At 38.3% G+C, this 144,179-nt stretch overlaps 3 protein-coding genes across 6 annotated transcripts in view; 2 read left to right on the top strand and 1 right to left on the bottom strand.

Moving 5' to 3' along the window:
* Positions 1-2,732: 2,732 nt before the first annotated feature.
* On the top strand, positions 2,733-38,694 carry SAMD3 (sterile alpha motif domain containing 3). The gene is made up of 10 exons (XM_077781759.1): positions 2,733-2,838; positions 3,578-3,767; positions 7,513-7,626; positions 15,243-15,428; positions 15,731-15,815; positions 22,834-23,001; positions 35,685-35,888; positions 36,261-36,432; positions 38,054-38,136; positions 38,377-38,694. The coding sequence occupies exons 1-10, from the start codon at positions 2,760-2,762 to the stop codon at positions 38,692-38,694; spliced, it is 1,599 nt and encodes a 532-aa protein (XP_077637885.1). The 5' UTR covers positions 2,733-2,759.
* Positions 38,695-40,606: 1,912 nt separating this feature from the next.
* Positions 40,607-118,449, bottom strand: L3MBTL3 (L3MBTL histone methyl-lysine binding protein 3). 4 transcript variants are annotated; one of them, XM_021540729.3, is made up of 22 exons: positions 118,373-118,449; positions 108,439-108,550; positions 95,727-95,838; positions 93,463-93,622; positions 92,327-92,465; positions 90,921-91,005; positions 88,678-88,769; positions 86,094-86,198; positions 84,757-84,892; positions 81,200-81,291; positions 80,507-80,658; positions 72,027-72,103; positions 70,627-70,712; positions 68,374-68,484; positions 66,636-66,750; positions 63,393-63,495; positions 55,747-55,893; positions 54,187-54,351; positions 50,501-50,592; positions 45,790-45,953; positions 44,955-45,017; positions 40,607-42,490 (listed from the first exon to the last, which is right to left on the bottom strand). In XM_021540729.3, the coding sequence occupies exons 1-22, from the start codon at positions 118,447-118,449 to the stop codon at positions 42,347-42,349; spliced, it is 2,529 nt and encodes an 842-aa protein (XP_021396404.2). In that variant the 3' UTR covers positions 40,607-42,346. The 4 variants fall into 4 exon arrangements, with proteins under 4 accessions (XP_021396404.2, XP_021396403.1, XP_021396407.1 ...); XM_021540728.3 differs by lacking the exon at positions 118,373-118,449 and adding an exon at positions 118,142-118,167; XM_021540732.3 differs by lacking the exon at positions 118,373-118,449 and adding an exon at positions 118,034-118,103.
* A 24,891-nt stretch (positions 118,450-143,340) lies between these two features.
* Positions 143,341-144,179, top strand: part of TMEM244 (transmembrane protein 244) — a 6,372-nt gene continuing 5,533 nt past the window's right edge. Inside the window, exon 1 of the mRNA XM_077781795.1 lies at positions 143,341-143,373. Within this exon, the coding sequence (XP_077637921.1) occupies positions 143,341-143,373 (33 nt within the window). The remainder of the gene's footprint in view (positions 143,374-144,179) is intronic.

Consider the following 144,179-nt stretch of genomic DNA (forward strand, 5'->3'; position numbering starts at 1 on the left):
ATATCTTTGGTATGCACCAACTCCTACTCATCACACTTGTAACTCTGAGACCTGGCCCGTTACAGAATGTGCCACACAGCTGTGATGTATAGATGTGCACACATCACATGCCTTACACATTTCTTTAGCACTAAATGTGCTAAAATTAACCATAACTCCGACATTGGTGAAAAACCTCATAGACGCTTGTCAAAAGTTGTGCTAGTTGTCGTCTGTGGTGCCATAGGCTCTCTCATAGGTAAACATAATAACTGACTCGTCATATTTCAAGTGTTTTGATATATTGGCTTATTCATTTAGAAGTGTCACTTCAAGATTATGGCAGCTGTGGACAAGCTATGGAATAATTTGGTGCATGTGCAGTATGCATCTGCCAGCATCCTGCTGGTCAGGATCCCCATCTCTTGCTATTGTGTAACCCACTGTGGGAGCTGAAATCTGTACCACTGATAGGTCTTTAGCCTGATCTGATTTAACCCTGAGATTTTTATGCTTCAGTTTTGAAGACTTTTATAGTAAATAGAAGTGCTCCTCTGTCACATTCTAGGGAAAAGTAATTTTCATTGATTTCATTACTTAATTTCATTAACCAGGGCTAAATAAATCTTAATTATTGTTATTGACCCCAGGTGTATGAAGAAATGAGTCCCAGTGATTTGCTATATTACTAACAAACAGAGAGCATTCACGCTTAGAACTGTTTTTGTTGGGTTTTTGTTGTTCTGATTTATATGACTTGATTGAGGAATATAACTATTCAGAGGTTTCACCGCATTCAACACAGGCAACCCTTTGCTGGATAATCTTTTGATGCTACTGTAACAAATAAAATCATTAATGAAGACAAATACCAGCATCTGTGCTCAGTCCTTGTCTCCATAACACTGATAGAAGACTGGTGTGCTCTTTCTTTTGGTTACTTTGTCTATAGCAGAGGCAAGTAACTGAAATCACTTTTGAAAAGCATTTCAAAGTATTTAAATTTCATGACCCTTAATGTATATACGATTAAAAAAAAACAAAACTGCCTCTCAGCTATCATCACTTCTCTCCATAAAGCGTGCAGCCTGCATTTCCATGGGCAAGCGGCTATTTTGCTGTAGAATTAGCCACCCAGGGCTAAATGTGCATATTGCTGTGCATGGCTAGGGTTTGCTTGACACTTTTTGAAGTGTTGGTATCTGCCTCTCTGCTTTAGAATAATTGTTCCAGGGTGTTAGTCTTCTTATAGGGTGAAGAAGTGACCTTTCCAACATTTTAATGTATCTCTCTCCTTTTACACTGCTTGGTTGATAAGGGAAGTATCTTTCTGCTTTGCACCCGGTTTTATCTTTCAAGTTTTTGGAGAATTTTTTTCTGCACTACTCTTTGCAAGGAAGTAAGAAGTGTGACAGAAAGGTGTGATTTTTAATTTACACCAGAGTTCTCAACAAATAATGACTTTTCACACCCTGTTCTTGTTGCTTAGCCTGGGGGAGGAGTTGTATGGCTACTGTTGTCATATCAAATTAAACCCACTCATGTAATTCAGAAAGGCATTCCTCTTAAACTTAACCCTTCTAAGCTGCTGAAGTCGACAGGCATAAGAGTGTAAACTGAAGTGTGTCTTTTGGAGGATCTCTGCTACTGAAGGATGAAAATGGAAATATTTTATTCAAGGAGTTTTTTTCTTTTTTTGGTTTTCCTTTTCTTTTGAGCACAGATTCTGATGAGGTTTGTGAGGGTGAATCTTCATGTTAGCCTGGAGTTTGCTGCAGGCTTAGGGTATGGAAGGAAATGTTTGACCAACAATGCCAGACACTCATACGTGTGTCTGAAAAACTGATTCCGATAGTGTTGCTGTGCTGTAGATTGCAAGCACGGTCATGGAGCACTTGGTGATCCTTTAGATAGGAGAGCTAAAACACCTTGATAAGAAAATTCCCCTCAGAGAGAGTTTTCTCTTGCTGAGAAGTTCGCAGTGTGGAACAAGCTGTGCCTCTATAAGTTACCTTCCTCTGGGGAGGTCTCTGGTGCTTTGGGGTGTGTTGCACCCCCTTGTCATCCGAGTGTGTCCTTCAGGCAGGAGGCACACAGAGTGTGCAGGATTCACCCAGAGGGTGGATGCACCCATCCCGGCTGCCCCAGAGCCTCTGCCTTCCCAGGGCGCACACTGCATCCTCCCAGGTACCACTGGAGCCTGGAGAAGAGAACCAGCAAACAACAGCAGGGCAGTCTCCTCCCTTCCACCTTTCCTGTCCCTGGCTGTTGGTAATTCAGGGTTAAGTGTTTGCTGGGTACCTGCCCTGCCAGGCGGTGCAGAGAGGGTTAAGGTGCTTGGTTGACTGTAAGCATGGATGTGACAGACTCTTATCTGATGGTGGGGCGGCTTGTTTTTTTTTTTTTTTCCTTCTGTAAAATGTCAGCCATTTCCTGATGAGCCTGATGGTGGTGGCGAATTTCACACCTTTTTTCTTCTCTGTGTGGAAACCTGGGTGTTAATGGTACCGGAGCAGGTCTTGTTTTATAAGGAATGAGGCTGCCTCAGAACAGAGGGAAACCAGGGACGGGAGAGGAGGAGAGGAAAGGGATCCAAGAAAACTGCCACTTACAACAGGCATTAGCTGGATTGTTTTCCACTATTTTTATTCAGAACATGTAGGTATATTATTTCCTAAGTACATTTTTTTAATATGAAATGTTGGAGCTTGGCTTAGAGCTCAGCACAAAAATAATCTATTTTCATTTCAGAGAGAAATTTAACGTTGCAACAATTGAAGATGGAAAGTTGGTCAGTTGAGCAAGTCTGCAACTGGTTGAAACAGAGAAATTTAGGAGAGCTAGTTCCTAAGTTCCGTGGTAAGCATTTTTATTGTTTGGGGGAGTGGTGCTGTTTGTTTAGTATATCTTGCTATGCATTTTATTGGCACTCCCTACCTTGTTTTGGTTTGGGGCATGTATGTATTTGCTAACCTCAGACTTTTATAGAAATTTATTAGGGTGAGAACTGACATATATCTGATAAATCAACATAAGTGTACAAATTTGCTACAAAGTCTGAGAAATCCTGGGGGAAGAAATTAAGCCTGTATATAAATAGACACACCTCAAATCAGAGCTGGCAGTTTAAAAGACCTGACAGGGCCTATTTTATGTTGTAGAAATCTTTTGAAATAATGCAAATGTAGTGTGCAAATGTTTTATGTTTGAGTATATAGACACTTCACAGAAGCGTGCACAAGAAACTGTAATGTGAACAGCCTATTGCTTGTCTACTCTGTTAAAAAGCTTGATTTCCTTCATCAGCAAGTAACAGTCTCCTGTGATTCAAGCAAGGCCTGACTTAAAGCAGTAAAATTGTCACCTCTGCTTCTGTGTGTTTCAGGCTTGGCTGTATGTCAGGGGAAGATATCTGGCCAGTGATTAAGACTCCTGGCACTGCTTGGGAAAGGATGGTGATAGCTGAAGATGACTGTCAGCAGTACAAAGCATCCTTCCCTTTGATCCATCTCCCATCATCATGTGTTTAGGCATATAGCATGTAACTGTAACTATAAAGCTATTTTACAGTAATTCTTTTATCCCCTTCGATCTGCAGAAGAAGAAATAAGTGGAGCAGCTCTTCTGGCTCTTAATGATCGTATGGTGCAGCAGCTGGTGAAGAAGATTGGGCACCAGGCAGTGCTGATGGACCTAATTAAAAAATACCGGCAACAGAAGAGTGGGCTGGAACCCCTTACATACTGTTGTGAAACAGCTTCTCAAAAATTTCCAGAAGTAATCAGTGGGTGAGTTTGTTCATGGCACAGCAAATTTTGGTCTTGGTATAGTTGTGTTCTTTTCATGGCATTTTAAAACTGGAATTTAATAGCTCTTCATCTGTACCTGGTTTTTATATTTTGAGTATCTGTAACAAATGTGAAATGTAACATTAGATTCTTCCCTTGTGGTTTTAAACAGGGCATCAACATTCCTGAAACACACCATTAATTAATTTAAACTTCCTTCATATCCAGTTCTGAGTTCTAGTTTTCATTTGAATGTCAAACTTTCATTATAGCTAAGATTTTCTCTGTTTTCTCTATTAAGCTTTTGAAGAACTTACTTTTAAATGCTTGCAAATCTTGTAGTATAATAATGATTTAGCCAGAGATAGTATTTGTGTCACAGGGGTATTGAAAGTCAGTTTATCAAAGGAAACTCTGGATTTGGTCCAGATGTAAGCATTTAAAATCCCACAGTGGGATTATTGAAATTTATTGTGAAACTACATAGATTTTTAGAAAACAGATTCCAGAGAGATTGTCCTCAGTTATTACATTCTGGGTCTTGTTTAGGCAGGTTTTCTTTGTTTGTTTGGGGTTTCTTAGGGGATGGAGGAGTGGGCAGAGTTTGTTAGGTGTTTTCGTTGCGGGTATTTCTGTGAAGGGTTTGTTCATTCTCCCATTGTTTACCTCCATTCTGATCTATTGTAAATCTTTCAGGGTTATGTTTTTCTGAATATCTTGGCTGAGGAGAGAAATCCTGACCTCTAAGTGGTACCTTTTAAACCCGAGAATCCTGGCTGTCGAGAACAGCTTGCCATGGATCCAAAATGCTTTTTTTTTTTTTTAAAGGAAAGGACTCTAGCACTAAGGCTGCATTAGGCACAGTAGGATTAATCCCAGAGGATTAGAACTGCAGAGCATTTGCCTTCATCCAAAAGGAGTCCAGGTTGTGCACTCCGAGGTGATTAAAAGCCCAAAAAAAGCATGATAGTGATAACTGAGTAACTTCCAAACAATATAGAGCTCATGAGGAAAACTAAACTACACAGGGAGATACATCCTCTTGTCCTTCTGGAAGTATTTGTGAAACTCCTGAGGTAAATGCTCCTGCACTGCTGGAGAGAAGGGGATTGCAGGAAGAAGACTAAGTCACTGCATGTGAGATTTATCACAGGCCTGAAACATGAGACCACAGCCGGTCTCCACTCTCTGCCTATTTGATTTATAGGAAGATCCTTCTTTAGAGGGTAGAGGTGTCTGCTGTGAAGAAGACTACCATGTATAGGTCCTGTACTTCATCCAAAGTGAGGTGGATATGCCATGATTTCAGCAGGGGTTCAGAAGAAAACATGTCCTTATGTTTAGGGCAGTTAGAATGTGGCTTTGGATATTTAGCTTTCTGACTTGGTCAGGGGTATTTGGATAGCCTGTGTCTTAGATGTGACTTTCCCATGTGCTTCTCAGCAGGTGCAGTAGCATGAGTGCAACAGTTTTGCTCTGAAGTTCAGCAGACTCAAAAAAAATTTAAATGCTTAAAATACCAAATCTTAGTGAATATAATTTGCATTAAAATCTTCCCCTATCTAATCTCCTTTTTTGTGTCAGCAAGACAGAATAAAATTCAAACAAGTTTAAGATGCATTCAGTCATGTATTTTAGGATGAGTAAAAAGTCAAATGCACTCTGTGCATTTTGGGGTATAAAAATATGGAAAAGCAGCTATAGTGAAAAGAGTGTTTTGTTACAAAACTGAAAGTTGTATCTTTATATGCAGATAGCTGTGACTCTTTTCTTAACACTGCAGTGCTTTTCTTAGTGATGTAGTTCAAAATTATTTTTGTCTGTTTGATACATCTTGAACAAAATAAGAATAATTTCTTTTGATCTAGTTCAAGGACTCATGACTTAAGTGTATGAGACACTGTTTCGAACAAATGTAAAATTCGTGGTTCTGACAGTTCACGGTGTATGTGAACTCACATTTCCTCCATTGCTCCCTGATGTTAGGCTGAATTTCAGTGAGTAGAGAAACCACGTTAAGCAGTTAATAGCATCCACAGCTGGGTGTGTTATCCCCTTGTGGTGCCAGAGAGCAACACTGAAATCTGAGTTTGCATGCTCCTAGCTCCTATCGTGCAGTGCTTGAGCCCAGGTGAAAACCACCCATCATTTCTGTTTTGCAGAATTATTTCTCAGTCAGGCCAGTTCCCAGAGCTTGCTCACCCTGCCAGGACCAGTGACAGGGCGGACAGGGCATTGCTCAGGGCAGGGAAGAAAGGATCATCATCACAGTCTCTTTCTGAGTCAGCTGAAGTCACTGCGGAGCTTCCAAGAGCCTTCAGCAGTATTTCCCTGTTGTATTTCGCATATAAATGCTATCCCCAGTGCTTTTTGGTGCACTCCTGGCTGCCACCTCTTTATCCTGGTGTCCTTGGCTCATCCTGGGACTGTGTGAATTGTGCTGACCTCTCCTCCCTGACAGAAACAGAAACAAAGTCCTTGGCTGGACATGGAATTTGGAGTACAAAGATGAACACTTTCTGTGTGGAAGTAATAGATTTGGCTTATTAGAATGTGGCTTATATCTCCAGCAGTTTGGATTAGAACATGGAAATAGCATCTTGTGTCTGTCACTGGTTCAGTGGAAGTGTTCTCAGTCACACAGTAGAAACTGCTTATGTGTGTATGAGGAGCTCACACATAGATATTCCCAGGTAAATATTAAGCTCCCTTCCACTTGCACGATCAATTTTTCCTAAGAGCCACACAGGAGATACTAAGGGGTTTTTTTGTTGTTTCATTTAACTACATGGCTGAAATATATTGTTTCATGGAAAGGGAGAGCTCCCCTTATAAATATGGCAAACTTTAATGTCATTTCCAATAATCTTTTGTGTGATGAGTGCAGCTGAGGCTGGAACAGTTTCTAGAGCATCTTTAGAGTTCAGATGTTCTGAAGAGATGAGGTCAGGAAAAAAAAAAGTGGTTTATGATTGCCATGAATTCTTGGCAGCATAACAGTATCACCTATCTTAACTCTGTTTTTCTCCCAGTATGGAGTAAAACTGCTGATGTTGGCTTCCACCAACACATCTACCAAAACAAGAAATAACAGGAATGTGAGGAGGGAGAGAAGTGGGCACAAAGGTTAAACGGAAAGTAGTGAACTGGCTCATAGCAAAGTGGGTATCTAGAGATTTTGTTGCTAGTGCTGAGCTAGAGCTGGAGCAAATGGCCAAGAGCAGTGGACTGTAAGATCAGGAAGCATTCAGAGATCTTCTAGAGTGGCTCGAGTAATGAAAAGATGACTTGAACCTTATGATTTAACCTCCTGAAAATAGCAACTTTTCAAGATTCTAGGTAAATAAAAATGTATTGAAATGCTGTGTAATTAGCTCTTTTAGCTCACCCCTTACATGTTGCAATGGTTAGTTTTCCCAAAAATTAGGAGATGTCAGGTTATGAAGATGATGTTACTCTGAGAAGGCTGATTTTCTTGGGAATTGTAACTGTGTAGTAATTAGAATATAAGCAGGCAGAACTTTCTACACTTTTCCTTTTATTTTGTCAGAGTTTGATAATTAAACTGAGAAATTGATTAAGAGGCATGGGCATATAAAATCATGACATATTTGGTATGTTGATTTTTCTCCTTTTCTGTTTCTGTCACTGGTATTTTAGAACCCTAAACATCCTCTTTTCTGTAAGCTGAGAAAGACCTGAGCACAAAACCTGAGAGTGATTTTTTGTTGTTTTTTTATTTCAGGGCTACTGACAGACAGATGTTAAATTCTTCTGGTTTTCTGCTGGAGCAGAAGAAATATCTGTGCTCAGCTGAAAACGAAAAAGGACTAATTGATCATAGAGTGTTAAAGCAAAAGTGAGTTTATAATATATTCATTAAATTTTCCTTACTTTTTGACAATTACATAAATGCTTCATCTTGCTTCATTTATACTTTAAAAAAAAGTGATCTTAACTACTGGAGGTCAGGTTCAGGTATATCCAGGTGAATTTAGAAAACAAGAACAGAAATTTGACTGAATGAAATAGCCTGATGGTGTGGTTCCATCCTCAGTCCTTGCTCACTGTTTCATGTTATCTCATGCAGAGGGCAAAATACAGGTTTGTCTTTATTTATCTGACTTTTAGGAATAGTATTTTACAGATATATTTTCAACAACAATCTGACAAATTAGTTATTACAGAGTGGAATATGGCTATTCAATATATTGTGTGCTTGAGGTATCATAAATATAGCACTTGTGAAGGTAGGAATGCGGATTCCATTAGCACACTTATTTTCCTTGCTTATCAAAACAAGCCTGCCTAGAAACTGGAGGCAAGACAATGTGATGAGTTTTTTTTCTTTTTTTTTTTTTTTTTTCTCCTTTGATTTTCTTCTTTGAGATGGGCAGTCAGCATTGAAAGAGAGCCCTATTCATCTTTCAATGCAATTATTTTCATGTTTCCAAAGTTTTGTCTGCTTATCATTATTCCCCTTTATTTCTACCTGCTACAGCTTCTCCCTCTGTTGTTCTCCCCTGTAGATATGATTTGATGCTTTTAAAAGGCCTGGTACTTCTGTTTTTAAAATAACATCTCAAAAACTCCAAAGGTCCTGTCAGCATTGTTATCAAAGAAACAAACCCAAATCACTTGAACCCTAAGAATAAACAACTAATATGATCCTCCAATATTTAGCCTTTGCTTCTAAAGGATGCTTATTTTTAATTAGTTTTCCTTGTGCTGTATAAAGAGTTTTAAATGGGTTGTGTGAGTCAGAGTAGCCATTACACAATGTACGGTTTTAAATTATTGTTATTTGGCCAGGATTATACTTATAGCCTCTGTCTCCTCATTCATTTCATCCAATCTGAAAAAGAAAACTTAAAATTTTTGTTTGATTTGTTTGGTTTGGTTTTGGGTTTTTCTGTTTGTTTTTGTGTTTGTTTGTTTTAATTTGTCTGTGGTGTTGGGTTTTTGTGGTTTCTTTTTGGCTTTAGTTTTGTTTTCCCAGAAGATTCATGGAGCCACAGCTCCAATAACTGTATGGTTTTGCTGGAAGTGAATTAGTAGATGCTTTTATGGATTATTAATGCTGGTGAATTAGCTCCAATTTCTCTGTGTTTCTTGTGTAGGTAGTCTTAACAATGGTGTTAAATACACTCTTCTATATTACTAAATATTACCAAAATATCAAAGAAAACTGTTTAAACACAAAAATAAAGACTAAGTGGATGAAGAAATTGTATAATTTGTTTTCTTGTATTGAAAATGGGCATACATAAAACCAGATGAGGTTTCCAACCTACTCCAATGGAACAATGTTATGCTAGCAATGACAGAAGTAAAACCAGCTCATCTTTTTGTGAATCTCCCAAGAAGATTAATCTTGAAACAGTGCCTATCTGTGAAGAGAATAAATTAGGGAGGACAATTCAATAAATGCACTTCCCATATTCTGCTTTTCTATACTGGAGTACTAGCAGTTTTATGGCTTCTAACAGCCTGGGGTTTATCTTGTTGCTAAGACAGAGGCTTTTATTATTTGTAAATACCTGATACTGCTGTGGAAAACCATCCTTTTATTGGTTGGTTTATAAGTTCTGTCTGCCTTTCCTCAACATATTTGCTTAGCAAAATGACATCCCTAATGTATCCCTTTTCCACTGTTTCCACTATGATGGTCCAGCTATTTTCCCTCAAGAGTAATGTCCTGGTACATGTTTATTTGTACATTTATTTTTTATTTCCTATAAAAATGTGTTCTGTAGCTCTTGAGTGCTGTGTAACAGGTTTACTGTCTGAATGAATGCATTGGAGTAATTTGCTCAGAGCACAAGCAGGAGTTATCCTGCCAGCCAGCCACAACAGGTTTGAACTTCCCTGTTTGCTGTGAGTTTGGAAGGTGTGGTCAGTGCTCAGCTAAACCTGGGCCTGCTATGTGTTCATATACCAATAAAGCTGTTGCCAGCATTGACAGAATCTTGGTGCTAGTGCCTGCATAAATTTGAGCTGATAGCAATGACAACAAACTGGAAGATTTACAATTACCTTTACATTTGCCTTTATAAATTTAGCATCCGTCACTAAGATGGCCGTGATGGCCTGCATGGGTCATTTATTTCCTCAGTGGAGGAAATGTCTTTAACTAGGCCAGTCTCACATCTTTTTTGGTCAGGCTACAGCAACTGCCCTGACTGCTGGGTAGCTACGTCTGAAGTGCCTTTAATTATGATATGTCATTCTGCTAATGATCTGTAGACAGCTTCTTGCTTTGCCTCCCCTGTTACCTATACATCACTATTTTTCATCTGTTTGATGTGCAGAAATATAGTTATGGTTGTGCTTAAAAAAAAAAAAAAAAGAAAATTTTAAAAGGAAAAGAGAAAAAGAGCTGCTAGCCTGAAAAATTTGCACCTGGTCAATTACTTCAAATGATTTCGCTCCATTTACACAAGAGGGCAAATATTACTTTTAGATAACATACATATACACACAAATGTAGTTATAACCCTACAGTGAAAACTCAGCAGGACTGTGCTTTTTAATGTATAGCTTAAAAGTTTCTTAGTTTCTAAGCAAAGACCTTATTCTTGATATCATCATGTATACCAGACATAATTCTGATGATCTTTTTTTCAGTTAGCTCATAAGGACATGAAAAGCAGACTTTAAACAACCATGTTAAGTCTTTGACGGTGGTCAATAGTAGGAGAGAAGTACTGCCTGTCTATTTTGTTAAGAAGTACAGATGTTAGATGCTGTCTGATTATACATTTGGTATAACATACCAGAAAAACAATTTCACAATTTCATTTTTATTATTTCTGATAATTTCACTTAAATTGTTATTGCATCTTCATGAAACCTGTCTTATCTGTGAGTTTTGGTTTGGTTTGTTCAGGACGTGCAGGAGGTGCTTTAAATTTAAGTTTTTTATTTATATGGATGCAAGAATTTCTGCCACTTTTTTTGTTTTAAGTCAGCATTTCATGTCTGTTATTGCAGCAGGATACTTAAGGATACTATTCTAAAGGACCTAGAGGACTCGTAACAATACCTATTATCTGTTCTTGTTGTCTTAATGTTTTGAAAGTCAGGACAACAGGATTCATGGTTTTGGAGCACCTCAGGTCATCAGAGCTGAATTTATTGACATGGTGCTGTGAGTCTTCCTCAGAAGTTTGGAGGAAAAAAGAAATAAATTGCTGTCTTGTCCACACCAGAAATGAGCAAGTTTTACAAATGACTTGCAGAAGACACTAATTGCATTGCCTTATTAAGGTCTAGCAGAGTCATAACAGCAACACAACAAAAGTTCCAAAACCCCATAAAATTCTTTGAATACAGTATAACATATCTTATGGTGTGAAATATGAATAAACCCTGTTTCTTTTAATTGGCTGGATTTAACTGGCAGTTTTGTCGTCAGATTCCCTAAGGAGCATTTTTTCTTCCCCTTTCTGTAACCCACAGCTGCTGCCCTCGCATGAGGTGAAAGTGCAAAGCCTTCCCTTATGTGATGTAGCTCCTCAGACTGTCAAAAAGCCTGGGCTCCTTCTAGAAGAAGGTTGTGTCTACATCTCACAAACTTTTTTGGAAGCAGGTTAATGTTGACTGTAACTTCGTGGCCATACTGAACATGGTGGTTTCTATAGAATGGGTACTGCAGGGGAAGGTGAAGAGGGAGCTGCTCTGGGAAATGGGCAGCTTTGGCACATCTCGGAGCTCCCACATCCCAGCCTTGCTGAAGTTAACACTGCTGTGGGTAACTTCTTTTTCAGTCTAAAGGATACCTGCCCTTATGCTTAGTGGGAGCTGAAAAATATAAGACATCACCAAGCACTAGGTAGACTGCAAATCCCAGGCTTGAGAGAATAACTGGGAAACCTTGTATTTGTGCTCAAAATTTGGAAATGACAGTGAAGCACGGAAAGAGAATGGCATGAGGATCTTTCAGGCACAGATATCAGAATTGTGAATAGAAAAATGGTGCCCTTTTTTATCTGACTATTGAGAGGAAGAAAAGTGGTTTTGGCATTTCATCTTCTCTCATAATGTCTTCCTTTTGATGGAAATAGCCTTTGCAACCTTAAATGTTGGCATAACATTGAAAGCATATTATACATGTGTTAGGGAAATGGAATGTTTTTTTACAGCTGAAGACTTTTCCTTTCTTTCACATCTACAAGTTCCTTGTTTTCTCCTCTGTTTTCTCCTTGAATTCGTTGACATGGATTTTCTTCCAGACTACAGCGCTTCAGACCAGAGTCTCTTGCTGATGTGTGCTGTAGATATGTGAAAGGTTACACCTTCATTTATGAATAATGGGAATCTACTGAGACTTCGCCCACATGCTGAGTTTTATGTGGATGTACCAAAAAGGGGAACAACCCATCAAAGTCAGCAAATTTCTTCTTAACTGCCATGTCCTTTGACTAAATGGGATCTGAGCTGGTACAGCAATGGGTGCCTGACTCATGGACTTTAGCAGACAATAAGAAAAGCTTGTGCCACACAGCCAGTTTATGTGTGTGCTCAATTGGCCTTTAAATCGCATTTTCCTCTAAATGAACTAAATAGATGCAAGAAACTGATCCATCTTACCAGTATGTTCAAGAAGCTTAAAAAAACTAAAATCTTATTATGGTTTAGTATTTGATCTTCTTTCTAGATCTCTTTGGCTCTTTACACAGCTATCTTGATTGAGTTGTTGGTATTGATATCAAGATTATTTTTACTGACTTGTTATAGCTAATGCTCTGTGCATCTGTGTGTTGTATGGAGTTGAACTTGGAGACATGATGCTGTGTTTACTCCCCACTCTTCTCTCCAGTGCAATCTGCAACCATCACTGAATGGTCTGGGTGGCACTGCAAATGTGTAACTCTTTGTCTTTTTGGCAGTAAAACGAAGTATTCCCTCGGATTAGGGATGGCAGGGGTTATATAATTCAAATAGATGGGTCTTTGAGGGCTCTTTGAGGTTTTTTGCTGTTTGTTTTTTTGGCTGGTTGGCTGGTTTGTTGTGAGGTATATTTTTCCATCTGAAGGAGACAAATGGCTCCTCCCAAAATAATGCTGTTTTATAGCTTCATGACTCAGTAAACATGCTGTGCGTGAGCAGAGTAAGGTTACAATGGAGACAAAGAAGGAAATAGCTGTGTGAGACAGGACTGTGACTGAGCACATTAAAGTGGCAATCTACAAAAGCTGAGTGGTTAAAGCTCTGTGAATAGTTGTCTCCTTGCTGAGGAAGTACTTCTTGGGATGCAGTTCCTTACTGCAGCTAAGCATAGAGAGACCAGCTTGGTTCATCTGAATTGGTATTTGTTTCACCTCATGAGAAGTCATTTTAGGGACTTAAACTGTGAGAAAACGAAATGAAAAGAATAATTTAGAACTTTGTCACTGCAGATCCTTGTAACTTGCTGTAGGATTCCTAGTACCAGCGAGAAAGGGGTGTAATTAAGTCAGACATGTGACAGCAGAGAAAGAGGGATGCTGAAATTTTGCCTTAGCTAGCTATTGGATTGATTCCACTGTAGAATCAAAAGTCTCAAGAACTGAGAGACAAGGAAAAATGTAACTTGAGATTTTGAGATTTTTTTCCAGTTTCAAGATTTTGATCTCATTTCTGCCTCAGGTTAGCTAGAGGAGGTGTAGCCAGAAACAGGCTACATATATTTGTACCTAAATCTCAAAACTGTGTGTGTGCACTGAGATTTATGTGTAGAGCCAAAACCTTCCTTGATTGTGGAGAACAACATTACAGCTGAACAGAACTGTTCTTTTAGTTAAGCAGCCTTGCATGTGAGCATTTCTGAGGATAAAGTTTATGTGGAGTTGTGTCTCTTTTCAAACAAGCTTATATTTCATTGTAAAATATTACAGCATGTGTTTAATATGACTTCCCAACAGCAATGAGTCCATCTAAAACTAGTAAAATATTTAATCTCATGCAGTGTGGAGACCAGAGGAATTTTTGGATCTTGTTTGGAGAGCAGGGAATTATTTTATGTTAGGTAAGGTAAATGAAGATAAATGAAACTTGGAGCGTTTTTGTTGCCGTGGCAAGTGTGAAGGGACTGGTGAATGGGAGAGTTGCCATGATTCCCTGATTATTAGCCATCCTAACTGCAAGAAAATTTTATTTTCTCAAGTGACTGAATGTAGTCCAGCATGCCCAAATCTAACCTGCTATAAACCCCTCCACTTTTTGGAATTGAAAACACCATGTAGTAATTTGCAGCCTGTGCACTACATCACTTCCATCAGGAAAGTTGGTGAAGGTACAGGATGCAAACTTAAAGGCTGCAGAGCTGCTCACTGATGCTACATCAAACATCTGTGCTTTGTTTGCATAGGAGGGATTTCCAAGTGATTTCAGGATCTAATGGGGTTTATTTTCCTTTGTGTATATTAATTTATCACGAAAAAAGGACATGAACATGTCTATGTGGATAAATTGTCACTTCCTGCACAACTTTGCCTTCTTTTGAGGCTGCAAAGTACAAACAGAACTTCACTGCACCTTGCACCTACTGTTAACTATCTGTGTCCCATGAAATCTGGTGAGCTTGAAAAGACAGCAGCCCTGACCATTTTGTGCCTGTTTTACATGGGGAAATGGTAGTGTGTGAGTACTTCTACTGATGTTGGGAGCAGAATACAGTACTGAAGCTATATATTTTTTTCCCTCAGCACTGCATTGTCATTCATGGTAGGGCTGGCGTTGATGCAGTTATATCAGGGACGTAGAGTTTTTGACAACCTACAAGATATATTAAAAAATGCCAAGGTGATGTGGCAGCATAAGCAGGTCAGAAAGTTTGAGAGTTATAGGACAACCTACTAAAGAAGGTATTGAGACTATAACTGGCTGTTGGGACCCACTTTTCACTGTGTTCTCTTGGAATGAGGATTTGGGCAGCCAGTGGTAATATCCCTACCTCATGCTCACCCCAGCTGAGGTGTGACTTCTGTATGTAGCAGTCATGGTGTTCTTATGACAGGAGCTGCTGGGCTGTGTCTGCTTTGTTTTCAGACATGAGCTGATGATAACTGCCTTCATCCCTTCCTTCATGCCCTCTCCTGTGGGAGGACAGCCTTAAATAATGTCACATGTAGTATTTTATTCAATTAAGCTGTTTGTCTTGCTGGAGAGGAAAAATAAATGAAGAGACATAAAGGTGTTTTGCAGCACCAGCAAGCCCCCACTGACTTCTGCTTTCAGCCTTCAGTTAGGAAGCACCTCCTACTGACTGCTGGCTGTTACATTACACATTTGATATCTGCTTTTTAACTCTGTATGTATTGATCGCTGCTTTTGTAGATATTCTTTATGGAGAAACAAAGACAGCAGGCCTTGAATTTCTATAGCAAGAACTTTCCCTTGTGTTGTGTTTTTCCATGTATTTCTCTTTCCCTCCTGCCTGCATTTCCATAGAAGAAAGATGTGATGGTGATGATACAATCTTTTCTTTTATAGAAAAAACCTGAAATCATTTTTTGCGAGACACAAGATGTTGCAGTGGACGAGTTCTTATGTTTTGCCAGACTTCCCTTATGATGTCAAGTGCATATTAGCAGAAAAAAAATGCCCTGATCACAGTATGAGGATAAGAATTATTGAATTTTTACAAGCAGACATGACAAAATACCTGGAAGGATCACTGTAAGTAAACACTATTCAATTTCTTGGGGGCATTACCTGTTTTCTGCAGACATAAATTTTAAAATTGATGTAAAGCTATTCTCTAATATATTTGCTTAAAAAGAGGCTAAGGCCTGACACCTACTGAAACCAATAGAAAGATTTCTTGCAAGCCTTTAAGCTGTGCCCTTTGTTATTTGGAGGGCAATTGGTTGCCTGAGAAATAGTCAGAAGTAATTTAATCTAGATCAGTATAGACTCCAGTGTTTAATACTGTCTAGAAAACCAAGTATTTCTTTTCTATCTCCATCTTGTTTGCATAGGTATCCGAACAGTCAGCAATATAACATTGTTGTCAATGCTCTGCTCCAGGCATACCCATTCCTTGATGAAGATGGGAATGGCTTTGTAAGTATTGTGGGCTTTCCCCACATAATTAATCACAAGAAAATAATCTAGTTCATAGGAAATCGATATCAATTTCTTATATGCTGGTTCTATTCAGAGCGCACGCACTTGGCTCTGTTTGGCAGATCACATTTTTATTTCATTATGTCAATTAAAGATTAATGCAGGTATAGCTGTACCTGCTGCCATGCAGACCTGTCTGTAGATTAAAACCCTGGTTGCTTGTTAGGTATATTTTCTTTCTGGGCTGATTTCTGCCCAGGGATACAATTAAATCTGTTTTTTTTTTTTTCTATTTTTAAAAACAAAGAAGTCAGCTCTTTTTTGGGAAATTGTCTGTATGATGACTAACATGTGACCGATGCTCTTGCAATGTATTATGATTGTTTGTGTGTTAGATATGAAACATGCAGTAATACTAGTGGTTTAAAGAATCTAGGTCTAATTTAAAAAAAACAAAACCATTTAAAAACAAATTTTGGAATATCATTGGGGGAAATAGCAGAAAGCAGTGGAAGGAGATGATTTAAATCTGAACTACATTTTTTTCACTTGTGATCCAGAATATCCGTCTGTGGTCTTGGACAACAGTGGTCACCTTTTCACTTCACATCATTGCTTTGCCATGTGATACTTTTATACCGTCTTGTAAAAGTTTGTGGGCCTCAGTGGGGACTGTTATCTTTAAACATATATAAATATCTATCTCACATGCCATTACTGTAGAAAACAAAATAATTTCGGGAATAAAAAAAGAGTTGAGGCTTAAGGGTTACTATTCTAGTTCTGCCCTGAGCCCAGGCATTGTTGAAGGGAAGGGACTGAAGAAAACAAACACATCTCAAAGAGAAGAGAGGGAGCAAAAGGACCAGAGAGAAACAGTTTGTACTCACTTTTAGTCAGGATACCTCTCTGAATACCCCAATGGTGGTCCTTGGGTCCTGAGTAATGTGTGGCTTCATCTGGCTCCCTCTATGATGAGGAGCTGAAATGATATTCAGCTTGTTCTGAAGAGAATTTTACAGACTTTTTTTAAAACTGTTTTTAAACAGAGATTCTTAACGTAGGTTTTTAAAGGGCTTTAATTGCAGAAGGACCATAGGCTAAGTGAAACTACTTATAACTCTGTTCTTTGGGAAATAGTCTTTACTTACCACATGGATGACTGAACTGGTGCTGGCAGAAGTTATGTGATGGGGCAGAGATTTCAGAGTGGTTGTTATTTATTTTTTGATCTTTTCCCCCATTCTTACTAGAAAGCATTCTGGCAATAACTGCAATAAATAAACAAGGAAGCTGGAATTAGCAGTTTGCAATATTGCTAGTCTACCACTTTCTGATCCAGCCCCTCTCTATTGCCTGTGTTGCAAGAGGAAAAGTTGCACAAAAGGTGTATGCCTACATTCTTAAGTTTGGAGGAGGGTGTGAGAATGAATTAGTATTTTTTATTTGGCTTACTGTTAGACATTCCGTTCTGCCTTCTTGATCATAAATGCTATAAATACATATTTTTTCTTGATCTGAGAAAGTTGTGCGTTACAACAGTAACGGCTTAAAACAAACCCTACAATATATGCATAGCTACTTATCACAAAACTTGCAGTAAAATTGAATTCATATACCTTTGAGAAGCAAATGAACAGCAAAAAGAAATTGACAACAAATATTCTTTTTCTTATCCTTGAAAAGATCTTCAGCAATTTAAAAAAAGCAAAATTTTTGTAGACTTTTATTTTAAAATTACTCTAGCTGTTAAGGGACTATAATTATTCCTTGCTGTTCCTTATAATAGTATTAAAATATAAGATGTAAAATATTGATTACTGAGAGGTTTTGAATACCTTTAAGTTGTTTATCTATAGTAATCAAACAGTTGCTGTTATTATTACAGTTTTTAAAATAGTATATTGAAAACATTGAAGAAATAGACTATCAATAAAATTCAGAGGAAAAGGAGACTGATAGGTAAATGTAGAAAAGGAAAACTAGCATGAGAGTAGTCTTTCAAGCAAAAATGCTAGTTACGTTCTTTGTTAAACAGCATTTATATGTAAACTTCTGTAGAGGCAGTTCATTTAATGTGGTTTTGGTGTTGACATTGGGAAGGGAGGAATAGCACTCCAAGTTCTTATTTCTCTGTGGACTCCAAAGACAGCCTCAGGTGGCGAGCTGTGCACAAATGTCAGTGTTTGATAGACAGCCACCACCTTTTTGTGTCTTGTAAGGCTGGAGAATGGGAGACACCAAACATGGCAATTCAGCTGGGCTGGTTTCTGAGAATAATGGTTTCCAGTAGTGGTAGCACAATAAAGTTATTTGGGACTATTTAGAATACCAAAAAGTCTGTTTTCAATTATTGGACTTTCTATTTCTTTTCAAAGTTGTTGGAAAAATAACTTGTGGCATGCATTTTAAAAACCAAAAGGCCTAAGTGCAGTTTGGAGTACCAAGGTCTGTGTTCCCTCAGGTGTGCTGGAGCTCACTTCAGCTATTGAGTATTATCTTTCTGCCGTGTAAAATGCTCTATACCACTGTGTTGTTAATGACATTCATTTACTGCTTGTTATTTATTGCTGTGCTGTATCTCAGTTCCTAGATTCATTTTAACTCTAAAGTTATGCTTAAAAGGAAAGCAGTTTCTCAGCCTCTGGGGTGGATGAGCAGCCACAGCATTTGCTGGGCTCTGCAAAAGGCTGCAGTAGTTCTTAAAGAGATGTCCTGAGAAGGTCTGCCAGCGGTGGGTGTGATTTTAACCTCAACTCACATGTCTTGCATTTTAAAGCCCTTCACCAGAAATCCATGTGTTCTGGCTGCCAGAAGGGTGCAGCAGGAACTGTTCTGGGTTCCTCCCTGGCCAGTGTGCATGCCTGTGTGTCTGGGCAGGGGCAGGCAGTTGGGCTTCCTGGATGAGGAAAGGGAAAACTCACCCCATGAGAGATCTTAGGATTCTGGAATTCACATTTTCATCTGGCCAAGCGCAGAAAACCAGAATGTAAAGAACTTGATGTTATTGATGTACATGGATGGAGAAACTTTGAACTGTAAGTCAGCACTTTAATTGCAACATTTTTGCAGAAATTTAGTGACATGAACTGGAAAAGGGAAAGATTTCTGGCAAACATAGAGGAACAACAACGAAAACCAAACATAAGAGCACCTAAATTACCACAGGATTTTTGTGACAGGAAAAAAATTACTTGCAAAACTTTAGGCATTCCAGGTTTTGTGTGGTTTGTTTCTAAAATACTGGACTTTTGTTTCCTAACATACTTATTTACACCTCCAAATTATTTTAAACAAATAATTTAAACAATGTGTATGTTATGTAGAACTATAGTCTAATATTTTCAATCTCATACTGTTGCAATTAGAGGTTATTAAAAGTTTGTGGTTTCAAGATTTATTAGTAGATTATTCACAATTCTGTTTTCTCAGTTAAAAATTTTTCCATTTAGTTTTACAGTGTGAAAAATAAAATACTCTTCTGTGCCGTCAGTCCTTTTCAAAGAATATCCAATTCGGTATCGTCAGGACAATGGTTATGACCCTAAATAAATTAATTTACAAATAAAGTAATGAATAAGCCACTTATATACTATGAATTTGAAAATAATGTTATTTATGAGGTCAGTCTAGAAGCAGGGATTAAGAATTATCTAAAATTCTAAATAATGATTTAGAAAAAATTTTCTACTAATAGTAAAACTCATTTAAGAAGTGGGGTACCTGGAACAAAATTAATTCCAAGATTAACTTTTGGTAAGAGTATTTTAAAGTGACTACATAAGGAAGTTTTGCCATGGTATTTCCTTCTATTTACAGAACAATGCTATCCTAAACTAACATATGACATTTAAAAAAATAAAAGTCTTAATTTAATCATGGAATAGTTTATTAGATTTGTAATGTGTATTGTAACCAGTACAGCATTTGTGAGTTACAGACAAATAGCTTATATGGAAAAAGTGAAGGTCATAAACACAGCAGTTAAAAGCAAATTGGCATTACACTGTTTCTTGACAGCTTGCAAGATGTTCTATCTATCTGTGCTTGTCCATTTTACAAAGCTTAAACCCAGCAATTTGGAAAGAGTAATTTCCCTTATTCCATTTTATTTCAGCCAACCTTTTGAAAATTTTATGTTTCCAAGAAAACATGACAGGAGGAAGGGAGAGAGAAGGCTCTGTGCTCCACACCACTTGCCCTTTTGAGTAGGCTTTGCATAAGCAGCTCCCTTGAGCTCATGGCTGTGGAGTGGTGCCTGTGAAACTCAGGATGCTGATGTTGAGATGCTTAATTTATGTAACTGCTGTGCACAAAGTGATTATTTGCTAGTAAATTACTGATTTCAATCTGCATGTAATCCTTTCCCTCCTATGTCAGTCACAGGCTAATCCTCCTACTCCTTTACTAGGAAGGTAAACCTTCCTGGGGTGGTATTTGGGCAAAGCTGGGGAGAGCAGGAAAATTATAAGCAAATAAAGTTGTTGGTTCAAAAATGGTAACAAAAGCATCTTTTTTAGTGCACACATTACCCACAAGGGAAACCATATAAATGTATGTGCCTGCAGTCTCATTCTGGAAATAGGTATGTGAGAGGGGACTTGCCTAAGTTTATGACAATCCTATCATAAAAATAGATTTATTTAAAATTCTTAATTTATTGGGGGGACTGGGGAATGAAACAGTTGAAAGTTTTGAAGTTTGTGGGATATTTAAAGCCTTGTATGGGTGTCAGCATATTCTTTCAGGTGAAAGAATAAGCAAAAATATCTTCTAGCCAAATAAAGATTTTCAAAAGAAAGAAACTATGTGAAGCTCAGCTACAGAGATGCTTAAATTGTCAGCTGCTAATATATTCTGGTATGATCATGTTTTAAAATATTGTAACATCTGTTAAACACTTCAAAGCAGCATTAAACTAAGGACTTTGTTTGCTTTTCTTAGCAGCCTTAAAATAGCAAGCTAAGGATAAATTTTGCTAAGCATACAATGATGAGGTATTTGCATCAAAATGTGTAAGGCCAGAATTATAAATGTATTTAGGGACCTTAATGGTTCAGGTGAAAAACAAGTGGGATTTTCAAGGCATGTAGTCATCTTACTGCTTCTGAAAATGGTGCTGAGGTGTAACACTCGTCTTGAGGCAGTGACTGTGCCTTGTGAGGAGACTGGGTGAGCAGTTGTACTCTATTTTCAGTCATTATCTTTAGGTTAGTGGTGATGTGACTTCTGTTCTGGCAGAACCCTAAGCCTGAAGTTTGCATACTAGAAATGCAGATGGGTTTGCTTTCTTTCCAGTTCTTGGGTGTTGAAGTGTGACTGGCTGTGAAAAGGTACTTTGGTAAGGGCACGTAGGAGGTTGGCAGAGTGTCCCCCTAGGCGGGGCACTCCTGCCCTGGTAGGCTCTGGGCTGCTCAAGAAGAGCTGAAGTAGAGATCACAGGGATTGTAGTCTCTTAGCTCTTCCATCCTTATTTTTCACCATTAATGGAGGTCTTGCTTTTAGGATTGAGGGGCCTGTAGGTCAGCTAGAACCTAGGGAGTGGGAGCAATAAACTCAGCAGGAGAAATGCAAGGTCACTTGCATTCACCACCTTCACCACCATCTCTTAAGAGCCCTCCTGTGAGTGAGAAAGGCAGGCATGTCAGCCTCACTGCAAAGAGAGATCTGTACTACTTAGTCTCCTTCTACTGAAATCTGGTTTGCACCAAGTTAACCTTTCAAATCATGTAACCTTGATTAATAAATGACACCATTTTGGTAAGAAATTTAGGGTAGTCATTCTTCTGTTTGTATTGTGTTTTAGCATGTCAGTGGGTACAGGCTTGAATATAGTATTAAGTGAGTATAATATTGGAGTCATTTTTAGAAAATGAAGTAACAGATATTTTAATCTCTCCACATCCTTTCATTTGCAGTCACTTTTCTGACTGATTTTTTCCCTGTGACTCTTGAATACTCCCCAGTAACTGGAATACATAAGGGATTTTGAGGAATGACAAAACTGTTCAAAACTGCAGGTTGTGCCTGCAGATGTGTTGAACAGCCTTTGCTTAGAAATTGTTCAATGGCATGGCTAGCTCCTTGCCATGGGCCATCCATCTTTGGGCCACATGCAAATATGGCCATCGGTCCTTAAGGATGCATGAGCAAGTTGCTGTCCATACAACTTTTAGCAGTGACTTTTCAATAACTGAATAAAGAAATACACAAGGGTTACAGAAGTGCTGGGGCCATGTAAGCTCTGCCTTTGGCTGCCAAGGAGTGATGAATGGCTGCATTAAACAGGACCTGCATCTGCTTGTAATGCAGAAATGCCTTTAAGTTGCACTTTACATACCTTGAGGTGTCTTACAAAGGCTAGGACCTACTTAAATGATTCTCTTAATTCAGCAGTTTTGAGTTCAGTTGAAAAATACCCTTGATCCAGTATAACTGTAGGCTCCCAGCAAAAGGTAGTGCCATCCTTGTCTTTCCTACTCCCTTCTGTTAGACACAATAATCATACAACTGTGCAACCAGTTAAGATACTGCCAGAGGCAAAGGAAAAATAATATACTAAACTGAGAAAAAAACCCAAAACAAGTCACCAACCCCCCATCCCCCTGAAAACCCTACAGCACAGTTTCTGTGGCATCTGTGAGCTGATCTGCTTCACTGCGTAGTTTCACCACCCAATGTCATGAGTGGAGCATAAAGTAAGAGCTGAGGAATGGACAATAGTGCAGTTTATCTGGTAGCCTAGATAGATTCTCTAGCCCTTAGATTCAATTACTGTTATCCTCAGCAAGCCACAGCAGTGCCATTAGCCCAGCTGTTGGGTGCTGTAGAGCTACCACAGGTGCTTTTGTTTCCTTCCATCCTGAAGCCAACAGTGGTGCTGCCCTATGAGCCTTTTTCTGTTTAATGGCAAACACTTTTTTTTCGAGTTAGTTAAAAAAAAAAGACCTGCTTTAGGCTGGGGCAAATTCTTGACAGATATTTGTAATGACAGCTGTTTTTTCCCCCCATGTAGTTGCTGTGGAAACGGGCCCTTAAAGATCGTTTCAAATACGTGCGGAGACCCATTGAAGATGATGAGCAAGTCCTGAGGAACAAATGCAAGTTTGGCCACAGGAGAGGACAGAGCAGAAAATCTTCTTTTGTTGAAAATACTCTTGATGATGTCCAGGGGCAGGTAGAGGTAAGATTTTTGGTGCTTGACTGAGTTCAGTCTTTCAGCTCCTCTGTTGACAATAAGGCCACCAGCCAGTAAAGGGGAGAAATTATCTCATCTCATTTAAACTAATTTTGTATAGAGTTTGTATTGCCAGACTCTTGACTTTTTAGGTATTAATAACAGAGGAAACCTGATCTAGGACACCTTGCACATTTGTTCGCATTTAGAGTTGTAAATTGGACAGAAAATAGTCTGATTTTTTAAATGCAGTATTTCTATTCTGCTTTTGATTATGTATCTCCAATTAGAGTGAAAAACAATAGAGAACTATGTCTACTAGCTGAAGTCTCTGTACAAATAAGAATGCTAAGAGCTATTTGAGCTGGTAGCAAAAATCCTACTGTCACATTTGTTATATAAAATCTGCTTGTGTAGATGTGTGATGTACACAGAGATGTTTACAAATCTGTGCATGCAGTTGCTGTGTAATCCTTTAGTTGGAGAATTCAGAGCATTATCACTGTCCAGTAAGTGTCTGAAGCGTACTAATTAATTTATACACTTTCATTAATTCATTAAGGTTCCAGCTTTGCCAATACTGCACACACCTCTTCATGCTGCAATTAAAACATGGTAAAATTTAAACAATTGTATAAATGTGATAAAGAAGATATGTAAGTAGATATTTAGCTTATCCATGTTCATTCTGATGTTTACCAGACCCTGTATTAAGGAAACAAGAGTGGTTTATTGGATGCATTTCTGCATATATTACCCTTGTGATTGATAGTAGCTTTAGTTTCCTATACAAAATGCAAATATACATTTGGGTTGGTTTTTAGAAATTTCAGTAATTTATGTTTATTGCCTTTGGATTAATATGTTCGGGAATAAACACACCCCTTCTTGCCTACTTTAGCTGAAGGGTTTGCAGCATGTGTGAAGTAAGAAACCTGTGACTTTGGTGCAAAATAATAAACAGTCTCACTTTCAGTAATGAAGAAGTTATAAGCTCCAGGTTTTGTGTGCACATTAAGAGTTTGCCATCCTTTATCTGCTGAAGCTTGGAAAGGACACATGTGGGTCATTTCTGTCTTATGAGCCCATTGAGAAGGGCTTTGGAGTGATCCTGTAGAGACTGCATGCTAAACTTCATTTATCTGTAGAGAGGGTGTAACTGCACTGTGCTGTGTTTCTGCAGACCAGGAATCACCATAATTACCACTCACTTTAATTGCATTGTCTGAGGCCACCACTGGTCATCCTTGTTTGATTTAGAAAGTAAAGACAAATATTGCCTCTCTAAAGGCCTAGACCTTTATTGCTAGCCTGAATGTTGTAAGAAAATTAAGGGTTAAATGTAAAGGTGGTGAGAGGATGCTGAGTATCACTAAACAACTTTCTTTTCTTTCTCTCATTTTCCCTGTATCCTGAACTTATATATATAAATGAAATACAAATATAAATGCAATAATCAACACTTGTGGGCCCTATTAAGGATTAAGAATGTATTCCATAATTTGGAGGGAATCATAACTTCTTTAGTTTTATATGTGTTTCTACATTGAAAGCAGTGATGTCTGACTCTGAAATCCTAAATTATGTCACTACATATCTGCAAAATGGAACAAAATGTTTAATAATATTTTTAACAGAAACAGTGGGGGTTTTCATTCTGTATATTTAGGAACACATATAAAGGCACTTTCCTGCCCATCCTTAGCACTGATTACTCTATGAAAAATATAAACTGTTAAAGTGTCTTAATCTCAAAAAAAAAAATATCTAGAAGCCAATACCACAGGCAAACCCAAATTATATGCACATTGCCATTAGCCAGATCCCCTTATCTTCATCCTTTTTCCAAGACTGGAAGAATGAATCAGCCTTGTGTGAGCTAGAAGCCAGCACATCAAAATTAATTGAGATAAAATGGGGGAAAATGAATTCCAGGTTAAGGAGACCTTTGGAGAATAGTTAGTGAAGGATTCTTAGTCCCTTAGGGCCACCACACTCTCCTTTAGATAGGCAGAATAGGACATTTAGGGCATTACAGGTCAAAGCTGACTGGCAGAGCTATGCAGATGAGAGAGCACATCTGCTCCCAGCAATGACCTACTTACCAGTCACACAGCTGACTTCTGTATCGAACTTTAGTTTCTGAGCAGTCATAAGCTGTCACTCTGTCATATGTGCCTTGTGTCAGCAAAGTCTTGGATTGTTAATGGCATTAAAGTGATAAAAAGGTTATTTACTAATAGGAAACATCTCACTGTAATACCTGGCATTTCTTTTTATATGAGAAGAATAATAAAGTTATTACTATTAATAAAACCCTTAACCAATCTTTTTACTTCTTCATGTGAAAATCCAGCTGCTTGCCAGGACAAGCTTCCTGTGATGTTTTTGAGCTAGATGATGTCTGCCCCTTGGACTGCCCAAGCCCCTTTACCTTCCAACCAGGCATTCTTCCTTCAAAAGCAGCTGGAGCATACTCGGCAGGGTATACTCCCATGCAGGGCATTGCTTCCAGGTGCAGCATCTGTCTTTCTCCTCCAGTTTCTTTAAAACATCTGCTGATGTATTCCTCACTACAGAGCATTATATTCAAACAAGATTGAAGAGTGGTTACTCTTTTTTCTAGTGACTAGCATCATGTGAAAGGTCTTGAGGAAGTGCAGGGCAGTAGAATGATGGTAAGTAAGCACATAAACCCAAGCTAGAGATGTCTTTCACTAAAGGAGATTTTTATTTAAATTATGCTTCCTACAAATGTCCATCAGGTTGCACCAGCAGGGAAAGAAGCTTGGACTGTGCCTGGCAGACATTAATTTGAGCCTCTGTGTCTGAGGGATGTTTAGAGTTTTATCAGGAAACCCTCCATAAACAACAAATTTTTTGGTTATGGTGTGAGAATCTTTCTCAGTCATTTTCCACAGTCAGGCAAATATCTTGGAGCTGCAGTAATCTAGGGAACAGTGTTTTGTAATGATAATGACCTTCATCTGCTGCAAATGGAAGGTACTTTCCATGACAAGGGTGATCACACTGTTAAAATACATAAGAAAAACAAGTCTTCCCTCTGCGGCAAGAGTGCGATTAGTGCTAAACCAGCCATTCGGCAGCTTGTTGTGACTGGTCTCATTATTTTTTTAGCATCAAAACCCCTTCCTCTGCCCTAAGGACTTGTTTGATTTATGGTCCTTCAGGCTGTGAGGGAAACCATCTTCTGCCATTTGTAATAGAAATGGTCCTAGACTTGGGGGAGCCAGAAGAAACAGAAAGACAGGATCTTTCTAGTCCTTGGCCAAAGCCTTCTCAGAAGGCAAAAGGTGATGGAGAAGGAAATGGGGTTAGAGCTGATGATTGGCTTCCATACCTTGAGAGATTATGGCTCAAGCACTATTTTAGTTTTGACAGGGGTAGTGACCAAAGGGCAAATTTCCCTTTCAGAACTTTCAGTTTGGAAATCTTGCCAGTCTCAAACGGTGCCATTCATGGAATGTGTGACTTCACAATCAATTCAGTTAGCTGAATACAGAAATGAAAAAGCCCACAGATATCCTGCATGGCTCAACCTGCCAGTTGAGAAAGGTGTGTGTTTCCCATAGGTCCAGTATCATATCCTGCCACTCCCAGGGGCTTCTGGGGTACCCTTATGATATCTCAAAAGCCACTAAATAGCTGTATCTATGCAGCTGGATTAAGCTCCTTCAATCCATCCCAGACATTAAATAAGAAAATATCTCAGCAAGGGGATTACCAAAGGTATCTTAAGCTTCTTGAACTGTAAGGGAATATACCAGGCTACTAGTTCTTGATCTTAAACAAAATAGAGAGAGAGTACAGTCCGTCTTCTAAAGCCTCTGATTTCTTACATCCTGTGACAGCCTGTTTGTAAGGTCATCTGGGTTTCTCTGAAGCTGTCACACAAATAAATTTGGAGTTAGGTGTGAAAAGGAAAAATAGGATCTGACAAGATGTCAGCTAAGATAGCAGTAGATGTTTGCAGATAAATGGGAGTATTTGCCATACCCAGCAGAGCTGGGAATAACAAAATGAAAACAATTTATAAAAGGGGCACCATCACACCATCTTCTTTCTGTGTCAATGGGATAGAGAAAGAAATGCTTTGATGAGTACTTTGACTGGGAGAAGTGGAAGGATTCTGCAGAAACTTTTAACTCACAAAGTTGGACGTGTACTGATATTCCTGTACAGGGAAGATAAGCATGAATTTTGAAACTGGTGAATGTGTAAATTCTGTGCCAAGAGAACTAAATGAAAAGCAGAGAAGACCCCTGGCCCAGGAAGAGCACAATTTGTGCTTGCTTTGGTGGTATCATGCAGTACAAGAATGGTGAAATTTATCCTGTTGGTTTTATCTGGAAATTGTAGTTTCTGATGAAAGGAGGAATCAGGACTGAGTGAAGTCTACCCTGTAAGATGGAGTCTCTTTTAGCTCAGAATAGGTAAATCAGGCAAGGTAGACATTTCCTAGGGATATATGCCTTTCTTTGAGATGATAACTAACATCATGTTTGTCAATGGTCTTATGCCACTGCAGGAGTCAGAAACTTGAAACAAGATTCCAAGGGCTCTAGAAAGAAGAGGATTTGGAAAATGATGGCTGGAGAAAAAGGGAGGAATGAGAAAAATAAGGCAACAGCAAGGGAAAAAGAAAACAATGTCTGTAAAGTTCTCAGAGGATGAACAGCTTGTGTATGAGATGCAGAAATTCTCTTGGCTCAATCTTGTGGCACTATTGGCAGGTACAGCATTAGATACCATCTATACTGAGAATGCCATGCACAAATGAAACAGGGGTGATAGCACCTCTCCCTCTAAGATTAATGGTCTCCAAATTAAGCATTTGAATGTTTGCACAGCTGGAATGTGAGCATGTATATATAAATAATCATCAATGGCTGTACCAGACTGTTGTAATGTGATTTTTCCACTAAAACTTCAATGTGCATATATCAAACTTTGAGTGTGTAGTGTTGCTTAGTTAATATTTTAAAATGCTTTTAAATCAAAGCAAAAGCTTTAAATGCAAATCCCCGTCATACATTTTGCACTTCACCTTCTTATTTGTGTCAGTCAGTGTCTTCATTGTTCTGTGAGTTGTCAAGCACAGGTTGTCCCTTGGTAGAGGAAAACAGATTTTTGTCATTTTGCTTATGCAGCTTACAAAATCAGAAAGCAGTTTTTGTGGTCAGAAATAGACTGACTTAGGTGACTTGAAAGATTTTTGGCTAGCACTGGCATGTAAATCTAGCTCTGAAGTTGCCTGCCTGGCTCAAAAGAGCAATTATGTGTAATTAAAGCAAAGCCTGCCTTAATTAAACATCTCATTGTACTACAAGTCAGTGTGGAACCTGCTGATGGTTACACGCTCATTGTGCTTGAAAGCAGCCTGTCCATGCTGTTTCACCTTTGTGTGCAGTGTCTGGATATGAGAGGTGAGGCATGGTTTTGATGTCTTCTCAATCCTCTACCACTCATCCAGGATGAGAAGATGGACCTTGAGCAGTGCCCAGTTTAAGCCTGCCTTCTTTGATTCATGCTTGTTCCAGATCAGTCTCCAGTGTTTGGGGTTTTTTTTTGAGCAGACCATCACTTTCTAATTGTCCATGAGTGTTTTGATCCCTCCTCCTGATATAAAACAGCCCAATATTCATCATAGTAAATGTCATTCCAATGATCCTGATTGTCGCCACAAAAAAAAAGGGGCTGTCCCTTACAACAGTAGTAGCAAAAAACTGTTCTATACATTGTGCTTTTATGATGCCTTGTGTATGTATGTGTTTCAAAATCGCAAGACCCAAACATCAAGACACAGAGATTATGCTTACTTAAGTAACTGTGAAAGCTGTTTCTCACCCTGAAGAAGTTATAAGAGCCAATTAATGGAAAAGATTATTCCAAACAAGAATCCTAACTACTGTCAGACTTTCTTGTGTAAGTACCTTGAGTGTTGATGCTAACTAATGTAGGTAGACCCAGCAACCATCAATGCTCTTAGCAATAACGTGACTTGGAATATGCATTGGCATCTAGCAAGGAAAATTTGAAATGTGTTTTTCAAAGGAAATATTATTAACAACTGCTCTATTGACAAAAGCAATAATAATGAAAGATGGAGGCTGTTCCAACAATACTACCCATCAGCTACTACATCCCAGTCCTAATGTATGGTGATAAAGGACTTCCCATTCAGTGTTGACGCCACTGACCTATGTGCACAGCACCACTGTTCAGGAGATGGTTCTCATTACCATCACATGTTTTTTACATTGCTTTCCAGCAAGCAGATTAGTCTCCATCCAAAGGAGTTGCCTCAAAGAAATACTCCCAGAGCATCCCAGGTGAGGAACCAGGATCACTGGTTGGCAGTGAGCAGACTGACAGCATGCAGTAGTGTCCTCATATATACCTCTAATTCCTCTTCTCCTGTTTGAATTCACTCTCTCAAACTGAGGAGCCAATAGGTCCTGTTGGCATTCTTCAAGAAAGAGATCTCTATTTAACCTTAGCAACAATTAGGCTGCATTTACCATTCAGGAATTGGTCTAAACCCATGTAAAGAGCAATGAGTTGTCTGCTGTACACACCAGAGGCACTTTCATCACTCTTTGGTTAGGCAGACATGTTTGGTGTTACCATTCATGTCCTTTACGATTTATGATGCTGGCTTTCAACAATAACTGAAAGCTTAGACCTTGGAGATCACATCATGCATGAGAATTGCTCCCTCCCTCCTCGCAAACTGATGTTGCAGTTTCACTGCCTTGGCTGTGACACTGTTTCATAAAAGTGCCCCCTGCTAGCTGGGGCGTTTTTACAAGAAGGTGCTAATACAATCTTGGGAAGAATCAAGATCCATCAGAAAGACATTTAGGAATTGGGCTTTTATTTGGAAATCTGCCTCCAATCAAATTACTGTCCTCTTGCTTCAGGAGATGGGAGGAATTAGGAATTCGGAGTCTAGTGGTTTTTTGTTTGCATGTTTTCTTGCTTTAATGTGAGCATCTTAACACAATCTGCTTGTATATGGTTCCAAGTAGAACCGTGATAGCCGGTGGGGAGTCACAGTCAAAAGGCATCTGGAGTTTAGGCAAAGAGCCCTACAACCTGTGTGCCTCCCAGACTTGGAGTCTTCAGTCACAGATACCTGAGATGCCAAGAAGTCAAGACTGTTTGCTGGCATGGGAGCTAAGGGATGGGCTCTCTACTGCTGTCACCCTTTGAGTATGAATCCAACAGCATGAGTAGGAGCCTTGGCAGGACCATCCTGCAGGCTAGGGTTAGATTACTCTGACAGGTACTGGGTATCCTCTGCTTGCCTCATTAAATTCCTTTCCACATCCTTTTGCCTTTTTTCTGTTCTGCTGCACTTCCCGTAAGCTTGTGATGATAAGGCAGCTTCTTATTTAAAGACACTGAGATAAATTTTTGTTCCAGAAATATTTTTTTTAATATTTTTTTTTTAAAGAAAGGAAACCCTTTACATTGTAAACTAGGCATGTACATTGCTAAACAAGACAAAGTTCTGTACACAAAAATAATTAAATATCACCAATTAACATTCTTATTGTTGCAACTAAAATGGATGTTACTGGTGACACAACTGAAAATCTGGCCAGAGGGTTTGGGTGACCTCAAGAGGTAAAGATTCCTCTTTTAATGAGGCTATTTTTTTTTTTTTTAGTTCTGTCTGGTATACATGCTGAACTGTTAGCTGTGGCTTCTTCAGATATTGAGACAAGACATCCCAGCTTTGGTCTAGATAGGGCTGGTTTTGCACATTATCAAAATAACTGAGCTTTAAACTTATGGTCAAATTTTACTGGAATATTGCTGTGCTATAACTGGCGTTTTCACTATGATGGTTGAAATGGAGAGGATCTAGAGTCCTCCCTAAATAAGCAAGTGGTGGGCTGATAAATGAGTTCAGTAACCAGCTTCCCAAACCTAGATTCCTGCCCGCTGAGACAACTTATTTCCACCAAAAGAAAGCCACCTCTCACCTTTCTGCTTACCTTAAAAGCCAACTTATTCACAATCAAAGAAGTTGGGAAGATTACAGATAGTGATTGCTTCAAGGCAAGGCAACCAATTCTAACACTGACTTCTGCTTGTATTACTCCCAGGTGACAGATGATTTACACTACAAAGTTTGGCCTTCCATTGCTATTTTCCCCCCCTAATAAATAGCTATTACAGCAATTCTTCCTTATACTACTGCCATATTTCTGTTGGTAGCTTGCCATTGCTACTGATGAAAATATGAAATGGTCTCCTTTAGCTAATTAATAATATCATCAGCTAAACTAACTCTCAAAGACAGAGCTGACCACAGGGAAAGTCCATCAAATCAAGCAGTGATTTGATGCTTGAAATTTAGGTTTTCTCCAGCCTTGACAAGGGGGCTGGAAAGAAGCTGGCATAAAGGTCACAACTTGATGTTTGTTTCTAAGCAGCCCAGTTAGTCAGTCTGTGGTTTCAGCACACTGGGTCGAGTTGTTTTGCTTTCTTGTCTCTGCAAGTGAAACACTGAAGGTGACAGGTCCTCAGGGAATGAGCCAACATATTCCACACCAGCTGGCTGAAGAAGTTCCTGCTTTATGGGCAGGAGGCCTGAAGGCAGACCCACAGGAGAATCCAGAAGGGAAAGAGCTGTTTGGAGTCAGAGACTTCAAGCTAGCTCTTGCACAGCATAAAACCATAAATATGATTTTAAAAACCCTAACACCTGCTCAAGTTTTTGTGTGTGAGAAAGCATGGATATCTTGAGACTGACAAGAATGGGTCATCCGTTGGTTCTGTGCACTTATCACAGTGAAGCAAGGGACAGCCTGTCCAAGGGCAAGTTAGCAGGTTAAGGAATAGCTGAATGGCCCATTTGGGAATATGTGAATACTAGGATGGTACTCATAGTAGTAGCCAATAAAAATTTCATACCAGAAACCATCAAAGGCTGATGCAGGAAGTTTGCAGAGATGACACACCAGCAGCAAAACAAAACTCTGATGACTTTGAGTGATCTGATGGACATTTGCACAGAATTCTTTTTTGTGGCTTTCTGTCTCTTCTGCACTGGTTGCAAAGGCTTTCTCATCCAGGGTGAGCAGGAAGCCTGATGCTGCTAAGAGACAGGAGTGCTCAAGATGCACTCCCTAGGTAGAGGATGGCTGGCAGAATATAAAGCCATACCAGAAAAACTAGAGAGATTTTGCAAGGACTCTCAGTAGGTGAGTCCAGATGATGACATTACTGGGACCATTCTTCATGGCCAGTATCAGGGCATCTGTTTCAAGACTGGCATGTCAGTAAAGGGGACAGAATAATTCACTAAAATGAGCAGTGACACATTTCCAGAATCATGTACTTGCACAAAATTTTCAGTGGTGTCCAAGGATAAAACAGGCAATTTTTAAATTGTGATGTACAATTTTTCTCATACTAGATAATTGGAGGTAACTAATTGGATGCCAGTTTTTAGAGTTTCAGGAGATAGCTAGAGAACATATGGACCAAGAAACCTTCTGTCTTCACTGGCCAAGTTGGCAAGAACTGTAATGCAGACCCAAGAGTTTAACACATTAGGATGGAATCAACAAAGTTTCAGTAAACAGACCTAATTCTTCACAAATTCATTAGTTCATTGAAGTATTCAGCAAGTATTGTCTGAGGACACAGGCAACTAGCTGTTATAGTTTACTTTAAATTCAGAAGAGATTTTAGCACATGCCTTTCAAAGGCTCTTAGAGGATATAATCTGAGGGGATAAACAGGAAGGTCCTTGAATGGATAAACAATTAAAAATTAGAACAAACAAGGCTATGCAGAAATGGTTGGGGTTTACAGTGGAAAAGATTGTGAATGCTTAGTTTAAGCAGTTCAGTATATTTCTAAATTGCATGGAAAAAGTAGACTAGTTGGCAGATTACATTTTATGATGCTGCCAAGGATACTAAAGACCAAAGAATTGCAAGAGGACCCCATTCCAGGGGAAAAAAATCCAGCAGATAAAATTCAGTTCTGATAGATGGAAAATAAGGCACAAGGAAAAAACCCAGTCCTAACAACACATATGGTGATGGGCTCTGAGCTTATTAGTACCATTCACAAATGCTATTTTTATACTAGGCTAAAAAATATCTGGCACAATGCTAAGCAGCAGTCAAAAAAAAAAAGTTGATTTCACAGAATAATTTAAGAAAGGAACAAAAGGCAATGCATTATTCCACTGTATGCCCCTGTGACGTTCCAGTATATCTCAACAAGTACTTTAAGTTATACTGCACCTATTTCATGAAGATTACACTGAAATTAGAAAACTTGCAAAGACAGTAACAAGGATAATTGAAAGTATGGACAAGCTTTCATTTGTGGAATGATTAAATAGCTTAGGACAATCTTGGCACTGGAAAAGAGGTGTCTGAGGACAGAATATGACACATCTGTAAAACTATAGTGGCATGGAGATGGTGAATAGGTTTTGAATGCAGTATGATAATTAGGAAGCAGAGGTAGCAGAAGAAAAACAAATAAATGCATTTCCTCTGACAGCGTATAGTTAACCTGCCACATCTAAGGCAGGATTTTGTGGAAGGTATGATTTTATGAGAGTTGGAAAAGTGACTGGGAGAAGTAATTTAAGGAGAAAAGAAATCTACTGAAGGCTGTATAACTGTAAAGAATGAAGGCTATTAAATATAAAGTTTGGGAGTCCACAAAACCCAGTGTAGTGAAGTAATTTATATTTTTACCTAGCACCTCTCCCAGTCAGGTAGGGGAGGGTGTTCTACTAGGGTGTCTCCACACCTCTGCTCCTGTCCTCTGAGGAAGAGGCCAGGAACGCCTACGCAAGCTGGTCACAACACTCTGAAAACCCAGGGCACTGGAAATATTTCTCTGTCTGCTCTGGGGTGTCCTGACCCCCAGGGGAGCACTGACTTTGACCCTCATTCATGGAGAAAACTTCTAAAGCCTCAAGGTAAACTAGAAACCACAAAAGTGTGAAATAGATTGTAGAGATTGTAGAGAGCAGCATAGTATGTCACATGGGGGAGAAATTTAGGTTTTAGGATTTTTAGTATGTTATAGATGGGTTCAGGATGGAGGATGTAAGGTGTTGAGTTCTCTTCTTTTTCTTTCTTTTTGGGTTTAGGTGGTATCTTGTAATTGGGTAGAAAAATCTGCATTGAGGGTCTTTAGGGGTCAGCTATTGGGTTAGACAGGAAAATAATTTAGGTGTCACTTCTTAATTGGGTAGCTTAGTTTTTGATTAGACTTAAAAGTCCTTGTAACAAGAGATTGTTGGCCATTTTTGTGCTGTTTTTCCTGCACAGAGTCTAATGCAGACTGTGTGCTGAAGTTTTGATAAGATAACAATAAACAGAAGCTCAAGACTGAAGAAGTCCAATGCGTCTCTCATTCCTGACACAGAACTGCTCCAGGAGGGTCTCCCCTGCCAGGGGAGCCCTCAGGGAGTTGCCCAGCTTGGGCAAACTCATACAACACTACAGCTGTAACACAATGAAGACTGAAATCTCCTATTAGAAAGAGCACAGACTGTGGTAACACAGAACCCTAGCAAGGGCCAGGGAGTCATATTAGCTAACCGTCCTGCATGCAGAACTTATTTTCTTCTGTAATGCTATTGGTATCTATGGATATATACTAGGAGAGAGGCAGGTTTTTCACTGTGTACTCTGTGCAACCATTCTCGGACTATGCATGATTTTAAAGAAGGATGTTAATTAAAATGGAAAGTTTAATTGCACATGCAGAGCACTGCAAAGTGGTTTGGGACATTGTGCGTTTCACACCTCTATGTCAGAAGTGTTCTGGGAGTATTTTGAAGTGTCTCAAGTCCCTCTGGCATTGACCCACAGGCCACCCACATGTGTAGTCACAGCTGCATCAGTGACAATACAGATAGGAAGAGCCAGTGGCAACGCAGCCTGAGGATGGTAACTGTACCAACTGAGCATCTCTATGTCCCTCAGCTTGTTTCAGTGAGCAAACTCATTGTGTCCACTGATGGATAAGCTACACACACTCAGGCTACTCCAGTTGGTGTATTGCTTTGGGTAGCCACCCTCCTCTTAGTAATTACTGGCTTTGGAATTACATCAGGGACAATAATGATAATTTTGAGGAAGGTTGTTAACTATCCTCATGTACAAAAATGTACTAATAGTCAAACTGCTCAAATAATTGTTTTCATAAGAGGTTTTTTAGTTCAGCTGGTCTCCTTGGGAGTAAAAATTCCAGCTGCATAAATGGGAAAGTTAGTTGTCCTGCTTTTAGGACCTGTATGGTTAAGAGGAAAATACTAAAATTCTCTTGATAATACAGGTTAATATTGCTAAATACTGAGCTGTTGTTAGAACTGACTACTCATTTCCAATAAACCAGAAACAGGAACTGAAATTTCATGAATAGTCTCAAATAAGCAATTTGGGCTTGGGGGACTTGGCTGACAGGTATAGTTTTATATGAAAATAGACCTTAGTCTAACTTAGAATACCAGGGTGAGTTCAGAGAGCTGGAATTGAAACCACACTACCCTTTCTTCTGAGCTCAGCTATGCTCCTATCACAAAGGTCACATCAAATAACACGAGCTAAAAAAGCTAAATAATCAGAAAAACACGCTGATTTGTTACAATGCTGTCCTTAATTCCTTCATAGGAAGAACCTGTTCATCTTAAAGACAGTACAATGGATTTACATATTAAGTGGCTCAATCGAGAATATATGAAGACTCAGAGGAACTGGGAAGAAGTGGATAACAGAATGAATGCAACAATAGAAATACGGAGAAAGATGATCAGTGATAAGGCACCTTTAAAAGATATTCTTAGACTATTTCCTTTCTTAAGATGCCCTTATCAGGTAACAGAGCTGTTTTTAATAATGACATTGAATCCTGTGTTACAGATGTGATACATCTGTAGGCATGTATTTCACAGGATAGTTGCACTGAAGTATCCATCAGCAATGTTCTCTTTAATCTAACTCATAATGAAGCTAATCCCATTTTAAAAGGTTCATTAGCTCAACTCTGAGTTAAATGTGCCACACGTACCACCAGTGTCACTGTTTACTTGATGTATTCCTTCCCTGCTTTGAAAAAAAAATTATATCACCCTCTCAAGTTTATAATCTTATTTAACTGAGCTAGTTTTATCCTGTCTTCAAAGTGCATGCATTATTTACAGTTTTGGTTTTGAGGTTTGCAATACCAAATACTTGTTTTTCTTTTAGCTTTTTAGGGAGTTCCAGCTTCTCACACACATGGACATTTATAAGAAAACGGTTGAGATTTTGGAGATTTATTCAGAAAACATATTGTCCTTGTATGTGGTGAAGAATAATCCAATTAACATTATGCTGCAAGAAAATCTGAAGCATCACACAGAGGAAGACATTCTGAAATGTCAGTATAAATCTCCTATGCTCTGAATATCAGAATTTTGTTGTAGCTAATTGTTCTTACTTATGGAACTAGACTACTTTCAATTGTACTGCACACACATTTCAAAAATGTTATGGTTTCTTTAAAAATACAGAGTGATGGTGAAGCATTGAGAATAAAAGCGACTAAATTAGTAGGAAAATTAAGTCAGTCAAGTATTGAAACTTTTTTTTTCACTGAATAAAAGACGGCAGGTCTGATAACGTAAGTAATTACCTTAAAATAAGTATTGCTAGATGAGCAGAAGTATGTATTTCTAGATATGAGTGCTTATTATTTTCTAAAAATACCCACAGAAAACTAATTTTCTGCTTTAGCAATAGCCTCATAAAAAAAAGACACACTTTCCGTTACAAGTCAAGTTTCTATGGTTATAATCTTTACTCCAGTAAAATTAAAGTAGTTCTCACTAACCATTTCAGGTACCTCATCTCTGCAGAGACACACTGCAGGAAAAAGGGCACACAGCCTGGTACCTCTGGTGAGGTCCAAGTACCCTGGCTGTGGGGAGCAAACACCTGCTGACAGCTTCTTTCAGTCTGGGAAGTCTGGGGAGTGTGGTCCTGCAGGGACAAAACTTTTCAAGCAGTCGCTCAGAATTGCCATTCTTCCCCAGCTGCTGCTGCCTGTGCCTGTGCTCTCTGAGAAGTCCTCCTTAGACTCACTTTCTGTCCAAAAGGCATAATGCCAGGGTATAAATTGAAGGTCACACCATATGAACACATGCGTGTCCTATAGCAGTTCCTCTCCATTTATTGCCAGGTCATCTTTGAAAGAAGCAAGAAGTGTATTAAAATTCTGGGGATTTCCTTCGCTAAGATTAAAAACAACAGTACTCATGATAGATGAAAATTCTTCAATGAGTAGTCTAATCCAGAAAGCCTTTATGGACTTTCTTTTCATAGCTTTGGCCAAGGAAATCTATGGATATAGTAAGTAATTTCCCCTTTTCTTATGCAGCATGTCCACAGAGATTTTGACTCATACCTTAGTAAAATCCCAAGGCCTTTACTTTTCTGTTTTTCTCTCACAAACAACTTGGCCTGGCACCTAGACAATAAATGCATGGCAAGGTAAGTTCAGTGAAGCACATGACACCTGCATAAAAGAAGTTCTATAAATAACAGCTGAGCCAGAGGGATAGCAGGTACCAGGTGCCAGAAGGTTTTGCAGCACCAGCTGGTACCACAGCCTGCAAAGCAGAGTCCTGGAAACAGGACTCCCCAGACTTCCAAATTACTGGGGAGAGAGGAGTTTGGGGAAGGGCAGTGAGAGCAGGAAGACTACTCAGCTCACAAACTCAACTAAAAGCAACTCAAAGGCCAACTTACTTACTGTGAGGAAAATTGAATTGTAATATTGAGTAGCAGAGTCCCATGAATTATTTGACACAAATGTTCATTACCAGCTGAGTTGCTTAAATATTGACTGTGGTACAAACTACTCTTCAAAGTGGATGGAACAATAGCTCCACTAGTGAGCTGCTAACTATTATTTAGGCTGGAGTCTGTTTTTCAAGGATGATATTACAGTGCCAGAAAGTTTTCCTTTGTAATTTAGTAGAAATCCTTGCCTTTGACAGATATGAAAATGACTGCTGCATGTTTACTCCTGCCAGAGGTCTTTGGAGATGACTCCAGTCTGTTTGCTGCAGTGAATGAGGAGGTAGGAGACAGCCAACAAGCAGCCTTGGTTATCTCTTCCTTTCATAAACTGCACATCACCTGGCCTTTTGGTGGCTCAGCTTAGTTCTGGGAGAGGTGACATTAGCCTACCTTTTGAGTAGAAATACTCACAGAAATACTACCAAACTTCAAAGCAGCGTTATCAGGCTTACTTCATTCTCTGATCTGTTCATTGTAGCAATGTTGTGGCATCATTTGAAATACCCTTTTTTAAATTTAGGTAAAGGCAGTGACACCTGTGTTGGAAGTGAAAAATCCCTTCAACATGAATTCCTGTGAGTTTGCCCTGTACATAGAAAGGGAAGAGTTAGCCCAGCTCAATGACTGCAACATGGCTCTGGCGGCACTGGTGGCTGCATTCCATGTGTTTGATATCCCATGCCCAAAGAGAATCCACAGGACACTGAACTTCCTGGAGTCCCTGGTCTTTGAGGTGAGGAACCCAGCATCCCTGCCCACCCTGTTAAAGACAGGGCTGGAGGAACCCAAGAGTCCAGTATCTAATGGTGCACCCAGCACTCCTCTCAGAAGTATTTGATATTTTATCAAAATATATCCCTTTGTGCCATTCTTTCTAGTGAAAGTGTATGTATATTTAAAAGTTATGTTTAGTAATGCCCTCCATTTTTTCTTGTACTGGCTACTTCTAAAAAAAATTAAAACTCAAGCAGTTTCATTATTTTAAATGTAGATTTTAGAGCAGTCTAGAGATAATAAAATTTTCTAGATTACTTCATGTGTTATGTATTATTTTTCTGTATGGAGCATTTGAAAAATTCAGATATTTTGATTGTAAGAACTAAAAAACATCATGAGTCAATATAAGCATTTCACTGCTTTAGATGGTAATAGTTAATATTTTGAAATGGCACAAATTAAACATTTACTTATTACCATTATTTCATAATATTATGATTGCTGAGAGCCAAATATAATAATTTTTGTGGTTTAAAATGGTGGGCCTGATTTTCGGTTTGCAGGATGATGACTTTTTACTGTTTTCTTCTTGCATGAAACATTCTGTTTTAACATTAATCTTGAATTTACTAAGCAGGGATCCTAACATGAGCTCTCAAAGTAGCAAGAATTACTTATCTGGGATGCTGCCATGTACATTGGTAACCACAGCTTTGGTGCTGAAGAGCGAATGCCTCATTTTCTTTCCGAATTTCTTCCCTGGAAAAAATCAGCTTTCTCCACATGGTGACTCTGTCCACCCACACAGAGTAGAAGCCCTCTCCTCTCTTCTTCCACAGCTTTCTCTCTTTCCCAACACTCTATTCCTAAATCCTGTCTGAAAATCCCAGGGGATACTATCTGGCAGTGCACAGCTTTGGACAAGTGCCTGGTGATAAGAACACCAGCCAGGACCCATTGCATTAATTAGAAATAAAAACTGGCTTTTTATTAAAACACTGTTTTCTATTAGAGACCAATCTCCCACCAGTTCCAAAACTATCAGCATAGGCAAAGTAGCACCTGTGGTCATGATAATTCTTTAAACTCTCAAACACACAGCCTGGAAGATCACAGAAGCTTTGTTAAATTTTGGGTAGTGTGACTGGTTAAATTCTGGCTGGTTAAGTTTGGCAGGGGTGACTCCAAGGTGTTGATTACAGTGGGAGATTCTTCAGGATGAGGAGGGATGGCTGCATTTGATGGCCAAATTATCCTGCTATAGGCTTCACATGGTTCCCATGGAATGCAGGGAACCTTTATCAGTGAGGGCTGGGCTACCACAGATACAAAACAAAAAACCAATGCCATTTCAGAGATTCAGTAGGTCTGATGAGTGGTTTTAGAATCCAAGTGAATTTGTTGACTGTACTTTTTGTAACAGAGGTGGCTACACTCGGCTACCTCATCACATGGGATACAAAAGTAAGGATTATGTATGTCCTCCTTGTACGTGATAGCTGCATGAGTAAAATATTGGGTTCAAGTGCAGTTTATTCTACATCTTGTAAACAGTATTAATTTAAATCCACTTCTTAAACCACAGTAGTTTGTAAGTAGTTGTATATAAAAATTCAGAGAGGTGTTATCATCCCCAGGTAATCTCTGTTGAGCTGCAAATCTCTTTGTTGGTTATCACTGCAGGCTGTAGACCTGGCACACAGGACAGACACGGGGTAAAGGAAAGTAAACTACATGGAAGGAGAGAATGAAAGAAAACAGAAGAATTTGGCTTTTCACTTATCTACCTGTGCAACTTCAGTTGCTGCTGGTGACAAAGTCCAGAGCTATAAATGGCATTCTGACTGTAAATGGCCAGGAGGATGTGAGCTTTGGGAGTAAGTGCTGAGGGAGAGGGCACAAGCCATAGATCAGTTGCTCTTTTAAAACTCCTGGCTGCACTGAGCTACAGTGAGGAATCACTCCACACCACATCCATCAGGACCAGCTGGGTTCATTTGGGAGTCCTGGGCACACACAAAGGTAACAGAGGCTCCAGTTCAGGTTTTATTTGTATTGTAGTACAATAAGAGTGCAATTTGAACGTACACATATTGAACAAAATGTAAAAATATTATTTATGTAATGCTATGGGAGGAAATTAACAGAGCAATGCAACTTACTTAATACTGACCCTGTTTCACCTCGTATTATGGCAGGTACCAGTCACCTACATGATCTGGAAGGGACACAGAGAGTGAAAACTTAAGAACTCCAGCCAAAGAAAAGCCTAGCAAAATCTGTGTGAAGATGTAACATTCTCCAAGCTCTGTGCAATGGGAATGTTCTGCTTGTTCGCAGCTGTACAGCTGAGCAGCTGCCCACTGCAGCACTAAACAGAGGGCTGCCAAAAAACCTGATCCAACTCTTCTCTCTCTTCTTGCAAAGTAACATTCTGGAGCAATCCTCAGTACACAGGTAGCTAGGCTTTCTCCCATATAAAGTGCATCTGGTCTACATCTTGCGTGTATATATACCCCGTGCAGCGACTTCCCCTCTAATAACCCTCCCAGAAAGGAGGTCGCCTCACCTCAGTACCTGCTGGTGGCATCTGCCGCCTGCTAATGACCTTGTGAATTGCATGTATTTTACACCTAGCATGTGCCGGTGCACCACAAGCATGTAAGTATCCTTTCCCCTGTGCTTTGCCTTTCCCCATATGCCTTATTCATTTACAAATCAGAGTTTCCACCTAGAAAGTGGTGAGAAAAATAATTCTCCCACCCCTGGGAAAACAAACCTCTGTTGAATCTGAAACCAGGGTAGCAGTCCTTGCTTGAGCACAGTTTTTCTCCATTGTTGTGGTAACTATGCTGAAGACTGGGAAGTGCAGACATGATTGAATGTAATTTCTTTTCTGCTAATTTCCTTGCCTCAAAATACCCCTATTTTCTTCCACGTTCTGAAAAACTGTAGCAGACTCCATGTAAATGGCTGGGAGTCTATTGTGCAGCATAAACAAAAATCTTCTATGAAGTCAAACTTTATTTTTCAGTTGCAGCCTTCTCTATACTGGTCTTTTGATAAAATACATTAAAGATGCTGGTGGCAAAACTCACGTAACATTTTTGTAATCGTGCAAAAGTAAAAACATTCAGTTATCAAAAAAGCATTATAATTTCAACCCCAACAAGGTTTGTTTTGTTACAAGCAAACAGACAGTTTTATTATCTGTAAAGTAATATGCTGTAGCATAAAGTGTCACATATGTAACATTAAGTGTTTCATTTTCAAACTATGGCACAAATACACATTAGCCATAACAGTCTCATCTGGCTACCTGTAGCCTAATTTTTTGGCTGATCAGTTTTTATTTTGATAAAATGAAGTAAAATCTTCCAAAAAGTAAAATGGGTACATGAAGTACGATTCAAGAATCCTTAGAAAATATTAACGTTCCCTTATATAATACAGCATAAATAATTAATGAAGGTTTTCTTGATGTCCAGAGAGAGTTAGGGATCCTAACCATCCATGGAGAATTAGCGCCATTAGTTTGGTAAATAAGACCAGCTGACTCGGTTGTTACACAGTACCTTCCCAAAAGCTTGAACACTTCCCAGAAGGATTCAGATGTGTACTGGCTCCAGGAGAATATAAATAGTCCACCAGTGCTGAACCTAAGTTTCTTCCTTTCTGAGAGTCCTTACTCAACACTTCCAGTGAGTCTTTGTGCTTTGAATAAAACATGAGCTCCAGTGGAGAAAGCTGGTTCGTGCACATTTTCCATATCTTCAAAGTTCATTGTGCGAGTTTTTCTCTGCAGCTTTGAACATCAGAATGGAATTAAAGATTTTTAGGGCTGGTCCCAGTTTAATGCTCATTATTTTGACTATGTCTGATTGGGTCATTAGCAGGAATGCTTCTCCATCAATTTGCTTTAAAAGAAAAACACACAAAGCTATTAAGAGGTCTGACAGTGCAGAAGTATAAAAGTTTCAGAAAACATGAAAAGTCCCAGTAACTTGGCTGAATACAAGCACTTTCAAATGCTTTCAAGAGAGCTTTGATTTCAACCTTTAGACAAATCAGCTAGTCTAAGAGAACAGGATGATCTTCTTTATGCTCTAAAACAACCATCTGGCTAATTTTTAGCTAAACAGTTCTCATTTTCATACTGACAATATAAAACCTATTAAAAAGTAAAGTGGATAAATTAAGTATAATTCAACTATACTGAAGCACAGCAATACTTTTAAACATCTTAGCTATTCCTTTTATGCAAGCAGCCATAGGAGAAGCTTCTGGATCTCACTCCCAGCTACAGAGCTGGAATCCCCTTCAGGCCACCACTTCTTTGCTCACTAAATAGCAAACTGAAATGAATTTGATCCTGGATGAAAATAAGGGCCAGGCTAATAAAACTGCCTCTTTGACACAATCATAACAGAACATTTCAAAATACTGAATATTTTTTCTTTGTGTTGTTGATATTTTGCTAAACATTACAAATGAACATTCTCCTGTAAGCAAATCACTCTCGAAGCAGGGGTGCTAAATCCCATCAGGAAGAGCCCCCAGGGTCCTCACTTTAGGGGCTTCAATGGGGCCAACATTTCCCATGTAACCTTTGGATCACTTAGGTATCTATAGGTAAACTTTCAGTGTAAGCTGGATAGCTATACATAAAATGCAACTGTGGTTAGACAGGAGCACTGTTTAGCCTTAAAGATACTAACCTGAGATAAAAACAGACTAAATTTCTGTAGGGCTAGGAAACAAGTCTTCTGACTCAGATATGCTGCAAAGTCACACCAGCACTCTAAGTTGAGGAACACTGCAGTCAGAACAGCACCACGTGGTAAGCAACAATTACTTTCTACTCATTTTGTACACAAAGCCAGACTTGGTGGGCTCAGAACTCGAAGTGTGTGAACTTGGAGCCCCCCAAATAAAAAACTGAAGCATCTTAACAGAAGCAGGCTGAGGGTTCATTTCCATAGTAGAAGTCTGAACCAGCATCTTCTACCTACTGATGTCAGCCAGTCCATGCCTCAATGACCTCACTGACCTCAGTGGGGGACACTTAATTTACTAGTCACTGACAAAGCCTAAGAGGCTGAATCCTAAAGAAGGGAAATAGTTTCTCACACCTCTGAGAATGAAAATGTTAGGATTCAGCATCTCCAGGGCACTTGCTGGCTTGATTAGCAATATGCCAACTTTTATTTCTAAATTCATTGATGAGACACCCTAAGTGGCCTAGGGGATGATCGAGGCTTGAATAGTAAAATGCTCAACATCTGAGCTAGTGCCAAATGCCCAGAGATGCAGCCTCTCAGTCCTTGGATAAGCAGCTATGATAGTCATTACAGTCTACAGCACAGCTTGAAAACTTCTGTTGCCGGAGATTAGCAGGGCCATCTGTATGCATTTTCGTCAGGAGCTGCCTTCCCAAGTCTAAGCACCAAAATTATTCTTCACTTGAAAGGCTGGCTGACTCTGCCCATTCAGGTCATCTGGCTGGGATAAGCACCTGAACACTCCGACATCTGTGATCAAACTGCCTTCTTGAAGTTAAGCATTAACAGGAATAACAAACCTCTGAGCAGAAAAAAAAAAACAACCTAGTTTATAAGGCCTAATGTATCTAAAAGCCCTATCCATTCCTAATGACAACTTTGAAAAAAAAAATCTTCTCAGATGACAGAAATGCACACCTGGCATGTTCACAGAGTGAGTACATCTCCTTTGAACCTCAGAACCTTCAGATCTTCTCAATTCCCGCTCAGTTAAATCACATTCATAAACTGGCTACATCAAGAGGAAGAGCATCAATAGCTAAATGTGATCAGACAAGATGCAATGAGTTTTAAGAAATTGTTATCTTGAACCACTGTTCTGCTTTATTTAACTTATTACCATCCTGGAGAACTAAAATAACATACTTGCTTATAAGTCTTGCCCAACCAGATGAAGAGAGAACAGTAGTAAATCACAGTTTGTAAGTAATTTCAATTGTCACGAACAAAGTTGAAAAAACACCTGGCTGACACTTGACTGTTTTTTTCTTTACTTTCTTCCTACTTCATGACCTGAAAACCAACCTAATCTTCCATACATTTGCATCTGACTTTAAACAATGTGGCACTGAAATGGGTTGCCCAGGGAGGTGGTGTAGTCACTATCCCTGGAAGAGTTTAAGAGGCATATGGACCTGGTGATGGTTGATAAGGTTTAGAGATTAGAGGGACAGTGCTGGGCTGGAGGGTTAGACCTAGTATTTTAAATATATCTTCTAACCCTGATGATTCTATGATTCCATACACTTCATCCTACTAATTTATATGTATTTCTACCAAGCTTTGTTGTCTCTGTCTTTTTGAAATAAAATTCACGCACCTCATCTTTAAACACCTTGCCATGTTCTTCACATCCTGGTAAGCTTCGTATAAATTCAGAGACCTGCCACCAAAGCATACAACAAAAGATTCAGTAAGACACATGTTTTCTCAAAATAGTCTGTAAGGCTGACAATCATTAAAGTCTTTTAGCTATTGTTTTTACAGTCTCATATTAGGAGTTCCACCTTCTTCTGTAAGTGCATAGGGTCATACTTCTTTTTTTCTCTGATTAAATGAGATCAGACTGCCTCAGGTGCAGAGAGCAGTCACAGGTACTTGTGAATGTAAAGCAATGATAGGATTCTGTCTGTCCAAGCATTGTTACATACCTGAACAGAGTCTCTAATCTTAAAATCAGATATTATGGCCTGACCATATCCATACAGTTCCTCTCTGCACTATATTCTCACTCTCCAAAGCAGTGTGCCACATCCAAACTATGCACCAGAAATAGCTCCTTGCTTCATGCAGACCCCTACACTTGGGTCCATTCCTCCAGAATGTTTGTGTGGGGACTAGATGTTGGTAGTGGAGACCATAAGCACTCGATATGCTGGGCCGTACATTTAGCACTTCTCTTTACAATACCAATGAATATGCTTTTATATATATACACATATTTACCTGTATCAATACACATATGAATTAATACTTCTGCTTCTGGGGCTGTATGGCAGTGGAATGAGCATTTTGGGGATCATTTACATTAGGACTGGCTGAGTCTAATCCTCTGAGTACTCATGTATTATTCTTAATCTATGGGGATAATCTAAAACTCTGAATCAGCCTTCAAGGACAGTGGTAATAAGATAGAAGACAAAGAGGGAACCTACCTCATCTGTACTCCACTTAGAAACTTTACTGGCTGGGATCCCAGCTACACTTGGAAGGAGCTTGCTCTGCTGCTCCCAGCGCAAGGGTAGGCCAGGGATTTGCAACTTAGAAGACACAATAACTGGTTGAGAGAGAAGCCTCTGCGTGCTGGGTTCTTCAACATCTTCAGCAACAGGAAGCAAGAAACAAGAATTAAATCCCTCAGTTGATGATGAGATCAGTCTTGGTAAAAGCACATTAATTTCTATTCATGGGCCTCCTTACACAAGCTGTACTGTTTTGCTTGACTAGAAAAATGCCATGAATGCCATATCAGAATTGGAAGTGCCATGACTGTTCTTCCAGTAGTATGACTATCATTACATTGGCTCTCTATAAATATAACTACTCCTACATGGAAGGATTCTCTTTCAACACAGCACAATTCCATGCCATCAGAGCTGTTAGCATAACACACCAAAGGTCAAACAATTTAAAATATTTTGGTACAATAAATAACACATTTAATAGTAGTACAGCAATACAAAAATTAACTTAATTTTGGGGTTTAGCTGTTAGAAAATCAAAAGCAGCACTGCACTGCTACAAAATTCCAAGTGAATCAGTTATACAGTTCCAACCCACACAACATTTATGGCTCATCCACAACAAAATGTTTTTCAGTTCTTCTGAGGAAAAAACGCAAATGTCTGCAAATTCTCTGCTTCCACTTTAATTGAATGTTTTGTTTGGAAAATAACACTAAACTCCTCCATGCTGCATTTTATCTCACTCATCCATAATGGAAGGAATGATCTCCCATCCCACTGTCCCCAAAGGTAATGTACTGGTGGGAGGGTGTCTTCAGACACATGCTGCTGTTGTCTGGAGGAAAGCAGCAGCTGCAGATGTGTGCAGCAGGAAAGAGTGAAGAGTCATACCTTGAGTGATGTCAAACTGCACATGACATCCCTGTTCATTTAGATACATTGGCAGTGTGAAAGCAACATGCCTGCTCTCTGAACTCAGGCCCAAGGGCTTCCCAATTGCCAACAAAATTGTGGAAAACCTCTGAAATTCACTTCTTAAGGAACAGTCAACAAAATACTCTTAATGCCTAATGGTTCATGCAGTTACAATGACAAGGTACTCTTAGTGACATGGTTCATGCAGTTACTCACAAATCCCCATGTTATTTTTGTTTGGATTGTTAATTTCTGTTGCAGTTCCATTCTACTTTCATTTTTGAGAAGCTGCTATTAACCACACGTTCTCCCAACCCTTACTGTTCTAGTTTCACACATTTGCACCAATTCCCATTATGGATTTTTGCCAGCACAGTGGGGCTGATCTATAATACACCTAACATAGGATGTTATTACATTTGCTTGTGTTGTTCTGCTCCTCTAGCCTAATTTTTTGTTACTTTCAAGATTTATCCTCATTTCATATTAATGCCTATTATTCTAAAGTTGACTCTTAAGCCATCACTGTCAGCCCATTCATTCATTTTTTTAAAAAGACTCCTTAACCATTATATTCTCATTCTTCAAATAGTTCCCTAAATGTGTTTTTACACTTCACTGTTGTTTTACAAATGCTCCTTAGATCCTCTAATACTAATAAGAATCTCAATGAGGAAGGAATGTGAAAGGTAGCAACTCTGCTGAATGTAAAGCATATTTTACTGAACAGTATCTTTCTAATTGTTTTCTCAAATCCCCTCCCCATCCTTACCCTCTGATATTTTCCTTCTAGGCAAGGTCTCTCAAGAGTTGAAAATGTAGTGTTCAGCTATTTTTTTCCTTTCATTAACAAAACATGCATATTGATAGTGCCACATAAATAGCAGACTATAATGCTGTGTGAAGAAGATACCACATAAATCACACCATGTATTCACACATTTAAATGTATGTATGCACACAACAGCACACAGGTACAGGCACAGTGAGCAGCATTCTCAGTCTCTGTAGTGTCTCCAGAGAGCACAAATGGAGCATGTAAAGTGCCAGTTTACTCAAGTAGATGGGAAAAAAAAAAAAAAAAAAAAAGAAAAAAAAAAAAAAAGAAAAAAAGGAAGTTCCTAGCCCTGAGGCAGATATAGCCACAACAGCAAAAAAAAAAAAAAAAAAAGAGAAATTTCGATTTAGTGTGGGTAACCTTGTAACAGGAAGCCAAGAACACACCACTTTGGCTACAATCTACATCTCTAATACCAGACAGTTGAAAGTTTTCCCTACCCACATGCTCTGGGGTATTTCTCACTCTGCACGCCCTGCTTCCCATAGAGAGGCAATCTGTCTTTCTGGGCCATAGAAAATATGAGATAAATTCCAAGTTATGTCTCAGCTGGAACATTTAGGAGAAGAGTAACTTGAGTGGCACCAGAGGTTAGCCATCACAGAGCCACGAACAGCTTCTTCAACCACTTAAGTGAAGAAACAACATCTGCTTGCCAGCTTCACGAGATAGCAGCCAGATGCGCAAAGTTCAAGCTTTTAAACCTAAACCATGGCTTCTCTGCTGACATTTTGCTTCAGCATCAGCCCACCTGCCTTTACATTGTTCTTACTTTATGCCACCTTGTTATCCTTCTCTCTGATAGTTCATCTCTGTCTTCTTAGCGAGTTACCACAGAACAAAATATAAACTTATATTTCATAGAAGGTAAGTGGCAAACTTTCTAGCATTATTGAGAGACCATTAACACTGCCCAATGCCTCCTGCATGTGTGTAGCTCATAGCATATATAATGTTTTTAAGCACAAGATTTATGCCCATTAAAAAAGTTAGTATAAAGGGGCAGTGATTTTATTGGAGTTCTTTAGCTCCAAATTATCTTTTTTCAAACAGAGGGAAGACAGAAGTACACATATGATAAAGCTATCAGTAGGGTCAAGTGAATGTGGCAAAAGTAGGCTGAGGAATAACAATGCACCTGACATGCCAAAAAATCAGGGCAACAAGCACAGGTATCAACAGTGACAGTTCATAAATTCACAATTATTTTATCTTGAGCTTTCCATGACTATGATAGCAAGAACCTAATGATCCATTTTCAACTTACAGCTTAAATGTGCCATCCTACGTAAACACATAATAACATTGTGTTTAAAAAGGATAACTTTTCCAGACAATAATATAAGAAAATTTTCTATTCTATTTTCCTAAATAGAACAGAAAATAGTTCTATTTTCCTAAATCTAACTATGTAAGAACCTAGCAAGCAGAGGTTGTTGGCGAAAAACAGTCAATTTTGTCAAACTCAAAATGCTTCACAAAATCAGGCCAGTTTTCTTAGAATTAAAAGAACAATACCAGACAATTTAAAATGCTCCCAATTATTTGAATTTTTTTTGTTTGTGTCAAATAATGTAAAGGTTAACATCAAAGCTGCGTGTTTCCTTCCTGCTGAAACAAAATAGCTAAAAATTACTAAAAAGTCTCTTCTATTTGCCTTAGAGATTTGCTTCTTTTAATGCTTAATTTTCTCTAGAATTCTGAACTACATGTTTCAAAACACAGCTTTTCCACAGCTCCTACAATAGACGGAATCTCTCCGATTTTACACGCTCACCAGAGTGCCTCAGATCTATCAGAAAAGTACTGGCAGATAAATAATGTCTTAAAATTAAGAAAATGAATCAGGTGAATATTTAAAAATAAACCACTACCTTAATTTTGTCTTTATGCAAGCTCTACTAGTCTCAAAGAATTCCCTGCATTTTACAGAAATGAGCTCACTTAAAAGGCAAGACATGTAGCTCTTGAAGAAAGAGTTACTCAAGCCAATTACTCAATTTTGATGAAAACTTTACGAACTGTTGTACAAAAATTTGCTGAAGAAAATAATATAAAAATACAAGGAATTAAGATTAAGAAATTAAGACACTTAACTTGCATTGACCTTGTATCAATTAATAAAATTATTGTAGCAAAGCTGCATGGCAACAATGCACTGACTCAGTCTAATAACAAGCCTGATACTAAGGTTCACATGTGAAAAAATTACTAAATATAAAACTGATATTCTGGATTTGTACTGCTTCAATCTGTAAAACTGATCTGTGAACAGCCAAGAGTTTTGCTACAGCAGTACATACAGTCACACAGAATCACGGAACAGAAGGAAAGTCCACACTGAAAGAAGTCTTTGGAGACCATATGAGAACTTTCCTGTCTCACTAATGAGAAATCACAATCTGGCTATCACCCTCAACAAGACTGAGGCTGGGTTAAGTAAGTCACCTTAATTTTGCATTATATGTGTAATGTATAAATGCTTCAAATTTCAATACATTTTTTAGGCAATAAGTTAATTCTGTACCTTTATAATTCAGACTGGTTTAATAAACTATTTGAAAAGTCAGTGGAAAAACATCATTGAAATGAGTTTTTTTTTATATTGCTATTAATTTTGCACTCATCTTTACACCTGTAATAAAGCTCTTGGAAAAGCTTTGATGATTACAAGATAATCTCCCCAACAGAAAGGGGGAAAGGCTGCTGAATTTTGCCCTTTAAGGAGCATCCCTTTGGAAGTTCCCTTCTAACTTTGTCCCAAACCAGGACACAGCACTGAAAGTGTTGCTGTCAAAAAATTCTTGGACACAGACAGTTAACATGGAAAATAATTTGCAATAGAGTTTCATGAAAATTTCAAGGGACATCACACTTGTTTACTTCTGCAGATTTTCATCTGAAACAAATGAAAAACTGCCAATTTACCTTTGATTTCATTTGAAATGAGCGGCTTATTTTCTGTCTCCTCATCTTCACACTCTTTGTGCTTTATGGCATCCTTTGTTTGTAGTACTCCACTGAGGAAAAGAAGATGTTCAATTTTTATTAATACATCATGAGAAATCATTAAGCATGATGACATCTTTTGCTAGCAATACTATTGACACACCAGGATTCCCACACAAAGGATGCTGTATCATTATAAAATAAATAAAGAAAGGATCTTATTTCTGACTTACACAGAATGGCATGACTACTGACATGAATTTTGCAAAGAAGGCTCAAGAATAGTGTAAACTAAGATTAAGTAAACAATAACAACACACTTGATTTAATAACTGAAACTGAAAAATACACAAATGGAGGCAGTGGATGTGTCTGTATCATAAGATGGGAAGAGTGAAACCCACATTTATAGTTGCATGTCCTACAAAGCCTGGCTGGTTATGCAGGCCATTTTCAGGAGCTGTCTGAAATAACACTTACTCCTTTTCCTCTGCCCAACATTCATCTCTACAGGCCATCAACTTCTTGTCAGTACAGTTACTGACACCCTGTTGTGCAGCTGCAAATGATCCCGAAAATATCACTGAAAATATATATATTCCTTTGCATCTGCTTTTGCATTACTTCTTACCCAGCTGCTCCCTAAGTTTGCCAGACCAAAAATTTGCAGAGAGGGAATGTCTTCCTCCTATCAAGAAAAACTGGGCAAGAGATGTGGAAATAAGGGAATTTCTCAAGGTGGGGATGTGTGGGACGTGTACATTCCCGTCTTAAAGTCATCTCTTGGGAAGTTCCTTTTCAAACTCTGCCTTCAGAAGGTATTTCCAGATGTATTTTCTGGTACATCCTGGTTTCTTACAAATGTGAAGTCATATGAATTTGATGACATTATGTGTATACTTTCTTCTGCTTTTTAAGAATTTCAGAACACTTTGGCCAATTCTTACTAAGCCATCACAGATACTCCAAGCACTTGGAGATGCTAATTACATAATGAGCATTTTCTAAAAATTGGCACCAGACAGAATGATTCTTAGAGTCAAGACTACAAGAAATCCCACTACTATATGAGCTGTTGCTTTGCTATCTACCACAGAAGGAGCCAACAAGAAGACCTTAACAAATGTCAAAATCACAGATGAAAAGCAGATGCACAATTAACACTTTGTTAGGCATCAAGATTAGTACAAATCCATAGAAGAAACAGACCTTTTTAATTCCACTGTTTACATTTATATTGTTGAATACCTTTTATAGATTACATACAAGAAAACATTTGTGGCTAAATTAAGTAGGAGCTTCAGGTTCACTGACTTCAAGAGAAAAGTAATTATCACACTACTAATGGTGCAAAATTAACACTGCAGATCAGGAAATCCAGCCTTTTTAGTATGACAGGACAAAAATAGTAGTATAACAACCAATACCAGTGGAATGCATACAGCAGGCACAACCTCTTGTGCCACAAAGGATTTCTTCACAGTATTTTCCTCAGAAAGACTTATTCACTTAAAACTTATTTAACACAGGAAACTTTCTAAAATAACACGCTAAAATAAATAGTGCAATTAATTCCAATGCAAAGGAAATGACAGCTGTAATTTTGTTAAGGAAGAGAAATGACCAAATCCTGTGAGGAAACAAGTACCTCCCTATTTTCTTGAGGGCAATTTTCATAGCAGCATACATACAGAAATTTGACCTCATTAGTTAAATACGACTGTATCATGAATTGAAAGTTTTGAGTAAGAGGCTGGAAGACAAATTGAATTGTTTTAAGAGCCAGTATAATTTGATTCCCAAGTCTGAGTGTTCAGCTTCCCTCCCTGTAAAGATTTCCAGTATAGAATTTTTATTACAGTGAAATTCTTTTGCTCCTCTGAAGATATTTTAAAATTGAATATGCTGTAGGCATGTAATTTTTATCACGACTTTTAATCTCAGGAACATTCTAGAGGGATGCACTGCAGTACTTACATACATAATTGTATTTTTGCAAACCAAAATTTTCTTGTTTGATGCATAGAGAGGCAAAAAAATAACGAGAGAGAGAAAAAAGAAAAGGAGTAAGTGGAACCAGAGATTAGTTGAGTACCACTTAGATTTAACACGACAAAATAAAACTCATGTTTGGGATCATTTGTGGTTGGATCCTCAATGAAAGACTTCTATGAAACAAAAGATTACCTTTGAATACAAAGGTATACACAACTGAACTGAAGTCAAACATAATTAAATCCACACTATGAGCTCAGCAACTAAAGACCACACAAGTGTGTGTATCTATGTCTTCAATTATGCATGTGTACTTTGAATACACATCTAAAAAATCCACTGGGTATTGCAATAAGCAGATGCTCAATATTTTATAACCCCAGCAGTTCATATATACCTAATGCTGTGAACACTATTTTTCATGCCTTTTTCAAAGGGAGATTATTCAACTGAAAGTCCTCCATGACTTTGCTGGATACATAATGAATGAGGAAAGCCAGATGATAAAATGCAGCCAGTCATCAATGTATTCAAACAGTTGAAACACAAGCTGCAAACTCTTTGGGTAGTTCAAAGCTGGCACAAGACTTATTCTCTTAACGAAACCGACTCAACACAGTGAACAGATAGCACAAATATTGGTTATCTTAAGTCTTCTAAAGGTAACAGCCTCTAAAAATATAAAAGACAAAAGATTTTTTTCTTCAATTAATCTTAAGAGATAGTCTGTAAAGCCAAAGTATTTTTCTAAAAAAAAGTGAATTTACTGTAAGTATGATTAAAATGATGAATTACAACTATTTTTTAACACAGGTTATTTCAGAATTACACTTCCAGCCATATTATTTTTTTTAATGTTTAAATTCACTGGAGTATGACTAGTAAATGCTGTTTATTATCCTTAGTTGGAAGGGACCCAGTAAAGATCATCAAAGTCCAACTCTGAACAAAATATTTCCATTTCAATCATCAGCTTTACTGTGGGCTATTTACCATAAAATACCAACTCTCCTGTCTCTGTCTCTCAAGACACTACTATTGCTAACACAGTTCATATATTATGAGCACAAAATGAAGCTTGTGTAAATATGTAACAAATGACACATCATCTTCCAAGGTGTCATCTATTTCTGTTTGAAAATAGTCAATAAAAGAATGTAGTGGTACTGTAAGTAATTAAAAATGTAGGGAATCCTATTGCCTCACATATCCCCATGAAAACACTGAATTATGTATTTTTAGCTTCAAAGATACTTTCCAAACTTGCTCCAACTGGAGAATAACATTTATGGTATAAAAAAGTTCTCATGTCATTTTCTGTCAAGAATGCATGCCAGATGCTGAAAATTAAATAATTATTGTAATTTTTCCATGTTTGTACATAATTGTATATATATAATAATTTAGACACAAACCTAGGAAGGAGAATCTCAATTTCCAATAATTGTATTATATTTTTCCTCTCCTCTGACATGTATTTCTTTTTTCTTATATATATTGTGATACTCCCTTCCCCTCTATTTCTAAGATAAAGAGAGATGAATAGCTTCCACCTCCTTCCCCATGGCTTCTAAGAATTCCACACACAAATCACTGGACTGCTTTGCTTTGTAAGTTGCATTTTGAACTGACTCCAAACGCTCAATACTTTGAAAGGAACTGAGAGTTACCCAGGTGCTTTCTTTTCTTTCACATTGCATAACAGGGGCTTCTTGCAAGGAGAGTTATTTTCTGCATCTTCCAACTTGGTTGTTTCTGGTACAGTTTTCCCTGATGGTCGATTGTGAGGTGAAGATTTCATACCTACATGACCAGGGCTGGGGCATTTTCTGTCACTGTTTAAAACAAATTAACAAAATGTTTAGAAGTGGAAGCAGCAATACTGTTGTTTAATTAATTTTCTCTATGCACAAAATGTAAACTGAAATTATTCAATTTTTTTTTTTTGGTTAAGAAATACAGAGAAGTTTTTTTACTTACCATTAAAAAAATTGTATACCTGACATTTTCAGAAATCAAAATAAAGAACTCTGTTCTCCTTTAAGTCAATGGTAAAATGATTAGGCAATTCAACAGGAACAGAATTTGTCTAATAATACATGTGATAATAAGTTATCCACTTCAAATATTTGTTACACAAGAACACTTTGAGGTATTATTTTCCTCCTATACCTTCTCTCCCATAACATATCACTGTGCAGCCTTTAAAGTGTTCTATGCAGCCTCTTAATTGGGACAATGAAAAATCACTGCACTTGACACAGTCCCTGCCACTGAGGACTTTGCTCAAGGTGCTAGTGGATTCACTGTAATGGTAAGCAGGCTACCTGCCAGGGAGTAATTAAGTCACTTCAGATTTCTAAAACCCTACATTTATACAAAACAATCAAATCAGGCAGAACTCTTAGACAGCAGAACATTTTGGGTTTTAAAGCACAAAGCTGAAACTGTCTCTGAGAATGCAATCTGAAATACCATCTATTGAAAATATGTGGTCATTACAGTGGGAACTGGAAATCTTCACATCTTCACATTTCACATCATTCACCCTTTCACATTTACATTAATGTAACCCTTGAAAAGAAAGGAAAGCCTCTTCCTTTCCTTTTCTTCTTAAATTGTCTATTTTCTCCTATAGCCCAAAATAAGCACAGGAATCAGTATCCACAATTTCTGAGATAAAGTAATCATGTGAAAATAATCATCTTGCTATCGCACTCCTTTATTTTTATCCAGTGTTCCTGTTTAAAAGCTCCCAGACTTCACCATTATTCTTGCAAAACTGAGTCCCAGTAATTTGATTCCTCACTCCCACTGTAATGACAGAATAGTGGCTGTTCTTCAAAGAGCTACATTAATTTACAGTCACATCAATAATGCCACTACAGAAAACAAAAGGAACACAAAGAAATAATTTTCTAAAGTGAAACCAACTGGTCAACATTCAATTTTGAATTACAATTAACCACTTAGTTGCACTGAAGATGAAACTGAACTTTTGTTAAACTATAGACAGTAAAAACAGTCTCAATCTTTGACAGCTCCATGCCCTTTTTGATAAGGGCTGAAAAACTGAAAAAAAAATATTTTTCTTCCCTGTAAATGAAAATGTAGATAAATAGGCAGGCCTTTCTGAAACCATTCAGTCATTGCACAGTTATAAATAGAATTCGAGAACACAGAAATAAAATACTGCTGTTAGTCACGGACATCGCTTCAATCATAATTACTTGATTACAGGAGAGGTGGATCTTTCATTTGTTTCCACTTTTCTGTTTCTGGGGATAGGACTGGCTGCAGGCATCTCCCCACTCAATCGGTCAGGTAAGAGGCTCTCTTTGTTCAAGTTCATCTCTGAATATGGACAGCTGACTGCACTGGAAGTTGAAGAAGAACAATTATTCCTTATTCTCAGACACTTTACTGATTTCAAACAAAATGACATTGGAATTTCCTGGAAGTAGATGCAATAACTTAATATAAAGAATATTTTAAAAAATTTAGTAAGTAGTTATACTTTAAAATGTTAATAAATCCATCAAATAAAAAAACTCAACTTTGCATTTCCTTTTGACAGCAACTTGTGTAACACAAATTGTATTAATTTCTGTTACAACATTCACTGTGGAAAATTGCTTGATAAATGTTTAGCATGCTCCTTCTTAATTTTAATGGTATTTATACATACAACACAGGATGCCTTTGACTATACCTGTGTCTCTTCATATAGTCTTATTACCATGGTTATTTATTTAAGTGATGGAAGATATTTCCATTATGTTACATCTACACAAAAGCTGCATTTCAAGGGCAAAACATGAAGAATAGTGCACATCCCCTTACTGCAGTGAATGCCCCATCTTTGCAAATGCTATTTTGTGATACTCCATTAAGAGACTGATATTTTTACAGTGTTTCTTAACATTGTACACTCCCTATTTCCCTGCACTCCTGCTAGGGAAATAATTTGACAATGAACATTGATACAATGACTTGTAAACACTCCTCTAAGAAATGAGGAAGTTGTACCAAAGTCAGAAAACCTGTGTTTCCACAAGAAGCAGGATAGGGAAAAACAGCAACACAAACCAAAACACATGGGGCTGAACTAGGACTTTTCCTTAGTAGAATGCTCTGCAGTGCTCAACTGATTAGTCAGCCAGACCACATACTCAACACATCAATGATAATATCCTACACTCTAGTATATACATGTTACAATAGTGAATAGCATCACACTCAAGTTTTCAAAACTATGTAAGATACAGGACAGACTGTAATAAATATGATGCTCCTTATGGCTCATGAGCTTTGACATTATATTTTGAAATGACACTTTCCTACTCACCTGCATTGTTACAATGACTTCCATAATTCTAAAAGGTAAAAACCCCATGTTTCTACAATTTTGCTTATTTTCTTTTCAAGAAAGAAGCTACTGTAACTACCTGTCTTTGCATAAATCACTGCAATGTTTCATTTGTTTCACTGAGAGTTACATGCATGATTTCCAAAGAGAACAGTCTAATATGAACAACTCTACCTTGACAGCCATGTGCCCTGTCACCTCCAAATTTCAAAAATTAATAGAAAAACACAGCTTTCACTATAGTTTTCTTTCTAAAAGGCACAGTATTAAAAAAGAAAAAGACCTTTTAATTTAAAATATGCTGTACACTCTCCTCTTCCCTTACCAAGAAAGCTCTGAGTTCAGACTGAGTACGTAACAGCTCCTATAATGGGGTTGGACCAATATTGGTAATCTAATTTTGATGTTGCCAAGATAAACAAAAAGTTGGTGGAAATTTACATTTCTATCAGCACTTGCATAAAAGGAGAAAATTCCTTAAGTCCAAGTCAGTCAGCCCTTGCTGGGCTTGAAGACAGGATATCGACAGTATATTTGATTTCTTCAGTTGGCTCATTTGAAAACAAGACTGTATCAACTTTTTCTTTTTTTAATATTATATTATTATTTTTAAATCCTTGAGTAGCTATGCTGAACTTGAATTATGGAGAAAAAAACAGAATAGCTTTTGCTTTTCTAATCAAGATGAGATCTCTGTTAAGGCTATTCCACGTAGATGTTGTTCCATAAGAGTCTGTACAGTGCTAAAAAGGGACAAGCAGCCATATCCCCAGGTGATACAATGACACAAGTCATCTTTTTGCCTTCTTCTGAGGAGCTTTTTGTTTGCACATCCAAATCAGTTAGATTCCAGCCACCCAACTGGCTATAAAACACTAAACTTGAAGTATGGTATGCTTTTGTTAATGAAATTTTTAAGAGACACAGAACAAAATATACAAATAGTAATTAACTTGGAACATTCACCTTTTATTTCTACTTTCTCTTAAGCAGAATGGGGTATTTTATTTTAAATCTGTTTATATACGTCTACTTACATTTATTCTCAACCTACTGGTTTTGTCTGTCTTAGGACTAGCCTCTGCCAGATGACTTATGCTGCTGCATCTATCACAATGATGTCTTTTTTCCCTTTCAAAAGAAATACAAGATAAAAGATAAAGGCTTCTGCTCAGAAAAAGGTTTTAAGGCACCAGTGCTAGTGTGATTTAAGTTCTTGCTGTGACAAACACCACTGTGATAAAATACCGTTTTCAGAAATTCATTAATATATTGGTTAATCTCAGTTCTGCCATTGCTATAGGACAAAGCATGTAATTTTCTTTTGGCTTCCTAGGCTCACAGAAATGACTTGAGCAATGTTTCTGAGAAGTTAAAGGGCTGTCACAAGGAAACACTGAATACTACCAATGTGGTATTTAACTTCAGTTGTGTATTATTAAGCAAGCCTTACACTCCCAATGAAATCTGAAAATATAATTGTCAGACTCCAGCAGCTTTTCTGTTTATCAACACCACTAAAAGTTTTTAATTAAAAAAAAAAAAACCCGAACCAAAACAAAAAAAGTACCCTAAGAAAAAGCCTAAAAATTCAGTCCTTTATTATAACTTGCCTGCTTATATACTACCTTTCCCTTAAGTATTTTCTGGAAAAACAGAAGTTGAATGACAGTTTCAGTCAACAATAGTTATAATATTAACAATGCTTTGGAACACTAGATTCAGATGACTTTTCCTCTGTAATTAATCATTCAAGTGGCTGTACAGTCTTTAAAAACCTCCTTGATAGTCTTTTGATGTTACTGTTCCTTGACTCAACAGAAAGAACCCATGTGGTTTCCACTGTTAGCTTGGTTCCAACAAAACACATCATGAATGAACCTTTGTATGGCTTTGGATCAATCAGTAATTCCTCCTGAATCTCAATGCCTCCAGCCTTCAGTTCACTTTAACTTGTCTATTACAAAGAATGAAAAAAAATAATCTTGTTATTCCTACATAATAGAAGTATTCAATTTATATAGGACTGTAAGTTTTTAACACAACTCATCTCAAGAGCTCAGAAATCTTGGTGTTTAGGTTATTTAATATTAAATAAGGCTTTTTAACTCTTCTATCACCTTAAACCTGAATTTTTGCTCCAGCTTACATTCTGCTTTAGCACATCATTTTGAAAACAGCACAAGTTCAGAAGTTATTTTCCAAAATGATCAGATGTCCTTGGCTTGAGGGTTCCAGCATCTGCCAGAGGCTCAGGAAGAATGTCAGGAAGCAAAAGCAGCAGGTACTTGATGTGAGACCTCTGCTATTCTTCTGACAGGGCTGTACAGCCCCTGGAACTGCCCCACAGCTTTGGAACCAGTCCAACACGAAGATCTCAATTATCCTTGGAGCTGCCTCAGTAAACCAACATTCATATTAATACCACCTGGCAAACACACGAGTAGTCAGCCATCTCCAAATGCTGAAGGATCAGTACAGCACAAAAATTAGCTGTCTGCAGGGCACCACTGAAATGGCAGCAGCCTGGCTGGCAATATGAGCATCCATGACACAGTTTTCCAAGGAAAGGGAGCAACTGCTTCCAAAGTCCTGCATATGCTGAGTAAAAATTGAGCGTTAAAATAAGTTTCTGTTTTTACTGAATCATGAAAGATGAAGAGAGAAAAAGGCAATGAACCATTCCAATTACAGGCCTGGGATTTTCAAGTCAATAGAGGTTTTACATTTCTAGCCCTTTCTAGAATTGTCTGATGGAAAAGAAGTAGCATATCCCACCTGTGTTTATTTGCAACTGTTCTTCTATCACACTCAAGATCTATCTCTAGGTGCAGTTACATATCTATCTCTTTTCTGTAAAGTTCAAGGGTAGGAGGATAAAACTGGGCTGCTGATAGTGATGGACCTTAGTCTTCTCCAGACGTTTGAAGATGCTCCTATCTCATAGCAGTATGCAAATTTTCTGAAGTACAGAATCCAGACAGAATACTCTCAGCTGCACCTAATACCAGAAGGGAACATAGGCCAGGATTCTCTCTTAAACTAATGAACAGTAAGGCAGCACTCTGTATGGTCTAAGAATACGAAGTACTTTTAAATCTAGATTATTAGTCTTTATGAACACTTGGAATATTTTGTAAACCTGTATCAAGACACAGACAGATCTCCTGGTTCAGCTGTACTGGTTGGAAATGTGACCAGGTTACTGCTGAGCACTGCCAACAGATGAAGCCGTATGAGAGCTGTATGAGGGCTCCAGACTGGACCAATGGATGGATTAGACTGTCTAGAGCAGCCTTTTTTTTTGCTGATGGATTTTGTTAAGTGATCTCTTGACTTCAAACTTTATGAAAACATTTTTAAACTAGTCTCAAAACAATCAATATTACCTATTCTCTTTCAGTGCGTGTTTATCATCAAAGCACATATTTTTCAGGAGAAAGCTGTTTCAACAGTCTAAATGTGAATCAAGAAATAAAGAATGCTTTAGAACGGATTTGGCTGGTACCAATGACCTTGAGACTGGCATCAAAAACCACTGAAAAAAAGATGTGACTTCCTGCTGAGCTGAGGTTTCCATGTTTATACAACATGTGTTCTCTTACAACACAGCCCCTACCACAGCACTTCAACTTACACATAACGCATGGGAAGTTTGAAGATTCTGGCAAAAATCCTTACTCATGAAGAATTGACTCAAAACTCTAATGAACTACTTACAACTGACCTCTTCACACTCTTGCTTGAACTTGAGAATTACTGCATGCATTAAACACCAGGGTATACAATTCACAGTAATAAATATGCAGGTGATCTGCACAACGCTAACAACCTGTACGTCAGGCTGTTTCAGCTGAGCCACACGTAACCCTAGATCAACTGTTGAGAGATACCAAGCCCTTAGTAACATCAACTTTTCTAAAAAGTAAATGCTTTAGCACTGCTATATAATTAACCACCAAGGCTTTCATCTGATTCCTAAGGAACAAGCTCTCAAAATTATTTCAGAACTACTTAGCATTTTAAATTATCATCTTTTCTGCACACAGGCATTTATGCGTTGCACCTCATCACAAAAAACAAGATAAGCATGGATAAATTCATTTAAAGGTTGACAAGAAAAAAAAGCCATGGGAGTCCTACCTGATGTGGAAAATTGTACAAAATTCCAAATCTCTTGGTTAGTTCAGGAAAAAAGTGGTGGTACAATGTTAGAATTTTTGTGGAAACCTGGACCCTCAAGTCTGTAGGCTCCAGAAGAGAACAAATTTCAATATTTTCCACAGAAAAATGTGGAAAATATTCTAGTTTTGTTCTTCTTTACTCGAGAACAAAACTAGAATATAATCACAGAGGGCAAATCAATAGCTAGTGAATAAGATAGTTACTGGTAAAATATATTTGCTATGAAACAGCAAATATCTGTCTTATGTTCAACAATATCTCCTTGGTTATATTTTTATTCCCTAGAACTATCAGTTAATGTACAAATAATTGGATTGCTTAGACTACAGTAAAAAAAGCACAATGAAATGCCATGAGTTTGTTTCTTTTCTCAATATTCAGGATGAGTAAGTATTACGACCTTTAAAAAGCATGGAAAAGGTAGCTATAAAAGCAAAGGCTGCACAAAATAAATAGACATTACTCTTACTCATCCTTTCCATCTAAAACATTAGAACTTTTATTGCCAATGTTTATTTAGAGACATCATAAATGAAAAACTGTTCAGACAAATTTACTTCCTTTCTTTTTTCTTAAGTTTCAACTTTGGACTGAAACCCATGGTATGCCCACCTCGTTCTAAATAATTGAGATAGCACTTGATAAGGAATTGGAATTTATTGCCTCCCAGATTAAATGCAATAATAAATCACACAAGACTCAAGTCTACTAGAATTTGAAATCAAAGGGGTTTCAGATAAGCAGTCAGAAAGCCTTTTAGGCAAATGTAGTTTAGTTCACATTTCCAGTGGACTAATGCTATGAATACAGAAGGTTACAATGCAGTTATGGACTGATTTGACTGTTTAAGGAGTTACCCTATTTGCTGAGTGAAATAAAGGGAAAGTACAAAAGGGAAGGTAGAAAAACTGGGAGAAAAAAACCAACAACAAAAGAAAAATAACAGACAGAAAAAGACAACCAGAATAGGGTGAGAATAGTCTGAAAGACAGTGATGTGGCATACTGTGTCATGGCAACTCCATCCCAGTTCATGCTGCGACAAGTTTTGTCACTGAAGCTATCCTAGCTATATCCCTTCCTGGATAAAACCTGGGGATAAAGCCTGTCCTAGCATCAGGAGCTCTTCTGCTCCTAACAGCACAAACAATGCTTCTGCAGCAGACAGGGAAGAACTTGCAGCAGAAGATGCCTTTTGCATATCAAAATGCAGTAAATCAGTAAGTTTTACCAGCCACATATCTTTGATAGGGATTAGTCAGGACCTAAGCACATGGTGATAGACCAACAAAACCTTGTAGTGTAATTTGAGTCAACGGGACATAACTGTCTCATCAAAAATGTGAAAAGATCTTGGATCAAGGCAGTTTGAAAATATACTTTAAAAAAATGCATTAATAAATAACCAAAAAACAGTGCACTAACCACATCAGAGAGAAGGAAGAACAAAGTGGTAGGACATTTGAGAATTCTATGACTGTGTAATGGAAAAATTACAACTTTTGGAAGCTCTAATTTGCTAAAAGGTAACAGGATGATATTTATTCTAAGTCTCAACTTAACATACTATATTATTTGTACATCCCTTACTGAAACAGTCTGGATTCACCCCACATTGTAACTATTTTTAAAATAATAAAATTTCAACTTGGGAAATGTTTCCCATTTACTCGGTCATTGTGTCTCTGTCCCCTCCATTCCATTCTCCTGTGCTAATATCGACTACTCTCTAGGATGGGATATCCATATATATAATATATATAATATTTCTGTATTATACTTCAGATAGATGTCCAACTAAGCATCTTTAGAAACACTAAATAGAAGCAGCAAGTTGTCATTTGGGAATACGTCAATTGGAATTTCCTTTCTAGCATTGCTCCAAGCCAACAAGCAAATCCTTACCCTTACCAACCAAGCAGAACAAAAACACCCAAGCCATAATAAAATCAGTGGCCTCATATTTCAAAATGTTCAAAAGTTATTGCTTTATTCATATCTGTCTGTAACATTTTGCAAACTGGACAGCAAGCCGAGGAATCCTCAAAGGAACAAAATACAGAGTAACTGAATCTACCAATTGTGACAAAAAGTAATGTACAGCAAGTCTCATCTCAGCACACCCTGGTGAAATGAAGTTACAGATTGCAAATGTTTATTTCAGCATGCTCACCATGGCAACTGAAATAACTGCATATTTAGGTCTACAAGATTTCCTATTTTTTTTCCAGCTTGGATTTATTTCCTTATGAACAACAATTTAGAAGAACCATCTGCACACATCCCTCAACTGAAAGAATAAAATCAGTTTCACAGAACATACCTATGATGGCCGATATGTCTTGCTCTTTTAATGTGTCCAACTCCCTTACATCCTGCTGTGGGACACCCTCCATGCTCTAAAGCTTCAACCAGTTCCAAGGGACCTGCATGCCAGGTGAAATCACAAATAAGATTTAAGAAAATTATCTAATACTTAAAAGCTATATAGTTATGCATGAATACCAGTGCATTGTAGCAAGCATGAAGAAGTAAGTAAACAGAAATACTTTAATAATACATTCTGTAAAAGCATGACGGAGTTTTAAACAACCTAATCCACTGGAGAAATAATTTTATTCCGTGCAAATAAATCTCTACAACAGAACTACATTTATATAAAGAACATAAATCTTGGAGGAGATGCATGACATCAAATTTCTCTTCTACTATCTACATTTAGTTGGAACCTGGTTGTTTTTTAAGAGCACAGAAAAATTAAGTTACCCTATCCCTGTTCCTAAAGACAGGGATATGTCTGTAATGTGTACTGTCCTTATACATTAGCTGATGTTTTCCAGTAAAAGAGATGTGAAAATGAAAGCTGAAAATACTACTGAAAAGAACAAGCCATCAGGAGATTTTTGACTTTTTCACTTCTCTGAATTTATGTGTCTACCTGATTTTCATCAGCCTGTAACAATGATGCCTGCAGAGACATTAAAGGATGCATGCCAAAAGGAGCTTTGAGGCCCAAGCTAACATAATACATAACCCACAGTTTCACAGCAAGTGAGAGACAGCCGTGCTCCAGTACGTGACACTGGGAACACCCTGCTGTGCCTCTGCAGGAATGCACTGTCCCCCTCTAGTACCAGTTCTTCTTGAACAGCATATGAACTTGTATCTTCCCCTACAGATAACAATACAGACATGAAAAAGTCCATTTAAATATTTTTCCAGATGAAAGATTCTTGCTCGCAGATGGATAATGAAAGATAGAATTATTATGTATAATTACAGCAGTATAAAAGCTTTTTTTACCAAGTGTTCCAGCTATGCAAAAATTACAAAACTATCACTACACTGAAGTCCAAAGACTTCTATAGCCTTTAATGACTGTAATTGGTGAGAGAACAGGGAATTTTACCTTTTCTACCTTTATATAGAAATCATGCAAGTGGCTCAGAGGAGGAGTTATCTGAATAGGGACATTTCTGTAAAGAGAAATCTTGCTTCACTGATGTTCTGATTTTGAAAAAATTAACTCCCTATAACTGTTCTCTCTTCACTTAAAAAATTTGAACTCTTTAAAAAATGTAATTTTCTAAATTACAACTAGTTGCCCATGCTTATGTGAGAAGCTGTTGTTTGCATCACTGTGAAACAATGTTAAAATCAACACCAATACTTGGCTCTTAATTCCCTGACTGCTATCAGAATGGTCATAATCCTTCATGATAACTTAATTACATCTGAAAAGAGTATGAATATATGAATAGTGGGAACTGCTATAGACTAATATTGCTAACATTGCACAGCATTCACACAGAGCTGCTACTGTGAAAGGCAGGGATCTGGACTTCATTGTTGAAAGTCCTATCATACAGACTGAGACAGAAACTGTCGTGCAATATATTTTCTTCCCTCCTCGTGAAACCCCTCCAGAAGTCTGGAAATGTCTTTTAACTTACCTGGAAGCAATATTAACATTTAAAAAATGTTCTACATGGTAATAAACAAAGTCATATTGTTGGATTAATATTTTATTCAGTAATTATTATATATTATAAGTATTTGTGTAGATTATTATTTTGTCCCTATTTAACAGATGGTCAACCTCCTCTCCTGTCATATCATCCATCTTAATTTTTGTAGCTTAACAGAAATTTACTTCTACCAGTCACATCCTAAAAGGGATGAGCAGTGCCTCCTAAGCCACCACCTAGAGGAGATGACATGTTACATAGGCACCTGTACCTTGTTTCTTTTAAATGTCTCCAAAAAAAAGAATTTACATTTTTTATACTCCCACCTAGACTAAAATTTTTATTTTACATAATAGAAATGTTGTAACCTTATTCAGCTCTTCTGGCATTCGATACAATTTTTATTTATGTGGCCACAGACTATTTTTCCCACTGGGCTGCTCATTCAGCACACAGGACAGCACATCTCAGATTAAGAAGCAGATATGCAGCATCCTGTCTTCTCATTATTCACTTTGTGCTTTTGCACTTATGGCACTCTATTCAGATTCTGAAGGCAGAATGATTAACTTCCTAACAGGCAGTCATCACTGTACTGCTGGAGTGCTCAGAAAAATAATGAATATACTCTGATCACTCCCCAGATAGGAATAATTTCTTCTTGGCATTTAGAGACATTGAATTGAGGTATTGTGATTTTTAAGGTAACATATTCACACTGTGTGTGACTTATCTCAGTTATTTTACATTAATTTTTTTCCTGAGTACTTGGCATTGCTCAGCATTTCTTATTTTCCAAGCACAGTTGTTTCTGACCTTGTTATAGCTGTGTATACTCAGCACTTGTGCAAACCATACCTCAAAGTCACTACATAAACTAATCTCAGAGAAGAGCACACTCTTAAAAACTCATCTGTTCAAAGTTTGGCTAAAGTGATCTCACTGTCATTATCCAGAAACACAGTGGACTAGGCAGAGATATAGTTACCAAAAAGTTTCTTCCTCCTGCAACCTCTCTTACTTCTTCAATAAGTAAAACAAAATCCCCAGAGAGGACAAGCTGGTAAATCTAGTGTTATTATTGATACCATGCTTCTGGTACACTTATTTTCAAAGTGGGCACCATTAATCCCTTTTTGCTCAGCTGAAGAAGAAAAGGAAGTTCACTGTTTTTGAGGATTTGCCACAGCATTTGAAAACAGTGCCTTCTCAGTGCACTCTGGACTCCTTTGAGCCAAAAAGCAGAGTAACCATCAAGAGAGATGTGAACAAAGGATCTTAAGAGTGATACCCCACACCCCTACTGAGTGCCACAGCAGTTTCAGTGCTGGCTCTGAGAGGGCCAGGATTTTACACAACAGATCTTTTACATCACTTCTGGTTTTGACTGTGGTTCTTGTAATTCCATTGTAGTAAGGGTCAATAAACTACTAAAAAGTGATTAACTACTGGCTGTTGATTTTGCACTCAATGTCACATTTGCAATTATTTTGCATATCCTAGTGGCTTCTTTTCTTTGAATGGCACTGCCAGGGAAAAATGATAGCACAGCACACATGCCTTTTAACATCATTACATTACAGTGTGGTTTCCCTTACTAAGTGGGGGCTGAAGAGGGTGTCCAGTTTTTGTACACCAGCCTGCAGGATGGATATCAGGGCTGTCAACATCAGTCCAATAATCATAAATACTATCCCAGCCATCAAAATGAACCTAAAATACAAAAAGGAGAATAGTGCATTTTAGATCAGGAAAATTCTCCATAAAATTAGTTTACCTGAGTAGTCTCTAGAAATGACATGTCCAGTAGAGAAGTCACTTTCAGAGAACTATTTAAGTTACACAGAAAGTACATGTATTTTACATTCTGGACTCAGGCATACTCTCACTAAAGTAAACAATAAACAACCACATGTCATATGGTTGTTTACTGTGTTGTCAGGCTCAAATCCCAGAAATAATGCAGTTCTCACATTAGTTCTCACATTAATACTTAAATTAAAGCATGAATGTCTGCCTTTTTCATCTCTCAAAAAAACACACAAAAATCCAAATGTTTTGAAATCTCTTGTTTGAACTGGATTTAAGAAGAGCAAAGCAGTAAAGCAAAGGACTACAAAAAATGGAATTCATCTATAAAAGACAAACAATCCCTCCATCATACAAGCAAAAATTTTACTAAAATCAGGCTATACAAGATTGAGTTGAAACTGCAAATTAATCATGTGACTTTGCAGGACAGCCCCAGTATGGGTTATGCATACATTTTTCACATGAAAGCTAAATATCTTCAAATCTTGCATGACCTCTGGACCAGTAAATCCCTCGGATCTCTCACACGCCCAGGTGTGGATGCACGTACACACAGAAACGCACAAACAGAGCTCTTTCAACAGATACTAGAGTCAAATTACTGCCCTAGAAGTACAAATCCTGTCATTTAATGCATTAGACTGGGGAGTGGGATTTTTCTTTATTTTGGGATGGGATTTTTTTTGTTTCCTTTTTTTTATTTTGCGTGTCCAACTTGAAGTAGAAAATGTGTAGGTGTGAAGATACTAGTTCTGATGACTTCCTACCAGCAGTTAATTCAGATAAGTCAAAATGAAACGTCAGCATCTCCTACTTGAAGTAACAGGTATGCCTACTAAATCTGTGCAAACTGCAAACATACACATCTTTCATTTCTAATTGGATATCTGGTATACCTTAGCCCTTCTAATACTTAAGGCCTTCAGAGTGGAGACTGGTTTCATACAATGAAAGAAAATTAATTCAAGTACACAAATTCTGCAAAACACATTAAAAATACCTTAACTTAGCTTAATCCAATCCAAAGCCCATAATTAACAGAAACTTCAGAATTGCAGAAATCACTGAGAAAGGACAAAAGATCAGGGCTCTTTCACATCTCACATATATCTCTCTTTTCCCTTTAGAAACTTATAGAGACAGATTCAATTCACCTAAACCAAATATTTTACAGTCCCTAATACAAATATCAAAGCAGCCCTTTGACACTTGTTATTAAATAATCACATTTCTTGACAGAATAGACAATTGTCTCCCATCAACTATTCCCAAAGCAATTTTCCAATATATTCAACTCTGCTCTCTAACTATCCACCTCAGCACAACTAAGAGGACAATAAAACAACCCATTCCAAAGGAATTATGCATCTATCAATTAGTGAAATGCAAGAGCAAAAGCTCAGCAGGACAGAGCAATACCACTCATTTCTTTCTATGGTTAATTTTACAACTATGGGATTTCAGTTTTACAAAGTCCTCATCATTTATTTAAGTAGGATAGTACAATAAGACAGAGAAACTTACTTTTATTCTATAGTCATCAGTATCTACAATGGTTGCTACTCTGATAAATACTGGATTTCTCTTGTCAACCACTTCAAGTTTCATATTTTTCTGAAAGCCATGAGAAGGTTTCTAGAAAAAAACAACAATACTATGTGAAATAACAAAACCTCAAAAACTGATGCAGCTATAAAATAGATATAATCCATCAAAAACTTTATACCTTTATTTTTTCAAATTTGCCTTCCCTCTATTAGAAATTCAAGCATAAAAACATAATTCAGTGTTATCAATATAGTGCAACAAAGTAACCACTTTGGGATTCCAGGTTTTCCTGGAATGGACTGGATTAAGCCATCCAAGTATGTAAATGGGTATCTTTGGTTTGAATCAGTTTTTTTTCTAAATTCTCTAGAAAAGTTTTCCTGGAGGTTTGCACCAACAGTTTCATTACAGTATTTAATAAGGCATGACATACCACCTGCCTGAAATGTCTATGAAATTGTCTACAGAAGACATATTTGTGTTTTCTGGTATGTATTTTTGTTTCATGAATCAAACCCTTTTTCAGTCTCCTACTGAAAACATAACTAATTCACAGCATAACAGTAACAAACAGGACCAAATGCCTGGGTTTGTAATACTATTTTGATAAAATTAGTGTCTTTGGTAGGAGTATCAGATTTTGTGTTTGTCATCTGTAGTTATGAAAATTAAAGCAAAATTATTTATATTTTAAAGGAACATATTCACAAGACAAGTTATGAGGTTTATTCTAATTTTTGTGAAAATAATGTATCTGTCACTATAGGACTTGCAGAGTTGGTGTTTTTCCTTCAGCTGCAGTTTAAGAACTCAATTTTCTCCCACAATACAACACAAAACAGTGTTACTATCTCAGCTATAACCAAATAAGTTCTTAATCCTTGCTTGAGGTATGTGTGCTGAGAATGTAAGATTGAGAAACATTACTAAAACAGACACACTTTGGGGTGATAAACTGCAGGTCATGAATAATCTCTGGTAATCTACTGACCCCAGAAATTAAATAATAATAAACACCACATTTGTTTATTAATGTTAATTTGTTAATCCAGCTCTTGGCGAAGTTGAGAATGAGCATCTCTAATATGAAAAGCTGAGGCAAACAGGCTTCAGAGTGCTGTGAGACAAGGGCTGGGAGCTACCATCACCCTACTGCTGCCTCCCAACAGCAACCCAAGATGAACAGAGGGATGGAGCACCTCTCCTATAAGGAAAGCCTCAGAGAATTGGGTTTGTCCATCCTAGAAAAGAGATGGTTTAGGGGTGATCTAATTACAGCCTTTCAGTATCTGAAGGGAGCCTACAAGATGGAGAGGGGCCTTTTTACAAGGGCATGTAGTGACAGGACAAGGGGAAATTATTTCAACCTAAAAGAGAGTAGGTTTAGGTAAGATATTAGGAAATGATACTTTACTGTGAGGATGATGGGGCACTTGAACAGGTTGCCTAGAAATGTGGATGTCCAACCCCTGGAAATGTTCCAGGCCAGGCTGGATGAAGCTCTGAGCAACCTGCTCTAGTGGAAGGTGTCCCTGTCCATGACAGGGGGATTGGAACCAGATGATATTTAATGTCCTTTCCAGTTCAAGCCATTGTGTGATTCCTTTCTGCAGTAGTGACCATGACTGAAATCTTAAGAGCTCAAAAAGATGGATCACTGAAAGAAACTAGCAAGTACAAAGATAAAGGAAAAAGATGTTGCTCACAAACACCATAGTTAAGCTGGGGAGCTTCCTATGGATGCTGCCCATGTGCCCTAGCTGCAAGCTTGCAGAAGAAAAAGTCTGCTAAAGGGCATTGAAAACAAGCCCAAGACAATTGACTAGATGGACAAGCAGACTAATCTCTTACATTCATTTTTACACTGTGTCTATTGCACCATATAAAATGTACAGAAATACAGATCTGCAAAATATGTCATCATGACTCAGTACCTATCTCATTATTTGTAATAAGTAGGCAGTAATTTTCCATAGCAAATTACACTAATTAGTAATATATTTGTAGCATTTAATCCCATTATAATAATTAAAATAATACATTAATAGTTATTTATAATAATCTGATTTCTAACAGTGAACTGCAAACTTGCATAAAAATAAACCACCTATATGCAACTAATTAATTGGATACATTTGGAAACATAGGAACACCATATTTGTATTATCTTCTTAAACAAATTAATTACATGAACTTAAAATCATGAAAGAAACTTAAGCATTTTCTCACCACTTTAAAAGCCCTTGCAGGTGCAGGTAATGAACTGGTTTCTTCCAAATACTTCTCCCAAGAAAAATGCTTAGCATGTGGATAATCTGGCACAGACAAAAGAAACATGATCAAAATTAAACACAGCAGTGAAAAAAAATGAAGTTAATGTCTAATTTACAGAGTGCCTAGCACTTTAACAATACTGTTTTGATTAATACATGGGACTTATAAAATAATTGCAAGAAAAGCTGTTCTAAATTGTCTCTGCTAAATTCACCATACAGGTTAAAAGAGTCAACAATCCTCTCATACACACTATTGAGTAGCTACTGTACACAACTGCTTTGGATATGAGGATACTCTGTGATTCCCTCTACAATATAAATAATGTGGACTGGAAAAATCTGTCCACTTAACTGAGGAAATGAATTCAAGTAATGAACAGTCATTCACTGGTAAACAATCTAAATCAGTGATAGCTTTGTACCACAGTTGAGCACACTGGACTACTTGTTAGTCTTTTAGTGAGCAATTTTTTATTAAGTTTCTAACAAAATAGCCTGGGCATTTATGAATAATCTACAGACATCATCAAAGAAGATGTTGCCTTTCTCAGAAAATGCCATGTTTATAAACACTCTAGGGAAGAAACACAAAGACAGCTTGGCTGTTAAAGAAAAGGCAGTGCCTGTCCTTCAACTTCACTCTGCACCACAAGTTTCACTTGAAGTTTAAATGTTAGTATTCATAAGCTAGAAGAGAACAAAACCAATTCTAATTTGCTTTACAAGAGATTCACTGAATAACAGGCTGCAATTAACCTCCTGGCAGACAGACTGCTTATGACTTTTCAAGATTGCTGGCTATTAGAATTTTTGTCCAAGTCAGTTTTAACCAATTAAAACTTTCCATGCTCAAGACACCAGATGCCACTTTGTACAACAGGGTATTTAGGTCATCCAGCCATACACAATCATCCTGAAAAATATCTCAAGTTTCACACTAATGAGTACACTTCCTTCTTTATCATCTCTCTCATTGCATTTTCCTTCATTTCAAAGACTCCTTACAAGTTTGATTCTTTAATCCCAATAATACAATTTTTTCAGAATGTGAGTTTTACAGTACTTGTCAGCCATTCAGCCAAAATTACAAACTTGGTCAGATTTCAAGGGATATCTTTTGAGTAGATGTCTCTTTACTAAATCAGTATATATTTGCATACTGAATGCCAAACATCTATTATACTTCTATTTTCAATATATTAAGTCCTGTAAAAAATTTACAGCTCTGTAAATATCAATTCCTCATTACAGAAAAAAATTCAGAAGAGGTACCAGAAACCTTATGGTAAATTTGAATGATGCTAACTGACTATAGCCACCTTAAATCTTTCAGACATGTAACAATTTACAAACCTGGCGGGGTGATGAGAGTTCTTTTATGTTCTTTACACCATCCAACAGGATGAATATGTGGGCTAGCTGCTTCACACCTGGAGGAAGGGGAGAAAAAAAGGACCTGAAAATGCAGCTCTTCAGACATCCTATTATGCTTACAAACCAAGACCTACAAGAGAGACTTAAATTCCTAACAACCCACAACACCTTCAACTTAAACTGCAAACATAACCTGAAGACACAAACGCATCTATCACAGACTTTTAACCACCTATGCAAGCATAAGGCTTTATTTACAATTTTGCTGGAGATAATGAAAATAAAGTCCTTTAAATTAATGGTACATCTCTTTTGAGAAGCTGTGATGATTCTGAAAAATTCCCAAGCAGAGATTCTTGGTAGAATCATGTTGGCTAGTTGCAAGAATACCATAATCTCATCAAAGCCAGATGGAGTCTTGCAATGCCAAGATCAAAATTTGAAACCACAAACTTAAAGATCTTGATTAATGGTCTAGGTTGAACCTGGAGGCGGAGGAGAAAACCACATATAACTGCAATGCAGTGCCAATAGCAAGCAAAAATTCAAAACTGGATTCTGAGTGACTTAAATGGAGGTATAAACATGTTACTGTAACCCAGCAGCACATAAGAAAAGTAAGTCTGAAAAAACTCTGGGGAAAAAAAAAAAAACAAACTAAAAACCCAAACAAAAACAAAAACAATAAAAGAAGCATTTTAGGCCCCAAGCTACATGAAAGAATTAGTGATCCAACACTGCAAACTGCTCTTAAAAAACAGACCAAACTCTCTTACTCAAAGGGTTAACAACTTCCCATATTTTCTGTAAAGTGCATCCTATTCTGCACTACTGCTGTTGCCTCTGGCATGCCAATAGAGCCACAGAAGACTAACAGAGGCAGGGTGAGCTACATGTGCTGGCATGTGTCAAGCAGCAAGAGATTGCTCACAATTTATCTTTATTGCATATTAGGATATTATTTCATAACATAACATATTTTGCACAATAAAACACAGTGTACATAATACTACAATTATTATATTCATACTCAATATTATTAGTAAAGATAAAAAGTAAGACTGGTCTACAGAAAAAGTAAAAGCTATCAGGCTCCGCTGTGAAACATGCACCATCCCTACACGTGCATTGATACTTACTGAAGGTTTTTGAGTTTGCCAAACAATTGACAGTACTTTATTAATGAAATACATTGTATTTATGTAGCCAAGATGACTAAGAAACATGCTGCTGACACAAAAGGCCAGCATCACTCTGCATGGCACTGCACTACACTGTGCAACCACACCACTTGCCTCTATTTAGCTGAAAATTCATGTATTATAACCATATAATACCCATATACATCTGCCCTTAAGGACCTCACTTCTCTTAGGAGCCTACCCCACCTAAGTTCTTCTTTAGTTAAATAAATTCAGTTTCACAATACACCACCTCTCTCCTCCACTATTTCCTATCCCTAAACGTGTTTCAGAAGCTGACATCAAATATTTCCAGCTATGCCCCGCCTCTCTCTTCTGGAGAACCCCACCAGCATTTCCATCTCTCCAGTGGCCACAAGGTCAGTGTCCCACTCACTGCAAGGATCCAGCAAGGCCAAAAAAGTGAAGCTTGAGTAAGTTGAAGTAGCTAAGGCCTTCATTCCCAGTTCCCCAGGGAGAGATCAAGAAACAAACCTTAAGCACCCAAGCAATTGTCTAGATTCAAACACCCTGTCTGCCTCCTGTGTTTTCTAAACACTTCTCGAATACTTAATGAGAAAAGAATAAACAGAGCATAACCATGCATGAAGACACATGCTTCATATAATAACTGAGCAAAACACCACACCACTCATGATCTAGTTTCTATTTAATCCCTCTCTGAAGTCAATGTCTCCATCATTAGGCTGGAGAATAATAGGCAATCTCTCCATTGTACCTCAATCCGAGCTACTAATGCAAAGTACCAAACATGTGGGGCTGCTCCCTCTGAGTGTTATAAAATAATCGTTATCTATATCTACCCAGAAAGGAAGGGTGCATGAGAGAAGAAGAAACTAAAGGTAAATTATGCAGGCACTCCACAGTCTTAAGATTCAAAACACCAGGTCTGCAGATCTGGGACACAAACAAACTTTAGAGACTGCAAAAGGAAATACAGCACAGAAAAAATTGCAGACTGGACCCTGGGCTATACCACATTGCAGTTTTCAACCTTCACTGCATAAAAGAAAAACGAAAGAGTACATTATACTTGAAATAACTTTTTTTTTTTTTTTTAATCTGAAAAATATTTTACATGTTGTCTAAAACTTAGTATGGATAATCTTCAACAGAAATGCAGGCTTGGGGTGCTCCAGAACATGATCTCACAACAAGGACTCATCTAACCTTCTACCTAAACAGAGAGAAGCACTAATGATGAAAAATACTGGCCAACATAACATCATTATCTTGTGGCTATATCTATGAAACAATTCTGCTAGTATTTCTTTGTAATGATGCCAATCAGATAATTCCAAGCAGATAAAACCTACCCTAGACAGACTCTGTAATGGCTCTGACAATAGCCAAGGATTTTAATTCAGTTCATGAATACCAGCATTTTTGTCCTTCTACAATATCTAAAGTTATACTGTATGTATTTAGTATTCATAGTATCACACCAGGTACTCTCTAAATCACTGAAGTTGCCATCAATAAAAGGAAGCAAAGGAAGCAAGAGACCTTTTGTGATAATTTAGCACTGTTAAAACTGAGCACCTGATTTCTAGAAATGTTTTGCCTCCAAAAATAAGAAAAAACTTGTGAGTCCTTCATGCTTCCTCTGGGCTCTTCTTTTCTCTTTACAGTAACTCTGAAGAGAAGCTAACAAGAAGATGGGGCAGCACTCCTCTCTTTGATCCCTCTCACACTGGGAATTTTACATGTATGAGGTATACTTCTTTACTGAAAAGACATATCCTCTTACTTCCTAAAATGTTTTGAAGTAAAGTTCACAAATTATTTTCAAAACTGTTGCAAGTTAAATTTGGGAACAAGTCCCATGGTGAGGATCACTATGGTATTATCAGTATTATACTTAAAATAATCAAGCAGATGTGTAAAAAACACTTAACAGGACAAACCTTCTAAATGCATTTGGCTTGGTTTGATTTCTAAAGCATAGTCTGAACATTCATTTTAATAAATCTCTGAAAAATGAATGCCACTGCACACACTTCTTGGCTTGAAGATTCAAGAAGAAGCAAATGACCAAGGAATGCTGCAATAAAAGATGCATTCCTAGAAGATGTTCTGACATTACAGTGAGCATGGAACACAAAGCAGCCTGTGATTCAACAGCATTGCAAAATAGCACTATGAAACATCTACAAACTTTGATTTGCTTTAAAAGAAAAATCCAGTCATTACAGATAAGCCTATGAGCAGCTTCTTCAACTGCAGTAGACTCCAGAAAAAGGAAGATCCTTGTTCCAGCAAAATTGGATCACACAGTCCATCTTCACCTACTGATTTCACACAGCCTTTTAGCTTCTAACAGTTAATTTAGCAATAGAAAGTAGAGATCAGTAAAAGTCACACACAATTTAAAATAAAGCTATTATGCTTTAATATGTGTTATTCAATGGATATACATCTAGTTTGGAAGAACAACAATAGTCCATCAGAAAAAGCCCCAGAGAGTTGTCAACTGGAATGTTAAGGCTATGCTGACCTTTCACAATCAATTTGCCACATCCCACAGCTTTTTATCTACTTTGTTCCAAAACAGAAGGCAGATTACCCAGTTCATGCTTCATAAAACATGATGATCCATGAATTGTGAGGATGCTTACTAGGCCAAAAAAGGTTACCAACACTAGCAGGAGCTGAAGGATTTTGCACCTCAAAACATACCTACACCTGGACCACAGCAGAGCACCAGCATTACCTTTTGCTGAGCAGTAGAGACGTGACAAATGCACACTCGAGTAATAAAACAAGATTACAATGTCCAAACAATTCATGTCACTTGTGAACCATTCTTTCTGCTGTGTGAGAACATGCAGACAGAAAAAGAAATCTAATATCCATACTGGAAACTGAAGCTAATCCAAAAAGCTGAAAGTAGAGCCAAAAGCAGCAGAGTGCACCAGCTGAACCTGTAGGAGAGCCACGCAGAGGGACAGAACAAGTGACAGCTTGCTGAGTTGTGGGCATCTTAACTACAGAAAAAACATCAAAGCAGGGAAGAACTACATGATGTAAATGGCCAGGAAATAGTTCTGCAACAAGGAAAACCAAGGCCAGCTGACAACGTGATTCCCCAGTGTGTGCACAACTTTGCCTGAAAGGAACATATGTAAGGTTCAGCAGTCTTTAACTCACAGCAGGAGGGCACATCCCAATGGGGGAGACACACATAGAAGACAACTTAATATTGTTATTGACTTTCACCTGTCCTGCTAATTTTTCCCTCAAATCTGTTTCAAATACACAGTGCATCCTAACTAAATTAAGAGAGATGGATGATAATGCTTGCTGCTGAAAAAGTTAATACTCAATTATTTCAGCAAAATATTTTCTTAAATAGGTTTCCATCTGATACTCTGGACAACTGGACAGCCATTTTTAATTAAATGGTCAACATTGTCTTTACAATAAGTGCATGTGTGTCCTGGACAATGTGTTACAATAATTTTCTGTTTTGAAATTATTTCTGGTTTTCCCTTTTGGGAAACAAACCTTTTAATATTTTGATATTCATTTAATAAGTGTAGATACAGTCTGTAATGAAAATGTTACCCATCAGAAACCACTCATACACAGATGCCCCATACACCCATAAATAATAATGTGCCCTCAAGAATACTACTTATACAAGTTCTTGATTGTGATGTCAGTCACCCAACAGAGAGAGAAAAAGAAGAAAACCATAAAAACTATCCTGCAGCCCCATCTAGTGCATAATTGAGAATACTTCATCATTGACAAGTATAAAGCTGGTATCATTTTAGGTCAGGGCTTCTCAAAACGTAATCCAGGAGGTTATAACATGCATCCAGGGGTGGTATAGTACTACCAAAAAACACTACAATATTTTCTATTTAAAGTCTGGTAAGAAAGCTGCGTGGTGATTCACAGGAAATTTAGGGTCAGATAGTGTTTCATTCTATTTAAATAGTTAAACGCATGCACTGTGACTCATACTTTTTTAAGGTTGTTTTATCTTTTTTTTATGATCTATCCCCTTCAAAAAGATGGTTCCTTTCAAAGAGCGAGTGGAGCCAAGTTAATTATCTCAAAAATGAAACACGCAGAGTGCAACTTTTAAGGACTTGGCTGCTAGGAAAGTAGTAAATAGTGATGGAGAACAGGGCTGGCCTCCTAATCTCACAACAAAGTCCAATCTGTTCCAAAAGTCATACAGATCAAAAAATGGTTCCAAAAATCAAAAGCTATTTTATTTTCACAGCAAGCTTCAGAAATCATTTTTCTATGCAAGACAGACAGGAACAGAGCAGAGAATGGCACATGGGCCACTGTATTTTAACACACTCCTGGTACGCTGATCCCAAAATCTGCCTGTACAACCTTCTCTGCAGGGGAAGTTCAGACCAAGCCAAGGATGAGCGAGGGTACCCAGAGCCCTCTGATGCAGCAAGTCTGGGATGCACAGCCATTGCACCACTTCTCCTGTGGACAAACAGCAACAAGCTGGTACAGCTTCACCTCTTTCATGAGCCCTGGCTGTGTTTCCATTTGGACACAAAAAAAATAGGAAGATAAGACAACATCAATCAGTGTGTAAACAAATCTGATGTAAGGGAACAGAAGAATATAGGATGGACCTGTAGTTAATTCATAGTTACGACATACTGAAAGATTCCCCACTCCATTTCCAGGTTCAGGCAATGGTAAGAAAACTGAGAAGTTCCACTGAATGAGAATGCCTTCAGCTTTCAAAGCAATATTATGTTTCATCAAAAGAAACATAATTTCCTCCAGGAAAGGACCTGGAGGCTTTTGTTGTATAGGTCAAACCTCTCCTTCATTAAGTAAAATCTTGAATTTTGTTCACTTTTGTCCAATCTAAAAGCCACTATCAAAGGAAAATTTAATATTATTTATAATATACTGAAAGTAGCATGACCATGCATTAAAGAGCTGCTGTAATGACTAATTCTAGCCAGGGTACTTACTTTCGACCAAAAATGTATTTTCTAATGCTCAGAAAGAAAGTAAAGAAGAGTATCTTCAGGCTGAAAGCCTGAAGCCTAAAAACCCTTAGGCAATCATAATGGGTTTCTGTTGCCTGAAGTCAGTAATATCAGTCAAATCTCTTTTAGGTATCCAAAAATAGGAAAGGTTTTTTTTAACCTCAATGAGAAAGTTCAGTCTACTCCAAATAAAACACAAAAGGTATACAGAGAAATGAGGTACTTGTTTGAAAATAACCAACATACACAAAATAAGTAATTTCACCTTCATTATTATTCTGAGATTGAAACTTACATGCAAGCACAAGGAACCTGTGAGGTTCAGTTCTGGGTAATCTCAGAAAATGTTTTAATTTTTAGTTAGAGACAGCAGTTGGTAGACATGAAATGTATGCACCTAAGATATTTTAAGGTCCTTACAAACCTGATACCTAAAATTAAAAATGAGAGTGGGATGCATTCAGGTTACATTTGCAGGCTCTCTTTTGGTCAAACACTCCACTGCTATTTTCATTTGCCGCTCTTTTCTCTCATTTTCTTTCTTTCTTTCTCTACTCACTATTCTCAATGCAATGCTGAGAGGTAGGCCACATTACTGATATTTTAATTTCCATGTACAGTACTTCCAGGAGCATCATCTTGCTGTTTCCAGAAAGGTATTTCACAATTTCACCAAAAGAACAAAATTGAAGTTTGATGTCAATGTAAACACAGCTCAAATGATTTCAGAAAACCTATAGGAAAACCTATAAGCTTTCAAATTCAAATTTTCTTCATCCTTTTAGGGGGGTTTTATGTCATGTATTCTACATACAAAATTCAGAAAAACCTCTTCAGGATGCTATAACTTTAACTAATACTATAAATGTAAAGCTTGGTTATGTACTTGAAAACTGCTTCTGCCTCCTCTGAAAAGATCGGTGGACAAAGTTCCTGTTGACATTGGAATATTAACAAGTTTGAAATTCAGTTTGTCTGCTATATAGAGTGCAGTATTTTAGAAATATGCCTATGCTACCTCTGAACAAACTAGGGGTTATATTGCACTGTTTTCCCTAAAAGCTTTGCCTAACTGCCATTTTAATTATTAATTAATGTCATAGCTATTATTAGTGAACAGTTAAGTGCCAAGATATTCAGACTAAGTTTCCCCAGTTTCCTGATGCTTTGTAGAGAAAATATATGGTTTGTGTTACTTCTTTGTGAAAATAATTGCTAATCTTTCTGGTCTTTCACTTGTTTGGTCTATTATCTTGATATTAAGTTCTTGACTTCACTTAACTCTCTGCTCACGACTGCTTCAAAAATTCAGTTCTACTTCAGTTTATTTGTCACAATGGCCACAAAATTATTATTTTAAGAGAGGGACTCACTAAGTTTAGAAGTTACTTTTACAGTTTTGTGACATTCTCATTGATGTAGTGCCAAAGTAGTCATCAAATACAGATGAAAAAATTTCTCTTCATTTATTTTATAGGCTCAGCTACACAATTAAGTTGCCACTGTCAAAGTCCAGCCATAAAAGGGATCCATAACAATGTTCTACCTTTTGTGCAGTAACTTATTCTCCAAAGACTGTAAAGTAAACTACATTGCTCCAAATGATCAGTCAAATGAAGATCCAAGAGCAAAACAAACTTGCACTGTAACAGCCTAAATCTTCTTCACTATCTTTATACTCCTAGTACATCCTGCTCTATCCACTGATTTTCCTATAGATACACAGAGCCCCTCCCCCATAAAACATGCACAAAGGTCATATCTAACACAGGTCAGGATAACAGGATTTCAGTTTCCACTGGAAGATAGAACACAAAGGACTAAAACCAGGTTTTGCCCCTATCCTGATGCTTTATAGAATATGACTACAGTTCAGTTTCAACATAAGTGGATCAAGAACCTTATGAATACATGCCGCCTTACAAGTAAAACTAACTCCAAGTACACTTAGTCTCATTATCATGGTGTATATTCTTCACTGAAGAGATCAGCCTCAGAGATAATATGTAACTGAAATCAATCCACAACTCCAGATGCAGCAGCACACATGAACACACATTTAGCACAACCTCAGCATTCTTTACGTGCAACTTGACATGGGAAAATCAATTCCGCCAGTCTGCCACTGAGACCTACTTTGGTGGCCATACTTAAAAATCCAGCAAAAGTTGGTATAGCAATTGTATCACCAGTCTGGAAAGTATCACAGAAAACAACACTTAAAGCAAACACATTTCTGATACATCTTACTAGGATACAAACAAAAACATCATACCAGTAGTCATAACTCTCATCCCAGTTGTCAAAATGAACCAGAAAACGATTGTCCACCATGTCTGTTACCGTGGCAACACAAATGAAAGTCGGGTTCTTCTTGTCTACGGCTTCCAGCTTCATCCCCACTCGAAATCCCGACGGAATCACTGTCTACATAGAGGAAGACATTTAACTGAAGATAAATACTGTAAATCCAGAAATCTCCCCATCATCCATAATCGCTATATTCCTGTCATTTCCAAATTTCCCAATTAACTGTCCCAATAGAGTGGCAGAAACCTAATTAGCTGACATGAGCAATGCTCAAGCACCAAGACTTGGGGCTTATGACAGAAAATAAGTCCTAAACATGCTGCTAAAATGAAATGTATTAGTTTCAGCTGTCTTAAATATTCCCTCTGAAAGAGACCATTCTTGTTGCACAAGATTATGGTGCAAGACAGAGTACAAATAACAAATCTTTAATTTAAGAATGCATCAGAAGTTTAAACAGGTAAGTAGAAGAGTAATGAACTGGAACTGCAGAGGTTAGCTGTGCAGAGGAAAATGTTAGAATGTTATTCATTCTGCTGTAAACACTTTTGTTTTAAATTTCAGACTCAAGTCTGCCATCACTGAAATATGCTATGAGTCTCTACCACACACATGAGCATACTCACAATTACATCATTAGTAACAAGCGAGTACTTACTGCATTCTGGTTTTCAAACAGTGATTTAGGAGCAGCTTGAGCCTTGCATGCCTTTAAGTAGGAGGGCCAGCTGAATTCTTCTTCCTTATATCCTAAATGAGAGTTGTAAAAGAAGGGCAAGAAATGATGGGTATGAGACACAGGTGCACAAATCATTAAGAGACCAATTTATACTTCTGTTTCTTCCCTTGGAATGAACATCTCCAAGAAGCACAGGCTAAAAGTCACCTCTTTGTCTCCCCCCAACAAAACCTCATCTTATCACCACCTGTCTGCCTCACAGGTACTACCTAACTTCCCTTTGTTGTCACACAGAGCCAAAAAGTGTTCTCCAGCTGCTTCTTCAGTCTGTTGCTTTTACTTCAGAATCAGAAAAAAGACCTACAGGTCCCAAAGTTCTTCCCACCATGCCAGTCAGTCCAAGGAAAAAAATATCCCTCCTCCTCCAGACTTCGCCATATTACATCATCAGGCTATCACTAATACAGCATCATCACTACTAGCTTTAAAAGAACCCCCCTAGATTATAGCAAACAGCTACTTACACTATCAATGCTGCAGGACCCCTTCTCAATCTACAGCATAAAATGACTCCTGTATGGACATTATACATTTTTCATTCTGTGTATACAACACTTAAAATTAAATTTGTATTTCTATTAATGTTTAGTTTCTTAGGGGGAAAAAATTACAAAACATTCATAATATCTTGAACTGCATAAAATAATCTTCCAAATACCATCTGTAGTTCTAATCTAAAAAACAATGCTAGGAGTTGGAAGCAAATAGATTTCCTCCTTCATTTTTCTGTTATGTAACAGTTGTAGAAACACCTCTTTTAATCAATATGTTACAACCCAGAAAAGACCAAAACCACAATAAATTTCAGTGAGTGACTGCCTTTACTGAAATGTGTCACCTCTTAACTACTTGAAGTATTACTCAAACAAGCCAGAGACAACTGCTTTGTTTAACCTGAGTTTCTCATATTATCCCAGGAACCACAAGTTTAAAATCCTTCACCTTCTCTGCATAGGACTTTCTCACTTTCCATTTTAAATAGTAGTCAACATAAATTAACCTAAAAGTTCAAAGAAAAATACCTTTTTTATACTCCAATTTTCTCTTGTTTTGATACAGTACAGCTGTGTATCACGCTTTGAAACCATTTTTATGTTGTATGTATATTTCAAATGTATGTATGTTATATTTCAAATGCTGTATCATTTGAAGCCACTTTAAAGCAATACAGTATTTAGGCTTTTCATTTTCACTTTGTAATTCTAGAGAGTATTCAAACCTAAGTCCAAGCTCACAGCAGACAATAAAAACTCCACCTACTGCATGAGTGAAGGGATCAGTTAATGGGACTAGGACAAAGCCCATGGGAAAAAAAATGGTTTTAGTACACTGTGAAGCAGTTTTTGGGCAGTGTGGGTCTTCCTGTCACCAAATGAGAAAGGGAGATCTTAACCTCCTAACTCATCTCTCATAACAAGACCAGAAGTCAATTTGATTTATTCACTGCAGATATAGACCAGTCGATGCAATTTTTACATGCATATATATACACATGTACATCCATCCTGTTGCTGCAGATTTTGCCTGTGTGAGATAAAAAAGTGGCTACCTCTACACAAGATGAATAGTGTCCTGAACACCATGTTTTTTAATTTCTAGGAAACCCAGTTCAATTTTGCCTCTTAGCTCTCCTACACCTGCTGGAAGCCCAGCAGCAGCTGCCTGTTGCCTCTGCTGCCGTGGGGGTGGGAGACATCCCATCACAAGGCCTGTCTTGCCCAGCAGCACTAAGAGTTACCCATCCTTCCCCTTTTAAAAAACATGGATAGAAATACATTTCATAAAACATCTAGAATAATATTCTTCCTGTCTCATGTCCCTCACTCCCCACCCCCTGCCCCCCCCCCTCCCCACCCAAGGCAGACCACCAGGTTCCAAATTGCTTAGGGTTTATACCATGAAGGTCATAAATTTGTATTTTATCTGGAAAATTAAAGGCTACTAACACAAACCTTTGAGTTCTTCTCTGGGGTGCTATTTTATATAAATACTGTGTCCTATGTCATAACTCTCATTGGCTTTAGCCAATGTAAAATTTGCAATGGGCACTACAGAAATCATTATTAAAATGTTTTAACACAGGAATATACAACCAATCTGTCCAACCCAATTAAAACAGAACCTACAACTGGCATATTATCCTTCCTCTTGGAAAAGCAGAACCCCACAAAGTTCTAGAGGAAATCATTCATGGTTAACAAAAGCTTTCTAAACCAGGCATGTAAGATGTAAAAGGTGACAAATCCTCGTCATAGATGCCAAACTTACTAAGCACACTGTAATAACATCAGGAAGGCTGTAACTGGGAAATACCCATTTGCTACATACAAGTTATTACATCAGCAAGGGCCAACCTTCTAAGAAATTCTTATTTATGTTCAAGAAATTGCTATTGCTACATGGCCAGTTATGCAGAACTGTGTCCAAGGCAAGTAGCACCCTGTAGCCAGAGTGGAGCTTGCAGAGGACTCAGAAGAGCAGCTCATGCCTCTCAAGGCTCTCACAAAGAAATGCCATCCTCTCACACACTGGCAGGCCCCCTGCCCCTACACTTCCAGTGGCTTTACTTTACTCTCACCTTCCACACCTGAGCCCTTATATCTACAGTTTTATAATTCTCTGGAAGCACATCCTCTTGAATTTGTGCATGTCCTCATTTTCCAGCCCTTCTAAATCACATTATACTACCCTCATTGTGTACGCCAAAATGGCATATTCATTTATTTCTCACTTTCCAGACTTCAGAACTTGCTCCCTTCATCCTCACATATTCCCGCCATATTCCAAAAGGACCACATTTATCTATTTTTCATAGTACAGTTCAGTGCAGATGCCCTCCAATTGCCAAAAGAAGTTACACAATGTGAAATGGAAGTAAATTATGCAAATAAATTACACACATTTCAATACCTGTAAACCATTTAAATAATCCATGTACAAATTACACTTCCAGGCTTGCAATCTTACCTTTTTTTCTCCCTATTGATCTGTTCATTCCTCTTTTTGTCTCTATTTCATATTTAATCTTTGTGGAAATAGGATAGTCTTTATTAGTCTGTACCAACATTTGTACAATAACAGTGATCATTATGCAGTAGCAAAAATGTCCTAAGACCTTCCACTAAAGGATCCTCAGCTGCCTGTGAGACCTCAGTTTAAGCATATTTGTCACCAGTATGCTGCCGTTTTCCTTGCAATAAGCTGGGGTCTAAGTTTGCTGCTCAGTTTTTTTCCTTAATGCCTTATTGATGACTCTTATGGTCCATTTTGTTTTCTTGGTTTCTCTGAATTTCCACTGAATAAAAGGGGCATGCTTCCGAACTTGAAATTTTAGGCAAGATAAGTATTTAATTTGCCATTTTCAAAAACCCTTGACTAAACAAAGGAAAACATTTCTGCCAAAAAAAAAATTACAGCATTACACAGGTACTCCCAATCTTAGAACTGCGTAAGACGAGATTTAAACTAAGCAATACCTTTAGGTGGATGAAGCTTGTGACCTGTTTTTTCACACCATCCAACAGGATGAATGTCTGAAGAATCAGCATTCACCCAGAAATCATAACAATCTGGGTATCCATCAAAATGTAGTCTTATTCTGTAGCCACAAACCTAAAAGCAAGAATTGACAGCATACAACACTATTTTTTAAGACCTTTGCCCTACACATAACCACTTCCATTCAATATTATATATAATAACTGTATGTTTTCAGTCAGCTTTTTATTTCTGCCCAATCTAGCATTAGATGAACAAATTCATTTGATAAAAAGGAGAGAACTAAAAGGCAAAGCTATTGTCAGTCTGAGAGCCTCCTCTTCTGGTCAAAAGAATTTAACTGAAAACTGGCTATTGCCAGTAGTGCTCAAAAACTTGACAATAGCTCAAGCCAGCATCAGAGTAAAACATAAGCCCTACAGAAGAGCATGAATACATCTGATACAACTGAGGACAAAGTGTAGGTAATGCGGTTCTCAAGCTATTCTGATTAACTGATATGCAAGGGAGCAGTGAACAAGAAGTATGTTCAAAAGGCTCTCCAGAGAGATACTGAAAACTGTTTAAGTAAAGATGCGAAGTCAGTAGAGGTATTCCCCAGAACTTCATTATTCCATGAAGTAATAAGTCAACCACTGAGAGGAGGAGAAAAAAAACAGGACACAATACTGTCTCTGTATGGAAGTTCTCCACATTAAAGCTATGTCAAAATTAAAGTAAGGTATGTTTAAAAGATATACAAAATACGCCTAAGGAGCAGGTTCTCTGTTGAAAGCAAAGAAGCTGCTCATCAGAAAAACTATTTCATACCCACAGCAAAAAGAAAAACTGGTTTTATATTTTTATGTTAACTTGCACAGGTTGCCAATACAGGCAATTTCTGCAGTCATCAGCCTGAAAAAGTTGCAGCACAACAGCAACACAAGAAACTTTTAGGTAATTGTATCAGTGAATGAAGCAACTGCAAATACTATCAAACTTACATAAAACTGCTGTGTATCAGTTGGCATGATTCTTTTCTATTTAATTTTTCTTTTAAATACAAACTACAGGATTGCAGATGAAGCCACACATCATCCAACTAGTCTAAGACTGTTTTCGGTAGCTGTGCATGTTAAATATATGTATAGCTGCACTGACACTGGATATATTCTTTACATGTCTATCATCCAGAAATAATACAGCATTATTAATTTAAAACCCATCTTCCTAGATAAGTTTCTGTCTGTCTGTTAGGTTAGAGTGAGGGCTGAAACAGCTGCTGCTGTTTCATTTCAGTCTCTACTATAACCCAGGACTGTGGCTGCTTGCTTACCTCAGCCACTGTGAGAACACAGTAGATTGACTGGTGCTCAGGATCCACACCCTCCAGCTTCATCCCTACCTTGAATCCATTCTTGTTGTATGGGAAAGACTGATACTGCAATGGAAAAGAACACTTTCAATACCTCTGAAAGTATACCAGAGAAAGACACAATATCTTTATAAGGAATAGAACAATCATTATTTATTATTCATGTTTCTGAAGGAACTAATAAATCCCTTTAAGTTTCAAGTTTTCAAAAATGTGGACAGGAAAAGAGAAATTGATGATTGCTTGAAAAACACAGTGACTTGAAACCTGAAAGTATGTAAAGAAGAATTAGCAAAAGTGTCAAGGCAAAGATGACAGCATTTGTCTTCAACTCTTTCCATTAATTTACAGTAAAACATCTTAGCAATTTGATTATTTAATTTTCAGCCCGTACAGTGACACCTTCCTGGTGGACATCATTCTTATAATAACCACAACAACGACTCTGTTTTGCCTTTTCAGTTCCACATCTCAGGCCATGAAAGATGAACTGAAAGGCAGAAATACTGAACACTGTTTGTATGTGGAGATGGCCTATCTGCTGCCCTATATATGCTAAGTCCAGACTATATAGTCTTCCAGGAGAATTTCTACATCGCAGGAACATGACTACCCTTACAATCCATTACAATGAACCCAGAAGAGTATCTTTCAAAACACTGAAAGTGAAAACAAGGCTAAGCAGGATGGATCAGCCACCTTTTCAACCAGCAGGCATCATCATCCCTCTGTTAAAGAGGATGGAAGGGAGCAGATATTAAGATTAAATTGGAGGAAAGATCAGAAAAATAAGTAATCAAAACTGAAGACAGTTTTCCACAGGTTAGAAAATTCACATTAAATTTTACGTTACAGAAAAAAAATACAGGAAAAGCATCTTAAAATGTCTCCTTTTTCTTCTGTTTCTGCCTAGGAGACACATACTCCCGAGTCAGCTGCAGTACCTCTGCAGCCAAAGGGAAGAGAAGGGTACCAAGTGAAATACTCAGAGAGGTACCACATACTTCAAAGGAAGGGAAACCTTGTGAGACACAGCTTAGAAATCACTCTAAGGTCTAAGGAAATGGTAAGCACCCTCCATCATCCTGACTGTTCCTAACTAAGGATACAAAACAACACAGTGAAATGGTAAAATAAAAAGAATAAAATAAAAAGAAAGAAAAAAAAATAAAAGAAAGAAAGAGTAATTCTCAAAACCCAAACAGAAATTGAAGATTCATGATTGGTTGTGATATTTGGTTTGGGCTTTTTTTTTAACCTGTTTATGTGGCTTGCTTATTAATCTGTAAAATGGAGAAATATTACCTAGCCAATTCTGAGTGTTATTAAGAATTCTCTTTCTGCAACAGGCTTTAAATATTGCACACTAAATCAAGCATTACCCAGGGGCTAAAGACTTTGAAAGAAAATACTAAATTAAGATGCACTGGATGAGAAAGGTACAATGTGGAGGAAACATCACATAACTCTAGACTTTAGCACCATGTGCAGTGCCCTGCAAAGCCTTTGTACTGCTACAGCATTTCATGAACCTTCAGACAGGCAAAGCAATGCTTTGCAAATCTACCTTCCCACTTGGGCACTCTTTATCCTGATTGTTTTCTTGCTAATTTTTGAACCAGTATATAGCACTATCTTCACAACTGAAGGTAGTCGGGGGACTGATCTTCTTGCACCTATAAATCTATGGATTCTGTAAAGCTAAATCCCAGTTCTTCACTTTTCTAACTCATAGTAACTAAACTACCAATTAAAAAATACATGGCACGTGTAAGCTGAAAAGCTAATTCCCACAGAGAAGATTTAATAGCTAAAGTATGAAGTATACATAAAGAAATGGATGCAAGAAACAGACTACAAGTAAGAACAGAATTGTCCAAGAAAAAGTAACATATAGCAGGAATACAGCAGCTGAGACACGTTCACAGGTTTTGCAAGGAAAGATAACAGCATGGAAATCTTGTGGATTTGGATACAGAGCTCTGTTCCAAGCAAGAGAGGTGGCACTAATGAAAGCACTGAAATGACAAAGCATAGCAGGCAAAGGACAAGCAGGACATGATGATGTGACATCCAACCAGATGACAGGCCAAAGGAGAACAAGACTAGTATCTGATGTAGGAACAAAATATAATGTCAGCAGAAGCTGAAGAAAAGACAAGTAATATAATCAAAGCAACAAGACAAAAGATGACCTTTGTACCACCTTTCTAAAGATACTTAAAAAAAAATGATACAGCATGAAAAAGTGTGGGTATGTATCACATTTTTTAGCTTCAGAGACTAGGAGGAATGGCTAGAACTGCAGATTTTGGGAAAGCATCTGCTTTCTGCAGTCTGATTTGATAGTATTCATCTACAACAACAGAATTCTCTGAAAAAACAGAGATAATTGCTTTCATAATTGCTGACAGACACAGCATTATCTTCATCATGCAGATTTTCCCGAGAAAATAATAAAATCTTCAAATTATTTTTGTTTATTGATTTCCTAGGAATTTCATGATCTTAGGTGGTTTACTGACTTAAATTTCAAAGGTCATACCTCTTTAAAAAGCTTAGTAGGTACTGCAATGGCCCTTTCTTCCTCCAGATAGGATGCCCAACACCATGCTTGCCTTCCTTTAGAGGGTACAGCTATAAAGAAGCATAAAACAGGGAAATAATTCTGTAACTGTTAGTATCTCAAGAAGACAAATTCACAACACAAGTTCATAACATTCTTAAATTTACATTTTATGAAATGCGCTCATGGTGTTGTTCAGAACTTATCTCAGAAAAAGAAGTTCTGTAGGCTGAAAGGCACCAGGAATGTGAAGGTTCCTAGTTTGTCCAGAAACACTTCCAGCAGTTCAAACCTTGATTAGTAACAAGGAAAAGCTCCTTCAGGTGGCAAGAACAATTTACAAAGTCTTGCTCCAACATGTTTTTCCTTATTGCTCCTAAGAAGCATTAAGATATACAGTTTGCAAATGTGTAAAAAGATGAGTAAAAATGAGTTAAAATAGCTCAGTATTTTAAAGGGTTTCTTTTTCCCCCATGTCCTTCTTTAACTGGAAAGCATTTTCAAGTGGATACTGCTCATAGTAAGTTTTTTTTTTAACCAGGGTTGAAATACTCTATTCTTTAACAGTATTCAGACTGTTTCTCACCTACTCCATCACTTTGTAGTTTGATGGTTTTGGGTAGAAAGGCAGTGATTTAACAGTATTTTCTGCAAGCCTTCAGAAGTGTCACCAGTGCTTTTTTTCCTCAGGATGTCATTAGCATATGACAGAAACCTCTAGTTTCAGGTTTGTTCACACAGTATGAACACTACACAGTAATTGTAATATTGCTTACAGTCCATCTTAATAATGGCTACAGTTACAGTTTTCAGGCCTTGAAATAAGGCACTACCTGCACTAGCAATAGCCAGGAACTTCAAGAATAGATGGCTGGAGGCTGGCCACGTATATTTCTGATGTCATACACCTCTACTCTGCTCTACTGATCTCCACTTAAAATGCCTCCTCTGCACAGACAGCTTAGCATTTCAGACCATAAGCTCACACTGTCAGAAGGATTCATCACAGTCCACACTGTGATTCTGGCTTGATCCAGACTGTGGGCTACTCACAGGAAAAATAAATCGTTTAAATAACAGTCTGGCTTAGCATTTTTATTATTAAAAGATGAACCATAACAATAGTGATGCCAAACTCTCCTGAAGAAAGCTTACAATAATGTAAACAAAAGACAATACATTTCAGAGTGATAGTGACCTCTCAACACCATTAGACCACATTAATTTTATTTAGGATTTACCCAGTTTTTAATTATTCTATTAGAGAAATTAATTGTACTTGTTTCTGAATACAAATTGGTCTTTGATACCAGTTTATATATTTATACTGATATTTTCTTAAATAAAAATTGAAAAAAAATAAAAACAATAGAAGAAATCATTATTTCAGTGGGCAGCAGAGATTTCCACAAAGCATCAGCTTTGTGCTTGTGTCTCACATGCTTCTTATCTCTTCAGCCTTAGAAGCAACTGTAGAAACATTTCAGGAGTGATGCTGTCTTGGGAGGGGGATCTTTCATAACATTTTTTTGTTGCATCTTCAACCAGTAGTTCATCTGCCTGGTGTACATCAGAGCTAACTGGAGTTCTGTGTTGATTAGTGGCCTGGCAACCTCTGTTAATGTCTCCCCACCTACCATAAGAAGCACTCTGTAGGTCTGTGGTTGGTGTACCACTGAAATATAATAGCAGCTGATTCTCCCATTCTTCCTAAAACTATCTATCATACAAATGGCTTGAAAGAACAGCACTCATTTAAAATATGTTTTATTATGTTGCTTGATGCAGTATATGTCCCTTTGGATTGATTATAGCAATTATTCCTAAACAGTTCCATAAACGTGTCTATTTCCGGCACATAATGAAGATGCAAAATTGATCCCCAAGGAAACAAAAGTAAACTTTCACTTCTGCTTGATACACGTCTTTCAGCATCTGGGAACTCAATGGAGCTGATTCCCTCTAAGACTGGCACTATTTAGAGGGATGAAAAGAAAAAAACCTAAAATGCACATTAGTTGCATTTACACTCACCAGATCCTCCCCTATGCTTCCTTAAAATGTAATTGCTGTAAATAACACTGTCACTGTCTTTTTACAGTAATTAAAAAAATTCAATAGGGAATATAAATTCTGTGAAACAATGCTGGCAATTCCCAATAAGATATGGATATTACCTGAAGAACTGATGGTTGAGATTTTTGTTTCATAATCTAACTTACTTTGTTTCAAAACTGTTATCTCCCCTTTTCTTTTTCTCCTGGCTCTTTGCGAGACTCTCAAGATCCTTCCTTCAGGTTTCTCCTCCTAAATTAGAAAGAGAGGAAAAAAACCGAAAGTACAGTAACCTCATTAGCTTAGAGGTCTAGTATGATAAAAGTCGAGATACTGAAGTTTAAACTGTGACTTCATTTATTGGTTATTGACCCAGCTCTCTCCTACCTCAAACAAACGTGCAGATGTCTAACAGAAGCAAAGTGAGCCATCAGTGACAAATCACAGCAAACACAATGAAAATGGCAGGCAGAAGGACTCTCACCACTTGGCACTCAGCCAGCCAGCCTTGCCTGACCCAGAGACAGACCATGAAGCCTTCATCAGACCTTACTGAGACACTGATAAATAACAGTATCTTTGACATGTTCATGCTTCCAAAATTATTTAAAGGAAAATCTCTCACAGCTTTACTCTGGTTTGGGTTTTTTTTCCCAAATGTACCATTTCTTTATTAAATACAAAATGGCACTGTGATCCTTTTAATTTTTTTCAGTTTTTGTATTAACAGTTTTTTGAGCACCTGAGCAGATGAGCAGAGCAAGTACTCATCTGGGAGGGCAGATGCATGGAGACAAAGAAGGTATCCCCTGACTTTTGCATAAGATACTGCTATACAGAGAGCTGTACATTTCCTCCTGACAACTCTAGTGTCTTCATCCTTTTGACGATTCTGTAGTAGCAGAACTCTACTCTTCTCCCTGAAAACGGTGCTACCCTCAGTAGTGCCACAGCTATTGGGAAAAAACACATACTACAAGAAAACAAGCAGTATAGGAAGACACTGTGGGGCAAGTTTTTTCTAAAATGAAGAATAATTCCAAAGGGGGAAAAAGACCCAAAAGGTGCCCCAAAGCAATTTAAACTGCAACACAAAAGCAAAACAAATTTTCCTCTATGATTTTTAAAAGCAAATTGCACTAAGAAAATCCAAGGTATTCCCTTCTTAACTGTAGTATAGCTTTCTTAGAAAATAAATTATTGGTCTATAGTTATTTAGTCATATGCAGAATGACAAAGTAACAGGGTTGTTGGGAAATAGGTACTCCTGTTTTTCAATGCTGAAGACATGGCAAGTCAATGTTAGCATAATTTTTCCTTTAAATTCTTTTTGTTCTGTTCTTTAAAAAGAAGGGGAAAGAGACCAAAAACAGCTTTTATCAAATCATTGTCAATAATTACAATTTACTGCTGAGGCATAATTAAACTGGCAAACAAACCAACTACTTATTGTGGCTCTGACAGGCTGATGATGTCTCTTCTCTTTGTGGACTGATGGAGCTACTGACATTGCAATACAAGACAAAACTCCCACCCAAATACTTGCAGGAATGGGTTGATGATGCATACTAACAATTTCATCTGGATTCTCCTTCTTCTCCCCATTATCCCGGGACTCTTCTTTGAGAGGTACTTTTGCTTTTCTTTTCCGAATGCCTTTAGAATCATCTTCCCCATTGCATTCCATGCTGGGATTTTCCTCCTTTGGCTCTCTATCACGGAAGTAACACAATGACACAAAACCAATATTATTTCACCTCTCATATTCATAAAACAAGTAAAAAAGCAAGTAAATGTGTAGGTCCCATAGTACTATACTGAATATATTCTTAGAAATACTACTGAAAATTAAGTCTGTCAAAAGAATTAATCTGAGAGACACACAATAGCAACTGTAAAAGGAAAGCTGTCAGCTTATGCTGAACAAGTTTTACATGTTTTAAACAGTGTGTCTTTTCTCATGTACCATCAAGTCTCCCGGAGAAGCAAACTGTGAAATGTTTAGGACTGCAGGGCAGTTTAGAGAGAGGAAGGCAAAGGTAATTGTTAAGTCTGACAAAACCAATTGGAGAAAGCTGGTATGTGACTGTACAAATTGCTAAACAAGAAATCAGAATGGACAACTTTGAAGCAATTAGCTAAACTGAAGGAAAATTTACAAAATCATAAATGTTTAAAACTGCCATATCTAGCAATATGCCATACAGAATGGACACACTAACACAAACATGCTTTTATGATGAGATGAAATGCACTAACTGAAAAAAAAGGAACTAAGAAACTGTAGTATGCTCATGTTTTCACTCACTGTCAGCTATAAAACAGCTCTTGCACTTAATTATAATTAACTTACCACCCCAACCATCTCATTACTGATTATCTTAATTCCAATGACTGAAACAGGGTGGGAGTCTTACACTGATTCATGCATCCCATAGACTGTTTTACTGCTTGCATCTGACAGCAGAACACAGCACACTGAGTAAAAAAGACTGCCTTCAATGTCAGTGTTAGACAAAACCAAATGTTGTTAAGGCATTTACACAAAAAAACAGTGAAAGAACATTATAAACCAATCGTGACACTAAAACTTGTCTGCTGAGTATCTCCCTCTGCCCCACCATGAACATTTTATCCCACTTTAACACTTCACTCTTGTGCTGCATTTATGCCAAATTATTTGTTTCTATGATTTATTATAGTACCTACTTGTTTTTTACTTGTTGGGCACATTTCTGGCTGCAAAATTTTCCTTCAGGAATAAATTCTTCTATGGCACCATAGCGGTAACAGTTTTCACAGAAAACAAGTCCATCCATTTTTGCAGTTTCCTTCAACCTTGTGGGTATCCCTGTCTTTTCTGAAAAGGCTGCACAATGACAAAAGTTAACTTTCTTAGGCAGAGGTAATACATTCCCAAACATCCTTAGCGGGCCTTGCCAAGCAAACAGAAAAACATCAGCCACACCACTCTTGTCAGAATGAAGAACTACGAGTTAGTATTTGTATGAGGTCCACATTGCTGACAAGCAAGTCAGGTTTTCACACTGCAACAGGAGAGAGGAACCCACTATTCTATGGTTCTGTCACAACTTGTGGAAGGACTGAATTTTGTGACAGGCACTGACTGCCCACAGAGTCATCACTGTTTAGAATCCATGACCTCATCTCTTGCTGGTATGCCTATACCTAAATTTGGGAGAAAAGGGTTGGGGTGAGCAATCTTTAGATTAGTTGAAATTATTTCTTCAAGAAAATTGCTGACTACAGTCTGCAGCAGCAGCTACTGCTCAACCCGCCTGAGGTCCACCAGAACTGAAATGTCACTCAACTTGTTACAAAGCAATCACCAAATACTAAGTTACTGATCTAAGCTGCAATTTCCCCACAACAGCCTAGGAGAGGCTGTATCCCTGATTGTGCAGTTACTTTCCCTCACAAGCAAGTATGAAGCACTGTCGCATACCCCAGCCTCTAGAGCAGGTTGTTGTCTTCATACCTCCCCAAAAGGCAAACTTACACACTATTTATGTTGCACTATACTGTCTTTGAAAGCAGAGTCAAATGAGCTCTTGCATGCAGGCTATCTCCCCCTGAAGTATATATAACGTATGTTATATTTACACACCAACATCATAAGTGGTTCAAAACAACTATTTCTTCTCACAATGGAGAATTTTAGCAGTGTTTTTACTTCTGGGGAGCAGTAAATTAATCAAGGATGGTGCACTCGATATGTTTATACATCCATAAACAGAGTTAAACTCAATAGAAACAGAATTTTTTGTTTGGGTTTGTCAGACTGGAGGGGACTGAGAGATATGCTTAGATCTCTCAGTCTAAGCAGAAAGCCTGTTGTGCTACTACACTGTCACAGTGATGCTACTCTCATCACAGACTTTAAACCTGAATTAACTATCACTGCTTGCTACAGAACACATTAACAGTGGTCTGCAGCTTCAGACCTTGGGGGTTTCCTACCAGTGTTAATGTCCCACATGACAATTATCAACACTGAGGGAGCAACAAAGGAAAGCTGTCACTGCTTCTCCTGCTTATAGGGATGATTATGAAACAAAAATTATGATGTCTGCTTTTCAAAGGCGTTACAGAATACATATTTTAAAAGAAAGTTGATAAAATATAATACCAATGAGGAAAGAACTAGCTAGGTGTAAATAATCACAAAACCAGTTGTGATACTCTATTTCATACTACTCCATCATTACTGGAGTCAGTGTAAAAAGATTGCAGTAATTTATGACCATGTAAACCACATTTCCTTGAACAAAACAGGTGTTTCTTACTTTCCTTGAATAAAACAGGTGTTTCTTATTTCAGTATTTTAAATCCAGGAAACACTTTATCTGGTAGATATATGCAACTCTTAAGAGTTTTACCATTTAAGATAAACATTAACTGTTACTTCAGATTAATTTTAATGCTCAAAAAAAGCATAGTTGGCAGGAGCAAGGCATCTGTGGGGGTACACACTGCACATCTAACACTGACATCAGTAGTGGCAACTGTGCTGACCATACCAAGGCAGCTTGCAGTGCACAAATCAACTCTAGGCCATTGGGAATGTCTGTGGGTAGTCTGTGAGAACCAGCTCAACAAAAAATTAAGTAATTTAAAATTCTCAATAATTAAAAGAAACTTATTATTTTGCAAATTAAATAGAGGGAAAATACAAATTCTAAATTTAAAGAAAATTACTGTAAGGAAAAAAAAATGTGGCTGTAATTGAACTTCAGATGTTTAACAGTGGAATTATTTTCTTCCAACTTGAAATTAATTTATTTTCATATTAATTTACACCCCAAGAAACGGGTTACTTCATAAGAGATACTTTGTCCATTAAAGCAAGTAAATTGTTTTTTTTTTTTTCTTTTCAATGCAAGCTTTCATGAAAGTTGATGCATTAAAGAAACTAGTCTACCATAGAAAATGTTTACTGCTTCTTAACTGACCTTCTTGAGCAGTTGGAACCATCCAGGTTGTGGTAGCAGTTGCCTTTTTAACACTTTCCATCTCAGTTTCATCTGTAATTACTTCCAGGGCCCCAAATTCATTGACTCTAAACTGTAAGACAAAACAAATGGCACAGAGCATAGTAAAAATTTACTAGAAGTCACTTGAAGTATCCTCTATTCAATACAGTTTTTACATGCTGTCCTCATCATATTGCCTATTTTCTGTGTTTCTCCTTATCCCCATGGAATTCAAAACAAGCCATTCTTGTTTCTATCAAGCCAAATCTGAATTCATTTTGAAATCTATAAATATTAATTTGCAATAGATGCTGATCCAGATGCCTCCAATAGCTAACTTACACACACATATAATAAAAAAAAAAAAACCCAGTAAGTAAGAAATTCATGGGAACATCCCCTAGCCATATGTTTTCCACTGCCAGCAAAATAACACACTCCAGACACTGAGTATTCTTTCTGAGGACAAGGGAGCTGAATGAACATCACACACCAAATGCTTCATAGAGCACAGAAATTTAAGCATTCTCTGAAAACAGAGTATTTCCCCACTAAAAAGCACACATAAACAAACATCTCAAGGCAGTTTATGAGGTGTTTAATTACACGCTGAATGTGATACTACTGTCAGCCAGACGCAAGGCTCAACAATGCCCCACATGCTGTGCTTACACTGGAGCACCATGAGTTAGAGCTGTCCTGCTGCCAGAAGAAAAGTTTCCTCCCAATGCTGTAGTGATTACAGCCCTACCACATGAAAATAATTCTGCTTCCCAGTCACTGTGTGGTTTGCAGGCCCAGCTGGTGACATGGGTTTAGCTCAAGGCAGTGTTTTGTCCCTGATGCCTGCTCTGAACAGTGAAGGGGTACCTTTGCCACAGAGAATAGGTCTTTATCAGTGTGGTGCTCTTACCAACAGCTTACAGGGAAAATTACACCTGAGAGAGTCCTTCAAAGCTCCCCAGCATCCACCAGAGAGGATATTCCTTCAAGGCCATAGCATGAAGCCTATTTCTGTTTCTCTGGTCAGGCAAATTTACCTCGGGAAAATGCGAATGGGAACAATTGCCTGGCACTGCACTGATCCTTTCTGTGCCTCCAGAGGCTGTTGAATACATAACACCCTCACTTTGGACCCTGCCATGGCACAGTACTGAAAATAAGCCATTCTGGCTGCTAGCAAAGGTGACCCCTATATACACAAACGTATAAAGCGTGCTTTCACTAATACAGTCCTTCCAGCTTTAGTATTTGCAAAGAGCCAACAGGTCCTAAGAAATGTGAACAGCTAAGAAATAGGCTAGAAGGTAGAAAAGGAAGAAGAGGCCCTCACACAATCATAAGATGTCTGGAGCTAAGATTTTTCCTTGTGATCAGCTGTGCTCACTACAGATATGAAAGCATGGACAAACCACTGATAAATCCATCTGGACTGAAACACCATGAGTTCAACTTTGAAAGGCAACTGAATGCACTAAACACCACGTGCTGATGCTTCAGTTTGTGGAGAGACATTCATGCTGTTCCAAGCACAGAAAATCAGTAGAGTTACTATTCAGAAGAGTCTTACAGCTGACTTATGCACTCAGTCTTGTTCCTATTTTGGTTAAGCTCATTTTTGCTATTTGTGCTTTGCTGCCTCTGCAACAAGTGGATGTCAGAGAGAAAACCCTCCTTGCTTTCAAGAGCTCCAACTCTGCAAGAGCTGTCTCACAGCAGGCAAGCTGTGAACATGAGCCAAGACACCTGCAGGTTGCTGCAGCCTACCAGCAGGCTGGGCACAGGGAGGTTACTGGGCAGCACTTCGAAACACTCTCCCACACCTTTGTAAAGTGTCAGCTGGATCTTCCATGTGCAAAAGGTATTTCTGAACAGTTCTGGGATACCTAAATACCTGGAATGTTTCTGCATGGTTCAATCAATGGCCAGCCCTGACACCACACACATGTTCCTCCTCCACCGGGGCCTATTGTGGAATGCAAGGACATCCCCCCGGGCAATGCAGTGACCTGCCAGCCCATCTGGCTCCAGAGGGCTCACTGCTGACTGATAGGCACCAAACAGTGGAAGACAGATAACTGCAGGGAAGGCAGCTCCCAGCCTCTCTTTCCCTGGAGGCTGTTAACAGCAGCAACAGCTGAACCATTAAGGAAAAGCTCCTCAAGGAGCTCCTCAAAGCCAGGCAACCACGCTAAGATGGTCTCAGTGATGGGGAGTGACAACTTGCCACTGCCTTAGCGGGCAGGAGGGCACGACAGTCCAGCTGGGCACTGCTTCACTGATCAGTGTAACTCCTGGTTACTCCTGTAACTCCTGCAGCCTTGCCTTTATCGGTGTCAGAGACCTCCAGCTCCTGTTTGGAGCAAACTTGAATTCATGATTGCTCTCACTCCTTATTTTCCCAGCAATAGCATCAGCACTAGTGTATACCCCAAGCTCTTTGTGGCTAACCAGAGCAACACCTCAGACCTGGGAAGTAATACTCTGGTTTTAGCTGGGGAGGAAAAGACATGAACAGCTTGTGACAAAGGTTAACTGCTTAAAAACAGGATAAATAGATGTACAAAGCAGCATGCTGCACAAAGTCATCACAGGATAATAGCTGCCAGAGCAACATGCCAACTAGTGTATACTGCTGGAAGCATGACAAAAAAGGATCTAGATTAATGGTGGTTTATGTGCCTATGAAAAAATTCAGCTCATTTGTAAGCCTCTTCTACTTGGAGTGTAGGCAACAGAAAACCTAAAAGTAAAGTTTTCATCATAATATTTCCTCCAAGCCAAAATACAGTAAAGGCACTTCCCTAGGTGTCTTGACAGTTTGAAATGTCACAGCAGGTGACAGTGCTATTGAGCCAGCTTCTAAGGATAGATCCATAGCTTTCTGAGAAATAAAGATTTGTTGTCAAGTCACAAAACTACTTAACTAAATAAAGAAATTTGTGTTGGATAAAAGGATTTCCCTTCAATCTGCCTTCATTGCTTCAAATGGTGAAACTCCCCTTGATGCAAACAAAGACTATAAAAAAGCATTTAACAAATAAACGCACTAAAAAGACTGATTTGTGTCACTTCAATGTTTTAAAGAGAATAAATTATTAGACTTATTGTGTATAAATTCAATCCACTTGACTTTTGTCAAATGCCTGTTGGCAAATTTTAAGTAATCTCTTAAGGTGATTCTCTGTCCCATGCTATGAAGCCAATGGTCTTAAAAGATCAGACAGCAACAGAGAACAGAAAGAAACCCTAACAGCTTTCCTGAACAAATTCACATGAAGATAAACAGGACTAAATATAGCATCTGGATAGGAAATTTGATTTCCAAACTTTCATGTACAGGCAAGTAATGAGGGGAAAAATACACATGTTCAAGTAACTGCAATTCTTTTAATGCAAACGTATTGTAACTGAGTTGGCAGGAAGAGTCCAGCTGCTAACAGGTAAGTACACAACACAGAACTTACTCAGCTACGTTGTCTGCAGTTTCCACAAGGATCAAGAACAATAGCTTCCATTTAAACATCACTAGAGAGTCCTTCCACTCAGAGCTGAGATACATTTTCACATTCTCGGGAAATGATGCCTTAATATACTAAAACTTGAGCTTTTATGACTATTACTTTTATCCCCAGGAAAATTTTAATATTCATTCAATAGATAATGAACATACTGAGGGAAGCCAAAGCTTAAATAAATAATAATCAAACATTATCAATACTTTCTGAACCATTTCTGTCCATCCACATACTAAGTTTTTCTACTGGGACCAAAATTACTTTCAATAAATATTTTCCAAAAGATTAAAACTGTTTGAAAATTTACACAGGACTAAAACAAGTACCATAAGCACTAATATGAAGTCTTTGTCTACTACAAGCAATAGTATCATGCAAAGTATTTTATAAATGTTTCAGAAGAAGACAGGTTTTCTGTTACTAGTCCATTCCTGAATTTCCGTCTTAAAAAACTTCCTTTTATATTTTAATTTCCATGTACTCCTTGTCAGTTTGTACCCTTTTTTTCTGAAACCACCTTACCCAATGGATTACATAGCTGTGGTACCCTAACACTTACTCTCTTGCTATATGATAGAGCAAGGAATTATGTACCTCCTCAAACTCAATTTTATTGTGCTAAGCACAAGGAGGTCCTTCTGTTCTTACAAAAATGTTCTCCATCTTCCTGTTCAGCCTGTCATTCTTTGCCCACCATGTGCTATGCTGAACCACGGAAATCCCAGGGAACACAACAAAGCATAACTCCAGTGGGTTTAGAGAATTTCCATTTCTAATGGAAGTTCTTTGCCTTATCCTGCTGGCTGGAAGACACTGTGGTTTTATGTAGGGCTAATTGAATGCTAAAAGGGCTTTCAGTTCTCTTTTCCACATTTCATAAAAGTACTCTTGAGCATTTGTCTCTGTGGGATGAAAAAAAATTGCAAACAATGAAAAATGTCTATCATATTGTAGATTAAGTATTAAAACCTCAAACCTGTTGGGAACAAATGCATACAATCTAGTTTCAAATTAAGTCCCCACTGTTACATGTGTCCAATTCAGAGCAACACAGATCAGACTATCAGTGCTTGCTGTTACTCATGCCCTCTTAAGAATGTAAAAGATCTCATCAGTTCCCACAGGTATCAAATCAGAATAAAATTGCTATTGTTTTATATATGGTAAAATCATTATTTGGGAGGACAGACAAAAAAAAAACCCAAAAAAAACCAAAAAACAAACAAAGGAAGAACAATCGAAGTGCAAAGAAAAAAAAAAAAAAAGAACAAAACCTCTACATATGTTAATGCACAGCTTTAATAAATTAGAAAAATCAGCCAACACCACCATCTACTGGGCAAGACAAGGACAAAGAGTTCATTGCAATAAAGACAATTGTTGCTCCATTCTGACAGTAACTTCAGCAACAAAACATATCTTGACACCACAACAGTGATTGTGAACATTCTCAGAAGAAATCTGCGAAGTTTTTAATATCCAAAACACAAGTACATTGAGTAAATGTTCAATACTCTTGATGCCTATGAAGTAGCTAAGCCTAAAGTCACAGAATTCCACAGCAGTTTGTCAAGAGGACTAACACCTGGGACTTCAATGATACAAGAACTACACTGATCTACAGTTAGCAGAAAGTTATCATTCTTGGTGTTAATCACAGTTTAGTCACAGTGGTTTCAGTGTGATTCCTCAAATAAATAAGAGCTTTCCTGGCATTTTCCAGTCTTTTTAAAGTCAAGGAATTGTCTTCCACCATTGAATTGTCCAACCACATCCTGCTACATGCTGAACTATTTTTAACATATTACTTAAGTTGAATAAGTTATTAAATGCCAGATCCTGTCCATTCAACCAGACCTCTCTTCCCTGTTTGTGTGATACACTCTTTACATGCACAATCACATACTACTTTTTCCACAGAACCCCTGCCTCAGGCAAGGACTGAATAGCATTCAGAAAAATGAGGCAGCTGTTGGTATTTTTATACTCTTTTTTCAAGCAGTAAAGCCAGTCTTATTTACTCTACATGGTTTGAAAGCAGAATGACTGTTTATTTTCTTTTTTAAAAAACCCCAATGCACAACAAGGAACAAGTATCTAAAAAAGCTTTAGGCACTCTAACAATTACTGTTACAATGCGGTGTAAAGTAACTCCTGAAACAAAATCTCTTCTCAGCTACTTACAAAGGAAAAAAAAAAACACCTCCCTTTGGTAGCTCTTCATCCTTCAGAGTACTCTGTTCCCAGCTTATTTTAAAGCTCTCAGTAAGCACGTGACCCCTTACACTTGCCTCGTCACAAGATTTTGACTCTTTTAGGGATACAGAATATTGGGGACATGTGCTGTTCCCACACCTGCCAATTCTGCTTCTTCAATCATGAGAAAGCATCCTGCCTGCACACTGCTACACTGCAAGTATGGCAAAAGACAAACTAAAGTGGGACCACAGGGTATGTAGGGCTCCCTAAATCACAGTCAGCAGAAATTAAATTCCTCACCACGACCAAGGGGCAAGGCCAGACCCACTCTCACTCGAAAGATGCTGTCAGCAAGAAAGGCAAGCACTTCCACCAATCTTGGACTAATTTTAAGATGCTCCAGTAACACTGCAATAGGCTAATCGTGAAGTAACAAATAAGAGAGAACAATTTGCATTCAAAAAGAAAGGGGTTTTTTCCTATCTGGGCAGGCACAAGCAGGAAGGAATTGCTATCAAATTATATCATTCCAAAAATAAAAATAATAGGAGCATTCTCTCATCACTGCTGAACAGAAAGCTAAGGTACCATCAGAAAACACATCCCTTTAGCAAGAGAGACTGACATTTTCCCAGTATATACCAATACCTCAGTCTTGTCTACAGTAATGTTTATCTACTTTATTCTTAGACACTCCTCAGGCTCTTCCAAACCTCCCCCTATCCCACTTCAAGTGCTCAAGAATTATCTCAGTACCAGAGGGCTTCCCACTGATTTCTCTACACTGCAAACTCAGTCTGCCTTATTATCTCCACTTGAGTAGGAAATTGCAGCTAAACAGACTTTCTTAAGGTGACACATAAATCAGCAACAGAGCCAGAAGTCAAGGCCTGCCAAGATGACGCTTATTGATCCAGAAATTGACCTACAAGGCAATCCTGGCTCCAAATTATTTTGGCCAGAATATTTCTAGATACAAAACACTAATATCTCATGGGAAGCCCAAGCTAGCAAACAAATAAAAAATGGCTACCTGCCAAAAATTTGATTCCAGTGAGTTGTTCAGCATTGCGCAGAAAGGCTGCAAAAAGTGCAGTGCTAAGTGTTCCTGTGTGGGATTTACCTGCAATAGCCACAAAACTATTCTTTTTCCTTCCTGAAGCCCTCTGCCCGGTTGCTTGCAAATTTAACAGTATCTACAGAAAATGGCACCAAAAAATTTGTGGTAAAATACTGTGTGATCACTTAAGAGACGACTACCATGAATACACACAGGGGAACCCAAATAAAGATCCAAAGGCAAACTTAAATCCAGCATTTCTTGCTTTTGCAGTTTTAATTATTTTAGTGGTGAAATTCCCTTTTTTGGTCTTTTCAATAAAATTCACTCATTTTATGATATTGCCAAGTTTTAACCAGAACTCTATGGCAGTGAAACAGAGCAAGAGCGAATTAATAACATTAGATTGCAACAGAATAAAGTTAATTTCATGTGGAAAGGACCAGGCCACTAGGTAGATCTGCTGAAGCTCACACATGGTCAGAAGAAGTCCCCATGTAACTTGCTTTCTGCTCCCTACGCTACTCCTTACCATCTTCCCTGAAGGGAGTCCATCTTCTCTCTGGAGCAGCAGCTTCCCAGTGCCCACAGTGATTTAAGCAGTGACACTGATGCTTCCCACGGACACCACTCTCACGGACCCTCCCTACCTCTCCAGATTCAAAGTGCAGCCATGCTGCCATGAGAGAACAGGAGCAGCATTGCACTGCAAAATCACTGTACGAAGTTATCGCCCAAGACGCTACCGATGTTCCCGTAACAGTGTGAGAAAAGTTGCTCTAAAATCATTAATTATCCCAGGAAAGCTGGATTGCAACTTCGGAACAGGCAGGTGGAAGGATGTACTTCACTGCCTTGAGTAGCTGCAGCACCCCTGCATTCAGACAGCAATCCAAATCACTCTTACCTTCTTTACAGCACTGCTGGAAATAGCAAACACCACTAGCCATTATTCTACCATTCATATCCACTATTCTATTTGGTGTCCTACAATATTTGCTGCCCAACTTTATTTTCTGGTTAATTTCTTCATAATTAAATTTTAATTTTTTTTCCTTATGTTCAAGCATAATTTGCAAGCTGGAAATAACCAAAATTCTGTCCACACAGAGTGTAACTGCTCACTTTCCAAACACAGCACTAGAAAATGCACTAGGAAGTACTTAATAAACTTCTGTCACTACAGTAGGAAGTGACTGTAAATTATTACAGCTTTTCCAATTTAATGAGTATATTTAAATCTTGAAGCCATGGTGTTACTATGTGCACTCGGCACAGAGATTTAAGAAAAAGAGAAAAAAGAAGAGTGTTTCACATTTACATTCACACCATGCAGAGTAACTGGTAAGCACTGATGTTTTTCAGATGAGCATACATTACTTTGCCTGCCACATGAAGGCATTCTGTAATTTGTAAACTATTTTAAATTCTACTGGAATTCCAGTTTTCTGTTTTATTTAAACATCTTGAAAGAACTAATATACAATGCTAAAATTTTTGTTCACAGTCTTTAGTGCATCATACTGTACAATTTTTAATTCTCCCCATTCCCTGTGTAATTTGAAATTCTAGCATTTTCCACAACTACTCGCTACTTATCTGTCACATAGTATGCTCAAAGCAGCATTCAAGGAGTGAACACTATTTTTGCTGAAGATTTTTCAACAAAATCTGTATAAGAAAGTATTTCCACAGCTTTCTCCAACTACAAATGACAAAACCCTAAGAATTAAAAGCGCCCGAAGTCTTAGGAAAAGAACATTTTCAGCATTTTACTGGTATAGAAACAGATTCAAGAATAAGAGACTATGCCATGGCTGAGAATGGAAGCCTGGTATCTCATTTGGCTTCCTCATTTTGATTAGACTGGGGAATAACAAAAAGAAATAATCTAAGTATCTATTCCTGATTTAGATGTTCTTCTGCACCATAATAAAAGTTAGATTTAAGAAATTTTAAGAAAACATTGAGGAAAGTTATTTTTAAATGTTTCAAAAACATTTTGCTCTACTTACTTAGCTAAGTATTTTACCAACTTTTCACCATTCAGGAACTCATATTCACAAAAATTAAGTGGTTCTAAAAAGAATTGTTGCTCATATATACTTGCCAGATAACCCCAGGCTGGATTTTAATAAAGCACACAAGAAAAGGGATATCTTAAAACATGCATACATTAAAATAAGTATGACATGTCATCATGCAAGCAGTACAGACAAGCAAATGCTATATTACTTATACAACTAAAAATAAAGACTTCAATAAGGTAACTCCCTAAAATGTCTATAATAAAAAAGCAGCATTTCAATATTTTGATATATATTTAACTTAATGTTAATCTGCTGATAACAATACAGTTTGCCAAATCTGACTGTTCAATTTCCCCTAACATTTTAAGAAGACAAAAGACTAAACATGAGAAATTAAGCAATACTTTGTCTACAACAGATATTTAAGCTATTGCTTATTATTTGATATGTAATGCCTCAGACACTCTAATCTATTACCAGGCTGTAAAAATAGAACATTTTTAGTTTAAGTATCTTGCTATTACAGTGCTTTCACCAGATTCTTCAAGTATATTTCAATGTAAATACATAACAATGGTTTAATACCTTTAGTAGAACAAGTCTATTACAATTTTTGAAAGATACACACAAGCTTACAATAAGTAACTGCTACGTAAGTTATTTATTCATGTAAGGTCATTTATTCATGCAAGTTTTTATTCATGTAAGGCCATTTTCTTTAGGTTCAGGACACATTAGTAAAATACTCTGCGACAAGAAGAGTTCAGGTAAATAATCCTCATGGACCCTATTCTGAGAATTCCACAAAGAACATAACATATTTTCCATGATCACATTTACAGTTTCAAGTGATTAGTAATTTTTAACCATTTTAGCCATCACTATTTAGAAGCAGTCCTGAAATATGAGTCATTATAATTATAACAAAAAGTCCTTAGTATTTTAACAGCTCAAATTGTTTTTTGTATCTGTGTGAACACCTAGTGTCATTGAATCTTGATGTTCCCCAGTACAGTGATCTTCTTGGGCTAATTCTGCATTGTTAGAAAACATTCTTCCTTCAGTCAGTCAAAATGGCTCCATTTCCATTTCAGACCTTTCATTCATTTGATCCCTTGCTTTTGTATCTAACAAAATGCAAACAAGCAAACAAACCCCCAAATAATAACCCAAAAAGGAGCTGCCTGGCCAACACCCTGCATATTTCACCATTCCAGGTGGACTACTATTGCATTTCTGAATGCACCTCCCCTAATGCTTGGACCAAAGAAAAAAATCTCAGTACAAAACACAAATATGTTTGTTTCCAAATTCAAACAAATCAATTTAAAAAAAATAATAAAGAGCAGCCTTAAAATTAAGCTCATGCTTTCCTGAAAAGGACATAGTTAATAATCTTCTGTATGATTTCTTGAAGTTACCCTGAGCTACCTCCCAGCTCCTTTCCCTCACTTTACATGGAAAGTTTCCCATGCTTCTACTCATTAGTGACTCTAACTTTGCTTCAGTTTTGTATGACATAGGGCAACCACAACTGAAAAAAGCACAAACCAGTGATTTATATGAGATTATATTTTCCTGCACTGTTCCCTTTTGTATTGCTCAAATATTGCAATACTATGGTTCCCTTTTACACAATGTTGCATATTAAAATAAAAGAAACTTTTAAAGCCTGGACTTAAAAATACAGAACTGGTCAGGGATGTGGATGTCCATCAGAGCATTGGCTATCATCATCACTATGACATGATGAAGTCTGAAATCCTGAAAGAAGCCAGAGAAACAAACAATGAAAGAGCACCACTGGACTTCAGAAGAGGCAGAGATCTGCTTGGCAGGATTGTACAGAAGACTATTTTAAAGGGTAAATAGGCCCAAGAAACCTGTCTCTCTCTCCAAGGACTTCACACCAAGAGAATGAGGCATGTCAATGTACAACTAGTTAGGCAAATGTGGATGAAAGCCATCATGAATGAATCATGGACTCCTGACTCAGCTCAAAAAGGAAAAGGAGCTAAGCAGAACGTGGAAAAAGAAACTTCACAGACAACGTATGTAATGATATTGCTGTAGTATACAGCCATGGAATTAAGAAATCCAAAACTCAGCCAGAGAAATGAACTAGCAAAGGCAACAAGAAAGGCTTCTCTATGAGTACAGGCAGGAAATGCAAATTATGAAACTGCAGGGAATGGCTGATGGCAGGGTTGCTGGTTTATCTAGACCTCAATAAGCTGAAGAAGATGGGCCAACAAGATGCCATGAAGGTCCACTAAAGCAGGCACCTGAGACAGAGCATCTCTGTGCACTAGTTCAGATCAGGGGCTGACTATCAGAGCAGCTTTGCAGAAAACCTGTGAGCTGAATGCGAGTCAAAAATGTTCCCTGGCAGCAAAGGTGGCCAGGAGCACCCCAGGCTGCCTGAGCAAGAGGGCAGCCAGAAGGACAGGGGAACACACCATTCTCCTCTAGTGAATACTGATGAGAGCATGGGCAGGCTGCTGGGTCTGCTAGGAATCTTTCTACATGAAAGGCACTCCCATACTGCAGCAAGTCCACCAAACCAGGTACTGGCTGGACTGCAGCAGATGACATTCAAGGAGCTGAGTGAATCCATTTGCTCAGTCTTAAGAACAGAAGGAGAGATTTTACTGCTGTCTTCCAGCAGTTAATGGGAGGATATGGAGGGGATGGAGCCAGGTTCTTCTCGGATGTGCACGGGAGAAGGACAAGAGGCAGCAGGCATAAGCTACAAAAGGAGAAAAATTCCAACAAAGTATCCATAAAAAAAAAAAAATTACTATGAGTGTAGACAATGCTGGAACAAGCTGCCCAGAGACATTGTGGTATCTCCAGCCATGCAGATAACCATATCCTGAGCAACCTGATCTAACCCACCCTGAAGTCTGGGGTACTCAGTCTGCATGGCAGCCTGAAGTCCTCCGCAAAGAAAACTATTCTGTAAATTAATTCTACTGTTCTGAGACTAAAATTGAAAATTCAAACAAACCCACAAAGCAAACAAACAAACTACCTAACACCAACACGAAAACATATTCACAACATGTATGTCCCAAATTTCAAACATTTTAAAAATTTTTACTTCAACAAGAGAAATCCTACCAGGCATCAAAAGATAAAAAGTTGTTTTAAATGCCACATATTTTCTTGTGAGATTCCTTTCAATCATAAACTACAAGTAAAATACATTAGTTTGAATTATACAAAAATATTGACATTAATCAAGAGGAAATAGGCACAAGACAGTGTCTAATATCAAAATTGCAAGCATAGCAAAGGACACCTTCTGATGACAGATAAATAAACTGAAAACAAAAGAGTTATGATTTACTTCAGGAAACTCAACCAGTGTGAAAAATGTAAGCAAAATTACTACTCCAATATAATTCAAATTTCTAAACTGCAACCAGCTCAGAAGCACTGACTTTACTGATCTCTGTAGGCACCTACATGACAAAAGCATGGCAAAAATAAACTATTTTTAGAAATAAAAAGACCTAAGAATATAAGACCATGACAGTCAATGACAGTATTAAAATTCTTAGTGAGACAGTAATATAATGCTCTAAGTGGACTGCATTTTCACACTTTTGAGATTTCTTTGGGATTTTGTGCATTTGATTAATTCTGTCTGTATAGTGAGGCAGTGCTAATTTATGCCTTCCTACGGGGATGATGGCTGTCTGTGCCAGCACCACAAACTGAATCAAGAAACTCCAGAGCTAAAACCTAACAGGCTACAGTCTCTTAACTCAGAACTGCAGATTCATGTTTTATTCATAAAAGCAGATACCTACACACCAGCTTTTCAAATACATCTTTTTGTAATTTATTATTTTTATTGAAAAAATTACATCTCTTACCTTTAGGTCACTTCCTGGCAAAGTACCTATGCCATCCTTCCAGTCCATTGCACTAAATACATCAAACTCCTGACCATTTCCACTAGATGCAGATTCATTCATGATGCATGTACTGGAAAAAAAAAAAAAAAAGTTATCTGAAAATTCTGTAAGTGGTTTAATGCTTGTATCACCAGATATTTCTTCTAATGCATTTCACAGATTTGTATCAAATGCTTCCCTCTGCACACTGGCCACGTGGACAACTGATGACAAAGGTGATAATATACATGATGTAATAAAAGTAAGGGGAAATCTTTCTGAAACTTTGAAAATAATACTTGTTTCACAGACTAGGAGGCAATGGAGCTGTACTGGAGAGAAAAGAAAAATTTCAAACTGCAAATAAATTGACACAAGGAAAACATGTCAAGTACACTTAAAAACATGTGTTCTAGGAAAGGCAAGACATGACTGCATGCCTCTAATAAATACATTAAGCACTGATTAACAGAACTGTGTTTCCTTAATACTGGATAGCATGCTGATGTGAATGCTTTCCCTAGGTTCAAATTAAAATTTCAAAATGAATTTGAAACTGTCAGTTTCCTGACAGAGGTCTGACTCAGGACACTTGAATATTTTTTATCTGTTTCCATACAGATAAATTTTGAATTGCATTTATTAAAACTTATTTCCATGTAGAGAAGCACATATATACACCAGAGAAACCTACTGCTTTGCAAGAATTTACTTTACCGGATCCCTCTGTTTCCGAACAGTGAGAGAAGTTAATATTTACCTCCATATGCAAGAAATAATGCATCTGGACATCCCTCTCTGTGATAAAAAATTTGACAAGCAACAGAAGTGCATTGCACTTGCCTCTGACCCCTGGCTTCAGCTCACCTGCCACAAAAACACCATCAGTTGCACTGAACTGTAAGTGTTTCTAGCAGCCAGTTGTGAGCACCACCAACTTCTTCCTTTCCACTTCTCACAAACCCAGCAATCCTTAAATCTGTGGCCTGGCAGCACCTAATTTACTATTTGTGCAATGTGTAATCTGACTTATTAATTTTGTTTCTGAAGAACGGCTGCACTATTCCTAGCAGCTGAAATAAAGTGTGGCAAAATTAGCTGTCATTGTTCATGAACTATTAGCAAAACCTCACCACTTTTGAAATTTGCACTTTCTGAACTTTTTGCAATGTAAACTCTCTGAACTTTTAAATGAACACTTTCTAAGCCTCATACCCCATATGCAAACTTTTGCTGCAAGTATCAATACTTGAAATTCAAATAGACAGAGAATTTCCTCAGAGTTTAACCCTGTTTTCTAAAATGTAATTTCTAACTTAGGTGCCACTCTGAATCTGCAAATACTCTCTGGAGATCTTGACTTTTCACAAAAAAACAAACAAACCCCCAAAAAAACACAAAAACAAAACAAACAAAAACACCAAACAACCAAAAAGGTGTTATTTGTTCACTCTGATAACAAAAAAAGTTGCAAACCAAGCAGAAGTAAACTCAGGTCATATAAAAGCATTTTATTGAAAGGCTGAGGGGAAAAACACTTAGCTTAGTTGCATGAAAAACAATTGAATTTACATTGTATTAATCAGAAAAATAGTATCAATCACTGTAACATCACCACTACAAACACATACTAGTTTGGTTTGGGGTACATAATCTGAACTCCCTTTCATTTCTCCTTGGTTTCGTCTTCATTTCTAGCATAAGTCTTTAAAATCCTAAGCAACTCACTCCATGAGTTCTTTCATTACACTACATCAACTACACAGTTATCAACAAGATAACAGGAGCTGGACCTCAGTCAGTATCCACTGCTAAGAGTAAAAGCCTTTGCATTCTCCTTTATTTCATATGATAGGCGGGGTTCAAAGAATGCTTTTTTGAGCAAACTTCACATCTTTCACATGACAAGTTTGAAGTAAGAACGAAATGGTTCAATGTGTCTTTTCCTTTCCCTTTAAGTAATTCTCTGCGAGAAAATATTGAAAACCGTAACAAAAACATACAAAAATTAATTTTAAAAACCATCAATAAATCTAAACAAATTCAGTGCAAACTGAGAAATTCCCCAAAGCCATAGATCTCATCTTTTATAATCACAGGCAAAATCCACCACCCTACCTCAGGGCAAGCTCCTGCAACACAACTTGGAATCTCTGCTTGATCTGAGCACCAAGTACCACTGCAAACCAATTCAAGCAGGCTTCACCAAACTGAATTACAGCACAGTGGCAGAGGCACAGGCCTTTCCTCAAGAATACAAACTACTCCTGCTAAGGAGTAGCTGAAAAACGGGATCTCTCCAGGCACCCGTGAAGTTTTAAGGACACAAAACATGCTGGTTCAAGCACATTGGTGGAACAAGCTCCCCAGGATTAGTCTGGCTAAGCAAACACAAAGCTATGTTCTGCATTAACTGAAGTCTCTAAATAATTTTAAATTATCATTCTATTTAGAAGACACTTCACTCAACTCTCCTGTGGTTTATTACAGAAAATATGCTCCAATGATTTCTGTGGAAGGTATGATAGAAGCTGGGAAAAGACTTGGAAGGCTGTGGAGAAATGCTACCTCTCAGCAGCTGCTGAGAGCAGGGAGCATCGGACAGCACAGCTGCTCCATCAGATGCTGTTATCTCCCTTAGTGCCACTCCCATTACTGACATGAAAATTACTTGGGGGCTGGAAAACTGAAAGAGTCTAGCCTACTTAGGCAGGGAGTAAACCATGAAAGGTAATGAAAAATTTGGAACAGAAATGTTCAGGGCATACTTGTCTCAAGAAAACATACAAATTCTGACTTAATTGCACATAAGAAACTTTCCTCAGGTAATAAACTGCAATAATGATACATTCTGAAGATGTCTAAAGACATTCATTATTGCTTTCCTTTTGAAATTAACTGAACGTCAAAGGCACAATCTGTGTATGTTTCACATTCTGCAGCCTTCAGAAGTGTTTTTGGTGGGAATGAAAAGGTCACAGAGCAACGCTGCGAGAAATTAATTTACAAAAAGGAAACATTTTTAACAAAGTATCTGTTTCCAGATTTGCCGAGTTTGAACAGATGAAAGTAGGCCTTTATCCCTCTTCTAATGATAGTAAGAAACAAGATACAGACCAGTAAAATTGTTACAGCACTGAGGTACTAAAAAAGGAAGAACTCATTGCAAGAGCTACATCTAAATCTCAGAACAAAGAAAACTAAAGAATGTCTTATCTACTCCTTTAATGTTTTGTTTTTAAAGCTCTGATGTAGTTCTCTGAACTAGTATAACTCCTTCTATAATGATTTCATCTGGTATCATTGCTGCTGCTGCACTGCCAGAAAAGTAGTAAAAATACTAGATGAATAAGGGACCTGCCAGTGAATGCCATCTAATGTGAAGGAAAGGACATAATAGTAAGTACTTGGAGCAGTCATCTTCTAAAAGCATCTCCAAAATCTGCCTTTAGGGATGGAACTATCTTGGTCCTGACAGCCTTAAGAGAAGTGTGCTGCATATTAATATTTCAACATTAGATTTGTTTCAGACATATGTAATAAAGCCATTAAAATAAACAAGCTCATTTAATAAGATTAAGACACATCCTTTAGAAAAACCTTAAATTTTACCTATAGGTTCAACAATAAATGTGTACCTCACAGAAGGGATACTTACTGAGAATAACAGCACTAAAAATTGGATGGTTTAATCTGGTGAGAGACTGTCTAAAGATATAAAGGAAAGAAGCAGGACAGAATATGCCAATTAGACTTACAAGTAGTTTTTGAAGTAATTATAGGGTTATGTAGTGAATACATCAGAAAGTAGTAATAGGAGTCTTTCTTCCACTCAGTACTTTAAAAAACTACCTGACCCCTACCCGAATTTTTAACATCTAAGCTGCTAACTGTGAAATGCCTGTATGATTTCTAATCAGTGCAGTCAACTCAATACTGGTCACTGGGCAGCAGAAAGAGCTCAGCAGTAAAGTCACCATCATCGTTGCAAGGCTGGTATAACATGTCTGCAGTAATTTGCCATTTCTTCTTATGCATCTCTCTGTATTTCTGAGGATTTCTGTAGCTGCCTTGACAAGACAGCCTAGCAGATTTGCCCCATACTGATCCTCTCCCCAACTGACAGCTCCTATGAGGAGACCCAAAACTGGGAACACAGAGCCAGAGAAGATCACAGCAAGTGACACCAAGAGTGAGTTCCAAGAGAAAAAAAGATCCCAAGAGAGACAATATCCTTCTGCAGGCAAGCCATGCTCCCTCTTCCCCACTGGAGTGGGTGACACTAGCATTGATGGATGTTCAGAAATAAAGGCAACAGGTTAGCATTTTTGTCCTAATACTGTATACATTTACTTTAGACATCTCCAAGGCTGCCTGGTGTAGAACTCATGAGCTAAAAGGACACATTTTCTCATACCCAGTAAATAAGGAAAACAAAGTGGATCTGAAGGAAACAACTCAGTGTACCAGAGCTGCAAATACACCAACTTCTAGACACCAGGACAAGTATCCACTTGGCTTAGTTTTATTTAACATGTAAGAATGTGAATATTACCAGCACTGACTTGTTAAGCTCCCAAAGCCACATGAAGCAAAATTACTCCTTGCAATGTAAATTCCCTATATTTGACAACAGTAGTGATTTTGAGCTTCATGACACCAAAAGCAAAGCCAATTGACTATAAACCACTGGAGTGAGCCCTGCTTCTCTCTTCACAGTCCTCTCTTTGAGCTGGGCACACCTCATACTTGTCTCTTTCTCACCCTTCATATTTTTGCACCAGACTTTTCACTTACAGAAAAACAACCACAAGAGGAACAGTGCAGGAAATGGTAAAATTCTTTGATGCTACCCACCACATTTTAATATGTGTTTTTTCTTGTATTGTTTAAAGGTTTAATTATTTAAATATTTCATTAAAATAAATATTTTCAGATGCCCATTTTCCTCAAAAAATCTTATTTTTCATTGTTTGGAAACTACTAGTTCTGCCATGTTTCTATTCTCTGTATCAAAAAGTTGAGTAAATTTCACTATTTTGCCTGTTGCTCATGAAGTTTATTACAAGCAACATATTTTAAAGATCAGAAATAGCTTTAAAGATCAGACACAGCATTAAATTCTTTGCCACTCAAAGGTTGTAAGAGGAAAAGGACCAGAGTTCTTATTGATGATGTTCCCTTAGCATTTTTTACTCTTATTTTACCCACTGCTACTCTTCTGACTACTACGTGCTCCAAGGCTACTGTGTATGTTCACTCCTGCTTCCCAATATTTTGGCTTTAAACCTTTTTTTCCCTACAGGAAGAATCTAGCCACAAAAGCATTAAAAAATACTCTGAAACCTGGGTCTGGACCAGCACTTAAAGGAGGTTCCTGCTGTCCTCATCCGAGTCTGCAAGGTAACGCAGTTATTGCTGCACCATTGCTGGAGACTGGGTAACAATTACACACAGCCTTCATCTACTGCCTCATTTTCAAACAGACACACATTTCAAACAGCCTCATTTTCCACAAGACACTACAACAATAGTTATCCAATACCAAAGCTATTCTGTCATCTAATGAAACTTACCATGTTTATAAACAGCCTGTACCTCACACTAGAAAAGCATTTCCTCTGCAAAGCTTTCATGGTCCCCTTATTTGTTATTGTCTGTGCAGGCCTCAGTGGAGATTTAACAAGATTTGTATACAACAACTTTGAAAAAGACTTTCCTATGTCTTAAATTCTCTTAATTGCTTGAACCAGGCACAGAAAGTTACAAAAAACTTCTCTGTTTATTTGTTCCTTCTTCCTTCCCCTATGCAGACACCGCCTGCACCGAATCTTCACACCTCCTATCACCTGACCTGTTTCAAATTGTTATTTCCTACCCAAAGTTAATACAATATACATCTGAGCATCTCTTTTGTCTGACTCATGCCCTTCTCTTCCTCATCTGCCAGTTATTATCACATCCCATAAGCTCTGCTGTTCATAAACAATTAGTTCACCTTTTCTAGCTCCTAAACACATGCAGCGGGAGGCATTTATAGACTCTCCCTTCTCCCCCATTCATAAAGAGCTGCTGGCATCTCCCATTGTGATGAGTGGTCCTACTACTGGAGCACTAACAAGCTATATGACTACACACTTTCTTCAGTAAGCATCATGCCAGCTCATCACTGATTCCTTACACCCATCACTCACAATCTATCATCCTCCTTACCAGCAGTATCAAAAAACAGACAAGATAAAATTGAACAGCCCACTAAAACTTAACCATCTCTCTTCACAGAACAGGTGATGTCAAAAAAAAAAAAAAACCCACAAAAACTCAACAAGTTATTAGAGGAAAAGAAGTCATCACAAGTTATTGAAACTTTTAAAGTAATACTCCAAAAAAAACCTCAGTAAACTGAAAAGATACGCCAGAGTTTATTACCATTGGCCAACTGACAACAAAGACCATCTGAGACGATTGCTTCAGCCGCCTTCACTAGAGCACCAGTTCAGGAGATCACAGCCAAAGCTGCTGAAGTCTCACCAGGAAATAACGCCTACCCGGCACCACCCGGATAGAAGTGGAAAGCTCTGCTGCCTTCAGCCACTACATTCAGGGAGTTTCTCTCGTACAGATGTTCATCACAGAGACTTCTGGGAACATGGTAGCCTTCTTGGTAAAAAGCATTGGCTCCTGAACAGCTTTAAGATTTGCACTAAGAAAACTGTGTTACAATGCTGAGCACAGACATTTCCAAAAATGACATAGGCTAAACTTTTTATATCATGAGCCTTATTTATGCTCACCACCTGATTTTTGGCACCCACGACTGAGCATCCATTCATGAGTAGAAAAAGCAAAGATATCAGTCCAGTGCCACTCAACTATACGGAAGAAATAAAGAAAATAGAACAAAACTGAAAACGTAACTCCTGCTGCCTTTCGCTGTAAAGCTTTTACACTGCGCTGCTAGAGCACAGGTAATTAAAAGACATGGAAGAGGCCGTGACCCTCACGCCCCGGGGGAAGCTGCCGCATCTCCAGGGGCCTCGCAACGCGCGCACCGCTCCTCAAGCCGAAAAACCCCGGGGGCTCGAGCCGCGCTCCGGAACGGGACAAGCGGCACGGCCGCAGAGCGCGCCCCGCGCCGCTCCCGCGCAGGCCGTGCCCCGGCGGTCCCGGCAGCGCCCGCCCGGAGCCGCCCGCGCCGCTCCCCGCCCGGCGCGGCGGAGCGCGGCGGCGGCCGGAACGCTGCGGCGAGGCCCGGCGGGCGCGGCCGCCGCTCCCCGCGCCGGCAGCCCGCGGCCTACCAGCAGAGGTCCCTCCTTGGCCAGTTTTGCGGCGTGTTTTTGCTGCACTTGAAACTTTCTGGAGAAAACCCGGGCTCAGGTCCGCGTCTTCCCCAGGCTCGGGCAGAACCGCCGAGACAAAAGCGCCCGCCCCGCTCCTCGGGAGGAGCGCTCGGGGAAAGCGGTTCTCGAGTGTCTCCGTTTCCCTCCCGAATTTGCCTTTTTATCCTTCGCCCCCGCCCCGGGCAATTAAACCGAGCGGGGGAAGAGTGCCCCCCTGCCCCGGCGAGGGGGCGGCGGTGGGGGCGAGCGAGGTGCGGGCGGGGGTGGGAGAGGAACTGGGTGTTAAGTGTTCCTGAGGAAGTTGCACAACGAGAGAGGGACTCTGCTTGTTTACCGGGTCCCTCGCTTTTTTTTTTTTTCCTTCCCGCCCCCCCCCCCCTTTCGCCTCCACCCCCCGGGACCGGGATCCGGGAAAAGGAGGTTGCCTCCGAGTGAAAGGAAAAAAAATTTTAAAAAATGTTACCTTCTCCTCCCTCCTCCCCTCCCCCAGCGCGGAGGAAAAGGAGGAGGAGGAGGGGGGCGAGCTCTCTTTTTTCTAGGGGGCTGCGGGGACTCGCTACTCGGCCGCTCGCAGGCGATGTCCGGGCATCCCTCGGCAGAGAAGTCACCCCTTCCCGCGGGAGGGGCCGGCACACGCCGCCTCCCCGGAGGGCTCGCCCCCGCCCGGCCCCGCAGCCGCCAGCGCCCGGCCCCGCGCTGCAACTTTTTCTCTCACGCTCTCGCGTGCGCCCGCTCCGACGGGGAGGGGGGAAAACCAAGGGGGTGGGGAGCGAGCGCCGCTGCGGCCCCGACGCGGCGCCCCCCGCCCCGGGCGCTCTAGCCCCGGCAGCCTCTCCGAAGCCCCGGCCGGGGGCGGGCGGCCGCTCCGCGGGAGCGCCTTCCCGTCGGCCGCCGCTCCCTCCCCCCCTCCGAAAAAAAAAATCGCTTTCCGCCCCCCCCCCCCCCCCCACCGAAAAAACACCGCCCCACACGCGCTAGCGAGAACAAGTGTGCCTATATCCTGTTGTTATATGCACCGGCTGCGGAGACGGGGAGGGAGAGACGGGCGTGTGCGCGGGGGGCCGCTCCCCCACCCCGGCCGCACTTCAGGCGAGAGCGCGCAACTTAACAGAAAAGCCGCGTCCTATTCCTTGCCCCTGCCTGCCCCCCCCGCTCCCTGCCCCCGTCGTCGGCAAAATACGCACTCACGTGTATGTGCGCTCACTCACACCGCCGGCACCCCGGGGCCAGCCCCCGGCAGCCCCTCGAGGCCGGCCCGCGGAGCCGGCGGCGGTGACAGGCGCCGGCCCCCGCCGCCGCACGCAGCCCGAAGCGGGCAGGGGCCGTTCCCCCGCCGCCTCACATGTCTGCCGCAGCGAGCGCGGCGCACGCACCGCACAGAGGCAGGAACTGAGCACTCGAGCAAAAGACTTTTTTTTTCGTCTCTTAAAAAAAAAAAAAAATTGCTACAAGCTTGCCTTTTTTTTTTTTTTTTTTTTTGTATGTGTATGTGTGTGCAAACTTTCCCCAAAATGGCGGAAATTGGGAGATGGTTATATTTTAAATATCTCTCGCACACAATCACACAAAGTGCAGGAGCGACGGAAAATACAAACTCTCTGCTGCGCGCTGGTAGAGGCCTTCGCACACGGGGACCCACGGCACATTCAACCGGTATATCCCGGCAGCCGCCACCTCTCGCCGCTTCCGACCAAAAAACCCTTTTTCGCACCCCTCTCCGCTGCGCATTGCCCCCTCGCAGCCCGCACTTCTCCCCGTCCTTCAGCCTGTGCGAACAAAGAGCCGGGGCTGCGGAGGGGGGGCTCGGGTGGCAGCGAGCCCCCTCCCTCCGCTCCGCTCCCTCCCCGCCCGGCGCTCACATGCACACCCGTGCCCCCCCACCTTCTCCCCCCGCCGCCCGGCCGCGGCACCCGCATCACATTGTTCCCAACAGCACGGCGGTGCCCCGTAAGTGTCATTAAATGCAGCCAACTGACAAGCTCATTGGTGGGGCAAGTCTGCAAAATGTCTCTCCCCTTCCCTTCCCCCTCCCTTTGGAACCCACTCCCCCCCCCCCAAAAAAAAAAAGAAGGGCCCCCACAAACACATTTCCACAGCTCCCTCCCCCGTGTATATATATATGTACATACACATACGTGCGTGCGTGCCTGTGTATGTATATAAATATACAGCGCATATATATATACATGTACTCCCTTCATGTGTTTGGGAAGAGAAAAAGAAATACCAGGCACCTCTCTCTTTCTTTTGTTCCTCTTTCACACTCGTACACTTATGATTTAGTGAGATCCCCGGTGCCCCGGCCGCTCCCCAGCCACTTGCGAGTCACTTGCCCACTTTACCCGGCATTAACTTCCATCCTTTCTGCTCGAGGTGGTCGGGGAGAAGCCCCCCTCCCCTTCCCCAGATACGTTTCGTAAGGGAGGGAGAGGAGGTGCGTCTCTCCCTTTATCTCTCAGGCTCTCTCTAACTTTCATCCTCACCTAGGGGGAAAATTAAAACCCGTCACCAGCCTTTGCCATCGCGGCTCCCTAAACGGCTTGCGGATCAGATCGGAACCCGCCGCTCCTTACCCCCCCAAATTCTCTCTTTCTCCGTCTCTCGAGTAGTCCTGACAAATATGGTCCAGGGCTGCGGGCACAGTGAGCATGCGCCCGCGGAGCCAGGGCTGGGGAAAGGGGAAACTGCCGCCGCCGCCGCCGCCGCGGCTCCTCTTCCTCCCTCGCCTGCGCTGCCGCTGCGCCCCGGCCGCCCGCGGCCGGCACCCGGCAGCCGCCAGCGGCGGCGGGCATCGCCCTCGCCGAAAACGCGGCTGCCGACGAGGGCTCCGGCGGAGGTGCATCCTCCCCCTGATTTACTGCCGACGCTGGAGGAATAATAAGGAGACTTGTGCAGCAGTCGCGCGCTATTTTGGGCGCTTTCAAAAATAACGCCTTGCACTTTTCGGGGAGGGGGAGGTCCGGTCCTCGGGGGTCCTGCCAGGTCCTGCTAAGGTTGGGTGGTGGGCGCCGGGGAACCGGGGAAAGCCTGTCTGTGGCTCCTCTGCGCAGAACAGACCTGGGGCAGAGGCAGAACAGCTGGGCACCAGTAAGGAAAGAGCGGGTCCTGCGGGAGAGGGGCTGCCCTCCGCCGCGGCCGGCGAGGGCATCCTCGAGGAGATGGTCAGAAGCCAGGCAGCGCGGAGCCAGGCTCCTCCTGCGCTCCCGAAATATGGGGTGCCTGCGGTATGGACACATTCCTTGTGATGGGCCTCATCTGGTTTACAACCTAGCCAGCTCACCAAATAAAACTAGTCTCAGATGTGCCACCTTCTTGAATACTCTCCATCGGTGCCCTGTATTCCTAAAGACAAATAACATCTTCATTTATTTTCTGTCCCTCGTTCAGAAAACAGTGAAAACTGATGGCCCTTGTTGCTTCATGGGAATGCCCAGGATGAACTTCACCTGCAAGGATAACTGTTTGGAGAAGAACATTACACAGCACAGACCTGTATGAGGCCTAAGTGTACTGGGAAAGAGGGAGGATGGAGGATTGTGATCAGATGTAAATATGATACTTTTAAAACTGTATATACATCTATGTATGCAGTTTGAGGCAAAGTATAAAAGAACACAGAACACAATCTTCATTATACTAATCCTAAATTTTTTTTCAGACCACACAGCATCTCCCTAAAGTACTTCTGTCCTGAAGACAAAAACTGACAAAGTAAATTCTGAATTTTTGATAGTTTGGCATATTATTATATATCTCTTAAAATAACTCTCAAATCTCAATACATCTTTTGTTAATCCCAGTAGTGATCAATGACCATGCTTTGTCTTGCTTTTATATATGCTCCCTTCTAAAACTACACTTCCAACTTTGGCCAAAATTACTAGAACAGAAATAATGATAAATACTAATAGTCAGCCAGTAATAGGTATTAGCTGAATATCAATAGAAATAAATACAAATGACAAGACTAAGTACAACCTTTTTAGGTATTATGGATGCATACTGTATTACCCTCTGATCCCCATGATGGGGACAGCGTTGCACTGGACACAAGATAGAGATGCTCCATCTCTGATAAGACTTCCTAGCCTCAGCTTCTGCTCAGTAGAGAATTTACTTTCAGAACGTGTATTAAAATATTTAAGAACCGAGCTTGACAACTCCGCTCCCTTAAACTATGCCCATGTTCAAACAGTTCAGACAATCAGGCTTTTGCCCTACTATCTTGACAGTTTCTGTCTATTTAAATGATTTTTTTTCACAGCAGTAAAAAGGGGCTCATAATTAAGTATTTACAGAATTGGTGCCTAAGCAAAATACATTATAGTTGTTTTATTATGAGCAATGATGATAAAACACCCCTTCAGCTCAAATGGCATTGCATATAGGATGCAGTTTTCATCAATAAACATATGTTCATTAGAAATTAATTACAGAAAACAGTATTAACCTAATTGTAATAATTAGTGATAACATGTATTTTAACTCTTCTAAAACACAGATGCAAAAAATAGTGGATGAGAAAATTCTTACTTTCCACCAGTGAGCTCTTACTTGAGGAAATTTATGTGTTAGAAACAAAGAATAAACTGTAACAGAAGTCATTCAGCGCTTTTTTTAAAATTATTTCCCAATGTTCCCAATGTTCAATGTTGTTGAAATGTTTTAAGTCAAACAGTTGCCAAAGAACTAGATTATTCTATTGTAGCATTAAATTAGCTGGGCTCTGCAGAAGATACTCAAAGAATGGTGCAATTTGGTGTACTTTCAAACTCTTTAGGATGCTTGACCTGTACTGATTATTCTCCAGATGATATTGATGTTTTGGGGGATGGTATAACATACCCTGCTAAGAAGATACATTTCTAAGAGTACAACTGAACTAGTTATCTGCCATTATTTTATTTATGCTTGAAAGACTTTGTCCCTTTCCTCTGAAAATCTTAAAGGGAAACATATTCATATGTGTGACTATAAGAGGGTAGCCCCTTACAGAAAAAAAACCTCCATGAAGGATGTATATTGGAAGCTGTAACTGAAACCAAGGATTTGAAACAGCACATAGCTGCCTTATGAATCAAATTGATAACACTTTGATTAAAATAAAAGGACATATGAAATTAATAAAGGTACCTTCTGTTCTCTGTCTCTTCTTCGATCCTTGCCCTAATCATAGTGTGTCAGCTCATGATGTATAATAAACCCATTATTTTGTCAATAAAAATTTATTGGATAAAAATAGATTAAACATTATTCACATATGCTCTTTAAACATTAGTTCTGTTGCCATTTTATTTAATACTAGAATTCCATCTGCATTCCAAAGGCAGAGAATTTCAAACACTTGTTTTCTATATGTAAGTATGGCATTTAATATGATTTTGGCAGTATGTTTAATGACAGATTTTGGAGTAGCTAAATTTGATCTCTCTCTGAGTATTCTTGTAACTCGTTGAATAGGTGTTTGTGCTGTAGCCAAATACTGATTATTTTTATAAGGGCATGTGCATGAACATCCATCTACATGGCTTCCAAAATCCAAATCTTGAGTACCATTTAAGGGGATGAGAGTAAAGTAATGTACATTATCCATTCAGTTTGCATATTGGGTTTGTGTGATCTAATGGCTCCTCAGGAAGTATCTACATAAACCGAGAAAAAGAGAATCCATATTTACATTTTACCAAAAAATTTGACATTTCCAGGATCTTGATTTCTATGATTAACATGCCTTAAAGATGGCCTTATTAATCAAAAATAGCCTGTATGGGACTTTTTATCACACTTCTAATAACCTGTGCAGCTCATTGTGTGACCTTTCTCACCAGTGACGGTTATCAGTCTGTCATGTGATTCTTCCCCAACCTGGAGGACAGGAAAGAGGGTTTGAGGGCAATCACTGGGGAAAAAAAATATATTGTAATATTATGTAAAGCTCTAAGCCAGGAAAATGGAAGTCTTAAAGCTTTAAGAAGTTGAGAATGAAGAGAGAATGTATATGTGGTTATTTACCAATTGAAGCGAGCATATTGCAGTCCATGCTGAATCCTCTCAATAGTACTGTCTCCCTGTCCAGAGAATTTGATGTCCACACTGATGTCCACAACTTGACTTATTATCAATGGAATCAACTGTTTCTGCCACTCATCCTGGAATATTTATCAAAGTTGATACAAATGTCATGCTAAACTGGAGAGCCAGTAATACCTCCTAGTTTTCAGATCTGTGTGCCTGCCTGACTGGATCCTAACTCCCTACCACAGTGAGACTTGGGTAGGAAACAGCCTTTTTTTTTTTCTGGGAAGAACACTTGAGCATGAGTACTTGAAAGGAACTGCAGTATTTTCCAAAGACATTTCAGCCCAACCTGCTTTGGATGTAGGTGTAGTGCAACCTGGGAGAACTTGTTTCTGAAGCTATTGATGAAGCCTTTGAAAATTCCTGCTTTCACAAAGTTGCAAGACTACAGAGCTTTCCGGAGTTGGTCTTCATCCTAAAGAAATTCAAAGGCAGATAGGGAAGTTATGGGTTTGTCAGTTCAGGAATGAATCCAGAGCCATGTTACATATTAAGGGTTTGGGGAGCATTGGACCAGAATAATGAGTTGTAAAAACAGAAAAAGTAATTTGCAAGCATGAGTCCAATGAAAATTAGGAATATTGATGAGGACTCCTGAACCAGAAGAAGGCTGAAGTTAGAAGCTTGGACATGTGAGTTGGACATTAGAGGAGAGCTTGGAGCAATGGCAGATCTTAAATGAGTTGAAGGAAGCAAGGAGGAAGTGGCCCCAGAGACAAGAGGTATGAAGACACAACAGGGATGTGTGGTCTGGAATGGATGATAGGCCCAAAGAAATGGGTAAGAACAAAGGTCCTGAGGGAGAGGAAAGGAGGGGGTAGTAAGAAAAGAGACACACCACAGAGGAGGACAAGTGGTATGGAAAGGGGCAAAGTGTAAGTGGGTCAAGAAGAGAAAGGGGGAGGAGGAAGCCTGTGCTGGGCAAGGCTGGAAGTAACAGGAGATTTGCAGTCTTTAAAAATGGACTTTCCTAGATGTAGTTTTAAGGGATAATAATGAGTAATATCGTGGTTATGAGTGGGTAAGAGGGTAACCACCATGGCTTGTTTTGGCACAGAACTGTATTCATGCATGCTCTTTCCTAAGGTATGTGGGCACACTCTGCATATGAGGACCATTATCATTTCCCATAGTAGAAGACTTTGACTCCAACTGTGCATAAGATTATAACAGCCTTGCAGCAAAGCATTACTTTGGACAGTCTGTTCAGGCTGGATACTCCAGACCTGTCATCCAAAAGCTAGTAGTCACTCTGAGAGCTAAGGCTGTATTTTTAATATGCACAAAGTAGGCAAGTTGATGAGGCAGCACAGAATAAACATCACTCTTGGGAACAGAAGCTGAATGAGAAAGGGTTGCAGTCTTCACTTCTTAGGTGGAAAGCAATTCAGTTGAAATAGGCAACAAAAGCAGGGGTTATGTTAATAATTGTTTGTAGAATTTTTAGGTCTATAACTGCTGCTTAAAAATATCTGGAAGTGAATAAATAGCTCATCCTGTGGGTCTACTTGGACAGCAAAGCCTGACACCATGGGGAAAAGAGGAGGAAGTCCCATCCAAGGTCCTTAAAATACAATGGCAGGGTGAGAACTTGCTCTAACTTGCTCTCCCTGGAGAGCAATAGAACAGTTTTCAGAGCAACGTGTGTCAGACTTAGTGACTCACAGCCACATGTGGATATTCCTAGTAAAATATAAATTGGTCCAGCAGTAGATGAAAAGGAAAGAATCCCAAATATTGTTTGTATTAGACGTAATAGCAGATGACTCAAAATATGCAAAGACTCTTCTTTCTTTATTTTCAAAACTTTTTATCTATTAGTGTGTTCAAACAAGTAAATGACACCCTTTTTTTCCTTTATTTTTCAGTACTGGTGGTGTCAGATTGCATATACTGGGCAATACATGCTTGATGTATGTGAGATAACGCAGAGGTTTTCTCTGAGCAAACAGATCTCTCCTTGTAGAAACTAATGCAAAAAAACTGATGCCAACAGTTAAAGGCAGTAGAAGGAAACCAGAAATGCAGCAAACATTGAACAAAGTGTTTTTGGACATTGATAAGAGGTTTTCCTTACCTGAGAATTCAGAATTAGGATTGCAGCAGAACAGGTATCCACTAGGCCTGCCAAACGTGACTGCAATTAAAGCAACAGACAAAGCATCTCCTGTTTGCTGTTAGGTCCAACAACCCACATAGAACAACAAGAAGTGAGTCCTTTATAACATTTTTCCAGTGCTGTTGTGTCCCATGGACACACAGCAATAGCATCCCCCTCTTTGACGAGCAACAAAGAACATTAATGGAGCCTGTTTCTGCAACTGACAACAAATGGACTATTCAGATTCTGAGAAATTTATATTCCATTGCCAATGATCCTGAGTCATCAGGCTTTGTGGAGTCAACTCATACATTTCCTGTGCTGGCATAGTGGGCATTGTGCTCTCATTGATCTATATATGTAAGTGAATATGTAAATGTAAATGTAAATAGTAGCTTCAGTCAGTAAAAGGGAGTTTTTATTCTGGACTTTAAAGCTATGTGCTAACCCCTCATGCTAGGAAATCAATCTGCCAAAATCTCATTTATTATCTAGAATATAATGACAAGTGCGAACTAATATTCTTAGTAAAATAATTACAGACAATAGTAAGAGGTGGGAGTACCTGTTTGCTGTAGAATTCAAGGTTCGACAAACACGTTTCAATGGAGAACTCGGTCTCCTGGCTACCACAACAAAGCAGGCAGGATATTCTTTCTGCTTTGAGCACAGAACTGTATACGTTAGTAGTCTGTGCAGGCTGATGTCTATTTGTGGAAGAACCAACTCATGTTGGTTTACATTTGCAGTTTCCCACAACATGATTTGATTTCAATATCCACTGATAACAGAACTGATGCATGCTCTTAAGCGTTCAAGAGGAACTTAACTTCAGAAAAGATACTTTTGCTGAAGCTAGTTCATTTTCACATGTTCCAAGATAAGCTTCACGTGGCACTTTACATCAAGCCCTCCTAGCTTCTTACCCCCCGGGTAATTCTTGCAAATCAAAATACTCTGTGCCTTAAAGTTTAGAAAGAAAATGATGCAGCATGGGAACATCAACTGTATAATCATTAATATCATTATAGTACTGTACTGGGGAACATATCTACCCTTCTTTACATAACCTCCAAATATTTAAACTGGAAAAATGAAGTTAAACTGTAGGACTTTTAGATTTGCAGTGCATGAGCACTGCATTCACGAGTGTTGATGAGTTCTCAGGGAACATTTAAAAGTTCCAAGAAAACACAGAAGACTTTAGGATCATGGGCTAAAAATGGATGATGGACCTTTCTGGCTCCAAAGAGAAAGTCTTTTACCCTCTCACCACTCATCCAGGGATGCATGGATGTAAGTAGCAGTTTCATAAATATATTTGTTCATCCTGAAAGCACCATGCATATTCCTCACCTTACAGAAATAATGACAGTAATGGTGTTGTGTAAGTGTACTGCTAGGCACAAATCTCACCTCAAGCTGTTATCAATGGCTAACTTATGGCACCTCTGTTATGTGCTGAGTTTGGAGCTAAGACTTTAAAGAAATCCAGTGGAGTGAAGAATGTCCTTTAGGGTGGGACTCAAATATGTACATTAAAAGTTTATTGCTTTTATTAAATGTACAGTGAATTCAGATATGCATCTTACAATACAGCCTATGTGAATATCTGAATTGCAATTCTCAGCTCAGAAATTTTGGTTAAAAACTGTCTTGTACATTATGATGATATCTTTCCATTCATAATATTTCTGACTTCTGCTTTGGATGAGATAGTTGTAAGCAGCAATCCAATGAAAGGGAGACACCACCTAAATATATCTTAATGAGCAAGAATAGTATATTCTCTCATTATATATATATATATATATATATATATATATATATATTTACTTATTTATTTATATTAATCTACTTAATCTTTGGTAACTAGTAGGATTGTTCTTCTCTATGGAATTTAAGCCAAGTTTCAGATGGGGACAAATAATTGCATTATATAAGCACACATAAAAATAGACTGGCCCACATCTATAACAACAGGATCATATTGTAATAAAATGCTATTTCTTGTATAATTTCCTGAAGGCAGAAATCACCTATATAGATGGACTTGTGTAAGGAAAGCCATGTTATATTTGCCTTATATGCTGGTTTACATTCATGTGAGCCAAAACATGAACTGTTTCTTTTTTGGTGCAGTTCTGTTCTGTAATGAAGATGGGTATTCAGGCCTGAGTATCATTATTTGCATTAGTATCAGAAGATTGGTATAAGATCACATGATCTGAGAAGAAGAATCTACATACAAAAAAGACTATGCAAAATTAAGATTTTTTTGTATTTCTGGGATAGGCCACAGTGCTGTACAGTTTTGTTTAGGTTACTACAACCCATCAGAATAAGGCTCTACTGAACACAGTTCTGCACACATCAGGGAATCAGCAGCTGCAGATTTAAATAGGATAAGAAACATTATATAAACTTACTGCACATGCTGCTTCTCCTGTTGTAGTAGCTAATATGTCAAGACATGCTTATAGAAACAGACACATGCATATGTGCATGGCAGACAAGGTAGGTGCTCGGCTGGAATTCAAACCAATGTGTATTTACAACTGCTGTTGCCACCCCTCTCTTGCACAGCTTGCAAATTCAAAAGCTGACATGGTATATTCCAAATATTTTAAGTTGTAGTTCTCTTCAAAGCTAAAAGATAGAAGCATAACATGGTAATTGTGAATATTTAATACTTTACAATTCTCACAGACTAATTTTATCAAACAATATTTGTTCCTAAACCAACAGACTGTGTACAACAAGAACACCTTTCTTTAACTATAGTTGGCATGACTGGTGCTCAAAGCCAACTTATGAATCCATAATGCTTAGTTAACTCAGAACTAGTTTTCTTCACAGTGAGAGCATGATATACTTCAAGGTAATGAATATTTTCATATCAATTTCTATTTTAAATTCTTAATTTTATTGTCTATAGCATTTATTTATTTATTTATGTCACAATAATTTTTTCAGAATTCAGAATAACAGAGAAATTCTCTCCACTATCCTTTCGTAACTGCCCCGTAATTCTAATAGGTAAAAAAATAAATGTTGGTAAAAGCTAAGTGTGGAAAATTTCAGCCTAAAATACTTCTTTAAGTAATGAGTCACTGAAAATAGGGAATTAGAATGAAAACCATTTCTAACCTTGTTGCATTTGCCTCCTTGTAGCTCAAATATAGAGTTCACAATAGGAAGGGTGTGTGTGTATGTTTCTGCAGCCTAGACCTGGTTGCTTAACCAATAAACATAACATAACATAAATCTAACTAGTCAAGTACAACATAGAAAGAGGAAAAACTGTTTTTTTTTTTTCACTGCTTAGCTTCTCTACATTAACACAGATGTAAAAGTAGCCACTTGAGGCAAACTTAGGCTCTAGTTGCTACCTGAGCTTAGCTGAGAGAGTTTCATTTCATCATGAATTGACTTAAACTTATTTCAGCTGACTGTTAATAAGAGCCTAACTCAAGACTTCTCCATGGTGTAGAACCCAGATCTCTTTGAACTAACCAAGAGCACAAGGTAATCTTGCGCTGTTTATTGAAGAACCATCCAAACTTTTTCTTGCTTCTGTTCCAAAGTGGACCGAATTAAAAAAGAATTTTGCATCAGAAATTTGCACTGTTTTAAAAGAAGTTCAACATTACAGTCACTAGGACACTGATACCTCAAACAATGTGACTGCCTTATTCTTTATGTATCTGCATGAGATTGCAATGGTGTGGGTTTTAAAGTAAAATAAAATTCAGAAGATAAAATGCATTTCTAAATCCACTCAGTGACTGGTCAGTCAAAAGCCCACAGAGATCAATAGGGCAGTAATTTGTAATGGGAAGTGGGCTCAAAAACATTTATATAATTTTGAAAATTTTGCCCAAGTCTAAAAACAATCGATTTTTTCAGAGCCAAAATGTCATATGCTTAGTGGATCATCCTGGAGCTTCAGGAAATATCTCTGACATTGACTGTTAAGAAAAATAAAAAGTCATTGTGTTTTACATATGTTTGGCATCAGGAAAGACTGATCTCTCAGACCAGAGCTATGTGAATTGCAGCAATTAAACAAAGTCATTGTAGCCTTTATACAAATCTGTTGAGTGTAGCCCTCTCTGCAGACCCCAGTGAGCAACAGAGATTTATCTGATCTTACAACTGATATTTCCTATTAGACTTACTATCAATAGCTTTGTGAAACCTTAACTAGCAACTTCCTAAAAGGAAACATTTCAAAAACTGATCTATAAGCAAAGTGAGAATCCTGCTGACAGATTCACCTTACCAGGGCATACCATTCACTGCACTGATTTAAAATCTACCTGAAATTAATTCTACACCTGACAACCGTAAAGTATAGGAAATCTAGTTTAAAACATAGTTTTCAAATTGCAGAAAGGAAGAAATCAAGTGAATCAAAGTCTCAATATGTGTCCTTTTTTTTATTTTAATGTAAGGATGACCATTTAACAGCAAGGCTATTAAGTTGCAGATCACATAACAAAAGTTTAATTTTCTTGGCTATATCTGTTCTCAACTTCCAAATGTTCTGGTGCTCCATGTCAGCTCAAATGTTCCTTTGTTGGTCATCCCTCAAAACTCACCCAGTGTGATGCAGCATAATGTCAGTCCAAGCAACTTGCAGAGACTTTGCACAATTGTGGAGCTTGTGAGAGAGCAGCTGAATTTTACCCAGGTCAGGAATGCACAGCTGGGAGATTTCCCCAGCTCCAGTAATGCTCCCATCCCCACTCATCCACCCCAGTCACTCCAATCACATGTAACTGAAGAGATCCTGTAGACTCAGATGGCAAATTTAAAATGTCTTTGTCATCCATGTATAAAAGCCACTGTGGACAACAGATAGCTCATTGGGCATGGTTAAACAAGACCTCCCTTTTTGACTCCTGAACCCAGACTTTGCCTGAAGTTCATCTGCTTAGTAACTATTCCCAGCAAGCAAACACAAAAGTAGTTTTTTATAAACCCATTGGCGGGAATCACTGCTTAACCCAACATCTCCCATGCCCCTCTGGCAGTCCAAACACATGCTGCCTTGAGTGTGAGGATATGAAATTAATCACCTGGTCTTTTACAAGCAAAAAAAAAAGAGTAAACTCTTGACACACTCAGATCCAATGCAGGAAGTATTGGTGCTCTTGGACTCAGCAGAGTCTGAGCAGTGAGCTCTTCCAGGCAGCTCTTCACTGCTGCAATAGGGAAAATGCATCAAAGGAGTCACACAGGACATTTTATAGTGACATCCACTGGATGGCAAGTGATTAGATTCTTTGAAAATTTAGATTATATCATTGAGATATCTTGAGGTAAAAAATAAATGTCATATTGAGTCTTGTCAAGTAGCTTAAAAATCAGCAGTTTTGATTTCAAGGTGAGAAAACATTTTGCTTTTTCAACATCATAAACATTCATTCATATGAATAGAAGCTGAATGAAAAAAGAGTCTTTGAACTGTCTAGAATAGCTACTAAGAAACCTAGGTGAGTGAGGCGCAGTCTAAATTAAAACAGACAGAAGTATGACCTCATCATTATTATGCATATAAGTATTACATATATCAAAATATGTAACAGTTTTCTTATATAGCATAAACACTTTGATTTTTGCAAACTGCTGAAAAGGTGGGCCTCAGCCTTGAGTAATTGTGTGAGGATGATAAAAAGGTACTTGGAAGGCACTTTTTAGGCATACATTTTTGTTTTAATACTATTCATCTTTTTAAACACAAAACCTTGAAGTTGGTTTGAGGTTTGTCACCTTGGAAGTTATTCCACTGGAGACAATTAATACACCATGCTTCCAACTGTATATAGTATTACTGAATCAGATAGCACAGTCTGTAGTGACTTCTAAACAGCTCTTAGAGTAACTTTGTCAAATGAGTTTTGGGCTGAAAAATTTCTTACTAGGTGCTTTTTCTTAGCTTTATTATTTTCTTGTTTGTTTCTCAATTTAGATATAATAATGTAAGCTTTTATGAGGAAAGAGGTAGACAAAAAGAGTGTCATGTTGCCCATGTTGAAAATGTTCTGTGGTTTTACATTAAATTTTTTACTCCATCCAGTTGTTGAGGTAAAAATATTAAATTTGACAGGAGTAGAGAGTTTTTTGCTAGAGAATTATTCATGCTGCTCCTCTTTAAATCTATTAATGTTTGAAAAATTTTATTATGCAAGTGTTCAGAAAATACTAGCTAGATATTTAGCTGAAAATTCTGAAAAGTCTGTCTGCTGTGGACTCACTCAAGGCTGCAGTGACTTAATTCTTCCTATGATTGCATCCGAGCTCCACAAAAAAGTGTGCCTCTCAGGGACCTTTCTGTTGACAAGGTACAGAGGAAAAAACAAAGTAATTTGAATACAGTGTAGACAAAAGTGAAATTTAAGAGTTAGTGGTTATGTATGTGCAGAAAGAAATGGAAGGAGTGTGATGAGCAAGAGGGTGGGACAATGAATTGTCAAGGATATATGCAGGAGACTGCGAATGGGAGCTTGTGTCAAAGATGAGGTTTAGAGGATGACAAACAACCATGGTGCACAAAGGAAGAGAAATGAGGTTAGCTGAATAAAGGGCCAGGACAAATATGTGTGAAGAAAATTAGATGAAGGTTTCAAGGGAAGAGGTCAAAAATTGACACCAATTCTACCAGGTATTAGATAGTGCAAGAGGGCTAACCTGTGGTTTGAAAGTTGGTCAATGGTTAAGTAGAACTAATTGGGTAGGGAAGAAGTCAGCATTGTAAAAGGCATAAAGAATGATATTCAAACAAAACAAAACAGCATTTTAAAGCTGCAATGCAAGGTTAAATGTAAACTTTTAACGTGGGCAATGACACTGCTTTTGAAACTTTAATTTAAACTATTGGGCACAAGCATAATGATATGTTCTTATGGCATGATGATAGACTATTTCTTGTACAGAAACCCAACCTTACTCAGGGAACCCCATTATAAGAAATCTCCTCTGGGTTTCTACAAGGCTATATATTGAAGGTTACAAAGCTCCTGCTTCATTGACTCTGGCAATTAGAAGGTGTGAAATGCATTAAGCAGTGGATTGCTAGAAGGAAAACCACCTGCACGGAGATGATGAAAATTAGGTTCTTTCTTTGCCTCTGACAGTTTTCATATAATACTAAACAAGTAATTTCCAGATGGCCACTAATTGTTTATTTTCAGAGAGCCACCCAAAGATCTGAGAACTAGTTTCAAATACTGTGGGTTAGTCATAGTTGAATTCTACTGGAACAATGCTTCAGACATAATGGATTGAGAAGGTGTGTCCTTGACACATTGGACATTGGATATTGAATAATAGTGTTGAGTTAAAATTTTGGCTTTCCCATTCTATGGCAGTTAATGCTTCTCACCTCAAACTGTTCTTCAGGTCCAGACCATCCTCCCAATATAGAAATATAGTTTAATTTGTGTATTCCAAGATATTTCAAGTTGAATATTTCAATAAACAACTCTCTTATGTATGCAAAACTGCATGGATTCATTTGCTTCAACATGAATATCTAGTTCAGTTCCTACAGGGCTTTTGGCACTTTTTTGATTAGCTTGTGATTCATCTCAAAGGGTCAACTGTGCTCTTGAATTAAATACATAAGGAGAAAAAAATAAACAGTATTGGAATGAGAAAATCAATGTATCTTGCATTTACTGAATACAAACCTATGTAGTTAAGCTTTGTAACTAAAATAGAACCTCCACTTTTGGACAGAAACCAGAGTACAGTTTGGAGTTAGAGTAGAATATCATGTAGACAAATTAATTTCAACAGAACAATAGTTTGAAGCATTCTATACACTTTATTTTCAAACTCAAGAAATACAGACTGTGATTCTTTCATACACAAGGAGAGTTCATTAAATGACAGAAAATGTAGGAAGATAGAGAGCCAAAAATGTGGGTTAGAAAAGGAATATTTTTTGTAGTAGCATGGGAGGATGAAACTCATAAGAGCCTTTTATATCTTTTAGTGACTCAGGTATTGCAAACTCAGATGACTGCCTAACAGCATAACAGTTGGCTGTCCAAATTCTCAGGCTAGAGGACTGAAGGCAAAGGGTTTATATGAGGGAAATCTTAAGTGTGCCTGAATCAGTTAAATCAAGCTCAGGGCACCCCTATTCCTGAAGTGAAGTGATGTTCACAGCTCATGATGCTGCAATTAGAAAAAAACAAATGCACACACACACACACACACACACAAAAAAAAAAAAAAAAAAAAAGGAAATTCACTAAGTGCATCAGAACTGTAAATACCACAGAAAAATTTAAATGTAATGCTCACTCAGAGTATTAAATGGTGGAATCTTAACCTAGAACCTGAGAACCTGTAATTTTCTTAAATCTGTCTATTTTATTTTTTCTTTTTTCTTTTTTTTTCCATTGTGAGCATACGCAATGTGGCACCTTGCATTAACAGGTCTCATATCACCTTCCTCTGACCCAAACTTCCAAAAAACTTCATACTACAGGAAATATTATTCTCCCACATTACTGTAGATTGATGGCATATGCATAGAAAATCTAAGGCCTCCTAAATTCCACAGAGAAATTTTAAGCAAGAAATAAGAAAGCTCCTGAGACCCTGCTCTATTTCTTAATACAAATGTTAGCATAAAAGAGACAATCCTTCCCCTTCTAAAAAGGTCACTCAAAAATAAGCAATTATTTTAATTTTAAAAGTGTATGAGAATGTATGCTTACAACCTCAAAAAAATTCCTTTTTCATCAGAAAAGTTAACAATCTGTTACAGAAAAATTACTTCAGCCTTCTAGGCTGTGAGAATGCCACTGCATTGGAATTACAGATCTGATATACTGCAGGAGTTTACTGAAAGCAATTTTTCTTCGAGCAAGACAATATCTTGTACTGAAAATGAGTGCATAAAATTAAAAAAAAATCTGAGACACTAAATATATTTTTAAACATTTGTTTAATTTTATTTAAAAGACTCCCTTCAAACCATAAAAGTGATTATTTAATGTAAGAACTGGATTCCCTTACCTTCTACATGGAAGAAAAGCCTGTGAAGGGGCTAAATTTTCAAGAGTAGTTCATTCGCAAGGGAAAAACTCAACTGTATATTCAGGTCAATGCTCTGGGATTTTGGCTAAAACCTCTAAATTCAAAAACATTGTTTTTGTCACTGCAATAAGGTGACATTGCAAGTTCCTGCAGGTATGATCTTTTGTTTTCACAGCCTACAGCCAGAAGGAGCCATTAGACCCTGTAGTTCTAGCTCCTGTAGGATACAGTTAGGTTTAAGCCAGACCTGTTACTGTATTATGCTCAAAATTAAGCTGTTAAGTTAGATGAACAAGGTCGCAGTGCCCAAAAGAGTAAGAGATTTGTTAGCCACAGTCAGAAAACAGGACATGGAAGGTAACACTTGTGCTCACTGTGGCAAGATCTGAGAGCCCAGTAGGTGATGTGATCTCAGAAGATGAACCACATTTTACACAGCACAGGAAGAAAAAGTCCTCTGTAGTGTTTGGCAAATCTAATGTGGTAGTTACTCTTTTCCACCTCCAAGTCTAGTAAAATCTGTATATATAAAGGGGACACATTACAGAGGACAAGAAAAGTGGAGATCCTGCACACTGCCTCAAAGCATGAATTTGTTCTGCCTGAGGTACTGTATCCCAGTGTGGTTGATCTCTGGTACTTAGAGGACTATCAAGAAATTTGGGATAGCTTGCTTATACATTGCTAATTGTTCATGAGGCAGAAAAATGCTGTGCTGATTCTTTCTGGCTAATAACTAATGGCCCTGTGCAAGAGATCCCATTGCAATGATTGCTTTACTGAGCAGCTGAAATTTAACAGGCATGCAGAGGGTGATGCCTACCACATCCCTGAAGCCTGGGGAGGGTGGCAATAAACATCACTTCACTGGACACAGACCTAGCAAAATAAGAGAGAACCGCACAACTATTCAGTCAGCCCAGTGGACCTACTACATTTTTTTCTCAGGAACTGGATTAAAGCAATTTTTTTAAGAATAAATCTAGCTTGAGGTTCTGACATGTCCTAAAACCTCTGCATATTTTGTAAAGCTTCTGATTTGCTGCGCCAATAGAAATTAAATTAGAACCCAAATTTTATTTTTGATATTGTGGCACAAGTAAGCTACACTAGTATTTGAAAAATATTCCAAGTCAGAATTGCCAGCCTATTTCCTTAAGGAAGTGACAGTACCACTCCTTATCCTTTGTTCTTAAGAATTAAATCTCAAATAAGCTAATCCACAAAACAATATGTGAAAACTCAGATTTCAAATAAAAACTTATTAAGGAGAGATACCAATATCAGTTAATGGCACTGCAAGAACATAATATTTAGATATATATTTATATATACACATCTGAATTTTAGGAAAGTAAAATAGGCAAGCAAGATAGTATTGTCTAACTCCTGCTTTTAAAAGGGATCTCTGTCTCTGACTGTTGATGTCAGACCAATGAACAATAGAGAAGTATGCTAACAGACACAAGGCCTATGCCAATTGTCTCTAATGTAAGATCACAGAATATTTATTTCCTTGCATTATGATAGAAACAGTGAAGTGTCACTGGTGTGAAATGGATATAAACAAGATCTTGAGTATGTTAATGTGTTAACGAGTTTTTTATAAGTGACCACAAATAGCACTTGTGTATGGAAATGTGCAGCAGCTGCTTAGAAAATTATGAGGGAAAAGGAAAGGATAACATCATAAGAGGTCCTGCCCCTAGCTGAGGCTCTGTGTGAACTGATGGATGCAAAACTCTCCAAATCAGAGATTTGTGGCACATGAAGGATTGGGCACTGTAAAATGTGAGCATTCACATGGGTCCTGTACAGCTGGGCGCATATGAAAATGGATTTTGGTTTTCAAGTCTCCTCTGTCTCTGTTGGCATGTACCACTCAATATCTCTTGAGTCCCATGGAACATACCTGGTACCTAAAACTGAATGATGGGCCTGAACTCTGGCATTTTTCCTGTGTGATGTGAAGTTAAAAGGTTTAGTACAACAGACTTGATTTAAACAAGCAAACAGAAACAAATATGATATTTACTTACTGTAGACGATTTCAGTACCTAAGGTTAAAGAGCCATCTGTTTCTCTGGTGTAATTCCACTGGTTTCAACGGAATCAGGGCAGGATAAATTTGATGCAATACGTTCACCTGGTCACCTAGCACACAGCAGAGACGTTCCCTTTGTGTGGAAGGCTGCACACAATCAGTTTGCCATCTAGTGGCAACTATTTTGAACACAGACAGCAATTAAATTGGTATGTGATTATTTTAGATAGAGGGATGTGTTAAATCAACTGACGTGAATGAAAACACACATTTTCAGGTAAAAACTATTTTGAAGCCTCAAAAGGTAACTGCATGTATACCCAACATTGTACATTCAGACAGGAAAATTATCCTGACTCAAGTTGTCTAACAAAAGCATTTTTGATTTTGCTAATACTTTCTGCACAGCATGACTGGGTGTAGATCACCTGCAGCATTTTACATAAAAGAAGATGGAACCACATACTGATGATTAGAAACCTTCTAATTCACCCATCTCCTACGCCTGTCAATCTCTCTCTGGGATTAAAAAAATGCTGTTGCTGAAAATTTTCACACAGTCAGACTGGCCCTACCTGAGTCGTCTCAGTAACTGGAGCTGCAGCTGCTTATGTGGGAAAAGCAATGACATGGCCAAGTCAGACTGTTTGTATTAAGATTATGAGTTACTAATAGAAAGACTAGTCACAGCTAGAGATCAAATGCCATACCTCCAAACCCAAAGCAGCTACCAGAGTCTGCTCAGGAAATGCAAAAAAGATGTCCTTTTTGGTGGTGGGTGGCCTGGTAGTACTTATGCATTTATGTGAGTGGGTTTATTTTCCCTACTTTTAATGTTAATTCAGTTGTTCTTAAAAGTGACTGGACATTTATCTACTTGTAGTACTTAAATGACCTTTGTTACTATACTATTCCTTGACTATTAATACCATATGGATTGTTACATAGGAAATGTACCTGACAGAAAAATTCTATTATCCTTTTATAATTGCTTCAAGCTCAAAGTGACAAAGACTTCTGCCCTTCTTTTTGCACAAAGATTTCCATAAATTTAATAAGAAACTTTAAAAAAACATTAAAACCAGTGTCAGAATACAATGTTCCTAGACCTGATTTTAAGATAGTAAAAAGATATGAGTACTGCATGTCTAAATTATACTGAGAGCCTACTGTATAATGATGGAGATTTAATACTTAAGAACCAGCTTATATCAGTCTGCCTAGAAAGCATGCCACTAGCTAGCAGTGCCTAGTCTCAGTGAGTGACAGGAACCAAAGAGTGACAAAAGGTCAGCTATGAACACAGGTCCTCCAGTTTTAGAGTACCCTGAATTGGCAGGGGAATTCCCCAAATGTGGGAAACTTGAGCAACATAGTGCAAAAAATTGGATGTAGGGAAGATTTTCAGCTGCTGAAATTCATATTAGGATGTTATTAGCTATTATCAAGCAGAAAATGATTTAATAATGAATTCTGTTAAACTGGAGTTGTACTAAAGAGCTGTTGACATACATTTTGGAGATGTCATAAATACAAGTTATTTTGTTTGTTTTCTGACAAATATCAGCTGGATTTAATGTCAGAGGAGCATTAAAACTGAGTAAAAATTCTTTAGATGTCAATATTTATCATGTTTCAGAGCTTAATGATATGTCTGCTTACATTGTAGTCATCAAAAATATAAATATACATGGATGTTTCATTGGGTTACTGTATGCATCTGTACTCAGCTTCCTATTCAGTGATCACAGACAAATGCGCAATTCATTGAAAATAGACTTTAGCCCCATTTACAAATCTAGTTGTGATAAAGTGACTTGCATTCTGTTCTGGGCCATGAATCATGGTCACAAGAGTTAATTAAAGTTTTAATGGCAGGGTCAACAAGGTCAAGTGAATGAGTTTGTCTATATGTAATTAGGACTGAACAGAAGATAATGAAATGCAACAGGTGTAACCTAACATCAGAGAGCAGAAGCTGTCTGATGCATTAAAGTGCTTGACCTGAAGATTCAAAATTGCTTTTGGAGCAAAAGGTTGGAGAAAGTACCTTTTTACTTGTAAATGGAAGAAATTTCTCTCTAGAGTGAGACAATGCCCCCGCACCATCTCTACTCTCATTTTCAAACCTGCTGAACTCAAGCGTGTGAGTAATGCAACTGTTTCAACAGCACACATTTTCTAGGCAAATGCAGTGTAAATATGACTGCAGAAAAATCAAGATAAATGAGAAAATTTTGCAGGCGGGAATTCACCCTAGATGTGGTTTATTCCACATCAGATTGGTTTTAGAATTCCTTTATTTTCTCATATTAGAAGGATGAGTTCAAACTAAAGATGGCAAATAACAAAAATCACAAATTCGTGGCATTTTCAATCTAATAAGAAAATACATAATTTATCCTGACTCCTCTATTCATATATCTCTTTCTCACAAGCTTGCTCCTTCCTAAACTATTACTTTCCCTAGGTACTGATAAACAGAAAAAGCATATTTCACAAACAGGACAAAATGCATGCAGAGCAATTTACTGCATAATCCTAAGAACCCAGTGCAAAAGCACTGAGGCAGGTGTATTTAAACTTCATCTTCAGAGAGCAAAGGGAAATGTGTGAACATGTAAGTGTCTCAATAGCCTTTCCCCAGCAATGCCCCAGCTGTAAATTAACAGGTTTATGATAGCTATTGGCAGTGCAAATTTCTTTCTGCTATCTTGCCCATGCTGGAATCAGCCCTTCAATCAGAAGGTGCACTTCTGCAAATGAAAAGGGAGTTCAGTTTCCATTCCCAATAAATCCCAGTATGTCTCCTAAGAGCACCAAAAAGAGATCATTTATTAGTGCCACATATTGCTGTGCTGGGGACACCTTCCTAAAACAACTAAAAATGAGACTGGTCATGTTGTAGAGGCTCTACAGTTACATCTACCCCAGTAAATTAAAACAGTGACATCTATGACAGTTACATCCACTACAGCAAATTGAAACAGTGCCTGGAAACATTCCTGGGCATAGAAACGGGATGGCATATTGAATTAAATAGTAACAGGAAAGGTTCTTGTCCATGCTGGCTAGTATAGATGGGGAGGAAGGCCCAGGCCCTGGTCATGCTTCCCATATAGCTTGTGGGCAGCCATTCTGTCTGCTGGAGTGAGGGCACAGCACTCCTGCCATGCCTCATGGCTCAGGAGCATCCATGGCACTGCTGTGTCACCAGTATATGCAGAGTGGGGGGCTACTTGCTGCGATTTCACACAAAGTACACGATTCATAGTTGAACCAGCCATACAGCTGATAGTCCCATTAACTGCTCAACCCTTCCAAAATCATCTGCAATATCCTCTCCGCTGGATTTTGGCTTTTTTAATGGTGGAAAACTAGTGTTAGATGATGTAATAACAGCCTGTTGGAATATCCATGAGAGAGCAGTCAGAGACAGTGTTAGAGAGGAAGCTCAAACAGAGCCATGGTGGGCTAATCCCAGGCCCACCAAGGAGAACCACTGATTCATCTCTGCAATCCCAGGGGAGCTCTGACATTCAGTGGCAGGCAGGAAGACAAACTATAGACTATGAAGAGCAAACACCTTCTAGGTTTTTATCAGGAGAACTTCAACCCCTTTGCCCAGGTGTGAAACCCATCAAGATGGAACTTCTCTCTGAATCACCTCTCAGGTTAAAGGGGTGGGGCACAGTATGGGATGCAAGGGAAGAGTGTTTTTTGGGTTTGCCCAATATTTGCAATGAGGTCTTTAAGGGTGGAACCAAAGGCTGGAAAAGGAGGGATTAAGGTGATTGGTGAAGGAACAAGTGTGGCAAAGTGTATTTGAGTGTGAGAATCTGGGCCAGAAACAGGAGTGGGGCTGCAGTCACAGGGGTGAGTATGTCCTGGACTCAGCCACTGGACAAACTGGGATAAAGATGCCAACTACTGGGCAGACCATGTGCTGATCCAGCCTCTGGAGCTGGGTCACAGCTATCTTTCCATGTGTATAAATATGTATAAATCTTCTCACTAATGGGCTTCCAGCCTACTCAGACAATGACAGGAGCAGAATAAGACTGCAGCTGTTGTCTGTGTGTGTGTGTGTCTGTGTGTGAGCTCTGTGGTATCCATGTATACAGGTACATATATGCATAAATGTGGCATGCATGCACATATATATATGCTCTGTGTGCGTGTGCTTACACACAGCCTGGCTACTGTTTGATCTTGGGAGCATGGAGGTGTAGCAGCCTTTCTTATCTCCAAGTATTTGATCCCACATTATTTATTTTACTCTAACCATAGCAGCAATTTCACAGACCCTCAGTTTTTGTGGGCTTAATCCTAAAGGGATTTTTCAGTGCTGCACTGTACTTACCAAAAATTCCCACTAACACTAGTGGAAATGCCAGAATTTCTTCAAAATATAGGCTTGTCAGCAAATTTAGCTTTTCAGCAGAAAGGCCAAATATTGATTTTTTTTTTTATTTTTTTTTTTTTTTTTCAGACAATTAAACTTTCTTCTTAGACATACAGTGGGGCCAGAGTGGAAAGTTTACATTGCTTCAATTTTGTTATAGCTTCTCTCTGGATAAACAGAAGACTTCATTTTCAGTTCTATCAATCCTACAGCATTCACAAACAATAAAATTAATTTCTAGTTTGAATAAATAAAGCCTATTAAATTGGTTTCTTTGCCAATACTTTCAAGCTTTATACTGAACTTGGTCATGAAGCCAACAGTGTTAGTTAAAAAAACAAAAGATGTTTACTATTTTTGCTATTAATTAAGTCAACTCCTTGGATACAAGTAGCTCATTGGGGTTAATTATTTCTGAAAATAATCCAATTCATTTTCAGTTTGCTAGTCAAAAAAAAAATTAAAACAGTTTTTGAGTTTAATTCTTTTGGTGCTATGAACATTTTAGAATTTGTAAGATTTAACACAGAGATTCAAGGAGAACTTTTCGGAAGCTGAAACTTCCTAAAATTCACATCTTATTTAATCAATTATATTGTAAGTTATTTTAGACAATATTACCAGGAATGGGGGCATTGTTAAAAACAATTCAACAAAATTTGAAATTAATAATAGATTGATACATTCAAAGAACATTCCTGCTTACATCTAATTCTCAGATTTCTCACCCCTTAAAATGTATCCATCTGCAATAGAGGCTGAAGAAGGAAAGAATCTAATTGCTTGAGTCATCATGGTGGCAGAGTCTAGACCTCACAGAAATCTCTCCTCCCATATTGGGGGTCAAGCTGTCATACTGAGGTTGTACAATGCATGTGTGACCAGTGCCAAGCTGTAGGGCCTGTCCTTCATAGGACACAACTAAACTATCTTTAGCCTTGACACATTCCAAGCAAAGAAATATTAGTTCTCTTCCCTGCATTGACAGATTCTGCCAATCACTTCCAGCCACAAAAATAGTGGCCACCATTTATTTTTCCTAGCTCTTCTGTCCTGACACACAAGTGTAGTTCTTCCCTATCAGCAGATGGAGACAGAGTACACATGTTTTGATGCCATCCTCCAGTAAACTAAAAATTTCTTACCAGAAAATCCAGTCTGCATCTGTTTGGTTGAGTTCTCTATTTTTGTAAAGATTTCAGGATACTAAATCTAAAATATAATATAAATAAACTAATCTAAAACTTTTCATTTATTATCTTCTCTGATTTTAAAACATTTTTCATGTTTTGGAATTACCTAAGAAATGTGATTCCTGGTTTAGCCTTACTTTTTAAGGCACTGAGCTGTAGTGCAGTAACACAAATTACCTGTTCTTTTCCATGAGATATTCCTGTAATATTCCTGTATGATACAGTTCTTCAAATTGTTGTTAATTATTTTTGCAATGCTATTTGACAGCATCACAAATTGTGGGTGTAAATGGTAACATTCCTAAAAAAGTCAAAACCCAGAAGAAGAAACCCTAAATAATAAGCTTAGGCACCAAACTTAGCTGTAAGCCTTATAAAATTTTTGTCACAGTTCATTATTACATTTGACTTTGGTACAGATGGCAGATAAGAACTAGGTATTGCCTTGGTACTATTAGTTGCCATTATCATATTCTAGGGAAGAATTACTGCCCTATAGAAGTATCCTTAATTTTACTTTCAAAATGTGTTCTCCATTCTGTGATTTTCTGCTGTTATGGTTTTTTGGATCTATCTTAGATATTGTCCATTGCATATCACTACAAAGGGAGTATATGTGTACAGCCAATGTCAAAAAATAGTCTTTACTAACTATTGTCAAGCATTTGAGGGTCAGGTACTGATATCCTATGTAAAGGAACTGTTTCCTGTCCATTTCCACAAAGCAAATTATCACAAACTCCATGGGTTCAAAAGTAATGGAGTACTATTTTTCCTCACAGACCTAATAAAATTCAATAAAGTAATGACAAAAAAAAAAGTATGTGTTTAAAAGTAGGGCTTGTTGAAACCCAGAGTCGATAATTTATTTTAAATTCCATTAAAACTTCTCTTTTCTCTCTCTCTGCTGAATAGGAGTTATATTTTTTTTCCTGCAGCTGATCCAGTAAATTTTAAGAAAATAAAAAATACAAAAGGTCATAATTCCATTATCTCAACGTGTAGCTAATAGCATCATCTTTATAGTTAACATTCACTATTCAGTGACTTATTATTTTGGATCACACACACTTTCTGCCCCTTCTAAGTTTGATTTACTCCTGTTCATTGGGCTACCACAACTTAAATATTTACAATCTTGAAGAAAAGGTGCGACACAAATGTTGCACTGTCTTCTCTCAGGGTATTTAAAGTTTTCAACTGTGCCATAGGAATGGGAAGAACCTCTAAGTCAGCCCAACAAATCCATGCCTACAGCTTCAATTCCATTTCAGTCAAACTTGTTGATTTTGTTTCTATCATCAATCTTTGACTAAATCCATCCTTTGTGAAGAAGTCGGTGAATGTAAACTCTTGTTATGTTTAATAGTTATCTGAGATTAATGCAACCCACTACTTTTTCAGTTATCTTGCTAATTATAGCTACTGAAAAAAATTCTGCAGATTAATTTTAGGTCATGGCTATTTTCAGCTGATTTTTTTGGGTAGATAGTGTGCTCTTTGAATGAAGAATTTTGCTCTTTTCCAAATATTTTTTAATTATTAAAGCAAATATTTCTTCATTTATTTTCTAACCCTGAAAATTGCAACAGTTTAAGCAACATAGTTTAGGGTTTTTTATTTTGTTTCAGTATGTTCCTTTGCCATCACTTCAGTCCGGAAAATAGGACTTTACTGATGTACAGATTTTCATGCTAGTATTTTTGCACATGAAGGAATTTCACACAATACTACCAGTAATTTCCCTGGCAGTATTCACAATCTGGAGCGATCAAATCTATGAGTGAAAGCTCTTGTTTGCCGAGTGCATACTGCATTTTAGAGCAGATAACATTTATTTTGTATGACTAAAAAGGCATAAAAAACCCTAATGAAATTTGCACATATTATGTTAGTGTCAGCAGAAAAAGAAGAAGTTCATTCTTGGTTCAGTTTCAGAAGCATCTTTTTTTTCCAAATAATACAGCACACTGAATCATAATGTGCCTGTAAAAAGTCAAATTTGAATCCATTAAGGAGTTGCTCACTAGAAGTTGGATGTGCTCTAAAGCATATTAAATTTCATTCTACTGAAGGAACAAAATACGGTTCAGGAAAAAAAGAGTCATAACACAAGTCTGGAATTTCTTAAATTAATTATACCTAATTTAATGTGAATCATACTTGATGTAATAAAGTGATAGCCAGAAGAAAAATGTTAACAAAGAACATTGTGAAGAATGTACCACTCCACATCTATAGTCAATAGAATTAATGCTAGAAAATGTAAAAGATAATTAAAAGTAGGAAGTTATAATAACCCCAAGGAATTGTGATCATATGAATGCTGGGGAAAAAAGCAATTAAAAGGGGCAAAAGAATAATAATGTTGTGTCTAAATAGCCAAGTTATGTTTTAGAAATGCCTTGGCTGACTGAAGCTACAAAAGTACGAACATTGCATGAGCAAGCAGGATTTTCTCTTTGCTCTTTAGCAGCTTACATTTAGCGCACAGATGTCTTCTGTCTCAATTCTGTTTAATCCAATCTACTCACCTCACCCCACCCTGTCCTATACTTACCCGTTAGAATGTTTTTTGGGGTGAAAACCAGCTGCTTCTTCCTGCTAAAGCTGGCATATGGAATATAGCAAGAGCACTTCCTCTCACTCATCATGTGTCCATGGCTCTCAAGGTCAAAATTGCTGAAACCAAGGTAAAGGGAATTGAGTTTATTTGGTGTTGTATTTGTCACCAGATAGTATTAGAGGATTAGACAACTGCTGTGGGGCTGAAATGAGCTGTTGCTTTCATTCTTACAGACTGTTCTTCAGTGTTCTCTTCCTAAAAAAACCCCTCAAATTAAAAAGATACTTTATCCTGTAGCGCTGGCAGCAAGTACTGCAAAGTACATCTTATAAAAAGGATTTCAAAATATGTGATATTGTTCCACTTATGAGATAAAATTCTTGGAAGTGTTATAAAATTTTACATTTGATGTCACCAGTGATTTCCGAAGATTCTTCTTTTAAGTTGTTTTGACATATAATGAATAATCCCGTAGATTTTAACTTGTGAGTATTTTGCTTTGAAATACCAAAAGATCTAGAAAGGGGAAAATAGATTGAAAATAAAAAGTACTCTCAGATTTAAAAAAAAGTATGTTTAAATTTCTGTGGCAATGTCAAATTAATAAAAAATTAGGCAGGATGTGATAAAACTGGAAAAAAATTCTGTGTCTTTATTTTTGTGTTGTGTGCATTTCCTTGGCTTACTCAAGTGAGCAAAGTGTACTATACCTAATGCCTCACTACATCCCTAAGACAGGGACTAGGAATATTCTGGGTACAAAGAGAAAAATACTGTGTCTTTGAGGCCAAAGAAAGTTGGTCTCTGACTTCAAGGCTGGGAACTCACCTACTGTAATTACAGGTCAATAGGTCATTACCTCACAGCCTTCCTTCAGCTCTGTGATTTTCCCTTCAGTCCTGTCTCTCCACTTTTATTGCTGTACCAATCTCC

This window comes from Lonchura striata, chromosome 3, assembly GCF_046129695.1.
Source record: "Lonchura striata isolate bLonStr1 chromosome 3, bLonStr1.mat, whole genome shotgun sequence".
Lineage (NCBI taxonomy): Eukaryota > Metazoa > Chordata > Aves > Passeriformes > Estrildidae > Lonchura > Lonchura striata.

Bases quoted from the DNA above. Each gene is read 5' to 3' on its own strand.
- SAMD3 (XM_077781759.1), top strand. From the start codon at position 2,760: ATGGAAAGTTGGTCAGTTGAGCAAGTCTGCAACTGGTTGAAACAGAGA. The intron at 15,429-15,730 runs GTAAGTAAACAC...TTGTTTGCATAG, and splicing joins AAATACCTGGAAGGATCACT to GTATCCGAACAGTCAGCAAT. The intron at 36,433-38,053 runs GTCAGTATAAAT...TGCCTTTGACAG, and splicing joins AGAGGAAGACATTCTGAAAT to ATATGAAAATGACTGCTGCA.
- L3MBTL3 (XM_021540729.3), bottom strand. From the start codon at position 118,449: ATGCTCACTGTGCCCGCAGCCCTGGACCATATTTGTCAGGACTACTCG. The intron at 54,352-55,746 runs GTAATTATGATT...TGTTTTAAACAG, and splicing joins TCCACCTCTCCTGTAATCAA to TGACAGAAAATGCCCCAGCC. The intron at 45,954-50,500 runs GTAAATTGGCAG...CTGTTGCTGAAG, and splicing joins CATTTCAAATGAAATCAAAG to ATGTTGAAGAACCCAGCACG.